Raw genomic sequence first — 123,834 nt, 5'->3', positions numbered from 1 at the left:
TTATCTCTCCTTTTAAGGGGACTTGGCCCTTTATTTAAACAATTTAAACTCCCCTACATCCAAGGATACTTTGTACCAAGTTTGGTTAAAATTGGCCCAGTGGTTCTTGAGAAGAAGTTGAAAATTTGAAAAGTTTACAGACGGACGGACGACAGACAACGGGTGATCAGAAAAGCTCACTTGAGCTTTCAGCTCAGGTGAGCTAAAAACTGAGTGATCAATATCTCCCTGTGTCTAGTTTGACCCACAACCTTTGACCTTATGACTTCAAAACCAATAGGAGTCATTTACTCTTTACGAAGAACAAATGTACCAAGTTTGACGTCTGTTAAGCAAATGGTTCTCAAGATATTGAATAGACAATATCTTCGTATATCTAGAATAGTTTGATCCTAGACCTTGTGACCTCAAAATCAATAGTGGTCATCTACTTTTCAGGGGGAACTAGTAGCTGCATTTCATTTCCAGAATTTTTTTAAAAATATTGAACTTTTCATTTCCGACATTTTGTAGCTTTCATTTCCAACATTTTAAAGTTTTCATCTCTGACATTTATCAAATAGTACATTTAGAATAAAACATTGATAACCAATTAATAAGTTTTGCTTAGCTTTTAAAGAAACAAATGAAGATTTAATACCATGGAGCACATGTAAGGTTGTGAACTTTCACTCATCTCCTTAACTTTTAACTCAATTTGATGCTGTATATAGATGCAGTGTATTGCAATATTCTTATTCAGAAAATGTGCTTTAAAAAAAGTAATATTCACATGTATATCCTGTTAAAATTCTATTTCCACCTATATTAGTTAACATTAAATTGTCTGAAAGATATCCTCCGAATATTTTGGAAATGTACCAGTAAAAAAAATTAATGTCGGAAATGAAAATGAAAAATTTCGGAAATGAAAGCAAAAAATGTCAGAAATGCAATGCAAAATTCTGGAAATAGAATGCAGCGGTACTAGTGTACCAAGTTTGATGTCAGTCAAGCAAAGGATTCTCAAGAGCAGATAACATTTGGTCTACCAACACACTGACCAACAGGTGCAAAGCAATATAACCCGTTTTTCAAGTGGGGATATAAAAATAAAGGTATTGCTTGATGATTCAAGTGTAACATAATATCTACACTATGTATGTTTAATTATTTATATATTCAATGCTTTTGAGTAATATTAAATTGATGCTTATTTTTATGCACTATTTTTTCTTTAAGCTCATTTCAGATATATGTACTGCTCTGAACGATAAAAATTGTATAGTGTGCCAAACAAGATCGAAATAATGATTTATGAACCATCACAAATAAACAAATTAAAAAAAAAAAAAGCATTCATCCAGTAATATTTGACCTATTAAAGAAGTTGTTTGAAAATAATTACAAGGCAATTATTAAGAAACTTTCTTCTCCTTAACAGAATCATTGATTGAATCGATTCAAACTATTGCCTAAAATTGGCAATAAAACATTGCAATTTCTTCTATGTTAAATTTATGTCAAAACTATATCCATAACCTAAAATGTTCATTTAAGTGCATGACATCTAAAAATCTGAGTGAAAAGATTAATTTTACATCTGCTTCCATTAGTTGGATTAGGCTCAGTACATACATTATTTACAACTAAAAATGTTCCTCTGTTTGTGAGAATTACTGTCATGTACTGCAAGTTTGTCTCTTCTCTTCCTGGAAATAACAGGATCCAGTGATACAACCAGGCTGATCATAAAGTTATGCTTCTATATTTGTACCATATGCAGTCAACAGGATCAAATTATGTTATTTGTTATTTTAATCTATTATTAATTCATACCAGTCAAATAGGTAAACAACAACAACAACAACAAACATTTACTTTATAGCTAATTTTTAAGCCTATCAAAATATTAAAGACTTCATTTTCTCCTGTGAGTCATTTTAAAATTCGCCAACTGTTGTGAAAATCTATAGTCCTGACTATCAAAAAAAAATTTACCACAATGAGTATGTAGAAAAACTTTACAATGCATCAGAATCAACCATAAACCCATTTGTCAGTTATTAAAGCAACAGATACGAGGAACATATTGATGTGTGATCTGTAAAACAGCTTTCAGCAGAAATGACTTACAGATGGAGACAGACGGACTACAGACAAAATGTGATCAGAAAAGCTCACTTGAGCCTTCGGCTCAGGTGAGCTAAAAAGGGAACAATATTAAGCTTATATTTAGAATGTAATGATAGCATCAATACATCTGATCATCTACTAGTCAGGAGCAAACACTATACTTAAAGTTTGATCTTTATTAGACCTCATTATCATTAGGAGTATTACCAGTTCTCAAGATATTGAGTGGTCATTATTTTTCTATGTCCAGTTTGACCCTTGACCTTACAAGCAATAGAAGTCATCTACTCCTTAAATTAAGAAACTAATCCACCAAGTTTGATGTCTGTAAAGTAAAGGGTTTTCAAAAAACTGAGTGATCAATATCTCCCTGTGTCTAGTTTGACCCACAACCTTTGACCTTATGACTTCAAAACCAACAGGAGTCATTTACTCTTTACGAAGAACAAATGTACCAAGTTTGACGTCTGTCAAGCAAATGGTTCTCAAGATATTGAATAGACAATATCTTCGTATATCTAGAATAGTTTGATCCTAGACCTTGTGACCTCAAAATCAATAGTGGTCATCTACTTTTCAGGGGGAACTTAAGTAGCTGCATTTCATTTCCAGAATTTTTTAAAAAATATTGAACTTTTCATTTCCGACATTTTGTAGTTTTCATTTCCAACATTTTAAAGTTTTCATCTCTGACATTTATCAAATAGTACATTTAGAATAAATCATTGATATCCAATTAATAAGTTTTGCTTAGCTTTTAAAGAAACAAATGAAGATTTAATACCATGGAGCACATGTAAGGTTGTGAACTTTCACTCATCTCCTTTACTTTTAACTCAATTTGATGCTGTATTTAGATGCAGTGTATTGTAATATTCTTATTCAGAAAATGTGCTTTAAAAAAAGTAATATTCACATGTATATCCTGTTAAAATTCTATTTCCACCTATATCAGTTAACATTAAATTGTCTGAAAGATATCCTCCAAATATTTAGGAAATGTACCAGTAAAAAAAAAATTAATGTCGGAAATGAAAATGAAAAATGTCGGAAATGAAAGCAAAAAATGTCAGAAATGCAATGCAAAATTCTGGAAATAGAATGCAGCGGTACTAGTGTACCAAGTTTGATGTCAGTCAAGCAAAGGATTCTCAAGAGCAGATAACATTTGGTCTACCAACACACTGACCAACAGGTGCAAAGCAATATACCCCGTTTTTCAAGTGGGGATATAAAAATAAAGGTATATTGTTTGATGATTCAAGTGTAATGTAACATCTAAACTATGTATGTTTAATTATTTATATATTCAATGCTTTTGAGTAATATTAAATTGGTGCTTATATTTATTTATGCACCATTTATTCTTTAAACTCATTTCAGATATATGTACTGCTCTGAATGAGAAAAATTGTGTAGTGTGCCAAACAAGATCGAAATAATGATTTATGAACCATCACAAATAAACAAATTAAAAAAAAAGCATTCATCCAGTAATATTTGACCTATTAAAGAAGTTGTTTGAAAATAATTACAAGGCAATTATTAAGAAACTTTCTTCTCCTTAACAGAATCATTTTGATTGAATCAATTCAAACTATTGCCTAAAAATGGCAATAAAACATTGCAATTTCTTCTATGTTAAATTTATGTCAAAACTATATCCATAAATAACCTAAAATGTTCATTTAAGTGCATGACATCTAAAAATCTGAATGAAAAGATTAATTTTACATCTGCTTCCATTAGTTGCATTAGGCTCAGTACATACATTATTTACAACTAAAAATGTTCCTCTGTTTGTGAGAATTACTGTCATGTACTGCAAGTTTGTCTCTTCTCTTCCTGGAAATAACAGGATCCAGTGATACAACCAGGCTGATCATAAAGTTATGTTTCTATATTTGTACCATATGCAGTCAACAGGATCAAATTATGTTATTTGTTATTTTAATCTTTTATTAATTCATACCAGTCAAATAGGTAAACAACAACAACAACAACAAACATTTACTTTATAGCTAATTTTTAAGCCTATCAAAACATTAAAGACTTCATTTTCTCCTGTGAGTCATTTTAAAATTTGCCAACTGTTGTGAAAATCTATAGTCCTGACTATCAAAAAAAAATTACCACATTGAGTATGTAGAAAAACTTTACATTATGCATCAGAATCAACCATAAACCCATTTGTCAGTTATTAAAGCAACAGATACGAGGAACATATTGATGTGTGATCTGTAAAACAGCTTTCAGCAGAAATGACAGGGATGAGCAATTTTGAGTTGTTACATCTGACAAGTTAATACATTTTAAAACTACAGGCAATGAAAATTGCTTCCCTATAAGCCTGAATTCATTATATAGGTGTGTTCCCTGTAACCGTTTTACTGTACATGTACCATTTCTGGTTTTACAATCTTTAATAAATATCGTTTATTATTAATTACTAGTACCATATTTTCAAGTTATCTGACATTTTTATCGTACATTACAAGTTCCTCATGTTCTTCGTACACCCTCATGCATCCTCAACTGCAAATGAATTAAATTTTGACAGATTAGCTTAAATTGTTTAAAAGGGCAATCTAAATTTTAATAACAAAAACTAATTTTTTTAAAATGTGTAAAGGTTTGGACCGTTGATATTGACTTAGATAGCTCAGTAGTTAGAGCACCTGACTAGTGATGCAGGGGTCCTGGGTTCTATTCCCAGGTCTAGCCATACAATTTCTCCTTTTCCTGTTACATAATTTGGTGCCATTGACCACCCTGGACTTGCAGGTAAAAGTCTTGCCAGGGGCATATAGAACTTAGGTTGGGTCTTCGAGGGCAAAGACAATTTAAGGAGAAAGTAATGTAATGGTTTGGGCCATGGATATCGGCCTGGGTAGCTCAGTGTTTTGAACACCTGACTAGTAATGCAGGGGTCCCGAGTTCAATTACAAGTCCAGCCATATATTTTCCCCTCTACTGTTACATAATTTGGTGCTTTTGAGCACCCCTGGACTTGCAGGTGAAAGTCCTGTCAAGTGCCTATAGAACTTGGGTTATGTCTTTGAGGGAAAGAGAATTTAAGGAAGAAGGAATGTAATGGTTACAGCAATGGATATCTGCCTAGATGGTTCAGTGATTAGAGCACCTGACTAGTGTTTTGGCCGGGGGTCTTGGGCTTGATTCCAGGTCCAGCTATACATTTCCTCCTTTTCCTGTTACATAATTTGGGTGCTGTTGACCAACCCTGGATTTGCACGTGAAATTCCTGCAAGGGGCTAAAAGAACTTGGGTTGTGTCATTGAGGGTGAAAACAATTTAAGGAGGGAGGAATGTAATGGTTTGGGCCATGAATATCGGCCTGGATAGCTGATAGAGTTGGTAGTTGGTAGAGTGCCTGACTAGTGATGCAGAGGTCCTGGGTTCAATTCCTTTTCTGCTACACAGTTTACAATTCATTTAATAAGCCCTCATTGATATTTTTTCCCTACACCATCATCAAACAATGTGTATAAACAATCTGATAATTTTGCATTAACATATATTTTTTGCAGTCTTATCAATTGCTATAGACTGATTTTTGGGAATTTATAAAAACTGTGCAATGTAAAAAGTACAATTTAGCACTTACATTATGTATAATCACATTTTCGGCCCTAATACATAATTTATGTACATTATTTTACCATTGAATACTGATTTTATTTACCAGTAAATCTATTCTGACAACCAGTTTATTATTGTGACATCTCATTACATCATTGTGACATCACCAACATGTTTTTTCTAAAACGTTTTACAAAACCACTCAAGAGTTAAAAAGTATAAATGTACATACATAAGGGAAACAGGTGTGGGATGTCATATCTGTGTTAATAAAATTTTGCTGAATTTAGAACAAGGCACATGGGAACTTCAATCAAAAGCATCATAACAAGGATGTATATACTAAGTATAGTATATAGTACATACATTCTTGATCATATGAAAATATACTTAAATATTTCACTTTCAAAAAAGTTTATGTGGGAGTAATTATGCATAAATTATGTTATTTGAATAAATACTTTACTTAAATGATACTTGAAAATTACTAGTAAATTGTATCTAGTATGTGCTTTTGAACTTTGATTTGTAAAACTGGGTTAGATATGTAGGATGAAAGAATGCAAAAAAAAAAATCAATCAATCAATTTTACATCCAAATAGTCATTCAATTTTATTACGGTAAACAAAAAATATATAATATTGAAGGCCAGGTATATTCCCATACATTTGGCCCAAACATAAAATTGGTTTACTATTGCACATAACTGTAACAGTTTCTCAAAGCACTGATGATTCACTGGTCCCACAGAAATCTTGAGAATAGAAAATTTACTTATCACCTGCTGTAAAATCAAATATTTTTATGGGGTCAAATTTTGAGGTTTGGGGGAAAAAATTTGATTCATGGAGATTTGATTTTGTAGTTGGAGAAGTGTAGAATTGTTATATCATTGAAATTTTACATTTCGTGGAGGACATGGATTTATGGGACTCTTAAAAACAACAAAAATTAAACCTCCATGAAATCAGTGATTTTCACAGTATACTGTAAATTTCCAGTATCCCTGTATGTATCTGAGATTTAAGTTTGAAAATGCAAATGAAAAAAATCTTTTTGAAATAAAAAAAAAAATTAATACTGCCAATGCCAGAATACATGATACCAATTTCTTTGCATATTTCTAAACATTTTGAATCCTGCTTCAACACTATTAATGTCATGCACATAAAAGTGCACAGGTTATTTCTTCCCCTTGGTTAACACCATTTTGCTGTATTTTCATAGTATTTGATTCAAAATTTATTTTCTGAGAGATCGGATTCTGGAATGTTAATTTTTATCACTTCAATTGAGTCAGTTCTCTGCAGGTGTGTCTTCTGTTTGCACATTTTCCTGTGGTCCTGGAAAAAAGTCCTTGGTGCTGAAAATTTCAGGGGGGTTGAAAACTGCCTTTTTGTCTGATTTTGAAACTGTTTTTTTCTGTGAAGAAAGAGTTAGATATAATTTACCCAATGGCATTCATGCATTATTAAATCAAAAAAATGTTAACTTACAACATGAAATCAATATAAAATTCTTTACATCAGGTCCTCAATATTTCTGCAAATATTATCTTTAAATACCAGAGATTTGCAGTATTTTTTTAAAACTCCTACACTCTGACTCAATGTTGATATTGTATTTACTGACATTCATGTATTAATAAAACACAAAAATATCAATTTCACAAAATGAATAAGGATTTTTGTTTACTTAAAGCCCTAAATATATTTTTGCAAATCATTTCTTTAAAAAAAAAATTGTTGTTGTTTGTTTGGTTGGTTAGATTTTTTTCCCCAATTCCTATTACTCACTGGTCCAACAAAGGAAGAAAGCATCTTCTTCAGACCACTTAGGGATCCCATTTCATCCTCTGCTTTGTTAACACACTCCTCTAGCACACTTACATTGGTTTTCACCATTCCCACAAAGGCCTGTAATGTTAACATAAACCTATAAATGGCATGATATTTTTAGGGACGTGACTTAGTGGGTATAAATACAAGTATAAAAATATGAAGAGCAGCTCTGAAATTAAACATTCATACAAATGACTTAATATTAGGATGTTTGACTAAGGGTAGATAACTTTCACAGTGCAAAAATCAATGTCCACATTAAATTTATGAGAGTTTTGGGTCCTATTTTTATTTTCCTGTCATATTCAATATACTGGTATGCATGATTTATTAACCCCTTTTCCAAATTAGCATAATTAATGCTTTGTAAACTGTTTGGCAGCCTCACACAGCATAAAATTAGGGAAAAAAATGACAATAATAATTAAATATGTTTATTTCATTCTGTATTCTATTATGTTACCTCTAATTTGTCAATTTTCTCAAATATTTCTTGCATCTGTGTACATTTTGTCTGTATTCTAGGTAGTGTTTCTGTTAAACATAGATTAGTATCTGCTCTAATCTGAAAAAAAAAGAACACTTTTAGAGGCTAAAAAGTATATACTAGAAAATTTAAATGAAGAAAAGAAGAAGGAAATAACAGACTAAAAGACCAATTCAAATTTTTTTCTCCTTCATTAATTAGATTATTTCTAAGGTGGATAAGATTTGATTTGTTTAAACTGGCTTAAAAAGTCTTTATGGTAGATTATAGATTTGCATACCATCAAAACCACCAAAAAGGATTACATTTCAATATCTGTAATTTTCTGATGAAAAGATCTATTGATTTTAGGGATGTCAACAAATATTCGAACATTCGAATATTCATTTGATGAGTTGATATTCGAATATGATTTTAAGATTCAAATATTCGGTGTTTTTCAGATTTCATAAAAAGTACTGTGATTAATAAATTCTGATTAGAACAGTGCTGGAATTATCCCTGTTTAATTTACTAGCGATTTCGATCACCCGATTTCTTTCACTACTTTCTTATCTTATAAATCTACTAAATTATTTTGTTTTGAGTAAGATTTTAAAGAATTATACAATAATGCTTTATGTATAATATGAATTGTACTTTCATAGATTTTATTAGTTAAATACGATCGGATCTAGAATCGAAGACAACAAAATGAAAACCTTCTTAGAATGTCTAAAAGACGTGAAGAGTATATACTTATCAAAATAAATTTAATTTATAATTGAATGACTGTCCGATAGAATTAGTCTGTATTAAATATTGTAAAGGGCTCAACTTCAGAATAAACGTGTAAATTACTAGATTATCTCGGGTTGTACATAATACTGAATTTTATATTCATTATCAGGAGATTAGTTAATAATATTACCTAGGGAAATTGTCTATGGAAAAATTTGTTTATATAAAACATTGTATCAAAGATTATAATCACATCTCTTATTAGGCTGATAATTGTAATTAATTACACGTATTGACATCTGAACAGTATATGACTTTCCTTTGGTAAGACAACTGGTTCCTCAGTTGGAGCTACTATAAATACACATGTATCATTTATTAAAATTATATTTTTTACATTTTAATCAATTATTTATTTCAAACATTGAAAAATATCGAATGGAATTCCTTATTGTACACCTACAGAAGTCTTCTTACAATTTACTTCCAACTTCCTACGCTAAACCTTTCATGAGAGTAGGATGATGTATATTTAAAATAAACCAGATTTTATTTATTTTATTGAATATTCGAATACTTTCATTGAATATTTGAATATGAATTATTGACAAAATTGACATCCCTACTTGATTTCTGATCAATTATATTACCATATCAACTAAACCACAGAATTCCTCTAGCTTTGTGAGCATTCCTTCTATATTCTCATTGAATTTTTCTTTCTGAAAAATAATATTCATACATAATCAGAAGGAAACTGACACTGTGCACATGCAATTTTGCCAACATGTTTACCGGTTTAATGAGCTATAGCACTGATTTAATAATTCTAATCTCTTAATGAACCAGTTGACAAGTATTATGGTTTCTGTTTTATATCTGTAAACCTTTCTTCTTATAAAAATTTAGTTAGATGCAAATAACATCCTATTAACTATAAATGTAATTTTATGTACAGCCATGAATTCTTTCTGGTAAAAGCAGTATTGTTGCAGATTGTATTGTGTCATTTTTCACCGGTCGAAGTTACCCACTGACTCCAAATTCATGCAGGGGTAACTCTGGCCAATATCTGTTCAGCTGATTTGCATATTAATTGTAAAAACTTAATATTTTAAAATAAACATGTACAAATAGTTGCAAAAAACAAATTTGATTAATGTCACGTCAGGGATAATCATTGATTAACTTTCTATACAGATATTGTCAAAAGTGATAATTTCTCTTAATAGCTAATACCCCGGTAAACACTCATTCATAATTTTTTTGGTGATAAAGTTTCTTCTTGGATATCATTATATTCCAGTAAGCAACTTACTTGGAAATAAAATCATTATCAACACATTAAAAATGCAGTTTGTTTTCTGCATGAAATAAATGTACGTACACAATAATCATGATAATAGGTTATAAACAAAACATTTTAAGAATCATGATCGGTCGAAATTAACCAGGTGGTCCAGATTACAACAACCTACCCTAAAGGCATTGCTACGCAAGGAGATAATTACGCAAAATCTTTCTAATCCCATATTTTTTGGGTAAATTACCCCCACGTGTTAATTTTCATGATTACAGTAGCAGAGATTTTAAAGGTGCTTAGACACAGATTTGAAGTTAATATTTACTCAAATTTTCTGTATAATTTCATGACTTATATGTTGCTATAGCATTTCATACGAAAATTTGAAAAAAATCTTATTTTATCTGGAAGTTATTGAAACTTCGAATTTCTGGACGCGTTTGATAGACACATCCTTGCACTTTCACACATTTTAACTTCATACCTATTACTTTAGAAAAGTAGCAATTTTGTTGTTTATTAATGAAAAATATTAAAACTATAAAGCAGAAATTTCACAGTAGAAATGTAGAAAGCAAATTCCTCTCACCAGTATTGTCAGTCCGTGCTCAGTGGTGTGTGCAGAGTTTAACAATTGAACACACCCGGTGAAACGTAAACATTAACAACAACAGAACTCGTGCCCTGTTTATAAAAACAGTTTACGTTTCACGGGTGTATTCAATTTGTTAAACTCTGTACACAACTACACAACACTGAGCACGGGCTGACAATTCTTAAGTGAGTGGGTTTTGCTTTCGCACATTTTTACTCTGAATTTTCTGGATTATAGATGTAGTATTATTCATTAATACACAATAAAATTGCTACTTTTCTTAAGTATTAAGGATAAAGTTAAAAATGTGAAAGTGCAAGGATGTGTTAATCAAACGCCTCCCAAAATTCGTAGTTTCAATAATTTCCAGATTAAATAAGTTTTTTATTTTATTTTCGTGTGAAATGCTATAGCAACATATTAGTTGTGAAATTATACAGAAAATTTGAGTAAATATTAACTTCAAATCTGTGTCTAATTAAGCACCTTTAAACCCTGCCTTCAAAAATACCTGGTCTGTGTACCCCTGTCAATCAAGTACATTATGATCCATCATTGGATGCTAGAACTTGATTAACATTTACTTACTAGTCCCTGTGTATACCCTGTACACCTTGTTTGGCACTCATGGCTACCTTCAACAGTTCAAATTAACTTTTAATCCTTTGATATTTACCGCACATGGTATACAGAAACTGTATTACTATGAAAATTTTTAGCATATCATATCATTCAATAGCACATAGGTACTTACTACTTAGATACATGTATTTATAATAATTATTCATAAACATCCAGTCTATACTTTTTCCCCAAAAACGTAATTTTCAAAGTGCCCCTCCCCCTTATAAGAAAGGAAAATAACAAGGAAATGTCTATTGTAATGTACCTCTTTGGCAGAGTCAAACTGAGTGTAATTGACATAATCAGTTGCAAGATCTTCAATAAAGTTATCAGGTGTTTTTTCTTGGGATTCGGGGCTGCTTTCTGTCTCTGAAGCAAGATTAGTGTCTTCTTCCATGACTGCTGACAAACATATACTTTATGTACCTCCTACCTCACAAGAGTGTCAAAAAAGAAAGACAACTCTTGCTCTTGTTCCACATAAATTTTACGGGCTTTTAAAAGTCAAAATAAAATATATATTTTATATTTTCTTTAACATGTCATTAAAACCTTAAAGACCAATTGGTATTTTCCATCTTTTCAGCTGCCATACATATATAGATAATATTTCAATATTTTGCATGTCATTGAAAGCAATTTCACAGTCTATATCAGATACTGCTGAATTATTAGTTTGTATCTTACATAGTAAAAGCAGACTGAGTAGAACCAATTTATATTATTCGTTAGGTCATCTTAAAAAAAAAGTGTTCGTTTGCCCTCGCCCGACCGATTAAAATTGACCAGATTTGAAACTTTTTTACCTCCAGGAAACAGAGTATTTTTTATTCATTCTGAAATTTTTCCACCCCATTATTAATTATTCTAACTTCATATTCGCAAGTTTTTCTTAAGGTTTTGCCAAAGGTCAACATGTTCAAAAATTTATTTTTTAATTACAAAATAGCTTCAAAACTATGTGGTTTATAAAGTTAAAACTTTTACAGATTATAAATATATCATTGATTAACAGATAGAAAGTATCACTTGATAACAAATACTTAAAAAAAATATTTTATCGAGAAAAGTTCTTTAAAAAAAAAATATGCATATATTTTTAAAAAATACACCTAATTAATTCCGTACTTTTAGTGAAAGCCATCACTGAAGAAACAATATATGTTTATCAATGAAGGGCAAGTTGGACTTTGATAACCTCTGGGAAGTTGTTTTCCCTGTTTATTTTGTCCAAATGTTAAGATTTGAAACCTAAAGTTCATTGCAAATAACGGATTTTATAGGGGTCTTGTCTTAGTTATACAGGTCATGCTTTCAATAACAGCCTTTCAGAGACCATTCACGTCCAACTTAATGCCCTTCATTGATAAACATATAATTATTATTTCTGCAATGATGGTTTTCACTAAAAGTACAGAATTAAGCAAGTGCATTTTTTTTTTAAAATATGCCAATTTTTTTTGAAATTTTTTCTCAAAAATTTTTTTTTTTAAAGTTTGTTTTAAAATGATACTTTCTATCTGTTAATCAATGATATATTTATAAACTGTAAAAGTTTTAACTTTATACCTCACATAGTTTTGGAGCTATTGTAAAAATAAATTTTTGGACATCTTGACCTTTGGCAAAACCTTAATAAAAATTTCCCACTACCTACCTACCCATGCATTTTTTTTTTATATCCTGAGTCAGGATAGGACATGAAAACATTTTTTTTAAAAGATGGCCTTAATTACAATGATAATTCCTAGCTGAATGTGTATCTGTAATTATTTTAGCGGGATATTTTGGTGTTTTTGGTGCAATCCTTTGTTTGTTATAAGAATATAATTCTAGATTAAATTGCCACAAATAGTTCATGTGATGTTCACATACATTTAAAAGTTTTGGACATGGATTAAATACTCATTCATTACCAACAATAAAATAAGTCATTATTTTGAAATTTTACTATACACTGACTGACATTAAACACATTTATAGCCCTTTAAAATATAACTATCCTTCTATATTACTGTAAGTTGTTGTATTATACACAGAGTCCTTCACAAGACAGCTAATTTGAGCCAAGTCCTGAATGGTTGCACTTTGGGTAACCTCTGCCTCGTTAGCAGCAATCTGGATAAGATTGGCCGGTACACCTGAACCCTGAATGTTTAACAGAACCGAACCAGGATCCCCCTCCTGTTGAAGTTGAATATCACTGGAGTTTAGGAGTACTCCTTGATTTTCTGTGAAATAAACTGCAGGTGCTGTTGCCTCCTTCTTCTCTTCTTTTTTCATAGGTAAAGGATCCACAGTGACTATATTCTGATCCTGCAGCTGTACTGTGCTACTGTTGGAAGGAGGGGGGAGGTGGAAGGTAATCATGTGAGTAGTAACTTGTCCGGAATTCTGAACAGGAGTCATGTGACTATCGGCTCCCTGGACAGAGGGTTCCTGAGAAATGGCATTCATGGCACAAGAGATCAGCTGTGTGATGTCTTGAGTTACAAGTCCTTCTCTCATCAGCCGCTGAAGGTCCTCCTCCCTTATGCTTCGCTCCCCTGATTCTGACATCTCCACATGCATCTGGATTTGATTACCTGGATTTTCTACATTGCCCCCAACAAAAACAGGTGCCTGCTCCCCAGCATTGACTATCTCTATATGTGGAACAGACTGGCTGATATTCTGAATTCTAGGCGCAAATGTAATGTTTTCAGGTTTCTTCTTCACTGAGGTAGTTGGGATGAGTCCATTTTTATGATCACGCACATGATCTAAGTACTTTTGTTCATTTACTGACTTGTATGTACAAAACTCACAGCAGAAGATTCCATGAGCACCAAAATGTTTGTTCTTCATGTGAGTCTTGAAGCAGATGGCCTGTATACAGGAATAGGGACAGTGGGGACACTTGTATGGCTTCTGTCCTGTGTGGCGCATCTTGTGGCGCCTCAGAGAGTTGTGGTCTATGGAGGCATAGTTGCAGACATCACACCTATAAATCAGGAAAATAGAGAAACATTCTTCATTCTGATACCAAGGAAATTGAAATTGTCAATAGATTTTTACCCACAGTAAACATGATTGAAAAATTCAACAAAATACTGGGTCCTTTTCATTACAATTATATAAAAAAAAAAAAACAGACAAAAAATAAGATCCTTCAAAACCTCATCTGAATTCATCTAAATGGAATACTTCTGGCCTCATTCTGGTGCACTTACTTGAATGGTTTTTCCTGAGTGTGAGTCCTCATGTGTAGTTCCAGCTGAGCCTTTCTGGCCGTGGTGTACTCACACACCGTACATGAGAAGGGCTTGTGGTTCCCATGCACCACCTGAAGGTGGACCTGTAGACATTTTTTGCTCACAAATTTGCGACTACAGATTTCACATTCTTGCTCACTGTACCTGGTGACATAGAAAATGAAGACAGATGCATTATTAAGGCTGTGCATTTCAGTGATAATTAATACTGTAGATCACCGAATTTTCGCTACAATTTATTTTCGCAAGATAGTTATACGTTATTTATAGCCAGACAAAATTTTCACGAATTCTGGTTATTATTAAACGATATCTTTTAGAGTAAAATTTTAAGTACAGACAGTTTTGTGTAATTAAGTGAAATAAAAGTTCTTTGAATAAAAAGTGATTTACAGCACATGTACATGTAAATAATTTATGAAATTATTAATCCTGATTATATGGTGGTGTGATAATAATGATTCAATATAATAATTAATTTTTCATCATTCTTTCTTTGGGAATTTTTTTTTTATATACCATTTGTCACTGTTTTTATTGTCACTATGCACCATCTGATGGTTTCTCATCTGCGCCAGTTGTCGAAAGTGCTTTCCACACGTATCACAAGAGTATGGCTTGTCTTTACTGTGTATTTCCTGGTGGACCTTCAATCGGCTAGCCGTATCAATTTTATAGTCACATTGATCACAGGTTAACAAGTCTGTGTCTATCTGATGGACTTTCCACAAGTGCAGACGTACCAGACGCCATCTGCTCTGTTGTTGCTGGCACTCGGGACACATGAAAACCTCTGGCTTATCTGTGTGACATTTCAGGTGAATTTCTAATGCTGCCTTGGTCAGGAATCTGGCATTACACCCCGTTTTTCCACATTTATTTTGGTAACTTGGGGCATGTTTTGGTTGCCTGGGTGTGTGTTCACTTTTATTAGAATCACTCATTCTCGTCTTTCCAAGGTAATAGTCATTCTTCAGTGCCTTGGGAGGACAAATTTTACCACGAGTACGACTGCCCTTACTGATGTATTGGGTCTCTGACTCAATGGTCCATTCTACGTCGGAATCATTCAAATCTGTTGCTTTCACCTCCTCAGATTCACTTTGGATGCATTTTTGATTCTTTCTCCGTGAAGTGGTCTCAACTTGAGTCCCCACGCTCACTTTTCCATCTTCAACTGTGACGTTATGTTCTTTATACATATGATCTTGACATTCTTCCATGCTGGTGAATCCAGTGTTACACTGACCGCAGAGGAACAACTCTTTTGTGATTGGCTCTGTACCTGTTGTGGATGTCCCTGTTTCAACAGTGATGAAGTTCTCAGTAGAATCTAACACTTCTAGTCCCTGAACGTTGTTCTTCATGACAACTGACTGAGCCATATTTTCAATGTTTCCATTTTCTAGAGATAATTCCACAATCTTGCCATCTATGTCAAAGGTTAATTTGTTACTTGTTTCATTAACAAAGTTTGCATCTTCTGCAGGATTTTCACTGTTTAAGATCTCAGTATTTTGCTGGTCAGCTTCAGTGATGTCTAGCCTGGTTTCTATGTTTTCTGCATCTATTTCATTCAGAATTCTACTAGTGGGTGCTTTTTCCTGGCTTTCAAGCTGGGCATCTTGGGAAATCACCATGACATTTGCCACTGTCCCGCAGCCAAGAGCATCTGGTGTTCCTGTATCTGAATTCTGAAATACAAAGTGATACTGTCAGCAATTGATAAGTGATACTGTCAGCAATTGATAAGTGATACTGTCAGCAATTGATAAGTGATACTGTCAACAATTGATAAAATCTTTTTTGAAAAAATGTCAATTTTCCCTTTAATCATAATGTTTTCCTAGCAACATATTTATGAAGCATTCACAGGTAGAGTTCTGGATGGGTGTGATCTATATTTTTTTCCTAGAGAGAAAGTCTAGCACTTCAGTAAGTTAAAATGACATGCACATACAAAATTGTGAAATTTAAATTTAATTGTTCACTTTTATGCTGTCTTTGCTGTGAACCCAAAGCCTTCCCTACCAAGTGGTTATACAAAGTTGGAGGAGGCTACTTTGCAGGTTTAATTAGAGAGAATCATACAACAAACTCCCGATAACCCTAATAAAGGTATATCTCCAACAATGTACACACACGGAAAAAGAGATAGGTATGGCTACCTAATTCAATAATCCCTGAAAATTAAAGATCTGTCTCATACAGGTAAATAGATAAATATGACCTGCCACCTTTCTATATTTCCCACGAAGAATCTCCAACTATGTTGTTCTGTGATCCTCTCTAATAATCTATCGTTTGAGACCTTCTTTTTGAGTGTTTTTTTTATAAGTGGTTGTGTAAATTGCTCAATTTCTCTGTATTACTGCATGTTCCTCTGCACGTTTATTGAAATTTTGTAATCATGTGTACCTCTCTACTTACCTGAGTAGATTGTGGGGGATCCTTTGCAGGGGTTGATGAGAGATGGTCTTGCTGGACATGGCAAGCCATATCTTTTACAGTCTGACATGTGTGACTACAAAATTTACAATGGTAGGTAGTGACAACCTCCATATAATCTCCCAGATTGACTTCAGTACCCTCCATCATCTACCACGCAGAGTCTTTTCAGATGAGGAAAAACCTTCAGGATAAAAATATGCATTGCATTAAATGGTGCTTATGGAATATGTGTAATGGTTTGGGTTTAGGATACCAGACTGGGTAATCAGTGGTTAGAGCACCTGACTAGCGATGCAGGGGTCTGGGTTTCATTCCCAGACAGCCATACATTTTCTCCTTTCATAATTTGTTGCTGTTGACCACCCCCTGGACTTGCAGGTGAAAAGCTTTCCTGCAAGGGCAATAATTTAAGAACTTAGGTTGTGTCTTTGAGGCTGAAGACAATTTAAGGAGAGGAATGTAATAGTTTGGGTTGTCAAATTGTGCGTATCAGCCGTGGTAGCTCAGTGGCTAGTTGCGAGCACCTGACTAGTGAGGCAGGGGTTCCGGATTTGATTTCCGGTCCAGCCATACATTTTCTCCTTATCCTATTACATATAATATAGTTAAGGTGCACCTGTGTGGTATTAACATCACACTAAATACAAACATAGACTGAAAATGAACCAGATTTTTTTATATTAATCATCATTACGTCTAGGCACTCCTGTTCCTGCCTAAATTTTATGTATTTATCCATTATTTCTATATATTTTTTTTAAGGAGACACATTTTCCTTATTGAAATTCGGTTCCCTTTATAAAGGAGAATGCAGTCATCATTATTTTCCTTTAACAAAAAATTGGCAAACTTTTGTCTAAATTTTTTCCATAATTTTTTTTAGAGTATTGTCCAGAATATACAGAAAAAGGTCAATCTAAAATTCAACAGTAAATGTTTATCAAAATCATTTTTATTCTAAATTGACTCTAAGTTCAATGCTTTTAAGTAAAAGTATCCCAAAATTCAATAAATGAATATTTACTTCAATAAAATTTTTTTAAAAAAAAAAACATACATATAATAATGTGGTGAAATTACACGTGGAACTATTTCACTAGGCACCGGTTTTTATTCTCTAAACAATAGAAATATATATTTCCTGTAAAGTTTTACCTGGGATACCTTTACAAAGATTCTAGTTATTTATCATATCTCTCGCATCTTTGTGTGTTGTACAACCAACATAGTTAATGAAAAAATAAACAGTTCAAATCCAGAAAAAACACGTTTGATTCTGGGATACACTGTACAAAGGTGAAGGTCATATCAACAACAATTTCATTGGTTAAACATTTGACTACGTCAGGTCTGCTCTAGTCCGAGCCCGAAGATATTATGAAGCACAGAGAAAAATATTCAAAACAAAATTATCTACTTTCCCTAATTTCAACCAAACAATCCATAATAATGACAATTTGTTAAAATCATTGATGAAAATCAGGTGTAAAAGGGTTCTTAAAATATTATCTTCATTTTTATGTCAAATATCTGATATTAGAAAGAATATTCTAGCTATAAATGAGTAACTACATTGTTATGAATCACGTAGTATCTGATGAGTACACTACATTATTTGCTACACCAATTGTTTGTATTCTAGTTGTGTTCTACTGTATTATTATACTTATTAATGTGTTCTGTATGGGCCTTTACCAATTACTGTAATTGTATTTGTGCCAATAAAATATTTGTATTTGTATTATAAAAAGATAAAATTGTCATTTTTGATTTATTTTTTTTTTTTATAGAGCAACAATTGTCAAACCAAAATTAAAAAAGGAAATAGCCTAAAATTCCACACAAAATAAAGAGAAAAAAACTTGCCCCCCCCCCCCAAATCAGGGACCTATATAAATATGAATGTCATCGACAGTTCCAACTTTCAGTGATGTAACATCTTATCTAGCAAAGGGTTTCTGATACGCTACTCTCCTCATAAACTTATGAGGAGAGTAGCGTATCAGAAACCCTTGGCTAGCGAAGATGGTGATGTAATGCCTACTTCCTGTTACATGTACCTGCACTCATAAGTGTCAAAATTATTATGCTGTATATTTTTTGCTTGACATACATTTTATTATATTATTATTATTGACATATTTTATCTTTTTATTTTTGCATTTTTCTCTAAAATTTCGCGTCTAATATTTCGATCTTTCCTATTAATTACACGCGGTTCTCGAATATTTTATCCATAGAATAAAATGCTTATTATATCTATCTGACTCTTCTTGACATGTAGTATTTAATATTTATTTCATGAATTGATTAACAGCAAATTTTAACAGTTTAAGCTTTACTTAAAGTGTCTTAATTATTTGCAAGTTGTAACCAAAAAAAAATATCATGCATTTAACGTCGATGTCGGTCTCTCATTTTCATTCAAAAGGAAAAAAATATAATATAACCTCTACTGCAATTTGTTCAGCAATCAAAATGTATTTTTCATGCGTTATAGGTATATTATCATGATAAAAACCTTATGATCTACATTTTTCGTTTTGTTAAAAATCCATTCCTCCTGACGAATTCAAAACGAGGCAGCCGCTCAAATTTGAAGATCGGAAAACGCAGAAGTATAAACATGGCTTTACATTATCACAACGATACAGATTAATTGGTCAATAAAATGGTAAGAGTGTTGCTATCGGAATTATTACACTTAAATCGTAAGTGTTAGTTTAATTGCACGCTTAGGAATGCTAAAAATAGTTCATTTGAATTTGTTTATCAGTGGAAAAAAATGAAGACAAGACCGGGATATTTGAAATATGATCGCATATGCCAGGATAGTGAGAACAGTATTAATGATTTGTAGTGATGAACTCTGTGTCCCTGTGATTTGTTTAAAATATTGCAGAAGTTTTACCATTACAACATTCTGCACTCTGCAGGACTTATTTATGGTGATGCACAAAGGAAAATAAAGAATATATATATAGTAAATGATTGTTTCCTTTTATATATCATATGATCGTTTCCTTTTAATTTAAATGCATGTGCATACTTTTCCTTGGGTATATTTCGGTCACCAAATGTTTTGTTTCAGGTTTAAAAGCAGTGAGGTTTACATGGTTTTAACTTTCTAACCAGTGGATTAGTTTTATACAATGGATCCTGGAAAAAAAGATGCATTGATTGCATGGGTAAGTCATCAGAAAAATCTCATTACAGTGTTTTAAATGAATGCGGGTGGTTACATCCCAATTACTTGTTTGACCCTCGTGGCTTCGACCAGAATCAATATTTGACCCAAGTGGTTCCGTTCTGAAGCAATTAATTAACAATTAATATTGCTTCGGAATGAAATTAATTAAGGCATTCAACAGTTTTACATTTTATTTTTTCGTCTACATTTTTTTATATCGACCACATATATTTTAATCATTTAAATAGTGTTGATTATTGTATGTAATTTAATTTGGAGAAACATACATTATTTAGACAGTGCATATGTGATCAGGGTGCTTTTGAAGAAGTATTTGATTAATTTTTATGGAAAACTGTTCAGATATAATTCATTAGTAAATCAAATTAATCAACATCCATGCTCCGCGATAGTAGAAAAAAATGTTGGGAAACTATCTGACAGTGACTGCATGTTGACTACACATATGGAAACAATGACCTATTGACATGTACATCTCTGAAGCCATACAATATACAGCTACCGAATATCCATTTGTGTACCCCTGTACTCAGGTATTGACATATATTAGAGTAGGTCGAAACCACTTAGGTTGCAACCACGCAGGTCAAACATGGACTCAGAATGTAACCACCGACACCATTTTATTAAACCTGTAGTTCATTGATGAGCATTTGCAAACATGTTACTGTAAAAGTATAATTTTCATTCTTTATGAGGATAAGCCATTCTTCTCACTTCTGTTAAAATATATATGGAGACTGTGTTTTTGGTCCAAACAAAATCAAAACATAAATCGTTGTGAATGTTTATGGAGTCTTTTCTTTAAAAAAGGAAGAAATTATTGTTAATTTTAAAATTGTTTTCCTTAGATTTAGATTAGATTTAGTCTGAAGTAATTTAAATCTACCTTGATAACTACAAAATCCAATAAATTTCATGTGCAATTCCTTTCAGCTTAATGCATTTTGTGAGGATAAGAATATTACTTGCATCAGTGATATTAGCTCTGGAAAAGAATTTATAGACTTCATTTCAAAACAGTAAGTATATTTGTTTTGAATAAAAATTATAGCAAATCACCGGTTGCCCATCATATATTGTAATTTTTGTGTGTGTTTCAGTTATTTTTAATAGTTATGCTCTACTTTGCTCTACTTTGTTGAGACTTTTAATTCTTTTATTTTCAGTGATTGTTCAAGGAACATTAATAATATACAATCAAAAGAAGCCAGTTTTGCTCTAATTAGAGAGACATTAGAAGGTAAATTAACACAGTGGAGGAGAGCTGAAGACTGAAATCTGACTAGAGAAATTATTCTTAATGTAAACCACTAAACAGGAGTTAACTAATGGGTTTTTATGCTCACAATGATTCCACAAAATTTATTTAAACTCTATAGATAGTTTTCGATAGGCATAAATTTAGCAAGAGTACCCATTGGCTGGCATATTGTAGGTCCAACTTGCAAATTTTCCTCTTTGAGCAACCAATTTTAAATTTGTATGGCAGAAATATAAGGGCAAAAATCCTTGAAATACCAAAAATTACGAATTAAAGGAAGCTAATTGTGGTAAGATAAATTTGTAAGAAAGAATCTTCACCCAGTTGTCCAGTATAAGTTTTAATTGGTTGAATAATGCAGGAAATCGGGCTTGTATACCTCCAATATATAACTCTTTCTAAAATTGTGTCTATTGAAAACTATTTATTAAATAGCAATATAAATAATTTAAAAGCGGTTTGAAACAGTGTCTGAAGTTCATAGTAAATATGCAAGAATGAAAAATGCAAATGGAAATTTGTAGTAAGATGTATGAATGGGAGAAAGAAAAGAAAGTGGAATGCACTTACATGTATATTATGTGAAATGTCCAAGATTTGAAGAATGTTTTTTTAGTGTGTTGTGCTAATATTATTTTAGACAAATCCTCATTATCCAACATGTACTGTATGTATTCTTTTTTAGGTATCTATGCTACTGACCTATCTCGGACTGGCTCAATTATTGACTTTTCAGCAATTTTTAACCTGAACACTGATCCAGAAATTCTAGAGTTTGAACTTGCCAAGGTAGTATGATGAAAAAAAGTGTTTTAAATGTTTTTTTATCTAATTTTTTTTTTTTTCGAGATGCATGTATTTTGCTGAGATTATATTCTTATAGGATACAGTAAAATAATTTTAATTTGTGGGGGTTAATGTTGTGGGGCAATCAAAATTCTGGTTCATGAGGATGTAATTTCATGGGTTGCTTGTGTATGAAGTGATTCATTGAGCAGAAACATTGACAAAGTTAGTGAACATCAGTCCCCCATGAACAGTGTTGGTTTCACAGTAAACACTGCAAGGTAGCTAACATACTACTTGTTCTAGGAAAAGTAAGCTCATGGAAATTGAAGATATTTAGCTGCCAAATAACATGTTATTATAGTTCTGATCATAAAAATATTTTTCATTTTTAAAAGAATACCGGTAAGTAAAAAAAATATATATTAAGAATTCATACTGTACTCAGAAAATGAGAACTTTAGATTCTGACCATTTTTATTTTTGTAAATAAATGTATTGATATCAGTATTGTTTATAATTGCAGATACTGCTGGCCCTAATTGGAGCCTACTTTCAGCCCACAAATGGAGATGTGGGAGTATTTGCTAAGATTGCCTTGACACTACCAGCAGACAAACAGGCCCATTTCCTACAGATGCTAGAGCATATACTCAGTAAAGACTTAGATGAGGAATTTGTGGCAGTTTTATCCAAAAAATTAGGTAATACTTTTGTCAAAGAATATGAATTGTATTGTCCTCTCTTAAAATGCAGGTTTTACTTCCAGATTTGGGAATTTTAAAAATCAAAAAAGTATACATGGTATAACATCAAAATTGCATAAAAAAGAAAATACTTCAGCTTTTATACTTTCTGAACATTGTTGTCACATTGGGTGCTTTTTTAATTGCATATGCATTTCCAAAAAAAAAAAAAGAAAGAAAGAAAACAAACAAACAAAAACTGTTTATTTGACTAGAAATGGGATTTCGTGATGCCAAAGTATTCAATTTTCAACAAATAATAATAATTGAACTCAAAATTTATAAGGACATTATACTTTTATTGATCTGGATAAAGAAAACTAAATCAGCAGAAAATTTGTAAAATCATCATTCAGTTAAATGAAAACATTACAGGTTCAGAAAACCTGTAGTGCCCCCCTCAATTTCTTTCCTTTGATAGATTCTGATCCAGATGGTGCTCTTTTCTTGAAACTAGTGACAAGCCATCCACGCCCACTAGAGACCTCAACACCCTTGCTGGAACAGTCATTCAACTTTGCCAGTAGATGCATCAATGGTATCATAATCCTTCATCTGTCATTCATCTAATCACAGTAGATTATTCCAGTGACCCTCTCATGTTGTTTTTGTATTAACATTTTTTCATAAAATTAGGGCTTTTTCATGCTTTTAGGAAGATAGTACAAAGTAATTACAATGGACAAATCACTGCAATTATCTTGTTCATTTCAAAAGTATTTGTTTTGAAATTGCACAAATTTTTTTTTGGGAGGATGGGGGGGGGGATATATACAGCTTTTTTTCTTACTTAGTTACTCACAGATTTGAAATATAGAATTTTCACCTGCAAATCTAGGGGAAGAACATGTCTACCATTGGAATATTAACATGTGTATAGCCAGATCTTTGCTAAAACACAGCATGAAAGAGCCTTGAATTATGTGTATTACCCTATTACTTTTAATTTTTTCATAAATTCCTTTGTTGACATTATGTAGACTCTCACAGGAAAATCAACAATGCTTTGATAAAATAAGTCAAGATAAAATCATTTGTTTGGTTTGAATAAGAAGAGATAAATCAACACTCTTCAGCTATAATTTGCCTAAGGTTGACATGGTATTTTTTGAAGATTTTTTTTTTTGTTTATTAGTGTTTTTTCAATGACTTTTATTTCTCTTTTCATGTTCTTCGTAGACAAATTAAAACAGTAGTGCATATAAAACATTATTTTATACATGATTTGTAGATAATTTTTTTTTTTACATGGATTGCCAGTAAGAGACTTTATCTCTTTTAAAATAGTATTTTTTTAAAATTGCATGCTTCTCAAAAAAAACAAAAACAGAAAAAACAAAAGATTAAATACAAATGCAGATTGCAAATGAATTCATATGAAATCTCTAGTGTTTAAATACTCGTATGTATGAATTGAAAAATAATTAAAAATAAATTCTGGTGTCATTTTAACCATAAATTAAAATGATTTTGCATAATATGGATATATATTATTTACATGTAAATATGTATATAAGTATGTTTTCATAACAACTATTCAATATGATGAAAAGTTTTAAGTTTTAAAATGTTAAAAATTAAAAAAAAACAAAAAACTGGGATCCATTTCATAATTACAGTATACACTGTATTGAAAAATTCCAGAAGTTATTGTAATTATTGAATAATAGCTTTCACTGAGTACTTCCATTTACATATAATTTTATTTATCACCATTGTCTGAGTAATTGTTAACACCTCACAGATGTGACTGCGTAAACAATTATAAGTGTAAATGTTTACACTGCAAGTCCTCAGGTGAGAAATTTACCTGTAGATGAGGTGTTGACAACTTAACACTCTCTTCAAATCATCTCATAGTCATTTAATTAGTGATGCTCCAAGCTAAATGGGCAGCATTTAACACTACAGCACCATCTTAACCTAACACATTGCATTTCTAATCCTCATCCTGTTCACATGTTTTATAATCACTTCCAAGAGCTTTAGAGAGAGAGAGAGAGATTAAAATTACATGAACATTACATGTTCTTCCATTCCAAGTCATTGTGGATTTTATCATTGCTTTAACTGGTTCAAGCAAAACGTGCAAGTTTGAATTCTTAGAGCATTTAGTGACATGACTTACATTGATCCTTTGAATGTTTATTTATATGGATTTCAATATGTGATATGTCAGGCTCCATGAGAGACAGTCCTGCCCCTCTCCATCAGCACAATACCAGCGTGGGTAACCTTTCTGTACTGGAGATCAATTCCCCTCTGCGTATGATGTCCCTCAATTCATCGCCTGCCCCCACCTCTTTTGGGGACCTCATGCAGTCACCTCAACTCATGCAGAAGGTAAGCAGTCTTTCATAAGAAAAAGCTTAAGTACATGAAACATAGAATTCTTATCTTTATCTATGTTTTTAACCATGTTTTTTGTCTTGCATTGCAAAATAAGCTAAGAGCATCAAGATTGATCCTAGTTACTTAATCTTATACAATGGATACTTTCAAGCAGAACATTTTTGATGTTAATCATTTTTAGTTGAATTGTGAAAATGTATTATATGCTGTAATTTTTATTCTTTTTCAGGCACAGCTTCGACAGAAGGACAGAGAAATCAAGAGACTAGAATTTAATCTCCGCAGTGAGCAGCACCTAAGATGTGAATTGGAAATGGACCTTAAAGAAAAATGTTCTACACTGGAACAAAAAGGTACAAAATATTTACACTTGAATTTAGTTGAGAAGTTTAATGTGAAGAGAATTATCAACAATAATTCATTATGAATGATATACAAAATGTGTAGAGAATAGTTCCAAGAAATTTAATTGAAAATTGATGACACATGTTCATTTAGAATTTGAAAATTAAAATTTTTTTTTTTAAATTGTGCATGTATTTTTAGAATTAAATATCAGGGAGCTTGAGGCTACCATAAAGGAACAGAGAAAACTCCGAGATGCTGTTGATGAGCTGCACCAAGTCAAGAATCTAAACGAAAAACTGAATCAAGATTTACAAAGGTGAGAACTGTGATTAAGATTTTATCTGCCATTTTATTTTATTTACACATTAATTTTATGACATTCTGTGAAAACAATATTACATGTTCATTTCTATCAATTATTCTTTTTAAAACAGTTGCAAGGCTAAAGTTACAGATTTTCAAGAACTGAAACAGCAGAAGGAGTACTTTGAAAAGCAGTATGAAGAAACTCTGGCCCAGTTTAATCAGATGGAAGAGGCTGTAAGTCCACCGAACAAAAACTTCTTTAATCAGTCATGTTACTGCAGGAAAGAAAATGCACACTTTTCTTCAGAGTGTAGTTTAAATTTATTTTTAAAAATATGTTAAAGAATTTAAATTTTACTCTGTTAATGTACATGTAGTTCATGTTCATTAAAAACTTTCACTTACATGTACACTGTAGTTTGCAAAATTCTGTGTTTTCAGATGCGAAGCCTGGAATCTCTGAAACAGAGTCACGAAAAACTCCGCGGTAAATGCCACAAACAGGAAGTAGAAATCTCTGTTCTACAGACTACTCTCCAACACAGGGCCGAGGAAATCGAGGCCCTCAAAGGGGAACTGTCTACTATGAACGAAGCCCGACAGTGTGCCATTCAGCAGTTCAGTGACATGAAGAAGGAAAAAGAAGAACTGGAGGAAATGTTTGCTGCAAATGGTAGGTTTTATTGAGAGATGATGTTCAGCATTAGCTCCAGGACCATGAAACATCTTAAAATCAAAATACATGAATGTATGTTGTGGTGAAATAATGTAGAAGTCAAACACTCCAAAATAAAAACATTATTCTGTATAATATATAATCAAAAGTGTTGATATTTGCAAATTTAAAGATTTAAGTTGACAGTGAATAAAAATGTTACTGACAGTTAAAAAGTTGACTTAAGTCTAAGTCTGTTTCATGAATCTGGGGCAAAAAAATAAATGTATTTAAAATGCTTCTTATGAAAGTTGCTTTGACGGTTTTTAGCAGTGATTGAAGTAGTAATTAAAAAAAGTCTGCATTGGAAAGTTGAATGCAAAAGGGCATAGCACATCCAATCTTTGACTCTGTAGGAATCTAAAGAATAAAATCTGTTTTTTTAATGAATTGACAGGAATGGGTGGAGGTATTGGAGAGAGTATGGGCGTGGTGACAGACATAAGGATAAGAGACTTAGAGGCAGAGTTATCTCAACTGAAATCCTCCTGGATTGACCCTGTAGTACATGATCAAGTCAGAAAGGATCTGCTAGAGATGACAGAAGCCAAGGAGACTTATCAGGTAAGAGAAAAAAATCTCTTTGATGTGAGTAACTGATAGTGCAGGCATGACAGAATGCTGCAGTTTTGAAATAAATGTACCTTTGTAACTGTGTGTTCTAGTAATTCACTCACTGAGATTTGGTAGTGGTGTCATAATAGGTTTTTCTATGTACCTGTTAGAAAAACTACAAAGTCAGTGTAATGTAGTCCTATAATTACATGTAGACAACAACTTTGAGAAAACATGAGTACTTTTATTCACTTATTTTTTTTTTAGACAAAGTTTTCAGAGGTTCACAAAGAACTGCTGGCAGTTCAGAGTGAATTGGACACCACAAAGTCCCAAGTCACTAGTCTTGAATCTCAGCTGTTGGAGAGTCGGCAGATCTCCCAGGGGCAGGAGGAAACCATCAAGTCCCAGGCCATGAAGCTCAGAGAACAACAGGAAACACTGACAGCGGTCAAATCGTCCGAGGAAAGTCTGCAGACTCTCAGTCATGACTTGGAGGAATCTATGACTACTCTAAAGAAAGAACTGGCCAGAAGTCAGGCAGAGTACAAGTTGCTGACAGAGGTAATACACTCATTTTTAATCTGAGTAGAACAAAAAATAGAGAAAAAGAAACTTGGCAAAGGGTGTGGTGTTTTTTTAATGATTTTTTTTTTATTATTATTATTTTCTCTTTTTTTTTCCTTTTGAATTTGTGTTCCATTGATAAAATTCATTCTGTTTTAGGAGTTTGAGAATGAAAAACAAATATATGAGAGCAGAAGGCAGACAATAACATCATCATATGACACGGTTCAGTCTGAAAAAAGGAGTCTGGAGCAAACATTCAGTAAAGAGAAAGCCTCACTGACAAGTCAGATAGAAGAACTTCAAGCCAGACTCAACTCACAAACTGAGCAGGCTCGTACCTCAGAGGAGACGTTGAAAACTAAACTTGCTGCAGCACAAAACACAGTGAAACAGACCGAAATTATTCTAGAGAATGAGCGATGGACTAAAGACAATTACATAAAGGCACTGAAAGAGGAAATGACACAGTTAAAAGAGGAAATTCAGCAGACTGAAGAAAAATTGAATTCTGAGATACAGGTGTTGTCCTCAAATTCCAGACAGAAAGAGGAGTCCGCTCAAAGGGAAATTGCACAAAGGGATCAAAGCATTGATGAACTGAGGCAGCAGTTGGAGATCTCAAGGCTACAGAGCAGAGAGCAACAAGATCAGTATCAAGAGGAAAAAGATCGCCTCACCCAAGATCTCGAACAAGTCCGCAATGAGAATGAGAGGCTGAAAACCGACTGTGCAAATTTCCAAGAGAAAATTGATAACATGAGCATGAAAGCCAAGTCTCAAGTAGAGGAACTTCAGAGCCAGATTTCATCTTGGCAAGATAAATATCAATGGAGTGTTCATGATAATCAGATGTCTGTGGAGCAGTTGAGTGAATGCAAAGCTAAACTAGAAGAAGAGGGTCAGGCATTGGAGTCCTGCAGAACTGAATTATCAGCAGAAAAGGAGAAAAATGTTCAACTCAGTAGCAGGATCAGTGGTCTTGAAAGTGAACATGAGACTCTACAAAAATCTTTGAGTTGTATGAATCTAGAAAATGAACAATATAAAAATGAAATTCTTGAACTGAAAGCTAGTTACCAAAATTTGGAATCCGATATGCAGAATACTGTGGATAGTTTGAAGAATGACATTTCCAATTTTTCTTCAAAGAACAAAAAGTTACAAAGTGAATTTGAAGATCTTCAAATTTCATCAATGGAGAAAGAACAAAAATTGAAGAAGGAATTAAATAGGTTAGAGCAGACAAGTAATGACCTGGAGAGTCGTTTACAACAAGAAATTAATTTCCACCAGGAACAACTCAGACAACATGAGGTAGCAAGTGAACAGAATCAGAAAATTAATATAGAAGTGGCAAGATTACAACAGCAGTTAAAGCATAGGGAGACAGAGCTTCAAACAGCAAGGGAGGAGGTACAGAGGAAACAAGACTTACTGGAGGAAAACAGTGGCCAGATGGCACTGGTCAAGAAGGTCGCAGAGGTCAAGCAAGCAGATAATGAAGAACTTCAGCAGAAAATCCAGCAACTGGAAAAGAAAATGAAAGAAATGAAAGAAAAAGAATGTGAGCTTAACAAAACACAGAACAGACTGAAGGCTGAGAGGGATCAGTTTGAAAAACATCTGCAAGACAAGGAGACTACTGTTGGACAACTCCACAGAGAAATTGATGCCCTTGAAGTTGAAAAGAACAAGCTGAATGGTTTGGTAGCCAACTTGAGGAGCAGCTTGGGAGATGTTCGTGGCCAAAGAGATGAACTGCAGACACAGGTAGATCAGCTAAGTGCCGAGAATGCCAAACAAATCAAAATTATCTCTGACCATGAAGAAGAAGCCCAGAGTTTACAGCAGAAGATAACAAGTTTACATGAAGAAGTTGATTCTTTAACCAACCAAACCATAACTAGTAAGGCTATCATCCAACAATCTGCCTCTGAATGTGAAAGACTGAAAGAAAAAAGCAGCAGACTGGAGGCCGAAATTCAGGATCTGTCATGTCGTTTGGATGATCAAACCCAACAAAGGGAGTCCCTCCACAGCAAAAATCAGGATCTAGAGGCTCAGATCATTAACCTTCACAATAGCCTGGGAACTGAGAAAGAAAGCTTACAGACAATTGTCGATGAGAAAGAGGAGGCCGAGAAAATGGTTGAGGCCATAACGGGGAAAATAAACAGTCTTCAAGCTGATCTCAGTTCCAACAGAGAAGAATTTAGAAAGGTGCTTGAAGAGAGAGACCAGTGTATTAAGCAACTGGAAGACAGTAATTCAAAACTTGGCAGTGAAAAAGTCATATCTCAAAGACTCCTTCAAGAAAAAAGTGATCTGGATAAAATAATACTGGATTTGAATGAAAATGCTAAACAACTTCAACATTCTTTGGAGCAGATGAGGTTGGAATACTCAAATACAACGAGTGCATTGGAAACCTTGACAGCTAAGAACAGTGATGTTGAAAATGAATTAAAATTGAAAGTTGAAGAATGTCAGGATTTCATAAAAGAAAAGGAGAGTTTATGTGGAATGATAGAGACATTAGAATCCTCTGTTAACCAGATGTCATCTCAACAGGAAGAAAATCGTAATCAATTTAGTGAAATGTGTGATAAATTCAGTGAAGCAACTAAGCAACTTGAATGCAAAGAAGAGGAGCTTGAGAAATTAAAATCAGAATATGAAAAGTCCATAGAGAAAAAGAATCAAGTCACAAATGAATATGAAGAGCAGATCAGGCTAACTTGTGAGGAACACCAGAAGAAGGTTTCATCTTTAAAAGAAGAAATTTCACAAGTGAATCAAAAGAGTGAAGAAAAATTAAAGAGTTTGATTGCTGACTATACAGCAAGCAATCACGAACTTAAAGAGGCTCGGCACAGGCACATGACAATGGAGAGGAAAATAGCAGAACTTGAGAAACTGTGTAATGTAGAAAGAGAGGCTAAGAAGGAAATGAAAGTCATGTTTGAGAAAACAGTGCAGGAACTGCAGGGAGATGTGGAGTTTCAAACAAGGAGGAACCAGGAGTTAGAGAATCAAGCTCACAAGAGACTAAAGGAAACGGAGTGTTACTGGAGAGCACAGCTGGAGCAGTTGGAGAGCGAGTATTCCAGAGCTTCTGAGGAGGTCAAAGAAAACTACAGCTCAGAAATCACAGAGAAACTGGAGCAGGTGACGAGTCGCTATGAGGCCATTGTGGCAGAGAAAGAGGGCATGTTAAGTAATCAAAGGCACATGTTCCAAGATAGGGTGACTCATCTGGAGGGTAGGGTTGCCCAGAGACAGAGGGAGCTAGAGGAAATGAGAGAGAAAAACAGAAAATTGGAGGATCTTCTTACTGAGGAACTGAACAGCCACAAGGAGCTGAAGACAATTACCAGTGAACTGAGGTCCAAAATTACAGAGAAAGACAATGCAATCAAGGAACGTAATACGGCTGTGGCTCAGTTACAGAGGACAGTGAATGAAAAGGAGGTGGAAATTGGCAATTCTCGTCAAAAGATCTCGGAACTCCAACAAGATGTTCAGTCCCTGCAGGATAAGATTCAGTGTCTATCGGAGGACATGGAAAATCAGACACATAACACTGGTGACTTACAGAAGGAATTGGATGTGTGTAAAGAACAGAGAGAGGCAGCCTTAGCAGAGGTCAACAGTTACAAACAACAGGTAGCATCTATTTTACGGAAACTTAATTGAACTTAATTAAACTTAATTATGTACTTCTTGTTATTGTATCTCAAACATAGAATTTTAATAACTTCTGCTTTCATGTATTAGCTTAATGCAGTAGAAGCTGAAAGAGATAGTCTACAGGAAGAAATTGAAGGATTCTCAGAAAAGGTAAGTTGGAGTGATGTTATCAAAAAAAATCTTGGCAGATTTTGAAAGTTGGTTCATTTCATTAATGACATGTCCTCTTTCCCAACAGTTTGAGAAATTCCAAGAAAACCTGGAATATAAGCTCAAGCAGGCAGAATTGCAGGTGCTGGAGACCAAAAACCAGAGGGAAAACGCTGAGTTGGGGTTAAAGGATGAGATCCAGAGTTGGCAGAAGAAGTTATTCGAAGAGGAAGAAGCCAAGCAGAGGGTACAGTAACATTTTAGGAACATTTTACTATTGCTAGATAATAATTGTACTCATGTTCAATACAGAGCTGTGTAGAATAAATAGAAATTTTAAATAAAGTGTCTGTTACCTCCTTCCATCATTGTATAACAAAAATCTCTCTCTAAAGTTGCTGTTATTGCCTTTGCAGCTGGAGAATGAACTGAAACAAGCTCAGACTGAGCATGAGAAAACCGAAAAAATGCTGGAGAGCTACAAAATTCACTATAGCAAGAAAAAAGAAATGCTAGAGTTCCAGAACAAGGAAGTAGAGCTTTACAAAAATATGAGTCGCGAGTTCCGACAGAAAGCAGAAAAACTCAGTTGCGATAATAAGGCACTGAAGGTATATACATGTATTTCATTTGCAGTATCCTTTGTAAAAATTGCAGTAGAATTTTTCAATATCAAAACTTAATAAGAATGTTAGATAGAATCTTATCTTAATGTTTTTGAGGATAATACATTTACATACTGGAATTTTACATTGTTTTCTTTTTTTCATAGAATACCGTGGATGAGATGAAGTCTGAAATAGCTTCATACAAATCTAAGGTGGAAAAGGCAGAGTACAATGTTTCTCCTTTACAAGAGGAGCTCCAAGCAGAATGTTTGAAGAACAAAGCTCTCAGTAAGTTTTAATAAAACATTGTTTTAAATAAGATTTTTTTTTCTCCTCTATAAATCCTAACCCCCCCCCCCCCCCCAAAAAAAAAAAATTAAAAATATAATACATGTGTATTCATTTTCTCTTTCATACATTTGATGTCAGAATGAAATTCCTTTTCAGACAATGAGATCCGAAGCCTTAAAGTTCAGTTAGACCATGCATCTAGACAGCTACGAGACATGAACAAGAATGGTAGTAAGGTTACAGAAAATGCCGAGTTATTCACCACTAACAAGGTTATTGACACAATCAAAATGCAAGGTAGGTTATTGTAAGTGTCAATGGAAGTTTTAACTTTCCATTAAAAAATTATTAAAAGATTTTAAAAAAATGTGTAATTTTTAAGCAAAGTAAGTTACAAGAAATTTATTAAATTTATTGTTTTTGTGGAATATTGATTTTTTTTTTTCAACAATACATTTTCAGACCATGAAATGGGACATGCCTTATTTGGACAGACTGAAACCAAAACAGTTTTGAAACCCCGAGAAGTCCTAGATTCCTTGGATGATTCTATCTTCATGGAGTCTCCGCCCAAACCAGAACATGTTAAAACAGTCAGCAATATAACCCTAAAGAGGTATACCATGACAAGTCACTTGGTTGACTCTCATTAAAAATTCTTTATAATTGCTAGGCTTCAATTTTATGCTCGCAGTTATTTGGTTGTATTGAGGTTTGTGAACTAAGGATTAGGAGCAAACAGGTGCTAGGAAGAAAGATGGGTACCAATGTACACCTAATTCAGTGCAAGATGTTTATACATGTACATGTATGTTTAAAATGTTCCTTATTCATTGAAACAATTCATAAACTGGAATGTGAAGGTGCAGATGATGATTTTTTTTTACCATACATCTTTCCAAGAGTGTGAACAGTTGTGTTAGAGATTAAATTTCTCAGAATAGGTTTAAAAAAAAATGATGTTTACCTCTTTTGTCCTTGCAGTGAAGCCATGGATGCCTTATCAGAGCGTCGGATGTCGCTGAGGAGTTATTCCAATCGTCTGTCAAGCTCGGATATGAACCAGAGTATGTACAGTACGAGCTCAGCGGCTTCCACTGCCAGTGTACCACGTAAGTACACACGAAAAACACCCTCAAGCTTACTCTGCATTATCAAACATTGTATACATAAAGACCATACACTTTCATCCAAACTACTAAATTAATTAAAGAACACTGATTTAATAACACTCATTTACATGTAATTCTAATCAGTAATGTTGAAATACTTGTAAATGTCCTTGAACGACATTTCTTTTTATTGTTTAAGTGCATTCCCAGACAGATTTTACAGAAAATGTGTTACTGTATACAGGAAAATTTTCGGCTCCGCTTTATTTTCGCCCATTCGCCCTAGACACAACTGGGCAAATTTAAGATGGTGCGAATTCATAAAAGACAGTATCACTTCTTAAACAGAACTGTGAGTGGGCGAATTTAAAACGGTGCAAAATTGTTTGCAAGTGTGAAAGGGTGAAAATAACATGGGGCGAAAATAACCCTGTATACAGTATGTCAGACATACATGTATAATATTGCATCTTCTTGCATGCAATCATTGATACCCCCCATTTATCTACATGTATACATATGAGGTGTTTCTTGTATTTTACATCTTGTAGGTGATATTGAGAAGGGTTTTCATGTTTGGTATTACAGGTGGAATGTTCCACTGCGAGGATGAACCAGAAGAGTTTGAGTGGAATCGCCTGACCGAGTTACAGCGGAGAAACACGCTATGTCTGCCTCACCTCAAAACCTCGTACCCAGTGGAGACCCAGCGAGTCAAGCCTAAAGAAATCAGTGATGATGCACTGCGCTACAGTCTGATGCCCAGTGGAAGTGGCAAGAAGCGAAAACAGGCACAGTCAAGTGATGAAGATGATTTGAAATCTATGCAGTTAAGAAGCAGTAAACAGGTACCTTTTCCTTTCTTTCTCACATTCAAGAATGTTTGAAAATTATTGACAAGTGGAATTACACATGTGAAGATTTATATTTGGATTTTGTTAGCTTTTTATGTCACTTTTTTGTAGAATTGAGTGTTTAATCATATTAAAAGATGCTGCCTTGGTGCAGGCATTCAAAATACATGTATACTGTCATATCTGCCCAGGTTTTTTTATACTCTTACTTTTTGATTTAATGAACATAATGTTGATGTTTTCTGAGGAAATGAAACAGAAGTGCTTAAAAAAACAGCATTTAAATTAAAATTTATTCCAGAAATTTTCTTGTTGCAGGAATTTAGTAAACAGATCTCAAAAAACCTTTTTCAGGCAAAACATGGCACTAGCCAGCAGAAATTAGGAGCTTTAACCCCCTCTAAACCAAACACTCCCAAGACACCATCTAGTTCTAAGAAGTCGAAGAAGACACCTGGCAAACTTCGGACGCCAAAACTCAGTATGAATAGAGAAAACTCATCATCCATCAAAAAGGTCAGTGTCGTTGACAAATGATTCATTTCTGTAATTTGTACAGAAAATTGGGCAAAAAGAAAAAAAATGACATGCATTTATCAAAATTGCATCCCTTAATTTACGTGTAGTTTATTGTCTGATCTTTTTACAAGTTTCTAATTCCATGATGTATTTTCAGTCAAGACTTGGAGGATTGAAATTCAGCATAGGTTTTACGCCCAAGGACAAAAGCAAAGAAAATGCCAGGAGCACATCTAAGGTGGGTAATCTTGTTAAATTATTTGAGTTGCGAGGATCACAGTCGTCACAAAAAGAGTCCAAAATACCCACACCTGTCAAACACAAAAATCTCAAAACATCAACTGTTGTCAAATATTCAGAAGTGACTCCAGTGAAAAATGGTGATTCCAAAATACCAACTCCAGTGAGAAACAAAGACTCAGTTTTCACACCTGTAAAACATGGTGGCATTAAATATAAGTCACCATTGAAATTGAAAGGCAGTAAATTTCATACACCAATCAAATCCAAGCTCAGATCCCAGCTTGGATCTGCTGATCCAATCAAATTGGCTGTTACCCCAGTTAAGGTATTGGGGAGCCTTGTACAGAAAATCTCTACTCCCAAAAGATCAAACAGGGTCACACCAATGAAGGTCAATGAAAAGGAATGATGTTTGTACATTCAATAATGTATTTATTTCAAAATGGTCTGCTATTAGATTTGAGTATAATGTTCCAAAGAAATTCATGTGTAAAGGTTTGTTATTTTTATGTACTGTTAAATTGAACACTGGATTTCCTATATAGGATGGTGGTAGGCAAATACTGGGATTTATTTTCGCTTTTGTGTGTCACCTGTTTTCCTTATTGTAACAGTTAGAATTAGGGAGCCAGCGACTTTATCTCTGGTAGGTCTTATGTTAGACTCCAGATTGTGACACTTAATATTATTTTGCTAATCCTCAAGACTGATGAATGACATTTCATAAAGCAGGGCACAATTTTGTTCTCTGCATGTGTTAATCTGTACACCAAGATTTTCATCATAATAAATTACTTTAACACATGAGCAGGAATTATATAAACTTAGCAAAAATGGTCAGGAAGGTTTTTACAAAATGTTGATTAACAGTTTATGCACAAGTTTTCAGTTCTTGCCACATTCTAAACATTGTTTGTGCATGCATATTAATTGAAAATTTCTACTTAGGTTGCTAACATATAAATATGTTTAAAACAGTTTCAGTATTTAAAAAAAAAGTTTCAAGAACCAATTCATGGCAATGAAAATGAGCTAGCTATGCCAAATTAACTTTTCACTTGAAAGTATTTTTTGAATAATTAATTTATACTTGATTTCTTTTTTCTTCTTTTTCAGGCCGATAGAAAGCCCTTGAAAAGCAAAAATTGGTTTCAAATGGGACGTTAGCCAATTTCGAAGTAGCTGATCAATTTAATATCCTTGCAAGCCAGGGAAACCTTGCTTTCACTTTCATTCCTTAACACAGCTTTTCACCAGGAAAAATTTCTGTGATATTTATTCAAGGACATACATTCACTAAAAATCTGTGTTTTGAATTGTAAAGAAGAATAGTGGCATTGTTAAATTCTATTTTAAAAACTGATACTTTGTAATTATTCAGTTGAAAATGAAAGTTACAATTCTCTGTACAAAATGTAAATTACATGTATTTAGTTATGATTTTGCTTTATACTTTGTACATTGTTAGTATAAAATATGTATAAATCTTACTTTTCTCTTGTCCTGGATAAACTGTATGTTTGTATGATATGACAGTTCATTGTAACCTAGATTCTTCATAGAGTCGGGAAAGGTTGTGATGTTTTTTTTATATATGAATTTATGTGTCCTTTGTTTTACAGGTGTGTAAATGGAATCATGTTTTACTAGTCATGTAGATCTGTGTAGACATTATTTATTGTGTGTAATCATGTATGTTTGCTTAGTATCTCAGTGCTTATCTTACTTCAGGCACATGAAAAATGGCAGCAGTAAAGGAAGTAAAAATACATTGAAGTCTTTGTTTTTTGACAATTTTTTTTTTTTTGAATAGCAGATTATTTTCTTGGGGTGATAATTTTTATTACTAAATCCTGACCACCACCATTACATGTAGAATCATTGAGTTAATCTTCCCTTATTACCACCACCATTAGAATCATTGAGTTAACCTTCCCTTAGTAGAGGTAGCATTTAGATTTTCAAACATTACTGTATGAATATTAATGAGAACAGAAGTGTCACCCTCAGCCTCTATAATAACCAGCTATATGTTCAGTGTTGACAAGGTTTCATCACTTCAGTAAACTGTGATAATACACAAGTACATGTAAGTGAAGCAGCTTAGACACAGATTTGAAGCTCAAATTTTCTAAATACAGTTGAACTTTGGTATCTCGAACACCGATATCTCACATACCATGGATATGTCAAAGTGATTTAGAGGTCCCAACTACTATTTTACCCCGGATATCTCGAATCCTCAGATATCTCAAAGTTTTTCTCGGTCCAATCGAGTTCGAGATAACAAGGTTTGACTGTAATATCATGACTTATTTGTTGCTAGAGCATTTCTTAACGAAATATTTTAAAAGCATGTTAACGTAGGTTTCGGGTTTGCTGACGTCATTAAAACTTGGTACGCAATTTATATGTTTTGGGCGACTTTCTTGTGCACATTTGATTATGACGTCACGAAAAAGAATTTTCAGTATGTATCATTATCTAGCTATAACTTTTGTTGGAATTGGTATTTTATTATATTATTTAAGGCACAACTTATCACAAATAATGGAGGCTTTTTACAATTTGAATAGTCTATATCTACATCTACATAATACAGCGTTCCATCAAACCTGATGATTATACGCTGGCCCTGCGCAAACGGACCTCTGAATTTTAATTTAAAAAGTATAAATAAACTAAGTGCCATAGAAAGTATAAATAAACTAAGTGTTATGGAAAACAATTTACATTGTGCATGAAAAAGGTGTATATCTATATATATATTTACATTGTGCTCTAGTCGATACAATATTTAGATATAACTTTTTGTGGAAATGGTAGTTTAGTATAATATACTTTATAGAACAAACTGAAGTTATCAAATATAATGAAGGCTTATTACGATTCGAATCCAACACTGGAAGTATTAGAAAGCGTTTCATTATGTGTTATCAATCGCATCCCGGAGAGCTCGGAATTTTCGGCTTGTCGGAAAGGTCGATATATTTAAAAACGATATATTTAAAACAGCTTAAAGGGACAAAAGGGTTACATTATTGATAACATATAGTACATATTAGAATTCAAACATAAGAAAAAGGTGACTCGACCCCAGATGTAAAAATAAATAAAAACATTTTTTTTAAATATATACTGAAAACACAATGTATTTAGCCGGGACGATATTTGGCAGAAATTCTTTCATCAAGAAGTTTTCGGAGCTATGAGCGCATTGCTGAATGTGCTAAATAAAAAAAACATTTCATATGTATCCCTGAATAAGAGGATAACCGTTTTCCGCCAGCACGCTGAAAAAATACACAGCCAAATGTAGGATACTTATCTACGAAAAAGATAACAAAACAAAAAGAAAAGAAACGGTAAGAAAACAGCACATAAAGAAAATACATTGAAAGAAAGAAACTAAAGGAATGATTGTCGTTTTACGTCCCTTGAGATGATTTTCAATAATATGAGACGTACAAAGAATATTAGGAGAGAAACATGTCTAATAATCATTTCATTGCTATTGAATTATTATGATACGATTAAAAATATTTTAATTTGTTTTTCTGCTCTGTATACCAGATCGATATTCAAGACGTCAAGCGTGACGTAGCTCTTAAAATGCTAAATTTTGCGATATAAAAGGAATTATCTACATTTAAATTACGAGAAAACAAACCCGAAGACATATTAATTTTTTCACATAGATTTATTTCAAATCAATTCTAATTTAAGATACCAAAGGGGGAACAATTTCGTCTGCACCATTTAAAAGTTAATGATATTTTTTAAAAAAAATAAATCTTGCCTGAAAACGAGCCGAAATCGATGTTTCTCCTATATAATTCAATACAATAACGTCGAAAATGTTACTAAAACAATGGCATCTTTGGGATTTAATTACATAAAAACGATGCAGACGAATTTTATAAAATTTTCATAGAATGTAAAACAAAGGTAGAGGAATCATATACTAGTAACTAATTTTCATGGTATGTTTTCGGACACTTTTAAAAGGCCTGCAAACCCGCGACCTACGTTAAGAAAAGTCTTTTAACTGGATTTTCAGGACGTGTTTGATCGACACATATCCTTGCACTTTCACAAAGTAAGCTTTTGTACCCATGTTAAGAAAAGTAGAAATTTTGTTATTTAAGAGATGAATTCAATTTTTGCGAATTCATGAGGGCATAAACTACAACGCTTCATCAAAATGTTCATGTCGGCATATTTCATGAAGCGGCGTGAGGCGTAGTTCATGTGTCTCATGAATTCTCAAATATTAAATTCATAACTTACATTTACATTATTTTTCTAATGACTTGCCACATATTTTTGTCATCCAACGATCATTTTTGAAAAAAAAAGTTTGCACTATCTTTTTATTTCAATCACATCACAATGGAAATATTCTTACTCATCCCACGGTAGTTCATGAGAACATGAACTTTTTCTAATTTGCAAAGATTCTTAAGGAAAAATATTTGGAAATGTAAATATTGCACATTTGTAGCTTTCCCTGATGAAGTCAAGGAAACTTCAAATCTGTAAGCATATCTTGTTTAAGTTTCTGGAGCAGATTTGTTTCCAAATTTTGATCAAAGTTGTATGGATGATGCTTTTAGTATGTTTCATTGTACCAGTCAGGTTTCAGATGCTGCATTTTCAGCCAATATGAATGCTTTGCAGAAGAGTGACCAGGTTTATGTTTTTGGAACAAAGTTTTTGGAGCAGTATAATGTTTCAGTAGTAAGGCTCATTCGAAAATAACCATAAGCACTATGATGCCTAAACTTGCATGGATGATGCCTCTAGGGATGTTTTTGGATTTTAATAAATAAATTTTTAACCCATTATTTTATAATAATATGATATGGGGCAAAAAAAAAAATGCATAAACTAGTACCTGTCCTTGGAATGTTGGATCTGACCTACATTTTCTGGATGAGTGAACAGGTTTAAGTTAAGGAGTAGGTCCATTCCCAAGTACTATAAATCCTATCCAGACAAAAACAATACTGTAAACCAACTATTATTTGTGTCATCTAATTTATTTGTGATCCGTCAGTTTGAAATCAATCCGCAGCAATTAATAAATACAAAGCAAACTTAATGGTTCGTGGCAATTAATATTCGCAAATTAAAGTACGCCGCGAAACTCGCGGATATTTCTAGCACGCAAATAAAAGTTGGTTTACCCTACATGTATTGCATAGATGTTGCACTTCACTGGGATGCACACTATCAAAACATTTGTTTAGAGTGAAACTTCGCAACATTTATAGATGACATTTCTCAAGGAGAACTTTGTTATCTTTGATTACCTACATATGTGTTTAAACTTATAACTTTCAGACATAAAAACTTGTTGCTTTTGGATGACACTGGTTAAGTTTTGCAACTCAGTCCATCTACTTTGTCATAAAATATACAAGGTCAATATTGAACAAACAGCCATTTTATTTAAAATATTTTTGTGGTGAATTCAAATATTTCAACATGCTACCCATTAAATGACAAATAAATGTTTTAAAAAACAACACTCCAGAAATGGGATTCAATCTTCTTTAAGAGTATATACTGTGATTCTTGAAAACCTGAAAGAAAAAAAAAGATATATGTGAGGAACTACATGTACATGTATGTATCTGAAGCCTTGGTATAATATTCTTTCTTTTAAATTTAGAATTGTTACAAAGTTAAAAAAAATCAATTTCAGGAAAGAATACTTGGTACGAGATATCCCTCATGAGAATTGTAAGTGAGATTTAATTGAAACGCTACTGAAGAATAATTTTTGTTGGGGTATAATTTTCATTATCATCATGGTATGAAGATGAATTCCAGAGATTCATGTCCACCAGGAAATGTTAAAGTTTTCATACTACAATATCATGTAAATCTTTATAAAGTAATATTTTATCCTCAAACAACAAAAATTTGACTCCAAGAAAAGGTGATTTTACAGTATTAAACAAGAGGCCCATGGGCCACAATGCTCACCTGAATAGCTTTAGCCCTGCTGTTCTTCACCTGTCCCCCCCCCCCCCCCCCTGTAGTACCTATTGTGGCCCTGCCCTTTGAGCTCAGGTGAGCTAAAAAGGAACTATTAGCAATTTGAAATATCTTCATAATATTTAATTGTCTAATATGCATAGTTCCACATTTTTTTTCAATGTAACAAAAATTTGATACTTATAAAAAGACAATATTTACCTGGCTTTTAAACAATTTGACGACACAGAGTGGTGTAGATTGTTGACGTTTATGGCGGCTTATGTCTGGCACCTGAAACCTTTCTAAAGTAATTTCACCACCAGATGAATCCGAGGTAAACTCAACTTGCTACAAATAAATTTCAACATGTATCTCTTCAAGATCCTGAACACTGATTAAAAATGACCTTGGGTTAAGATGCTTATTTGCATCCTTGCCAAGTTGGGCATGTTTTTATAAAAAAATATAATTTTCACAAATCCTTCAACTCTTTATGCATGCACCCATACATACTGCAGATTCCTTATTTTACACGAGTACCTAATATTACGAAATGGCCCAAGGGCGTCAAAAATTAATTATGCGAATGGGTGATTTATCTAGATATTTTACATATATTAAAGCACCATAAAAATAAAAGTGTGTAATTTTACTTCGTGAGTGGTGCCTCTCCCGTAATTACGTAATAATTTATTCCTCATGTATATTTAGTAATCTGCAGTATATACATGTACTATCCTTACTTGAGCCAAGACAAGTTTAAAGTGTAAAATAGTATGCTCTTACATACTGCAGTTTGTACACATATTCAGTCTGTATACTTGTTTTTTAACAACTTACCACCTCCAATAACCCGTACCCCCCCCCCCTCCCCCCCCCCCCCCCAAACCAATATTTTTTCCTTAAACCACAAAAGTCATATATTCTCCAGAAGTCATCATAATTTTGTTATTCAATCAAAATTGAAAATGATCATTTTTCCCCCTTCTTCGTAGCTGATTGATGTGTATCAAAATAAACAAACACAAAATAGCAGTTTATCTTTAAAAAATTCCGAAAGGCAGAATAACTCATTCAATATTATATAAATACTCCATGTAGTTGAGTGTAACATTGAAAATTTTCACCCCTCGAATACCATTTCAATCTGTGTTTTTTAACAAATGTTTCTCGACGGACCAGATTCAACTAATTTACATGAAAGTATAATATAAATAAATATTATCAAGAGTGGAACACTAAAACAAGAATTATGGTTTTTAAGCTAGTTGTCACCCTTGCCAGTGCCCATAACAATTTTTGATATACATGTACTTTCCTCTACCGGCCCTTTGATTCAACAAACAAACTGTTAAATTTTCATCATGTATCTTCAAAGACCTTGAATTAAAATTCATATTTTTAAACCAACGTCCTTATATGGTACACAAACTGAAAAACAGATATGATCATACATATAGTAATGCTTAAATCACTTTTTATTTATGAGAACTTTTTTTTTTTTTTTTTTTTGCGTAATTACGTGAGACTGTCTGCTCACAAAAATCTTGTTCTCATGTTTAATTTTTTTAAGCATAGCTTATACACAGCAATAACAAGAATTCATGAAAATTTTGTCCCGCTTAAAAGTACCAAATACCTATCTCGCGAAAATAAGATCTCATGAAAATTTGGTGATCTGCAGTACTCTTTGCATTATTTTGTACATTAATAAGTTGTTAGTTTTACCTGCTGGTTGTCATTTTCAATGTCTGAGAACCTGTCAATGTCTGACACAGACAACTCCGTATCACTCAGCTCTTCCATTGTCATCATACGTATATCTCCCTCTGTCAAAAAAAGGAAGGAAAAATTGTAAAAATAACCAAAACAATGTTCAGAAATTAAATTGCCTGAAATTGTTGAAATGTTATTTTCACCTATTAATATATCTGATGAACTAGTACGAGGAATGTGCCACTCTAATTTCTGGATATTTTTAATGGAAATACCTGTATATTGTTTGAAGGATTATGGTGGCTCGCTCAACACATCAAAACTTTTTTTAAAAATAGATCTTTTAATATCTCTTTCGAAATATGATTTTTGCGATTCAGGCATTGAGACTGATAAAAGCTCTTCATTATTTTAAGGATTTTTTTTTTTTAAAATTTTTTCACAGAAAATTGAAAAATTGTTTTGCTTGCCAATGAAAGATTTTGGCACTAAAAATTTGATTCAGAATCAGGTAGTCTTTTATTTTATTTTAGAAAAAATTATTTATGAAAAGCAGTATTTGTTAATATTTTTAAATCAATATATAAAATCTTCAAGAAGAATTTCACTTCAAGAAAAGAATTACATGTATATTTCATTGAATAAATTTTATAAATATGTTTATTAAATAATATTATATAAATATGCTTATTTTGAACTGTACATAAATTGGGAAATTATCTATTACAGTAAATAAACAGATCAGAATTTTGAAATTTCGAGTTCTTACTAGTCCTTATGAGTTAATTTTCTCACCTGTCATGTCAATATCCACATCTTTATCCCTATGACACCTGAAATATACCCCAATCACTTGTTACAAATGTAGTTTCAAAGTCAATAAATAAGAGCAGAACAGATCTGAAATTCTTGACTTGGAAGACATGCACAATAATCTAAGACTATTAGGTGTTAACCTTGTTTCTGTTTTGTTGTTCACATCCTCTGAAGGTGACACACATGTAATTACAATACAATCTGAAGACCTCTCAGAAGGTAGTGTCCTCCCAGATGACTGCTCCTCAGGAGTCACTGAGGACATTTCCTCCGAGGACAAAGCAGTATTCAGATCCTCACATATCTGACCCTCGTGAAAACATGAAGATTTGGAACGTTCAGAAGTTATCACAGTTGAATCTGGAGATTTCTGGCATGTTGTTTTTGTCATTTTTCTTTGTGTAAAATTTTCAGTGCGGAGACCTCTACCTGAGGTAACATTTAAAAGCGTTTGCTCAACAGATTTATTATACAAACTATTCCTAGATTTTTCAAGTTCATTTCCTTCTGATAAAATGAAAGTAAAATTTTCAATTCCTGAGCAATTTTTGTCTCTACATGAAGTACAATGATTATTTCGATTTCTAGAACAGTTAATCGCTACAATATTTCCATCCTCTACACTGCATCTGAAAAACAGAATCACATACACGTAACATTTTCAATCATAATAAGCCTCTGACAAAACATTTTGTATGACCAAAGGTCTTGCATGTACCCGGTACATGTAGATCTACTGGTTTGGAATTATTAAAAATGGGTTCCTAGAACTTATTAATATTTTGTTTAAAATCATGTTAGCAAGTCCCTTCTTTGCTATTATAACTTAAAACTTCTTTACATTATTTTAAATATAGGATACATCATATCCTTGATAATAAATGAAAAATCCTTAAAAAATTGTTTGGAATTGCCATCTGGGGGGTTCAGAACTTATTTTTTTTCAAAATTGATATTAAATTTAGAACTGTTGATACAAAACACATTATTTTCAGATTTTTGTAAAAATTATCTTTCAACAACCAAGAACTCTGTTTTTGCTTAGACCTGACACTAATTGTGTTTTGGTGGTGAATGTGATAACAGCCCAAGAACTGATTAAATTAAAAAAATCTTCGTATCTAAAGTAAGTCAAATTTTTTTCAGCTAGAGTCATTTCAATGAGACAGGAGGCAATTCCAAACAAACAACAATTTTATTTTAGCCCAACTTCTTGAATCTAGATTATTAAGTCTCATGCTCTTTTAAAAATATGCCATGATAAAATAAAATCTGAAATAATGACCTTGACCTTTAAATCTTGCTTTTGAAATTGATACTTATCATCCTTCATGCAATAATCACTCAATCAGTAAAAACTCACAATTGATCAATGTAATCCTGATATCATTTTGAAATAAAAGTTACATGCAAATGTCATGGTGTCCTTGACCTTTGGCCTTGAGAAACATCATATGATTTGCTTCCCAACTTGTGAACTAGATACTTGATAAAATAACGCATTCAAGACTTTGCAACTGCATTGTTGAAAGCCTAGGCATCAAACGTAAAATATATAATATCCCACGACTTTGCAAAAGGGGTATAAAAATGGAAGAGATTTTTCAACATTTACCAATACAACAAAATCATTTTATGGAGTGAAAGCTGATACACAGAACTAAGCCTTTTAATTTACTCTACATCTCTCTACCATTTTTTAATTAGTTCAAACAAAATTTTTAGTACAAGAAGCATTTTGAAATGATTTAATGGATTCAATGCATTTAATATTTTAATAAACAGTAAAAACCATCACTGACATAAAATTTGATTTGTAGTATAGTGTATCTTGCATAAGGTTTTCATCAAATTAAACAAAAACTGTTGGATGAGTACCATTTTAAAATAAACAATGTATTCTATATATATTTTTATGGCTTTAAACAAAAAAAATCTTGTAAACAACATGTACTTGTATAAATTAACCAGTCATACTAATGCAACAACGTTAAGGCCATGAAATGTAAAAATCTGTTTCCAGTTCCATTCAAGGATTCAAGTTGGTCAAGCATGCCCAAAATATAATATTTTTATATACATGTAGTTTTTTTTATATAGCTTTTTCAGCCCAAAAGTCTTATACCAGTATCTTTTTATCAAAGCAGGGTTCAACACTGATGGTAACCTGCTAGCACCGGACAACTGAAAATTGAGGTTGTGTTACTAAACAAGTCATCAAGCTTGTCCTGTGGGGCTACTGAAATTTAACTCAAAGCAATTGTTAAGATAACAGGCTTGTCCCTAAGAATAAAATAGCAGGGGACATTAAAAAAGTAAAAGAGGGTCTGGGGTTCCTCACTTAAGAGGGGGATGAGGGGGAATACTAGAGTAACCAAGGGATTACATCAACATGGTTTGGGAAATTTCCGGGTCTTAGAGACAACCCTGGATAAATATATGTAAAAAAAAAAAAAAAAAGGTACAAATTCTGATTTTATTAGCGAGGTTTAAGAAATAGAACTTTTCAGATAAGTCTGTCAACTTTTTTATTGCCCAGTGTTGTTTTGGTCCGGTCTATCAATAATCTATATCACCTAAGTGTTTGAAACTCCAATGTAAAAACAGAGGATACAAGCAATGCAATTACATAGACAATGAATTAACCTTGAAAAGAGTGGTTTACAAAATAAAATGTGGAATCTTTCAAAAGAAAAAAATGTCTTTTTACTTACATTTATAAAGTGACATAATTTTGTGCTAAAATAGAGCCAGAATGCAGAATTTGGCATCCTTAATTTTCATAATTTTCCAGGGGAGGCTGTCCATAACCCCACCAGCAGGAGGGGGAAGCCCCCCCCCCCCCCTTCCTCGTTGCTCCACAACTAGGTATTATGTTGTTGTCCTTTAATAACTACATGTAATTCATGAACAAGAATTAAAATTGCTAGCACTGCGGGCTACTATGCTTTTAAAGTTACATTGTAAGTGCTGAACCCTGCCAAGCTGACAATTTTTTAATGGATTTTTCAGTAAATGCAATATTAACTAAGAAAACTTACTAGCAAGTTCTTCACAATTTTGAAGAAGTGACATTTGAGGTGTAAGAAAAGCCTTAACAGTGGATATGGAATAAACTTTCAAATAGGAATATTGACAGGAAACAAATAATTTACATTTCTTGACAAGAAATTTTGTGTGAAAATCACCTTCTTGGTGATAAAGAAAATGTATTGGGGACCTGTACCCGGTCTTGGGTATTGGAGGGATCCACCATTGTGAGGAATTCCAGAAGGTCATCAGAGGTCAAAATGGACTTGTCCTGGATAATGTCCATTAACATCTGGATTTCTGGAGAGTGCTGGCAGTCTTTCAAGATGTCAGGATTTTCTAATATCTTAAAGATAAATTTTTATTTTAGTCTTTTGCTTGCACAGATCAACCAAAAATAAAAACAGCCTGCAAATTACATGTAGTACTGAACTTATTTAACAGTTTTAGTATAGTCAGACCTCTTTATCTTTAACTCAATGGGGTCAAGAAAAACTTAGAGATATCCAACAATTCAAGATACTGAGGTTATCATAATACATGATGAAAAAATGTTTGGGACTTCCAATTCACTTTGACATATCCATGGATGTTGAAGATACTGAAGGTCAACCATATTTCTTTTGTTATTATATAGTTGCTCTATTATTAAATGCAAAATAAAAGAAGATCTAACCAAGAAAAGTAACATTTATGAAAGAATTTTGAAGAGTCCCTACATGATCAAAGTTATCCATTTAGAAATCTTGAAGGGGGAGGGTTGTATAGAACATTTTTACTTTACCTGCGATAACATAGGCTCAGGAAAATAACTCTGAATCTTGTCCACAAACCATTTACACATTTTCTGCAAGGCTTCGTGGAATTCTTTTCCATACTCTTCTGAGTACTCCTCACGGAAGTAAGCCTCAGCTCGTCTGCTGTTGGCAAGTAGAGGGAGGTAAAATTTCCGGAAGTTCGTGTGAACCATGTGTAGGCGAGACAATTGCTGAGGACACTAATAGAAAAAAAATGATTTAATTAATACAATACATGTATCTAAGAAAGAAAAAAACAGAACAAACAAAATATATTGGTAATGGGTATCTTGTTATGGTAGGCCTACTCATGGTCTACGAAAAACTTTTGCAGAAGTACAAAGCCAAGAACTTCTCATGAATAATTCCTCCTGGTTCATTTTTGTCAGTTTACTATTTAAGGTTGTTCCTAAAGAAGACAAAGCTTTTTGAAAAAAAACTATACTTGCTATATTTAGAATGTAAAAGCCTGCACCATTTTTTAAAATGCATTTTTGATAGGGATGTCTTTATAAAATTATGTTTCTATTTGATTTAATACTGTACTTTTACTTGTAACACAGCATAAGTTTTATACCAGCTAGGAGTATAATAAGTACCCCCTTTTTCTAAAAGTCAGGAGTGCGTAATAGGATGAATGCAATATTTGGAAGTCCATGGAGATTCACTGTTTACTGTACTGTATTGTGCAAATGTACAAACCACTCCTGGGAATTCTGGCTTCCTGCGGGGGAAGTATTTCATAAGCTTTGTCAGGCAGTCCTTGTCTTTATTTTTCAGCATTTGTAGCAAAATCTATGGGAAAAAAATTCAGGAATCATCACTGTCTATTTTGCACATACAATCAAACCTCATTATCTCGAACTCAATGGGACCAAGAACATACTTCGAGATATTCGAGGATTCAAGATATCCAGGCTAAAAACTTAAGGAATAAGTGTTTTGGACTTCAAAATCACTTTGACATGTTCATGGTATTTGAGATATCAGTGTTCGAGATTCCAAAGTTCAACTGTATATTATACCCATGTTATTTATGCACATGAAAATATTATTGTGAATTTATTTTAAATTCCAATGCTTCCTTACAGAATTAACTCAATTTTTTTTTAAAATCATTCAATGACAGTCATCATAAACAATTATCAGAATTTGATTTTCTTTTGATTTCATGTGAGTCTAGAAGAAAAGTCGAACATGATACACAAAGTGGAAACACAGGCTTTACCAGTACTCACCTGCATTTTTAGGCCTACAACTAGTTTAGAATAGAGTTTAAACACAACTGCCTCGGGACAAGACATATAAATGAAGTCCATAAGATCTACTGCAAGCTCTAATTTGATTGGATCTGACAGGAAATTGTGGACAATGTCATGTAATGTACTGCTAGCCAACTGGACGTCAGATAATCCCAGTGCAGACAACTGTCCATCAAATCGGGTCAACACAGCTAGATAAAAGTATTAAAATATCATATACAGTGGATAGCTTTACAGGATGTCATTCAATGTTAAGCCTTTAAAAATTTAAGATGTCTCCAGTACTAAATAATCTTCTTAGACTAGTTTCTCTTACCTAGCTTGAAAACCATATCATAAATTTGCAATTCCTTGAGTTATAGATCACTGTTTCAAGTTAACTCCCTGGTCCTATAAATGTTAGATTCAGAATCCTAAAACTCTGACAGTGCACATCAAAAACGTGTTTTTCCCCCTTTTCTAAAGATGCTAGTAATATTTTTCAGGTTTTCTCAGTTAAATATTGAGATTGTATTCAAAAATAGTAATTTTTTTTAATTTCTAAATCGGTATCCTTCAACTTCTCCCTTTGACCTAAAAATTACAGATTTACTGCTCAGTGCTGTATAGATACTTTTTGATAGATGCAATTTTAGTAAGAGTTATTTCCCATTGGTCACCATACTGGAGGTCAACAAGTCCAGATTCCTTCATTATTCAACCAATTTAATCTTGTGGTACTGGGCAAAGGGGGAAAATTAACAAAGAATTTCTTATAAATATGTTTACAAAAGCTTTCTTTAATTCATAATTATAATATTTTAGAGATGTCTGCCCTTATATTTCTGCTATACATGTTTAAAATTGGTTTCTCAAAGAGGAAAGTTCACTAGTTTGACCTTCATGATGGTGGCCAAAGGAAATAAATTGAAGGGAAAATAAGTCATACAAAAACTATCTATTTTGCAGACACCCAAAATGTCCCCTTCCACATATGTACAGTTCATCTATATTAAAATTTCTTGAAAGAAAACCAGAATTATCAAACATCCAGAAATTAATTTTGATGATATATGTACAAAAGGATTTATGGGGAAAAAAAATCAGAATAAATGACTGTGAAAAAAAATCAGAATAAATGACTGTATTTCATAATTTATTTATTAATTTGCAGATAATTTACCTTTCCTTATGTACTATAGATTCTGATAATTTTCACAATAATTCAAACATTTTCTTTGAACATTTTCATAATAAATTAATCCATTATTGTACATCCACTAAAGAATCAGTGTAACTACAGAATTTGAACTTTGCGAACAACATTTAGACATGTTAAGTGAACACATACTCTAAATTTAATTCATCAATAAATTATATGTAATATGGTTTGGGCCATGGATATCGACCTGGATAGCAAAGAAAGTAGAGCCCCTGATTAGTGATACAGGGGTTGCAGGTTTTGATTCCTGGACCAGCCATACATTTTCCCCTTCCCCATTACAGATATGGTGCTGTGACTAGGATAAATTATGTAACAGGAAAGGAAAACATGTATGGCTGGACCAGGAATCGACCTGGGACCTCTGCATCACTAGTCAGGCCAATATCCAGAGTTGTGGAAAACTTGAGATAGCCTGTCATTCGGACTGGCAAGAAGACAAAATAAGCCAATCTGAAGTGATTCTAGCCAGTCCCAAACCGTAAGTCGCCAAAATACAAGGAAAAAAAAATACATAAAATTTATTTACACATCTTTTTACTTCATAATAATATAACACTTACTAATTCAGCATAGTATACGTAATTTCGTTGAAACATTTATGCATTGGGGAATTTATATCAACCTAGAAAATGTATCTGAGAAATTTGAAGAAATTCTGTTTGTCGATAATAAACACATCAACATGATCAATGAAAAACCGCTTGCCCCCACTGTGTTTGAATTCTTCCTGTCGAGATTTTTCATATTTAGCTTTGTCTTCATCTGTCACTTTATGTTTTTTTACCTGGTTTGTCATATAAAGAAAAAGTATTGCACAATGGCACTTTATATTTTCTATGGTAATTTGGCTGGAAAGTGTGCCAATGATGACAGGAAAAACAAAACTTAACGAAAAAAGGGGCCATTCATTTGGACCGACATTGATGGCGTTTTTACCAGTCAAATGCATTTTTAATTGGTTTTGCCGGCATCACCAGCAGTTTTCCACAACTCTGAATATTCATGGCCAAAACCATTACATTTGCATCAGAACCACAATGTTATACAAATCACAAGCATTAAAATGTGCCATCTTGATCTTCAACATTAATTTTCAAACTAAAAATAGCACATTATGATTATGTCTATAAACAATGCATGTGGATCAGCTTGCAGTAGAAATAAACAAAGTTCTAGAAAATAATCTTGATTTTTACCATAACCTTTTCTTTATTATGTATAAAACAGTTGCGATGAAAAAAACTAGAGCAAGAAATATCAGAAATTTGTCTGTTAGTTGTCTACGATTGTATTTTGACAGCAATTTTTGTGAAGTTCCTATATGAGCTCCCATATTCTTGAATTCCTCCATTGTATCCGTTACTGTATTAGAACTCTTTATCAATGTCCCTTTCGTAGCCTCACTCTGACTCAGTTGCTCTGTCAATTTCTTGTTGATGCCATATAAACTCTCCGTAATTGCTGTTGCTTGTTTGACTAAGCTTTCTTTATTTCGTCCCCTCTGTCTTGCGCCTGAACCTCTAGACGTCATCAACTTTTCAGTATTTGCTTTCTCCATGGCAAATTTGGCTGTTAAGTTGGACTGCCTAAGAGAGGTGATGATGTTTGACAATCTATCTTTGTGGTTTTCCACATCTCGCATGATAACTTGCCGGTCTTCCTCCAGATCTGCTTCGATTCCAAAAACCTCCAAGTCCTCAATTTTCTTCTGAAGTTTTCCAATTTTCAGCCTTGCATCTTTGTTCAGATCCTCTAAAATGTCTTCTGTCAAAGCACATTCACGAATGTCCTGGATAAGAGCTTTTATCTCTAAATCAAGCTTCACAATTTCTTGAAGACAAGACCTCACTTCGGAATCTTCGGCAGCCATTTTCGTTGATATGTCAATGTTATACCAATAAAAACTCTAATTTAAAATTCACAAATAAAGAAAGAAAGATGTTTGAGTTAGAGTTGTTGATTTAAACATGAAATACAGTACCCTCTGTCACTGTTTTTAGCTGGTTCCTCACAGAGTATTCTAAAATCCACTTTATTTCTTCCATGCTTTATCTGAAATAGGAATTATGAAATAAATTACTCTTATTCTCATTTTAATGATAAATAATATATTTTTACTACAAACATACACATAGTTTGCTTTATATCTATGAAACAAGCTACAAATACAATACACGTTCAACAGATGTTCAAATGATTGACGCCGGTTCGTAGGGACACAGAGGCTTGCTCCCGGCGTGTAATAATTATTTATTTTAAAAAAATCATATACGTTATTAACGTATATGATTTTTTTAAAATAAATAATTATTACAAGCCGGGAGCAAGACACAGGGACAACAGAAGAGCCCATATCATTCCACTCGGCCGAATGCATTTCATTCAACTCGATATCGTTATGAGACAAAAAAAAAAAAAAAAACTCATAATCAATTGGTTTAAATATTTGGTCGTTTAAGTAAGATGTTTCACCTTTCATATATCCAATCTGAATGATTGTAATCAAGTACAGCTCATTCAAGCTCGCATTTCTCCAGCTCTTTCTCCACGCAAGCACTGAGGATAAGTCTAAAAACCTCGATTTGAATAACACACTTGTGTGTTGAGAATTTGAGAATATGTATATATATATCAAAATATACAATATGGTAAGCTATTAAACAGTAAATTTGGTTAACAAACAAAAGTTGCTATAATATACTTCATTTTATTTTTATTTTGTTTTAAAAACTTTATTTTTTTCCGCAACGAGTTGGGACTACGATCCCGATCAATAACAATTCAATATATATTTCATTTTCCCAAATATGGCAATATAATCATTAAAATATCTGTCAGAGCACAAACGTAACATAACGGTTATCTGTGACAGAAAAAAGATTGTTCTGAATGATGCACATTAAAACCAAACAGACACATTCTAGCCTTTTCATTATCATACATTTTAGATTTAACGCGCACTACGTACACGTGTGTCAACTCACAAGCAGTATAAGAGTTATAAAAAAAAAAGAGTTCTCAAACAGACTCACGTATAAAATAGTTCTTTAAAAAGTTGGCAATTTTTCCTCTTGTACAAAATGTTTTTTAAATATGAATTTGTGGTTATTAATATTATCATTACTGATATATGAAATGTGGAGATAACGAACAGTATATAATCAAGTTAAAAAGTTTTTTTTAATGTAAGTACATATGTTGGAATTATGTCGCCAATTAACAAACGCAGAAGACAAGTGGGAAAATTGGGCAAAAAGAAAAAAAAGAGGGAGAGAACATAGAAAAAAATTTCACTAGGGATGTGTAAGCCATGCAATGATAAAACTTTGTGTCTTTTTCAAAAGTTTATTAATTTCCCGTGATCGTATAGAATTTTAGTTATAAGTCCTGGATATTCATCAGAATAGACTAACACACTTGTTATGACAAAAGTTTTTAAGATTAGTCCTAAATATTCAAGAAGAACTGAGAACGAGAACCCTAAAGTAATAAAAGAAAAGTCCAAAAGATAAGTGGCAAAAGTAGATTCAAAACATGCCGTTTACCTTCAAACAGGGTATTTTATGCCCAGAGTCGAGGGTGTTTATGGTCCCGGTGTCGTATGATGAGACTTACCCCGAAAGGCTGGCTATAAAGTGAGACACCCCCCCCCCCCCGGAAGACTGGCTATATAGGGAGGCTTCTCCAGCCAGTCTTCTGGGGAGAAGTCTCACTATATAGCCATTCCCCCCCCCCCTTCATAGCGAGATTTCACCCTCAAATATAGTTTCCGGAATAATATTTTTTTAAATTGTAAAACAATGTTTTTATGCTAAATTTTCAGTGTTTGAAAAAAAAGTTGAAAACGACACACGGTCATGCAATCTAATCACTGAATATTTTTAAGTAAAAAAAAATTAAATAAAATTTGCCTGATATTCACAAATTAACTATATGAATATACTATGCGGTAGAGCTACATGTATAATACAAATTCTGTTCGTGCGATATTTAAAATTGACGATTATCCATAAATTCCTCTGTCTTCTTTTTTTTTTTTTTTTTTTTTTTTTTTTTTTTTTTTTTTTTTTTTTTTTTACGTGTTTCGAGTCTTCAGTTGTTGTATATATGTACATGTTTATAAATAATGCTTATTTAAAAAAAGAAGCTCAAGTGTATAAATATTGAAAAAAGTTTTGTTTTGAATAATTAAGAACACCCCCACCCCCCATCCCCCAAAACCCAATATTAACGTGTAAGGTTATCTCTCTTTAGTCATGTCTTACAAGAAATCCTAGATCGTTAAAATGATATTGTCCTGCGGACCTGCTTGTTGTGGAGGTTTGTCCCGAGATACAGTTAGATTATTCTGATTAAAGAAATCCGTCCCAACAAATTCTTAAATCTATTCTAAATGTGACCAAAATGTTGTCATGGAAGGTACTCATGAATGTAAAATAAGGGGGGAAAGGTCTTGCACAAACGTTAAAATATATAATCCTATTCAATTAAAACATCTATAACAGAAAAAATGACAGTAAACTGAGACAAGGAGGGGGAGGGATTAACCTGTTTGATAAGAAAAAAAAAATGACTTTACATATGGTGAGTTGTAACGTGTTTGAGGAAATATAAAGAGTAGAGAGCGACATGCAAGTGAGAAGTGACTATTACATTTTAAAGAATTCGAATGGGGCCAAAAAAAGTGCAGCCATATTTTAAAAAGTCAGCACATTTTCCAAAGAACATTTTATATTCTTGGCTTAAAAACAGAAGAAAAAAAAAACATCAAGCAACTTTTGCACCATGACAAAAAGAAATCTTAATTGAGAAACATACATAATGAAGAAGCTGATGTCAATATGTTCTATATTTGCATAAGAAATTAATTGTAAATTCACCAGTGTTATAACATCTAAGGTGTACATATTGTACTTCACCATGATATTGAACAATTCTTGTACAAGATGTAAAAGGATGGTCCTATCTTTTATCACCTGTCTAATCCCAGAAGTTTAGTACTCAAAAACGAACTTGACCTTGGATCACGTGATCATGCCCCACCAGTTCCAAATATTGGCACCTGCCTTGAAAATGCAGATTTCGTATGTAGGGATTTGGCTCGGCAACAAGCCCATACTAAATTCAGAACAGTTTACAAAACATTTTGATATGTTGATACAAGCAATTGGAATATTGAGCCAAAGGAAAACTCGGCCTTGCTATAGTTTACCTCCCAAAATTTGATTCGGTCAAACTATTTAACCACACCTGTGTGGTAAATTGTCGGGGTCTCATTTCCTTGGAGAATCGAGCCGGGGGAGGGGGACCGGACCCCATTACCGAGATTTTCAGTTATTAGATTACCAAAATGACCTTGGACCCCTCCCTTCTAGGACTTCTCAGACTCCTCTGAAGTTGGTACCACTTACAGGTGCTTGATGACAGATAGCTTTAATCCAGCTGACAATCTATTTTTTTAATACCCCCAGTTTTATCTGTCAGATTAAAGCGATCCAAAGGCCTGTGATATGAAGGAAAGTGACCTGTCCATCAGAAGTGTTACCCCCCCCCCCCTTCCCCCATGAAATAGATTTTTATCCGCGTTTTCAAAAGCGCTGTCGGAGAAGTTTACTCCCATTACTGTTTAAAGCAGAACATTCCTCTGATAAGAGAGATATAATAAGACCATTTACATACATGTACATATATAGTCAGTTCCTTCAAAACCACAATAAGACGCAAACATTCTTTTGCCAGTTTTTTTGATAGACCTTTTTAATAAAATTTGACTTAAAACTTTTGCATCCAGTTTTTTTCCACTGTTACAAACTGTGATATTTCTATCTTTTTAAAATTAATTTAAAACGTACTCTAATTTATAATGTTGCATTTGTAGATTTTTCATTATTAGTACATTTTTTTCCCTAAGAAAAGTTCAAGAGAAAGACAACTCTTTTTGATTGATGCATTTTTTTCCAAGCACAGATAACAATGTGATATTCTGATTAAAAAAGCAACGTTTCGTTATGTATTCTACTATGAATTACATACATAAGACACTAAATCATTTTAGATATTATCATATTTTTACTTTTATGTTGTGATAAAAAAATCATTGCTCTTTCTTTTCACTGTGTCAAATTTTCTTCAAATTATTTTTAGAAATAAAGAAGTAAACACCGCTTTATATTTCATACTATTTCCAATTTTAATCAAAATCTATTGTTATTGATGAAAATCTATGTTGGAATTTTAATAATATTTTGGGGGGGTGGGGGGTGGGTGGGGATGAAATTTAGAGGAGGGTCATTACTCCTTAAGTGGGTATGGACATGACACCCCTTCCCCCCAAACACAAATCCACTATGGAGAAAAATATCGTTAACTTTTCTTTTTGAAAAATTGGGATTTTAAACGGAGAACATAGCCAATAAAACGTAGCTGACAGTCAGAGTTATATATACAACTCCTGGATGTTATGAAGCTTTATGCAATATTGCAAGAACTGTTTTTTTTTTTTTTTTTTTTTTTTTTTTTTTTTTAAATCCTTTTCTTCTTTGAAAACTGCTTTTTACACGTGAAAGTCGGTCAATAAATATTTAAGTCCAAGTTTTTTTTAAGGTGTTTTTTTTAAAAATACTGACGCTTTCCAAGACACATTGTAACGAAATGCTCTCAACTTGAGTTTCCGGATATGTACTAAGTAATCAAACCAAAGCCTTAAATTTAATGCGTTCTCCGTAAATTTAATGCCCCCTATTTTTGCTTTTGTTTTTTTTCTTCAACTTTAATCTTGCTCTTAACTTGGGAAGGGGAGTGGTCATTTTTATATGATGCAAGTTTTTTGACTTTGATATCAAAATTAAAACAAGAACATTTAGACAAGGTCAAGCAAATTATTAAAATTAATAGGTATTAAAACAATAAGTGTAGAATTTATGTCTGCTCTATCTTTTGCAAAGCAGAAACACCAAAGTTCAAAGTTCAAAGTGATTCTATATTGAAGGTCAAGCTTAAGGTCAGAAAAATTTGATCGAAGTGTTAAACTTTAACATTGTGGAGAAAAAATAAGTTCATTAGAAGTTCATTATTAAAACTTAGATTGTTTATGACCGTAACGTGTTTCAATACCATAAATCATGATCATTTGGACAAGAAGAAGGTTGCAAAGTAACGACGCCTTTGATTGATAACTGATTATGACCCTGAATCAAGGTCATTTAAAGATAACAGAATTATACAGATATATTATACTGTTGAGGTCTTATGGGCAGTCTTTCAAACAAATGTACTGTTTGGGAGGTACTCTGCTGAGGGGGGGGGGGGGTTACTCATGTTAGGACTGCTGATGTATCGTAAAATTGTCTAAAGTACAATTGGGCTACGCTGAGCAGTTGTCTATTGCAAACACATTTATATTCTTGTTTTAGGGCATCTTTTCTGTTGCGTTTGCATGCAGCGACACCTGTTCATAATGGACAAAAAATTGCCCAAAATTTCACTAAATCTTCAGATGTTGAAATTTTTAAGAATAATCACATTTCTAAACTTGACAGTGAGTATATTATTTTACAAAAAAAAAGAGATCCTTTTTTTCAGAAAAGAGATCAAAAAATCAGCTCAAAGGCAGATGTACACATCTGTTCTGTTTTCTTTGATATGGTACAGTTTGCCTTACATCAGAATGTATATTAAGTATTTTATGTATAAAACAGGTTATGCCCTGCTTTGAATCAAGGTTTCGGGCCACTCTAATGTCGAGAAAAAGATTGCAACCTTTTGACGAACTTCATACTGCACATGATTGTCGGGAAAAAAGTAAAACACGAAAGCAGACTAGATGGAAAAACAAGATGAAACAAGAAATATTGATCACAACCATATGCATTTTAGACTCTACCCCTACCATCCCCCCTCTCCCCCTCATTTTTTTCATTAAAACACCCCAAAGGGATAAGACTTTCAGTGGAGAAATATTTATCACTGCCATCGATTCATTTTGGGGACGGGGAGGGGACTTCAATACCAATGCTTTGTCAAAATCATATCTGCGTGGGAAGAGGAAGGGGCGGGGCATTTTACGTATTCTTAAGAGGCTCTATTTTTACTGCACTATATCTGAGGATGCTGCATATTAATAAGATTAATCCTTGCCCTTTAAATTCCCACATCAAACTATGATCCCTATTGTAGCTCCTCGCCATCCCCGGGGGTCATAATTTGAACAAACTTTCTTCTACTCGACTTCTGGAAGCTTATTTTTTAAGTTTTATAATTGCTGGCCCCGTGGATCTTTAAGAAGAGTTTTGAATGACCCACCTTATATTTGTTTTTTCTTGATTATCTCTCCATGGTGTGTGGTGCTGATATGGCCCTTCAATGGACAAAATTGAATCCCCTTTACTCAGAATCATAGTTTTGTGGCAAATTGTGTAATGTGAAACGGGGAATGTAGAAAGAAAATGTTTCAGTCAAGATTCTCTTTTTAAAAAAATCCTCATTTTTGTTGCTCGCATCCTACACTCAATTTTGAATGTATCCTTACGTAACGTCTTTTCCTCTGAGTTTCACATGATTTTAATTCTCAGATCATTGTCTCGTAAAACTACGCCCTTGTTTTGTTTGAAGCTAGCGAAAAAATAAATCTTTAGCTTAAATGTGCAACACGATGTTCTCATAAATACCCCAAAATCATACAGACGAACTCTATTTACGAAGCATGGAATGTTCAGCAGCCAGGTGCTGGGTAATTATTTGATCTATATCAAAGATTTCTACTTTCTTTTCACTGTTTTTACATAGGAATCCACTCGAAATTATCAAAAATAACTGCCAATAAAAGCTAATAAATTTGCAGCAATATTGAAGATATCAAAGTATAAATATTTTTAGTAGCTGAGTTTGACTTTGATAGAATTGCGTTTCAAAGCCTGACCCTTCTCCACGGAACAAAAAAGACTAATGATGAAGTTCGTGTTTAAAGTGATGTTGATTTTTGTTGGGGTAGTTTTTAAACTATCATCAAGATTGACTTTTTATTCGTTTGATTCGTGTTTAATGGAAAATAACCAAATATTCAGGTCAGGCTAATATTCAAAGGGACACTGAGATCACTACGGTTAAAATATCAGATGAAGAGAATATATTTTATGATTTAATTTTAAATCTTATCGCCTTTAAATCCTATGAATAAAAGTAAATTTCTGAATAATCCATCCACGACTTCTCATTCGCACAAATATGGAAAAAAAAAAAACATGGGCGAACAAATCCTTGGGTTCAAGTGTATAAATATGAATAAGTAAAAATTTTATTATTGAAAGGCATGAAATTATAACACACAAAAACTTTTCAGTGTAAAATTTCTCTCGGCAAATATTATTCTATGATTAAAAAAAAAAACCAAGAGATAAAAATCCTGAGTATCAGTTTTTTTTTTCTCTGGGGCTGACACGTTAACCACTACACTATACAACTCATAACAAGACGTGGCATTTTAATCTCGTTTATGATACATGACCTTTGAATAACTGGACTTCACAAATATTTCCACGGAAAGGTTAGGCCTTAGAAAGCAATTTCATTTGGTGGGGAGGAGGGAGGGGCGCTAAACATTTTCAGATTGGGTGGGACACTATCAATCAAAAATACACTGACAAGGAAAAAAAATAATCATATGTATAATTAGTGAGGGGGCACATCAGTAAAGTAGCTTTGCTTTCTATAGTATACGATATGTCGGCAAAATTAACCCCCCTCCCGGGTTCCTATGGTCATGAAGATACGAATGTTGTGTCACAAAAATGTATTTTTAAGGCATCATGGGTATTGTTAACCGAAAAGAAGTTATTTTTACTCATACTTTTGAAGATATACTATATAAAAAAAAATAGTGCAAAGACCCACTCATATGGAAAAATTGTGTTATATAGTATGAAAAAATGCCTTTTTTGTGTGTGTATGCCATTTCATAGAGGAATGAATCCAATACTTGTGAGCGTGTGGCAAATTGTGGAGAATTTACTTAAGGTATACATTGACGGTAACTGAAATATAAAAGATTTTTGTTGACAATTATTTAGATTTGATTTATCTTATTTCTCGAACCATGGGCATATTTCTCGGTTTATTCGCCCCTCTTCTTTACTGGACGACCACGCCTTTGTATCTTATGAAACCTCGATTACTACTCAAATCCCTTTCTATAATGTTCTGTTCATGTTCAAGCATTGTTTTTATTCGGGGCATGAGATACGCAGATTTCAGAATCACCATAACATCGGTCAAGAAAGATAATATAAAATGAAACGGATGAAGATAAAGAACAGTGATCGATCTAAAAAAAAAAAATAAAAATCTGTGAACAGGGCATAAAACACAGACCCCCGGAAATTCCAGAGGTGGGATCAGTTGCCTAGCTAGGATGAGTAAGCATCCCTGTCGACTGGCCAGTCCTATATATTTTTGAAATTTACTGTAAGGCCAAATAATTGGTATGAAATATGTCAGTCAAAATACGACCCAATGATAGATTATATTTGCTTGATATTTGGTCATTATAACGACTATAGAATTTACAAAATGATGCCCTTAAACGAGGTCATTGAAATCCTTTTAACATCAACTTAACTGTCAGTAGCCTGCCTCGGTTTAAAAATTGATCATACTCAGAGTATGCTCTTGAGTATCGAATAAGTTGGGAGATCTAAACACCAAATCCAGCTAGTGATAGCGGAAAATTATTACATAAATAAGGAAAGTTGATGATGAAAAAACAGAAGTCATCTAGTTTGTCATACAGTTTAGTTGCTGGTTGGTCGATATCGGTGTCTTGTCAGTAAAACATCCAAATATGAAACAGATATGGCGGATTCTGAGGTGTCTTTAATTTCGAGTTCACTGGGATATCGAGTCGACATAGGAAGTAACTATTATTATCGTATATTGTTATAACTATTGTTATAAAACATCGGAGATATAATTGAATATCAAGTAAGCTATTTAGCAAAGTGTATTTTATTATTAAAAAATTTAAAAATAGATGCAAAGATACAGACCATAATTGTCACCTAAAATGAAATAAGACACAATTTTATTTCTTTTCAAAATATCCATTTCATTCAACTTATACTAGTCCCCCCCCCCCTTTTTCATATTTCTTTACTATGACTTTATCAATATCACATTCATTAAAAAATAAGGGGAATGGGGTGTTGGAGCAATTTTAAGTTCTTACACTAGGACAAAAATGCTCAAGGTTCGTTCTAATACGTGCCAAAATTAAAGCGTTAAATTGCGCCGCGACATATACAAAATTTCTACTTAAATAGTTGACCAAATTCTAGAAACCGATCCTGTATGAAACAAAGCATGCTTACAATTGAAAAGATACATCAACACTGCATTAAACAATATACATTACCTGCATCGCATAATTTATTTTACTTATATTACGTAACGCCCTGCTGCCACATGCATAGGTGTAAATCTGTCAAACAATTTACCCTCTTGTTATAAGAATGCACGGCAGACAAATTACAGATGATTTGGAAGGATGAAAATTCATGTATCATGTTGTAAATTTTGAATTTACTTGGTGGAGGTAAATGCAAAATTTACAAAATAAAGTTTGCATTTACCTTCACCTAGTAAATTCAAAATCTACAACCTGATATAAAGGTAAGTAGTGGAGAACACATTTTTCTGCATTTTGGTCTCAGCAAAAATTAAGGTCTCCTCCGACAAAACCTATATATTTATCACAAAATATCCCTATATCATATATACTGTCATATCTATTTTGAAAATCAATGCAAGACCATGAGTCTAATTTCATCATGTAACAAACTCGTTTGAATATTAATTAAAACAATTCAAGATGCTATGATACAAACCCACTTTCTTCGGATTTTGAGTATTATGAACTACATGTATTCTCTGTAATGACTTGAAATTTATATAAGAGCTGTGACACGCATAATCTCAGAAATTCTCCAAACTCTCTATAATGAAAGTCTTTGATACTGTAATCTCAAATCAGGCAAAAATCGGTTGCTAATGTGTCATGGATACCATGGCAACATGAGATAAAGTTTGAAAAATGGCATTTTTCAACATGTTCAGAGTCCCATAGTTAACATTTTCAGCAGTGCAAACAAGAGTGGCAATGACTATTTCCAAAAGTTGAAGTCCTGATGTTTTAAATGCATTATAAACATATTTGGAAAATCAACTATTATATACGTTACTATGGAAACAAAGTGTTCAAGAGTAAAAATTTTATTCATTCATTTTTTTTTAAGTCATACTCTCAAAAGTAAAAGTAATGATATGTTGAAATGCAACCAAATAATAGACAAAGATCTTTGTAACACATACCAAGGACGAAATTCCTTATTGGATGGCAATGGTTGCCATGGTTTTAACATCGCAAAGGGATTTAAAATTTACGCTCTGTATGTTTTAATCTGATCCTTCCTTTTTGAAAAGCACATTTCTGTATATAGCTGATGTTTTTAAAGGCATTGGTGATGTACTAATTTTCACATTTCAAAAAATTCAAGTTGAATTCTTTAAATAGAGCGTTGCTATAGAAATAAACAGAAAAAATATGCATAAAAAGCTGAAAAATATTTTGTTTCCTTGGATACGTACCCTTGCATGTAGATTTCCAAAACTTTTATGATTGAAATTTATGGACAACTAACCCGACTTTCAATTTTGACTATGGTACCAAACAATCTCTGACTGAAAGATATCACATGGGGTTTAATATTGCTATAAACTTATAAAGTGAACAAAATCATTTTCCCTTCTTGGTAACCATAGCAACAGTGTTATTTTACCAATATATGATATTCCACTTTTGTTCTATCAGATAAGAACTACTCAAGGTGAGTCAAATAATATGTTTCTTGATTAAATGGCAACTTAATTTCTAAAGCAACGAAAAATATCACTTTAAACCACCTGGTTCGTTGTTTCCATGGTTACAATGCAAAATAACAATTAATCCCATTTTTTATGTTATCTGCGTTACAAGGCCCTAACGATGTACATTTGCCAGTCTTAAATTTCCATGTTTTTCCTTATATAGGATAGTAGTATTGACCAAAACTTGAGTTGTTGACCGAGTTTGATTATGTTACACCTATCATAAGTGAATATTGAGCATTTCTCAGCATTTAAATTGTATTCAAAATGTACCCATGGTTACCACTTACTTAGAGATATATATTCTAAATAGTTTCTTTATAGCATAAGTGGTAATAAGGTGTCATGTTTCTGTGAGAATGGTTTGTTTGTTCTTCCTAGTCTTTATTAAGGCTCAATAAAGATTCAAAGTAAAATTTTATTTGGTATATGTTTCTGGGGTCAAATTGTAATAAATGGCAAAGTTTCATCAAAATCGGTGACCTAACGTGGCAAAGAAGTTTTAGTGGTTAGGGAGAATAGCTCTTAAATATGACCTTAAATAATAAGATACATGTATATATAAGTAACGTGGGATAACACCCTCATCGCCTCACGTCACTATAATCAGAATCGAGCACTATGACAAAAGAGTTGTCTTTTTTCTTCTTTATTTAATTAGCGATCGCTCCGTGATCGGAATGTCGTGTGTTCGAATCACTGCCGCGACTGACTTAAGACGATAAAAAATAGGTAGCAACTGTTCCTTCGCCAAGCGCTCGGCACTTTGAAGTGAAAGTTGCGGGTCCTTCGGATGAACCTTAAAAACCGAGGCCCCGTGTCAGTCACGGTAGGCGTTGGCACGATAAAGAACCCTCACTGCTCAATGGCCCTGAGTGCCGAGTAAAGGTCTAAATTTGAATCCCTTCACCGGTATAAGGTGACGTCTCTCTATGAGTGAAAAATTCTCGAGGGGACGTAAAACAACAATCAATCAATCTATTTAATTAACCAATGCTTATGCAAGGATGCCAAGAACCACTTTGGGAATTTTGTTCGATTGATATATATATATATAACCCCCCCCCCCTCCCCTACCACCACACAAACACAAAATGGGAAAAAGGTACTATCTTTAAGATCAATTGCACATAATTGGATTTATCATTTCTATTTTTAGATGGGTTCAAACAATGAGTTGAAAATTGTCCGTGGGACAATTTGCATCTGGTTTTGGAATCCGTTTAATGAACGCATGCAGTCGTAGACAAGACACACGGTGCAGAAACATCCACTTGAAGGTTCTAAATTATGAAACAAGGCAGGGTCATATTGCACCAAAAATCATCGAGATAAAAGAAAACCATTGTCTTTCAGAAACGTGTTTTGTAAGTACAAAAAACAAACCTAAAAGTTCCATTATCAATTCCAGCGTTGCCATTCAGACGATGAAGGGCAAATCCCCATCCCGTGGAGACGAATTTAGTTCAGAAAGGTCATTCATCTCTAGTTTTGTTGGACTATGATCTGCGCTCACTGAAGTTGTGATCCAAGCTGGCATAATTTCAGTATACGGGTTTACCAACAGAAAAGGGAAATTTGTTGTGTTTTGGGGAACATTATTTTTTTCGCCAGAAAGGATTCCATTTGCCTCAAATTTTGGAACAATGTTTTCTATTTACAAAAAATTGATTTTTTTTAATTAAAGGGTCTTACAAAAATATACTTTTGACATCCAAAAGTAAAGGGTACAATTTTCACTGGACGTATATTAGTATGCTCCTTACTATATGTGCTATTAGCATGCTACCATTGCTTGTGTTAAAGTTTCGTAACCTTTGCAAACAAATGAAATCAAATATTTAATGCATGGAATATTCTAGCTGTTCTTAAGATGGGTATGTAGAATCTCGCAGAGAAAAGTAAAGAGAGTTATTCTGAGTCGCTGACATTCAATGGAGGTTACATTATATAAAATTTATATGATGATTTCATTAAATATTATGCCAAATAATTATGATATATAAATGTCAATATCATGCGTTAATAAATTTTATATCCAACTTCTTGTCATCCTGGGAGGTGCTTATATGTAGAGTGAATGCATTTAAACGAGAAACGTAAAATACCTCTCTAAAAACGAGTGTAGATTCTGGTGGCGGAGTAATTTTGCCAACGAGATACAGCGGGAGTTAAAAGCTCCAGTGATTGGCGAACCGCGGGGAATGCGCTGCAAGAGCGATTTTCACCGAATCAAACGTCAGATTATGTATCTTAAAGTTAACATAATATTCACATAGAGATAAAGAGCATTTTCAGATTAATACAACAGAAAATAGAAAATAATCGCAATCTTCTGGAAGACATGGACAAAAATTGAAATCGATGGCGTGTTTATTGTCTGGACAGAACCACTGAAAAAAAGCTTTCCATGTGGAATATATCTCCAGGCATTAAAACAATCATATGTCGGAAAACTCTGAAGAAAGATTCTGCGTAACTCTAGAAGTTGACATACCTGATCAACGTGACCAAAATGAAATTGAAAGTGACGCGGGAAATCTGGCCTTATTACACCTAGGAGACAGAGAGTCCGCGATACAAAATAATCCCCAAGTGACCAACGATGACCAGGAAGAAAATCAGGCTACATTTTACCTTGAGGATGAATTAGGTGACTCTGAAAATAAAAATGATGAGGAGTGTGAGGGTCTGTTCATATCAGAAGATGGATCAACAGAATACCCTGAGGATGGTCAGGAAACAAATGTTAACGACGAAACCCCTTCATATGACGACAATCTGGAAATTCCGCAGTTTCAGGTCGTGTATTCAGATGAAGAAAAGTTTTCTGATGATGAATTACCCGATTCTCTCGCTCCGTTTCAAGACAGAGGACGACGCGAGTCCAAATGGAGCGCGACAATTTTGTTTGTCGCGTCAGAGGTTCAATTGATTATAGATCTCGCCGAGTTTTGTCCTCCTGAGGGATATCTTACAGAGCCATCAAAGGTTAGCATATTTTTACTATACATGTAAATTTGAGCATTTATGTGTATTTAAAAAAGTTTTCGTTTTGGGCTTTTTTTTTTTTTGCTATAACCACTCCGTGTTTGATTTGTCCTTCTATATAGTTGATTTCTGATCTGTTGTTTTTGTAACAACTGAAACCTTACTAATTGTGCGAGATACTCACTCTCCAACAAATCCACGGGTCTTCTCACTATGACATCGCATTTTAATCTCTTTATAGGCGATAAACATTCAATATGCAAATTTTTACGGGTTGAAAAAAAATATATGAATGGATTTCCCGTAAAGTTTGAAATGAAATTTTTACGCGATTTCACATTTGGTGTTTTATCTGATGGTTTAGTTATCAAATGCGATTTTGCAATATCCGAAATATTTTATTAAAAATTCATATAGCTTTAATCCTAAAAGAAAGAAAGGGGAAAAACAGGTCAAATATCGAATTTTCCTCTGTTAACCAACTACTAAATTTTTTCTTTAAAGAATTTAAATTAAAATGTTTCAGTATTTGTATTGGATCTTTATTTCTAGAAAAATTTCAATCTTGATTGAATTTAATAATATTGAAAATAAGAAGGGTATGGCTTTTAGAAGTCGGGGCATTGATCAGAAAAGAAAGTGTATGTAGATTTTAATGGCTTCAAATCCATTCATTCACAATAAGACTGCATCCATTTGCCAAAATGCTACATCGCCTACATATTATACACTTGCCCATACCACAGTAAGATTTAAGGAGTAAGAAATTATACCTTCCAAAAAGTTTACTTTATGAACACAACCCTTTTAATGCGTCGTAAAATATAACCAATTCACCGATAAATGATGCCGATGAAGTTTAAAAATAAGACCTATTTACTTCAAAATTTCTAGAATCTACAGTTTACAGCGGAAAGCAAATTAAGGCTTCACTTTTAATGTTATTTCTCTTGATGAGTAATTGGTTTTCATGCCATTGTAAGAGAATACAGGATTAAGTCTTCTTTTATTTAACTGTAGAGCGATAATCACACCCGTATTCGATATCAAATCGAAAAATTTCATAGTTTTCCACATTGATTTGTTATTAAAGTAGCTGTTTTAAATGTATATTTTGGAAAAGGGTTGGGGGAGCGGGCTGCAGGGGAGGTGTGAGAGAAGTACCCCTCCTCAGAGCCAGAAAATTATTTTAAGAAGGATACCATTTTGATGGGTCCTGGTGCATTCTTGACGTCATTTTCACATTTTAGATAGACAAATCTTAGCAGCATTGCTTTAAACAAATGAATTTATTGTATTGATATTTTCGAGTGTTCGTCAAAAAAGGGGATACGATCGCACCCTGTTGCGACAGTTAAATACCATTGTTACTTAATAGACGTGTATCTAACTTAAACATTGTATGGTATTAGCAATACGGTACCGGGGTTTGTCTATGTGTTTGCAAGCTTCATTTCCTTCAAATGTTTCTGATGAGGTTGTCCAACAGTTATATACCTTAGTACGATTTTTTGTTCAATTCTAGTCAAATCAGTGACCCAATTTTTAGCCATGAACATTCAAGAAATAAATTCATGCAAAATCTGTACCATTTTGTAATTTGTTTTAATTTTTAACATTTATTTTGGTATATGAAAAACAAGATATACTGGATTCTCTCAAGACATATACAGAGGATACATCCCAAAGTGTTTAGTAACATACATCTCTGAATTTGTCATCTATCAATTCGGAATAAAATATAATATAGTGCATACAAACTTCGCCATACTTATATGTTTCAACACATAAATTCTTTTGAAGTTTCTACGTGTCGTTAATTTATTTTTGATTTAAATCTGACAACAGATGAAACATTTAGAAAATTCACAATTTACATAATGAACAAAAGGGATCATACTTTACAGCAGTTTTCTTATTTTATGAAGTAAAACAGGAAAATTTACGAAGTAAAAAGAAAGAACCAACCGAACAACCGCACAAAGAAAGAAAACACACATAAACACACACGCATACAAACACACAGAAGAATAAAAATTCGAATACCGGTATCAAATAAAGTCTATCTCCAGAGTTATCAGAGAATGGATGGCCGTTTTGCTTTATTCCGTTTGGAAAATATTTGCATTGAGTAAGGCTAATGCTAGTTAGTCCTACGCGTGCTTTTTGCTGTATACTTGGTTTACTTTTCATCTGCAACCGGAAATGACGGCGCTGAACATAATGGCGGTATTCTGACGGGGAAAAGATGCATTTAACCATTGCATTGTACATCCAAGGTTCTTCTGAATTGCATAATATTGATAAATGCGTCTTCGATTCTGTGTACAATCAGGGAACGTCTGGAAGTCGTATTCTGTAAACAGACCTGCAGAAACAGCGCTCTCAATAATGAGAAATGTATTCTTCTGGAAATTTTTAGGTCTATATCAAGAATTTGGATAAAATAATATCACAATATAACACGAATATCTCCTTTATCTATTTGTTATCAGACAATATAAATTGATGCACCTGCAATCCCTTTCACAATGAATCACGTTTTCAATCGTGTATATAGATTTCGTTGAATAAACAATTTTTAAATAAATTGAAGTGTTCTATTACTTTATGTGACTGGTCATCAATAGCACATTTATCATTTTACTACTCGTACACCTAAATGCTTTGTCATGGGTTCTTCTGAAAAATATTGCATACAATGTCATACCTGTAAGAGAAAGACCAAAGGGATGGAAACGTACATTGTTTTCCAACATTGACCAAGATACAGTGCCAAGACAATGTAAAACCCTTAATTGTATTAAGTCTTTAACCACCACCCCCATTCCATGCCGACATATAGCATATAAATAATTCTTTATTTCTTTACCAATCCATGATCCTAGCATTTGTTAATGGTTATTATTAATAGAGGTTATGGGTAGGCGATATTTCTTTCCAATTAACAATTGCTTGCATAATGTATGCACGAGAGTAAAAATTGACAAGCATAATCACTTGAAAAATCAAAACATATAATATTTGAATTTAATAAGAAGAACAATATATGTTCAGAGAATTAATTGTAATACGAATTTAAGTAAGACGCTTTTTATCAATAAAACTTAACAAGTCCTTTGTAGTAAAAAAAAAAATAATATGATGAGACTTAGCATTCGTGATAACTTTGCTTCCATAAATAAATTTTATCATTAAAAAGACATCATGTTGAACGTTAATGATACAAGATCCACTTATGATACAAATTATGTCACAGATGGATAGCATTTTTATCAACTTATGATACAAATTTTTGGCCAATATAAATTCACCCATATATCATTTATGAATGCAAGTTCATATTAATCAAACCTCGTTATCTCGAACCCGATGGGACGGAGAAAAAAATTAGAGAGATATCCGATGATTCCTTATATCGAGGTTAAAATACATAAAGAAAAAGATGGTAAGGATTTTTAACTGGCATACCCATGGTATTCGAGATATCGAAGTTCGAGATAACGAAGTTCAACTGTATATCAGTAGTGGAGACTACAATTTTTTGTGTTATATACAATTCCAAAAAGATATTTTATCACACGCATGTGATCACATGCATGTATGTGCATAAATTCAGGCTTTTCACTTATAAAGACTCATATATTTACATCCACTAAATATTTATTTCTATTTCTTAGGAAAACCAAATCAACTCCTTTAATTCAAAACTAGTTAAGAGTCGCCCGCGTGGTGCAGTGGTTAGAGCGTTCGCTCTAGAATCGCGGAGTAAGGAGTTGATCCTTACGTCGCGGGTTCGAATCCCATTGTGGGACGTGGAGACCGGTCCTTCGGATGAGACCGTATAAACCAAGGTCCCGTGTCGCAGTAGGAGCTGGCACGAAAAAGATCCCTCACTGCTCAATGGCGAGTATAGGTCAAAATTTGCAGCTCTCCACCGGCAAGTGGTGGCGTCTCCATATGAGTGAAAAATTCTCGAGAGGAACGTTAAACAATAAACAAACAAACAAAACTAGTTAGAACCAGTTTTTCAAAGCCATATACATGTATAAGAAAGATTTTGGGCTCTTTCAGCATTGAAACTTACCATGACGCACATGTTTACAATTTACAGTATTTTAAGTACTTTAACCTTCTTTATATGATTAAATATAAACAAAGAAAATAATCTCTTTCTTTTCTTTGTTAACGCTGGATTTTCGGTTGCAACCGTTGCAGAAAAAAAAGAATACAAATTTTATACATCCATTGAATATTTACTCTTCTATTTCAAATGAAAACCACTTCCCTTAATCAATCTATTAACTCTAAACTAGTTAGAACCGGTTTTTCAAAAGCCATCCTTAGAAATATTTCTTTAAAAGGGCTCTTCCATCAATGAAATATATCTTGACGTACAGATCTATGATACAATATTTTACGCACTTAAACCTTCTTTATACAATTATTTATACAGACAAATATAAACTAAAATGTAAGCGGGTTATGTATTTATCTGCAATAGTTACAACCATTAATTCACACATTAAAAAAAGAAACCATTTTATTGTTTGAATGTTTATAGCATATTAAAATCGAATAACATCTTATTTTGAAGTTTGAGTGAATTTTATTTGCCAGAAGATGATAATATCAGATAAACGATACAATATTTATAGAACGTCTTTCAAACAGTGGAGGGGGAAAACGGTTAAAGAATCTAATGTGACAAGCTGGAATAACTAAATGCATCTAAAACCCTTCCATGTGAAAATGATAATATAGAGGGGAGAATGAACACGAAACTCAAGAAGCTAGCTTTATTTTGACAAGTAATTACAAGAAACAACACTTTGTTTACCTATTTCAACACCTGCCATCAATCAATTGCTTTAATGCGGAATGTAATTTTCAGATCCCGAGCTGTGAAATGTATACATGTGAGTTTCTATTTCCTTTCACCCTCCCACAAGAAGGTAACATTATCTAAGTAATATAAGCAAATAATCGATTCAAGAATGTAAATTAAGCAGAATTTAATGGGTCTGCCAGTCGCCATTAATGAAAGATGCCATCTCAACTGTCAATTTTTAATGTGAATGTTCGGTTTTTAAGGTTGGAATTTAACTTTCTGTATACACCAACTTGGTTAATGCTTATTGATAAGATATATGATAAAATATAAGTACTTAATGGAGATGCAAATAGCACGTACTCGTGTATAATAGGAATATTCTTAAGATATGTTGCATAATATAGCTCATAACAAATTGAATTTCAAGGCAAGAAATAAGTATGATTCTATATAGAGAACAAATGAACGTGCACCAAGAATCTTCGATATGATTCTTGAAAAAATGGCAATAAGTTTTTTTTTTTTTTTTCAATTTGTAAATCGTGAATAGAATTTCGTTTCGAATAAACGCAGGTCTGAGAGAAAAAAAGATGATCTTCTATACAACTTAACTTTATCTACATTTGTAATTAAAATGTAAGTAAAAAAAATACATGTAATTTCACGTAGTCTCAACACCTATTTGTGTCTGTGGTCTGAAAGCGGAGTTGAACAGAACCAATTCCAGAGGGAAAACGTTTTTCATGAACAGATTTAACCCCAATCTTTATAATTCTTATTTTTGTTTTAAATTATTTTTATTTTTTAAAAATAAAGTTTATAAATACAGAAACAATTTGAAAAATGCATTTATTTCATGTTTCTTATTATATGTCTATAGATTAAGAAACAGATGGGCTACAGAGCAAAAGAAGGGCGTTTTATTTAAACTTTTTTCGCTTCTTGTAGTATTAATCAACTTCATGTTTGACCAGGTCAAGTGGGATATGTTTTATATGCCTGCTGCTTTTAGTCGTATCATGTACACAATTCTTCAAGGATTAACAATATAATTATCTTTGACCTGACAGGAGCAAAATGGTATCTTCAATACATGAATGTTGAGATAATTTAACCGAGAGAAAAATTAACGGAACGATAGCGTGGATTGTAAATAATATACCGCTAGATATAGTGTATTTTATTTTAAAGAATGTAAAGAAGGAAAAAATGTAGTGAACCAAAAAAAAGGAGTGTCGTCCAATTTCCTAAGAGCAAATGACTCTAAAAATACGAGAGAGAGAGAGAGAGAGTAAACAATTATTTAAAAATGACTTGCATAATAGATAATAAGTTTATTGTGTTTCATTTTATGGGCTATAACCTAAAATAACTATAGATATCATTTTTTAAAAAACGTATTTAACGTGGGAACGAAATTATCACTAGTATAATTTGAACAATTACTCCAGGAACAAGGTTTTCGCAAAGTAAAGAAACTAGGGAAAATGCTGAAATAGTAATATTTAGAAGTCTATTGCTTCTCCGCAACCTTTTGATTTAAAGAACTTAGACCTGGGAATTTAGACCACCTCGCTTCTTCCAAAAATTTCGATTAGCAATAATTGCTCATCAAAAAAGCTTTGGCGGCTACGAAAAACATGCGAAGAGAAAACATGCCCTGATAAACGATAAGTATTTCGGGATCTATTTTACAAGGATGTAAAATATGATCAATAAAATTGCTTGAAATGTCTGATTTGTTCTCGATCTTCTCCAAGAGGAGCTGTAAGGAACGTATAAACCAACATTCGATATTGTTGAAGCGAGAAAATTTACGCTACGGGAACACTGATTTCAACAAATGAAGAATGCCAACGATCTTGAAGACTTGCTGATTAATTTGGAATGAATTGAATAAAATAAAAGACGGAGACAAGAGAAATTGTTAATTGTTTATGTTACCATAGAGAAGGTTTGCTTTAATTGTTTTGAGGGATAAAGCATGAAACGAAAGAAAAAATCGCCTAACGAGGCCGCTGTGTTTATTTTACTTTCCGAGGTCAACGACAGCCTATGTTATCGAAAATAAACATTATAAATGCCATTTAAGATACGCTATATATCTAAGAATATATACGCACTGTATCCAAATCTTTTAAAGTAATTTTCACTCTTTTTAAAATATTATTGTTTCTATTATTTAAATAAAAACAATTAACAATCTGAAAGTTTTGAAAAAGCAATACGTAGGGTGCCCATATTTCTCGGGCGTTTATATACAATGTAATGCATAAATATTCACAAAGACATGCATGTACATAGCAGCTATGAATTCTTCCTGAAAATATATACAATGTCCTACTTCTTAGACAGTAATCATAATAAGGATAATATTTTGTATTTCCACATTTTGGTGAATTTTTGTCTTTTTTTTTTAAATTATTTGTTTTGGAAAACACGATGAATTTTTCTATCTTTCCCATGTTTCTCATAGTGATGCGAAAATATGTAGAGGACAGGATATGATAAGTCACCTCTTTGGTCCCCGCTTTGGGAATGTAATATATGTAGTTCATTATGAAAAAAACTGTTGTAGTCCATAAAAAGTCCATAAAGAGTATAAATTTTAAGAGACGGGATACACAGAGGTCACAAAAAGGTCCTAAAATTTGTCATTTCCCGAATTTTCTCATTTTTATATTCAAATTTTCATAAATTCAATAGCACAATTTCAGAATATACAGAGCACAATCTTGCCTATCTATCAAATTTATAAACTGGTATTTCATGCACAAGTGTGAGAAACACATATTTGTATGAAAATCTTAGGCAAACTTGTGCTCTATGTTTTCCAGGGAATAAAATAATTCAAATTTTAGGAAAGTCCATCATAATGAAGGAAATTCGGTAAAATGTTCTACTTTGTCACCCTCTTGTGATCGCCGTGTACACTTTATATCAAAATCAATGCTGACTATAAAACAAGCATCAGTTAAAGTTTCTTTTCTTACTGCAAACTAAAGTAAAAGGTTTTCTTTTCTCACTGCAAACTATCACCATTTTAACCGTCTTTTGATTTTCATATCAAATAAGGGGCCAAACTCGACCTTTACCATACCTTGTCCTTTAGCAGAAAAAAAATGTTAGCCCTAGAGTGTGTGCATTTTTGAAGCAAAAATACACCCTAAAATTCGAAATACATTTCAACGAAATTTGATCAATCCGTCACTTATGATAAATTATAATTTTAAGATGTTCATAATGCCACTACAACAAAGCCGTATATCCAAATCGCTTTTACGTTTAATATAAAAAAGTGAAAAATAGAGCTCAAATATTGTTGACTTTTTAAAGGACCATAAATAAAAAAAGGTCAGTGTTTCCAAAACATGAATTCAGGTATACTGCAGGGTTAATGTGCTATGTAGACCATCAAAAATGCACAAATATGTTGTCATTCTTTTGTGAATGATTTTGTTCTTCATGGACACGTTCTACATATATATACGTATATATATGCATATATTTTAATTAATTTCATTGCTAACTTATGAAATTAAAGCCATTAAAGTATTATTTAATTTTAAAATTTTATTTGGCGAAATACATATACATGTACGCAACTATACACGTACATGTACTCTGAAATTTAAATGATAACAAAGTTCTGAAATTGGAGATATAAGTACGTGTATATCTATTTCGAAAAAAATCAATTTTTAGAAACTGAGTAACAGAAATTTGTATTAATTGGGAAAATTTTGCAAAGTCGAAAAAAGTAAACAAGTTTCACATTTTTCATTTTTTTTCATTGGGAATTGGGGCTTGTAACATGAAATTCGACTCAAGGTAAATAATTTTGTGTCTCAAAAAGAACAGCATAATTTCATCAATACCGTACAGTATTCTCAGCATTCAGGCTAAAAATAACATGAAAAATCTCGTTAACCTAAAATTTATTTATTCCTCCGTGCTTCTGTAACTTCTAGAGAAAAAAGGCAGAAGTGGAAAAGTTGACAATCTTAGAACTTAAATCTAACATTCTTTCCTAAAAATATTCAAAATGGCCCATTACTCAATCAAAACATTAGAAAAAACTTAATAACTAATATCAAAAGCTGTCAAAAGTTCCAAACCATGCAAAATTCCCTCACTGTAGTGTAATACTGATGGAAAAGCATAATCTTGTTTGAGATTTAGACAGAATTGGATTTAATTTCATTCAAGTTTAAAAATGAAAAAAAAACCCACAATGACAAGCTGATAAGTTTGAAAGCTCTAAGATAGACGAAAAATAAACCCATTCTTCATACGTACCTACGAAATTCATGTTGTGTGATTTAGTAAGAGTTTAAACCCATTATACAATAAATAATACAAGAAGATTAACAAAAAGTTTGACGGAACTTTATCACCAGGAAGAAAAAAAAGATTACTTTTTGTGGAAAGAAACCCGAAGTACAAAGTAAAATATCCGAGAATACGATATATACGTCGCTGTATTTTTAACCATATCCATGATACATGTAAAAACACAGCTGTGATGCATGGAATTATTGTAGCATTTCAAGTGTTGTAGATTTTTATACTATTTTTTTTGTGCCCCCTTTCATTTATTTGCTGAAATAACATTGCATATTGTTAGACGCTTATGGAGAATATCTGCAGTACAATTTAAAAAAAAAAATGAAGCGATAAACAAATCACTTAGACTTTGGCCACCTATTATGACAATTTGTTAACTTTCAACAAAATAAGTTCTAATTGCAAAAAAAAAAAAACCCATAAGAAAAAGAAATTTACACTGCCACGAGCCGCTTCCCTCCATTTGTCGGTAACAACTCCGATAATTATGACTTTTTTCTTGTTCATTTGTGTGTGTGTGTTTACCTCTTCGATCTTTGAAACTACAAAGCAAATGCCCTAGCGTTAACAGATACAGAAGTTATTCTTGTAAAACAGACATGACTTGGACCAAAATTAAAACCCCATGTGCCAGGAAGACAAATATTTAACACAAAAAGTAAACGAATTCTATGGTATTGTTCGAAAATACTCATCAACATCAAAATAAACCTATATTCATTTTCATAACTAGTCTATTAAAGTAATTGACCATAAAAACAACGCAAATCAAATGTCAAGTTAAGAATTATATATTTTTTAAAACTTTATTTTAAGTTGTTTATTTGCTTTTTTTTTATTTACTTTTTCAAGTCATTTGTGTTTTTTGTCAAACAGCGTTCGCGTCATTGACGGTTGTTGGCCGCACGCTAACGTATCGCAAGATCTCGCGCGAGGAAACAGTGTCGTTAATAACCGAATGTGTTGACATGTCAAACGCTAGATTCCGTACAAACGAGCATTTATCACAACACCCCAGAAAACAAATCTGCTTCTTAACTATTGGTGTCATATAGGTCGACCGTTCTCCATTAACCCCTGTGACAATAAAAACATACCAGACTATAATAAAAAAGGCTTACAATAATATTTCAGAATAAAGGCCAAGCAGAGCCTGACTGCAACTCAAACAACATGGATAATGGTGAAACACTCCCAAGTCCTTCAGACGAGGCAACATTTGATGATGTTGGACCTTTAATAAAAATGGACAATTTGCAAAATGGACGGGACCATAATAATGAAGATTCTAAAGAGAAAATGCTCCCTGAAAATAATAATATAAAGAACAAAAATAAGTTGGAGCACTTTGTAGCACCGCCCAAGGAAAACTGGGGCGGCAGTGGAGACTATCTATTGGCGGCGATTGGATACTCCGTGGATTTATCTAATGTATGGAGGTTTCCCTACTTAGCGTACAAAAATGGCGGCGGTGAGTGTGTTGCTGTTTAATGATACACTGTAGATCATATTTATTTTTATATTAACGTGATAGGAATAAAAATTAAATAAATCCAAATGTTTACTACTGTATATCGAAACATTTAGTGGAAAATATGGTTTTCTTTTAAGAAGAAAATCGCAAAGTAATCGAAGAAGCTTAGAACATTTGAATTTTGTTGAAGATGAGATCCTTCATAATGGTAACAAAATATACAAAACACAGGCTTCAATTTCTAAAGGCAAAGCAACAATAATTGGAATCATCTCTAATGTACCATAAACGCGGTTAAACCTTTTGTATAAAGTACCTTTTTGTTTGGGAACAAGTAAATATTTGCTATAATGATCTTGCTTGAAACAAAAACACGTTTGGTATATTGATAACCTGACATTCTATAGTACAAGAATAAAAGACTTACACTCGTTTAGGTAGTTTATATTGAATATTGCAGGTGCTTTTATCATTCCATATTTCACGGTTCTTATACTCGGCGCTGTTCCCGTCTTCTTTATGGAACTAAGCATGGGGCAGTTCAGCAAAGAGGGGCCCATAAATGTGTGGAATAACCTTGTACCCATGTTCAGAGGTAAATATTTTCTGGGAAAATATGTTCAGACAAAAGATTTCAGTAAAAAGGTTTTTAAACAAATTATTTTGATTTCGTAATTTTATATTTATAATTAAGAAAAATGGCTTGTAGTCTGGTTTACATAAGAATGCGTTCCCACTGAAGTAATTTCAAGTTTACATAGGAATACTGAAGTAATTTTAAAGTAATTCTGAAGGATTTGGGATTCACTTCTAATCAGTCTTGCCTATATAGGTATAGGTTTTGCCTCTTGTTGGATGGCCTACATCGTCGCTTTCTATTACAACATGGTCATTGCCTGGGCGTTCTACTACCTATTTTCTTCTTTCTCTTGGAACACCCCTTGGTCTAGATGTGATCACGACTTTAACACACGTGACTGCTGGCAGTCCGACTGGGATACCAATCAAACACACTCAAACAGGACCTATAACTCCAGCACAGCTATCTCTTCCTCTTATGAATATTTTGAGTAGGTACATGTTCAAAGCATCTGGCATTCTGTGTCTATGAAATATATTGTGACATTAAGAAGTTAAAAGATTGTCGTATGAGATTTTTTTTACGTACAGACGAGGCGTTCTCAGTTTACACAAGAGTTCGGGGATTGACAACCTCGGTGGAATCAAATGGGAGGTAGCCGGCTGTGTGGCCCTCACGTTCATTATTCTTTACCTCAGTTTGTGGAAAAGTGTTAAGAGTGCAGGAAAGGTATTTTTGTTATATGTTAGTAGTAAATGTTACAATACACAAGATTTTATTAAATTTGAACCAAATTTTTGATTTAAGAAATTCAGTTCGAAATGAAGAATAATTTATATTGTTACCAAAATACATGTATAGTAATATGAATTTTCAGTGAAATAGTTATATACTCGAGGTTTAATTTATCCGAATGTAAAAAAAATATTACCATATTCAAATTGAATAATAATTCATATGCATATTAGGTCGTCTGGTTCACGGCCACAGTTCCTTACCTTATTCTCACTGCCCTGCTGATTCGAGGCTCCATGCTCCCCGGTGCAGGAGAGGGGGTCAAATTTTTCATCGTTCCAAACATGAGCAGGCTCGGGGAAATTCAGGTAAGTCATGACTTAGTGTGTGTTTCAGTTTTTCTATTAAACTAACAGACACACCTTCAACCAAACCCCTTAAGCATGGGTCTCAACCCTAGAATTATACTGTAATTTTCTACACCACCAAGTTGGAGGAGATATAGCATTGCGCGCGTGTATGTGAGTGAGTGCGTAATAGAAGTTACAAGTAGGCAGTGATAATATATGCTCTTTAGCGAGGGCATGCTTGTGCTCTTGTTTCAAAAATGCGTCTTGCTTTATTGTTTGATAAGAACTTCTTCTAATACTAGTATTTGTAATTGCTGCCCAAAAAGAGTAATCAAATGCAAAGTAGATTTTGAAATCTGATTTTTCTCAATTCTCTCTATCCCCTAGGTCTGGATAGATGCAGCAGTACAGATTTTCTTTTCCATCGGCGCCGGATTTGGAACTCACATTGCTTACGCCAGTTATAACAAGTTTAATAACAATTGTTACAGGTATAAACAAAAGAAGCATAAACAAGCTGGTTTTTCAAATGATCTGATGTAGTTTTTGTTTCCGGATATATAAATAAAATCCTTAAAGAAATGTGTTTTCTCATTATCCCTTAATCTATACATAGTTTTATCATTACCAGTATATTAACTCCTCAGGGTTGTTTGTCATAAAAATAGAATGTTAATATAAATAAGTGCTTAAAGAATCATGATTGTCTTAGGATTTATACTCTTAATTCAACACTTAGCAAATCTCCTTTTTTCTCCAGTTTGAATGTCTATAAGATGACATTACAAGCAGTAGTTTTTGTTTCACACCGTAGATGTTCAAAACTACTTGGAGGGTTCAAAATTTAAATTTATAGGTCAAATATTGTAAGTACACCAATCCATAAATTCAAATCTTACCGATTTTTTATTTGCAGGGATTGTCTCATAACAGCATCCGTTAACTGCATCACCAGTATCTTTTCTGGTTTTGTGGTATTCACATACCTTGGTTACATGGCTCAAAAACAGCAAAAACACATCAGGGATGTCGCACAAGATGGTAAAATTGTTTGTTAAAACGCATACACAATAAATAGATGCTTTTCTATACCTTATAACTCAATATATTCATGAAGTATTTAATTTAATACAAAACAATAGACTAAATAAATATTAACTGTTCTATAAAAAATTGTAACATGATTACAACTTTTAAAACTTAAGGTCCGGGTCTCGTTTTCATCGTCTACCCAGAAGCCATTTCTACACTTCCGGGATCGTCGATATGGGGGATTCTGTTCTTTTTCATGTTAATTACGCTAGGGTTGGATAGTGCGGTGAGTAGAATTGTTACAACGCGAAATGTAATAACAACGCAAAATGTATTAAAAATCATTTGATATTTTAATGTCAATAATGGATATATAATACAGACTGATTTATAAATAGACATGTCAATCAAAGTTAAGTTAATGTTTTATAAGTATTCAATAAAAAATGTTAGAAACAGAGTTAGAAAAATATACAATAAGATTAAGTAATGTTCCTAAAAGCCGTAACGTTTGTCTTATAGTCATAGGTCTGTCTGTCTAATTAGTAAAGCGAGTTTCCCAATTGTTATATGTTTAAATCAATTTAGTGATGTTTCGCGTTAAAGGTGCTTGGACACAGATTTGAAGTTAATATTTTCTCAGATTTTCTGTATAGTTTCATGACTTATATGTTGCTATAGCATTTCATACTAAAATATAATAAAAATCTTATTTCATCTCGAAGTTACGAAACTTCAAATTTCTGGACGCGTTTGATTGACACATCCTTGCACTTTCACAATTTTTAATTTTATTCTTAATACTTAAGAGAAGTGGCAGTTTTGTTGTGTATAAATGAAAAGTATTAAAACTATAACCCAGAAAATTCAGAGTAGAAATGTTCGAAAGCAAAACCCACTCACAGTATTTTCAGTCCGTGCTCAGTGGTGTGTGCAGACTTTAACAATTGAACTCACCCGGTGAATCGTAAACATTAACAATAACAGAGCTCGTGCCCTGTTTACAGAAACAGTTTACGTTTCACGGGTGTATTCAATTTGTTAAACTCTGTACACAACACTGAGCACGGGCTGACGATATTAGTGAGGGGGTTTGCTTTCGCACATTTCTACTCTGAATTTTCTGGATTATAGATGTAATGTTTTTCATTAATACAAAACAAAATCGCTTCTTTTCTTAAATATTAAGGATAAAAATAAAATTTGTGAAAGTGCAAGGATGTGTTAATCAAACGCGTCCAGGAATTCGTAGTTCCAATAATTTCCAGATAAAATAAGTTTTTAATTATATTTTCGTGTGAAATGCTATTGCAATATATAAGTCGTGATATTATACAGAAATTTTGAGAAAATGTTAACTTCAAATCTGTGTCTAAGCACCTTTAAAGCACAATATAAAAAAATAATATTATATTTTGTTTTATTACATTTTGTTTTATTACATTTTGGGTTGTCCTCAACGCAAAAATTAAGTAACGCAAAATGTAACAACCAAAAAATACATTACATTTTGCGTTAATTCCACGCAAAATGTAATTACGCAAAAATTAATAATCCAAAAATCGTGTTATTACATTTTGCTTTATTACATTCTGCGTTGATCCCGACGCAAAATGTAATAACTTAATATGTAATAATCCCAGTTTATTACATTTTGCGTTGTTATTACACTTTGCGTTTTAACATAACATTGTTTCGTTGATTGTTTCACCGTTGTTCGCGTTATTTGATTACTATACTGTCTTTCATTTACATTTTGTCTAATTTTTTTTGGTAGTTTGGCGGATTGGAGTCTCCGTTAACGGGACTACGAGATCAATTCTACAGGGTATTTAGACACCGGTGGGCACGGGAAGTTTTAACCTTCGTCATTGTTGTTAGTGCCTTCCTATTCTCCATTCCATGTATGACCGTAGTAAGTAATGGTACAAGAAACGTGTTACATACACTTGGTTTCTTCTTACGTTTGATAGAAATTGCGCATGGTTTTACTAGAATATTCTGGGTATTACCAGCAAGTGTTAAAAAAAGAAATGAACCCCTCTTAAGTTAATCTGATGGTATTTAACCTTTCGAAAAAAAGCATGTGTAATATAACAAATAGGAAAGGTTGCTTGAATCATGATAAAGTCAAGGCTTTGCAATGCAGTGCAGGTGAAACGCGATGCACTGATTTCTTTTCTTTCAGTGCAAACCCATTTATCTTTTGTACATTTACTTTTTTTGTCTTAAGTTTCCTACTTATTTTGATGAAAATATTATAGATAAAATATGAGAATTTCAACTCAAAAGTTTTATCTATGGGGGAAAAATCAAAGATTTTACACCATTTTTTTTTTTGGTTTCATAAGAAATCTTATACAATTTTCATGGCATAATAACTTAGTAGCAAATATTTAGATACAAATTCAATAGTATATTCTCTGTAAAGTAAACTAGTTGCTTGTTTTTCTTGATAAACAACTTATTTTTCTTTTTTTTAAATTTTGTAGGGAGGTATGTATGTGTTTAAAATACTGGATACATTCGCTGCTGGCACTTCCATCGTATTTGCCATTCTATTTCAAGTCATCGCCGTTTCCTGGTTTTACGGTAAGTAAAAACATATATAATTAAAAGATTTTCATTCTTATTAGAAGAATAGGGCTTGATGAAGAGTATTTTATAATGTGGAATATGTCAAATAAGAATTCTAAGACCTTATGATCCAATTTTTTCAGGGGTGGATCAGTTTTGTTCAGACATTTATCAGATGACAGGCCACAGACCAGGGCTGTATTGGCGGGTGTGCTGGAAGATCCTCAGTCCTACATTCCTACTGGTAACAACCTTTCTTCACGAACCCTCTCTCTTTTTTAGACGACCTCGTGGAAGTGGTGATAAGAATCGCGTTTTGATGTAAATTAGATTGATTGATTGATTGTATATTGTTTTACGTCCCATTCGAGAATTTTTCACTCATATAGAGACGTCACCATATACCGGTGAAGGGCTTCAAATTTTGACCTTTACTCGGCACTCAGGGCCATTGAGCAGTGAGGGATCTTTATCGTGCCAACGCCTGCCGTGACACGGGGCCTCGGTTTTTAAGGTCTCATCCGAAAGACCCGCAACTTTCACTCCAAAGTGCCGAGCGCATGGCGAAGGAACAGTTGCTACCTATTTTTTATCGACTTAGGTCTGTCGCGGCCGAGATTCGAACTCACGACCTCCCGATCACGGAGCGAGCGCTCTACCGACTGAGCTACCGTGAACGGTCCGATGTAAATTAGATATCGTTATCATAGCAAAGCTTCTAGAACATTTAAAGCGACTATCAGATATAACCGTTTTTTTTTTCATAGAAAAAGTTTCATTTAGCATTGTTTGTTTTCATTATTTAAGCTTAAAACTTGAATATAGATTCTCTTACAATATCGGCAACAAAATTAATGCAAGTCTCGACCTGGGCATGAATACTGGTTGGAGCTAGTTTAAAATAATATATCTAAATTAAAATCAAAAGAAGATATTTTTTAATTTTTTTTCTTGACATGTCCTTGTATGATACAACTTACTTTGTCTTTTATAGATTATTGTGATATCAAGCTTTTCTCATTATCGACCACTGACGTATAAGGGTAGTATGGGCGTGTATACTTATCCTACGTATGCTAACGTCATAGGATGGGGCGTGGCTCTTTCCTCAATGCTCCTGATACCAGGTTATGCAGTATATCACATACTGTCCACTAAAGGAACTTTTAAACAGGTACAAAGACATGAGTAATAATAATTAAAATATTTGATCCGCTCAAGAACTTCTAAAAAAAAAATAGGTGCTAAAGAGAAGGAGCGGATCAACAATATTATTTTAGTACATAAAAGAATAGAGGTTTTATTAGTATAGAAATTTAGTGAAGAAAAAAAAAAACGTGGGAGTTTTCTATGCTGACATATGCATCTTCTGTAGAGAACATGTACGGATTCTCTCTCAGCAATATCCTTTCATTTATAAATATAAGAAGTCTGATTTATATTTAATTTCATGGGAAGAATTTCTAGGGTAATCATTATCGAAAGAGTTAATAAATTTATTATGTAAGATTCACTATTATGTCTTAATTGATAGAATGGGAAGTTAATATTGTCTAGATAGTAATTAAACACATGATGACAAGCCCATATTCACAAATAAAATTAAATATAACAAAAAATTATTAGACTTTCGGCGGAGAAATTAGCAGAACAGTTGCGACTGGAGTATAAATGAATTACTCTGATGATTTTTTTTTAATCTTGCATGTTCTAATTACACAGAGATTGGCAAAGTGCATAACCCCAAAAAGAGATCACGAAGAAATCACAAGAACCAATGACGTCAAACGTTTCAGGGTGAGTCCTTTGTGCGTCCTTGGCAACAGATAAAATTGTCAAATTTTCTGCGCCGGTATCTTAAGAACAATGTCATGTTCTGATAAGTACCCAGTTCGTTGTGTTTGCGAGCACGCACTTTCCTTGTTCCTACAGAATTTGACATAAAACAGAAATAAGAATTTTCATTCACAATATTGAAAAGCCGTTCCTAAATGATTTTTTTCTTTGTTTCAGTTAAAGCACTGGATAACCGTGTGATGAGTATTTGGACAAAGTTTGCCAGGATGATATTGGCTGTAGAACATATTAAGTGATATTGTTAAATGTGACTTTGGTGCAATAACGCTCGATGTATCATTTTTATAATTCTATAGCGGGTATTATAATTCAGGTTCATATTACATGTGTTATATAAAAATAATAATGTGCCAGTGAAAATGTGTGTAAACCAAACCTTTTCTCATTGTGAAAACAATAAAGTAAACAAGTAGTTTTATCGTATGAATATTATAATACATTGAATAACAGTGGCCCCAAGTCTAAATATCTGAACTGAACTGAGTTTATTAATCTCATCACATTTACTACGATTTACACAGGGAAAACAATGGCAACGAATTTCAGAATGTCGCATAACATATGCGAATATGGGGTGACGACTATATCACAGTTATAGATTTTCATTACGTTGGTGAACATGCTTAAGGTTCAACATACCTAGGAGCAGTCATCAAAAATATTTAACAGTAAGAGTTATCTCTCTTATCAGAGGTCGATTGTTCATAATAAGCTGAAGAAGAACTGAGAATTGTTAAGGTGTTTATAACTGAATATCTTTCAATGTCTGTCAGATTGCTCGCTGTTTACGTGTATTTTAATCAGGACCAGTGATTTAGTTCAAATTAGACTTCGTATATGTCATTCTAGATTCTATATATCATTCGGACAAGGGCTTCCGCTTCTGTTAGATAATGAATGCAAAGTAATGTTTTTCGCATTCAGTACATGCAGGTTAAGTTTGATCAGATTTATTTGAAATTGTACGTGACCTGCATGGGTTCAGAGTAGGAAAGAAGTACGTTTTACAAAGCATTACGAGAAACATTGACACAAGCGGTAATTTTCGGCTGCAAATCATAGGTTGTTTAACAAATGAAACTTTTTTAAATAGAAGGGACTCTAAAGAAAATGACACGTCTTTGTTTCCTAAAAAGCTTGTTTGTCGTCAGCAAATTTTGAAATTATCGTGCTAAGAATCAAGAAAAGTTAAATCCAGCGTCATCAACAGAAATCAGAGTTTATAAATAAATTCCTAAGAACCAAGAAAAGTTAAATATAGTGCCATCAAAAGGAAATAAGACTAAGACCTAAATTCATTCTACATGTACATATTATTTCTTTCTTAAGGAAAGACGATACAAAAAAAGGACGCCTGGAATAATATATACATTTTGGACCTATTTTGGTTGTAAATGATGCAATTCTCACATTTCTAAAACATTAATCGTACACTTTCTATGATGTTCAAAATTAAACCTTTCTGCAATCATCCTTATAAATCTGTATAACGTTTTTTATCACTTTTAAGGACATTATTGTGGAACTTTGCATGAAAAATTAAAATCTATGCTATTAAACTTATTCAATTTAATTATATAAACATGACTTTAGTTGGTATTTTTTTATGATTTAAAAAAAAAAAATTGTTTGTATCATATGTCCTTAAGCATGGATATATCCGGTGCTTCCAAAAAGCGTTACAACACCAAGAGATATAATCATAAATGGATACTATCAAATGTTTTTAAAATAAACTCGTTACAAATGAGCTTACATCAACAACAAAAAGTTCATCTACGTTTTCTACCCCTATATTTCTCTTACTATGAATTAAACATGTCAAGGGCCCGTAGAAACCGGGGGCACGAAGGGGCCGTACCCCCCCCCCCATGCCGATGAAATCCTTCATTATAGAAAACAATGCTAAATTGCAAAAATAACGGTTATAATTTTATCAGTATTCACTGAAAAAAAGGAAGCCTATTAATTGGTGTACCCCCTGAGAAATTACATCTGATGATCTTTTGTTTTTACGAGTTAAAAACTTCTGTTAGGCTAGAGCTGGATAAGAATAATGAATGAAGGGCTTAATGTTATGTAACCTGTTAAATGGCGATAAAAATGTTATTAAGATTAATTTTGTTTTAACATCCAGTGCTCTGGTCTTCTATAAATCCTGATGCTCTCTAGTATAAAGTTTCCAAGATCACCAGAATGCTACTGAACGACTTGTCCGACAAGACGACTAAATCTAGTACTGTCTGACGCCAAGACGTCAGATAACGATTTAAATAGATCATAGTATTCTTAATATTATATTAGACCAAGATAAAGTAATTGATAGCATTCTTTGCATATTTTTTTTCCAATTGAAGTAAATAAAAGTGATTTCTGTTCACTATTACTTCATTGTCTTTGAATATTTTTCTTTGAGAAATATGGCAGGTACCCTATGCTGAAAATGAATTAGAAAAATTCAATATGTACGAGTACATCTTTATATTTATGATAAAAAAAAATCAGCGTCCAAAAACATTTTTGTTAGTGTTTAGAATTTCCTTAAATCTACACATAACAGTTATCCTGTGTACGATATGATGGAAAACCTGGGTTTTATCATGAAGGTATATAAAAACCGGATTAAAACTTTTCAAGTATTTATTTTAAGAATGCACTGAAAAAAAATTAAATTCACTGATCCGTAAAATATAAAGTAACACGGAAGTCAGCTGGTACACGAAACAGTTCTTAAGTATTAGGAAGGGTATCCCCCAGAGAGGTATGATTTTTATTTCAAATCAAAATCACATTCTTAATATACTTGACAAGCTATCAGTCTTAGTTAGATATATATGTAGTCTCGAATATAAAGTACAAGTACATCGTATTTCATGCAAAAGAATTTTTAATAAAGAAAAAAAACAAGTTTAAATGGTTTAAGCATTTTAAATTTAACCTTCATTACTAAGATAATTCGAGGGAAAATCTGGAATATGTTTTCTCTCACCTTGTTTATATTACTATAATTAGTAAATGATGTTATGAAATTTGTATAGGAGAGAGGTAGCAGTGGCTAGTGGATTCAGAGCGGGGTATGGCGTCTGTTCCCACTACCCTTCCTCCTTAAATTTCGGTAAAAAAAAATAATAAGGAAACTAAAAAAAAAAATCCCAAAACTAGCAGATTACAAAACAAAAGACCAATGAACCAAAACACCCATATGTATTTTTTTCCCCTCAATGTTATGTAACTAATAACTTGTACGTGTAAGATTTTGACCTTGAACTATGGAAATGACTTATATAGGTAACGCCTGCTGTCCAATCCTTTTATGTATAATTCATAATAAAATATTGTTTGAAAATTAAAACACTCACATGGCCCTATCTTCCCCTATCAGGCCCTATTGTATCCTCATCCACCCCAACTTCCCAAGGCCAAGTTCAAACAAGTTTGAATCTGCTCTAAATAAATTCCTTCTCAGCCTTCAAGAGACCTCTATTTTACTTTGAAGAATGCCTTTTTAAATCTCCTTTTTTTATTTGAGTAAAACACTGTAACCCCCTCCCCGTTTTTTTTTTACTTGGGGGGGGGGGGGTCGAGTCATGGGTAGTGTGAGATGTATAGGTAGCATGTTAATGCTATAATTAATCAAACATGAACTGCTAAGTAGCATTCTGATAGATTAATTAGCCTTGAACCATAATGCGATTGTTAAAATGTGTCAGGGGAAAAAATAGAAATACTGCTTATATGAATATTTCGTATATTATATTATTAACAACTACTGATTAAGCTTTGGACAGTCCTAACTATTCTGCAGAAAAGATTCGAAAATTTTAAATACAATGTAGATAATTTTTAAAGTTGACGAATCTGATATACATGCACAGTATTTTTTGATTTTTTTAAAAAATTATTTCCTAATTAATTCTTAAATTATTTAAAGAGAGAGAAAAAAACTTTTCAATTAGTGACATCAACTTTGAGCGTCAACTGTTTTTAGAGTGCAGTCTTCTTGAAAACTGAATGATGCTTTACTTGTATATGATCACAAAAAGGATCCATGCATGTTTAATAATTCCTCCATACACGCGAGACATCGTTTTGTCAAGAAATTCTTTTACAAAAAAGCAAAGGTAATGCGCGTGATTTTAAGTTCTTTGCGATACTCTTATGTCAACACATTTCTTCGGTAAGTAAAAGAGAAGATTATAAAGCAAACACGTCCATGAAGTTACACTTCCGGAAACCATTTCTAGGTTTTGTTGTTACGCAAGCGGATTACTTGATAAATATTGCAGATGTGTTTTCGGTGATGTAACTTGTTTGTTCAATTAATTGATATTCGCACTGTTCAATATCTAGGCCCGACTGGTTTTGACACCTTAATCAGAATGTATCATGGCAAAGCAGACCGAGACCCCCCGAGGCGACAAACGGGCCGACGAAACCAGTACGCATATGACAACCCCGCATTATCTGAAACGGCTTCTACCCCCAGTATTTTCACAGTGGAGAGTTCAAGCTCACTCGTGCAAAAGGACGGCGTTTCACTCAACTTGTACCCACCCTTTCGAAGAAACTCATTCGAATCCGCTCTGGAAACAGGAAGTAGGAAAAGTTGGCGAGAATCAACTGAAAGAATGTCAGACGATCCTGCCAAAACGGCCGGTACGTCTACGGATGCTCTCATTGCGACGGAAAATGGAGAAAGTTCGAAAGAATCCAAGGAAGAGAGGGAAACTTGGGACAACAAAGCTCAGTATATCTTAGCAGTCGTTGGGTGAGTATTATTTTTAGTAGGAGTCATTGCTACAATACATAGGGTATTGTGAGATCTAATCATTGAATGAAACCGAAACGGGCCTATCCTGCCATCTCCCAGTTCGTTTGATATTTGGGGGGGGGGGGCATGGCGGGGGAGGGGGGCATGGAGGGGTTAAATCTTTTAATTCCCCAAAGACAGAAGCTATCTATATATAAGTGCATGTAGTTGACAGGAATCCAACGTTATATGAGTCAAAAAGGAGTCCCAATTGAAAGCTAAGAAGAGAAATAAGCAATATCCTTGATTTTTTTTTTTCAACTGAAGGATAAAATCACAGAGAAACTTGATTGAATTGGACTTAGAAGAAAAAAAAATCAGTTGATACTTAATAGTGTTGTAAGTCTTTTGTGAGAAGGGTCCCATATATGTCTCACTTTGAGATTATTTTATAAAAAAAAAAGTTTTGAAATCTTAATTTGTAAACAATGGCATATATTATACAGACAGGGATTGTATATATGGTTTGAAAAAGTCTAACCGACTACCCCGCTGGTCTGACATTTCTGCTAATAAAGCAAAACGACGGGGCGTCCACATGTGCACAAAATCAGAGACCTTTTGCCGACTTTTGTACATGTTCTATACCCATAAATCATCCCTACTGATAAGATTTTATCTAAATACTCATCATGCTACTTATTTATTAATCACAAATAGTATATAATAAATAATAGTATTAACATGTTCTTTATTGCCAGCGTCAAATTTTGTCAACTATGACATATGGCTTCGCCTTAAATTTTCCATTGAATTATGAACTAAAACTTTCCATGTTTATCTCCCAAACTCTCAATTTTATTTTACATAAATGTAAACAAAATCATCTTTTTTTCTTTTGCAGATACGCTGTAGGATTAGGAAATGTATGGCGTTTTCCATATTTAGCACAGAAAAATGGAGGCGGTGAGTAAACCTTTTCTTTTAGAAACACTTCGTCATGACTATACAGAGCAAAAAAGAATCATGAAACCGTAGACTTGATACTGAACTGACGTTGAAAGCTTAGTGACCTTGAATAGAGGACACACAAATTTTAAATGATATAATTTTTATAAATAACCCGTGAGTAAGCGATACCTGGGAATCTCGGTGTTAAATGGAAGAAAATTGAAACACGTGTATGATCGAAGGTGCATATGTTGTAAAACAATAACCTTATATATCCATGTCTACATTAAATTACATTCAAATTAAATAATTATATGTTTATTATATAAATGAACCCTGTACGCTAAGAATTAAGTGACATACCAGGTACATACCTAGTTTATATGATATTGTTCGTTCTTTGCAGGGGCTTTTCTCATACCGTACACAATCATGTTGGCGATCGAGGGCGTCCCCATCTTTTACTTGGAGCTTGCGGTGGGACAGCGCTTGCGCAAAGGTGCCATTGGCGCTTGGAACCAAATATCACCATATCTGGCTGGTATCGGGATAGCTAGTGCCATGGTGTCTTTCTGGGTCTCGCTGTATTATAATACTATCATAGCCTGGTGCCTCTACTATCTGGTCAACAGCTTCCAGTCCCCCTTGCCGTGGGCTGAATGTCCTGGCAATGTCTCGGAATGTTCGGTAGTTACTTTCAGAGACTTATAAAAGAAACACAAACAAGCATGATCAATTGACAGAGAATTATAATCTTTGACTTTATAATCAACCATAACACCCTCCGCATTTTCATCTGTAGTAAATGATCATTTTTACCAATGCTGTATTAAAACACAAGAGAACATAACTTTAGTAATGACCTTGCAATGAAATGTATAAAACTATATATTCGTTATTGTAGATGAGTGGCCCAACGACATATTTTTGGTACAGGGAGACGCTCAACATCTCGACTTCCGTTGATGAACGCGGGACCTTGAACTGGTGGATTGTAGTCAGTTTATTAGCGGCCTGGCTAATTGTTTTCCTGTGCATGGCAAAAGGAATAGCAACATCGGGAAAGGTACGCACTGTCAGCATTATGCCAAATTTCATTTCTGGAACTTTCTCCAAGAAACTGGGTCTCTTTCAACATAGCCGAACAAATTCACGGTCATACTTATTCAACTGATATTCAACAAGGTCTTTTTATTGTTTTCATTTATTTTGGATCATTGTTTTCCTGTGAACGGCAAAAGGAATAGCGACGCAAGATACGCACACTTTGTCAGCCCTATGCCATGTATCATTTCTGAAATTTTCTTCAGGAACTTGATCTCTTTCAATGCACCCGGACAAATTTCACGGTATTACTTTTTCAATTGATATATGGCAAAGTCTTTTTTTTTAATTTCATTTACTTTAGGTTGTGTATGTCACAGCAACATTTCCTTATCTGGTGCTTCTCATCTTTTTCTTCCGTGGTGTGACGCTTGAGGGATTTGAAGAAGGACTCAAACATTTTTTCATCCCAGATGTAAGCCTCTATGTGTTATTCACATTTCCCATTCATGTTTCTTGAGTTCCTAGAGCTGAACGACAAACATTACTTAATCATTTATATTAAACAATGTGACATTGTTTCTTGAACATTTACAGATCATTTAAACAAATATTTTATGTTACTTTTTTCAGTTTTCACGTCTTGGAGATCCACAGGTGTGGTTAGAGGCCGCCACACAAATCTTCTTTTCTCTTGGTGTGGCTTTTGGGGGCTTGATCGCCTTTTCCTCGTATATGCCAGTTCGAAACAACTGCTACAGAGACGCCATCTTGGTTTCTGTCGTAAACTGTGGCACTTCGGTCTTTGCAGGAGTAGTGATATTCTCAATTCTAGGTAAGATATTAATTGTATGTGTTACATTTTGGCTAATTATCAAAGAATATGATATACTAGTATGTATGGCAATAATTAAAAAATACAAAGTAATGGTAAAATACATTTGAACATTTTATTAAATTCTGGAACAATTTACTACATGTAATGTTATATCTATGAAAAAAGAAGAGGCCTTAGGCCAAAACTGACCTTCACTATTCATTTGAAAAGTTATATGGATCTAGCATTTTATAATTCAATAAAATTATGTCTTCTTTACATTTTCAGGATTCAAAGCAACACAGAGTTTCAAGGCTTGCAATGCCCAGAATGATTTGTTATTGAGCCAGAATATGACAACGGGGTTTCTGGCATGTGACATCAAAACAGAGATTCAGAAGGTAACACCCCCCCCCCTTAAAAAAATTATAGTTTCAAATGTTCCTTCTAGCTTCTGCAAATTAATAAATGCCCAATAAGTTTTTAAACTAAATGATCTAAATTTAATGAAAAATAAAACGATGTATCTGATGGTAAAACTGTTATAAAATATGTAATTGTATGTCAGTTTTATAGGGCTGATATGCACTAAGGTTAATCTGGAACAACTTAAGCCACCATCTTATTGCTGGTTCAGTAATTTTTATTATCATGTTGGTATAGGGAAATAATGACTTCCACAATCTATTCCGATTTAAGTCAATCCACAGTATGATTGTTATATTAACTTAAGGTTCATTGATACTCTGATAGGAGAGATAACTCTTTATGGAATTATTCCGTTAAAGATTTGTCAAGTTGAAATTTCTTTGTTCTTTTTTTCTTTTTTCTTTTTTTTTTTTTTTTTTTTGCTTAATTTTGCTCCGCAAGCTGTGATATAATTATTTGTATTTTACTTATAAAATACATTTCTTTTAGAAAATCATAAACATTAAAGCAACATTTTATATGAATGAGTAGAGGGTTTATGAACCTTAAGGCAGCGTGAATGGCCATCTATAACCCACATTTTGCATGTTCAATCTGTGGTTTCTGATTTCTCTTTTATTTAGAGCGGATCAGGAACAGGACTGGCTTTCATTGCCTTTACAGAGGCCATTAACCAGTTGCCCGCCGCTCAGGTGTGGTCAGTGTTATTCTTTCTAATGTTACTGACCCTCGGACTGGATAGTATGTTTGGAATGTTAGAGGGGGTCGTCACCTCTATCATCGACATGAACCTCGTCAAAGACCTACGTAAAGAAGTGGTGGCAGGTAACGTGTGCTCTTTCATTATAATTGTAAACACTAGTATGTCAATGCCCCTAAAATTAAAAAATATATATATTGTTTCTTTAATTCATTTTATGTTCAATCCTTATGTAATACCCCTATCTTGGAAGAGAATTGACCCGTAGTACGTGGGGGGGGGGGGGGGGGGGCATTTTCCGAGAAAAGCCTTTTGTTTTAGTTTTGATTTGGATGCTGATTAAGTCTGAGTATATGATACGTTTAATTTTTTTTCCCTATATGATGGTTTTGTCTCAGGTTGTAAAATATATTAATAATCGTTTAACATTGTATTTTCGCTGTCTTTTAGCTGTTCTTTGTTTGGTATCCCTACTTATCTCCTTCTGTTATGCGGACTCAGCGGGCCCATACATTTTTGTTCTGTTTGATGAATACAGTGGTAACATTCCTCTCCTTATTATCGCCCTTGGCGAACTCCTCGGACTAACGTACGCGTATGGACTGAAAAGGTAAGATCTCGTAATCATTGCAATGCATCTGGACACAAATTCCTTAAAGCGAAATGAGCCATCATTTGCAAGTATACACTTGAAAAAAAATAAGGGGGGGGGGGGTCCATTTAACAGTTTGATTAAATTTTTTTTTTTCTTATTTTTAAAGGTTTGGTGACGACATCGAACTAATGACTGGACAAAGGCCTAATTATTATTGGTTGATTATGTGGAAATACGTATCTCCCCTAGTTATCATCGTCATTTTCCTTGCAAGTCTCATCAAATCAATGATTAGCAGCGCGACATACGAGGCATGGATTCCTTCCATAGTAAGTTTTGAAAGTGCACTTGAGGGAATTTTTAGGAATAGTTTTTTTGAAATTAATTTAATGTTTTCGATAAGAAGATTGCTCTTATTGCTAGCGCTCTCGAGCGCTAGCAACTACGTTAGTCTATATTTCTGAAATACGCATGCTCGACTTCACGGTCGGGGGTTCTGGGAAAACTACTGTAGATACAATATAGACTGTACGATTACAATTTCGTTTTGTCATACAAAATTAGAAATGATCCGAATTTACACTGGCCTTTCCTGTTTGATGTGCGCGATATACATTTTGTAGGTTAGAGACAGTCAATACCAGTCTAGATCAGGATTCTGATTTTTTTTTTTTTAATTTATTGTCTAACCTACACATAAAAGAACAAGAAAAAATTTGGCCATATAATGCCAAGATTCTAGACATCTAGCTTTCCTTACAGTTTTACCACCTTAGTGGATAATTCCGGCAAGCTCGGAAAAAACAACAACAACAACAAAAATCTTTTTCAGAGTATGTCTGAAAGACATGTCAATTTAGTGTTTATCATCTGAAAATACATATGATCTGAAGTTTCGTATTTTGTTGCCTAATCTGCACGTAAATGAACAAAAAGTAACAGTAACTCGAGTTTTATAAAACCAAGACTGTTATTTCTAAAGTTGTAATGAATGCAAGCTTTTCTTATCTACCTTCATGGATCTTTCCGGCAAGCTCGGAAAACCGCGGCAACCTCGGATATGTTTTCCGAGCTTGCCGGAAAGGCCCGAAGGTGCTCACTGGTTCTACTCACCTCGAAATTGAAATTACTGTAAAATACAGAATGCTTAAAGCACAGTTAGGAGTTATGCCATTGCCGACGTGAAGCACACTATTAGATTCACCATTCAGAATTGTGCCCCCCCCCCCAACTCAACCCCTAGTGCACCAATCTGCTTTCCTATTATAATTAATCGATTCAGCAAATTTAACAAATGGTTCAGATATCTTCTTCTGTATTTTATTATGCTACAGCTCTAGCTCACCAATCTTTTTAAAAGATAAGCTTGTTATATCTTTACGTTAAAATGAGCAGTAAGTGATGATGTTGATGACAAAGTGTGCTGTTTTTAAAACGATGTAAATTTAATTTTCTTCAGGCAGATAATGTAACAACAGAGTGGCCAGGGTGGTGTAAGTTTATAGCAGCGATGTTAATTATCAGCGCCATGGGCTGGATCCCACTAGTTGCAATTGTGAAAAAATTCAACCTTATAAAATGGCAACCGGAAACGCCAGCTGAGTTTCCGGAAGAAGAACTTGTAGCTGAGAGGGGAATAAAACCTCATATACCATCCGACAGGGAAAGAAAAATGTTTTACTGGTTAGAGAAGTTGTAGAAACGGGATTGGTGCAATATTGACTGTCTCTATTTGTGTTCATTTTTAGATTCAATAGTACAATACTACTTCAATATACATGTCTTAGCAAGATAAGTTTAATAAGTTGCAGAAATTATAATTTTTATACTTTTATATGCAGAATACCTTTCAAGGCACTTCGAACACTTAAAAAAAATTAAAGATGTCCATTGATTTTAATTGGAAATATATCTTATGCAATATTTTTATGACAATTGTAACCATTAAAATATTTTATAGTTTTTTCCCCTGTTTTGTTTGACTTATGGCTACGCAGAACTAGGATTTACATAAATGATAATAAACAGTCTTTGCCACACAAAGTAAATAAATTGGTGCTTCCACCAAGCATTTACAATCTTTGCATAATATAAAGAATTTCAAAATACCCTTTATGCAAAAGTACACCCGACATGCCACAGGGTCGTCAGGTTTTACTCTGCAAAGAACGTCATGTTCCAAAGAATGGAACACTGATAATTTTTCAGGGGATCGACTACAAATATATTACCTGCACTTTAAAACGAACAAAAGTGGCGGATCTAAATGAACACACCAAAAATTATACTGTCGTTTTTAGTTTCACACGTAGGATTTTAACTGATTTCCTTAAGGCATGTAGAAATACATATTTCTTTACTGAATACTGAAATGTAAAACTTGTATTTTATTTTCATTTTGTTAAAAGATTTAATATAAAGGAGTTGCATTGTAAAGTTGAAAGATTTCAACGGGCTTACTAGAAGCTGGAACCCTCCCCCCCCACTAGTCTTGTCTGGACTATCCCGCACTTACCATGCTTTAAAGTTAAGTTCACAAGATCATGACTGAATCCCGTATAAAACACATTATTTTGTTCCTAAAAATAAAAGGCTATAAAGAGAAAAAAATTTCATACTATATACAGAACGATATATTCATGTATGATAATACATTTTCTACAATTCACAGCAAAGTCTTCCTGTCTTAATTTGGTCGCCCGCGTAGTCAAAGCGTTTGCTTTAGAGTCTCGGAGTAAGGAGTTGATCCATATGTCGCGAGTTCGAATCCCACTGCGAGACGTGGAGACCGGGGATTCGAACTGTCTAAACCGATGTCCCCTGTCTTAGAAGTTGTTGGTACGGAAAAGATCCCTCACTGCTCAATGGCCCTAAATGCCAAAAAGGTCTTAATTTACAGCCTTGCACAGGGAAGTGGTGGCGTATCAATGAGTGAAAAATTCTCGAAAGGCCGTTAAGAAAGACTATTGTGTAATCTGATAACAATCAGGACCGATGGTAATTTTTTAAAATTTTCCTTAACAAGAATTTCTTTGTAGACCCCCCCCCCCCAAAAAAAAAATAAAATAAAAACAAACCAAAAAAAAAAAAAAAACAAATTAAAACAGAAAAAACAAGATGCGTTTGTGAAAGCTTTTGTCACAAGGAATACACATATGAAATTGAAAGCAAGCTGGCATTCAAGCTTCTTGTAATTCGCCGATTTTGATAAATTAGCAGACAATGATCCGACTTAATCATCACTGAAAAGTGCCATAATTTGTCAGTTTGGGTATTTACATAGATAAATATTATTATCATTCCTTTAACTAGAAGTTTGAATGCTAGCTTGCACTCTATAAACATATTTGAAATAATTTGAATATCAATTTTCCACTGTCTGAATATCCGTGGATAAAAGAGCTAGTTTTTTTTTATTTCAGCTATTGCAAAGTGCATATAATTGGTTAATTTGTACATAGAACATCTCTTGGAAAACTGTTAGTGAAACTTTTTTGGTCAACCTCATACTATGATTTGCATAGGTGTAAACAGCAATTGGGAACATTAACAAAGAAAATGGGCGAACAAGCAAAGAAAAATGCCTTCGTTCGACAAATAAGGAAGTGAAATACAAAATTCAATTATTACGCAATTCCCATTGATATTTCAGTTAACATCAATGTATACTACATATGTCATTTAGCCACTGAATACCTGTGGATAAAAGGGCTAGATTTTTTTTTAATTCAGCTACTGCAAAGTGCATTTAATTTGTTAATTTGTACATAGAATATCTCTTACTTGGAAAACTGTTTTTGTCAACTTCATACTATGATTTGCAAAGGTGTAACTCTCAGGCCACAGCATTTACGAATGTTAACAAATTTGAACACTGTTTAAACTGTATCTACAAAAAAAACTTTGCATGGAAATTTCAACTGAGACAACAAAACAATCTAAAACATTATCAAGAATTTCAACGGAACCAATTTGCGTCGACGAAGCAAACGGCGAATGACGTCCCTTCACCAGGACCGTCATGGTTATGGCGACTATATTGTTTCATAGGAAAAACATAAAATGTTCCAATCCACCGGAATCTGAATGCTGTGAAGCATCAAAATATTCTCCGGCCAGTGACCATACCTCACACCCGGGAAAATTGAGGAATTATTCTCATGCATAAGGCAACTCCCCACACAGCTAGAATCCCTAACAGATGCTGCATCAGCACATTTTTGGTGTAATTGAGTTATCCCCATATATTCCAGATTTCAATCTTATTGAACATGTATGGGACGAAATTGAAAAAAAAGATTACAAGAGCTTTTTCAACCGCATATAGTCTATTGGTGGTTGAACCTGATTTCGGGAGGACCTGGAATATAAGAATTCACACCATAACATGACCTCTGTGAGGAGTAGGTTTCAGCTAGTAATTCGTGCTATTGGGGGATACAAAAAAAATTTAGTTAAGAATTTGTTCTTGTGCGGTACTTTCAAGTTTTTGTGATTTAATGGTACAATAAATCATGGTTAAAAACTCCTCTCTTCTCTAAAATGTTATTCTTCATAATAAAAAAAAAATCAGTCGATTGATTGATTGTTGTTTTACGTTCCGTTTGAGAATTTTTCACTCATATAGAGACGTCCAGTCGAACTTTCAAGAAAAGGAAAAAGTGAGCGAGGAAAACCTAAGTAGATCGTTTCAAGTTTTGACCAGCATATTTATATACTCGATTTGAGTAAAAGAAGGTCAATTTGATCAAGGTCATTTAATAGCAGACGTATTTAATTCCTTTTACTTGAGAATCTTTTTCACAAGACATAAAACATCCTAATTTATCAAATTATTCTGATTTTTATTACATACACTGTACATGTCCATGCATGTATTTGCTTCGCAAAAAATAAGTTGTTGGGGGTGAGGGGGTGGGGTGGGAAACAGCAATTTTTCTGCTTAGTTTTAAAATATAATTACAAGCACAACTACTTGCCTTGGGCAAATCTTTAAAATATCATTCTCAAGTGTTAATAAATGCCATAAGCGTTTTCGATACAAATAAATTTAATTTGTTATGAACTTTCAAGTTCTCTTCAGAAAAAATCCTCATGACAAAATTAAAGGCGAACTTCATTTAGACAGATTTATCACAGTCGATCGTGTTCTAAAATTCTGAAATAACTGAGTGGAAGTAAATTTCGTATTTACTCCCACCTTTCAAAATTTAGAACATGATACTACACTGAATTTCTTTATAGTAAAAATGGCAGTTATTTGCACTTTCAATATAAAACGTTCACCGTTCTAAGTATGTCGAAATATATAGTGCTAAGAAGTTCACTTGGAATTATCTAACCTACATGACCCTTGACGCATGATTTTCCACGACTTTTTATGAGATAGAGAAATCTGGTCAGAATATCTCTGGAACTCCGTTCACAAAGAAGCCGGCAAAATGCTTCGCGTTTTCAGTCTAATTTTACTGCACATTTCCTACAGTTTTTGCCAGTCTACCCAAGCAGCGGACCCCTATGGATACAGAATCCATCAATTTGACGGTCATTGTAACCCCGATGGTACCTGTACCTATACTCTGACCATACCGGTCAAAGATTCCCTCGTGAACCCTCACGTAATGGACAACTCCACTGCGTCCGCTATGGTTGAACACCTTGCCAACCACGACAAACAGATTGATCAGATTCTGGGTCTCTTTGGCCACAATGTCACAGGAACTATGAACCTCATAGAGGAAGTCAGTAAACTGAAGAAGGAAGAAGAAAATCTGAATGGCCTGGTTAGAATCTTAACTGACGAGGTTCACAACCTGTTGACAGAGAACGGAGTTTTGAAAAATCAGCTGGCATATGTTAACCAGACAATTCTTACAAAGCTTTCAGGTAGGATAAAAAGTATTATCGTTATTCTTACTTTTCATTTAAATGCAATTCCACTTGATAACATTTGGGTTGCTAAAGTTGGTCAGAAGTAAGAAACAGTAAATCACGAAAAATCAAGTATTTCATTCGAACACGTTTGACGAGTGTACGATAAGCAATCTTTCACCAAACAAGATTTATTTGCATGTATTCGTGATTCTGGTCACATTCAGAATTAACGAATCAGTTGAAAATTCATTTGGGCACAGAAGCATTTGCATTATCTTTCGTGAGTACTAGTATTAATTTGAACGACTTTAAAAACACATGGGTTCAATCCAAAAAAAATAGAGTCGTTAAAATATCTTATTCAGGAAAATTCAAAATATTTACAGTTAAAATGCATGAATGAATATTCATAAGTTCAATTATTTTCCAAATTCAGATCCATGTTTGGTGCGTCCATGTGCACATGGGGCCAAATGTACAGCCCTACCCAATGGAAATTACACCTGTGATTGTCCACTCGGATACAGGGGACAAGACTGCGAAGAAGGTAATCTCGAGTAATACGGTCTGCTCTCTATAAATCTGCATAAGAAATGTACTAAACCCAAAATTTCATTAAAAGGAACTGGTTTTTATCCCCTCTTGGGACGATGTTGTTTAAGGAGGGATGCATTGGAATCACCATGTCTTATGTTTGTCCCTCAGGCTGTCTAACGGTCTCTTAAGTTACCTGAGGGTATGCTCCAAAATTTTCACTCACCTCAAGCTTGCACTGATTAGTCTGATGCAGCATTTATCCCTCCGTTATTCTTTGACGACCGGTTTTTCGGTCTGTCCAAACTGGTCACAAGAAACATCCAAACTACTGCAAGCTTCCAAATTAAACGTGAATGTGCACGTGCATCAGTGAATGTTTAGTCCGATGCATGTTTCATTGTGCAACTGACCTAAGTTTAGACCTTGGTATATTAAAAAGACATTGAGGTCTGTTTACAAGTTGTTGCATACCAAAATAAATAAGTGCTAGTGAAACTTGTCTAATCCGGATGTTGTGTAATCTGAAATATTGTCTAATACGGTGAAAACTTGAAGTCCCTTGCAGTAAATTCAATTGTTTTAAATGTTGTCTAATCCGGCCAATTTCTTTGGAACCAGAGGAGGTCGGATTAGACAAGTTTTACTGTACATTGATTTGACCTACACATATCAATTACCCTTCAGTAAATCTGTAGTACTAATGATAGGTATTGTTGGTCCTTCCCAGCTTATCAGTATCAATATATCACACATACAGACTATGCTCATATGGTTTGGTCATTGCAGTATATTTCACCTGTGTCATGTTTTGATTTTGTCCTGTATAATATATATCTGTTCTTTTCCAGCTATATCCGATTAATTCATTAATTGGAAAACTCTTTTCAATAAAAAAAAAATCTGTGTTTAAGATTTAGGAATTTTTTTTGTCCTGCATGAGCATTGTAAATTGTTTATTACTGCTTCGCGTGACGAAACGCTTTTGTTAGTTAGATGAGAATAAAATATAAATATCATTGGACAGACGTCCTTGCTTTGTGATACGATTTTTACGTGAAATTGGTGAAAACTGAATTTATTAAAAAAAAAAAGTTCTACCTTTTCTCATTCAAATTTTATAACCAATTTCAAGTAATGTTAACATTTTTGAAAAGTAGGTCAAACTTCAAGGTCAAGGGGTCAAAAATCATAGTATATTTGGAAAGGTCTTGTCACAGGTAATGTACATGTCAAATATGAAAGCCCTATCTCTTCTTTATCAAAAGAATATGCACTATACTTACATGTAACTCAGGTGCTTGAGGACACCCCCCCCCCCCCCCCCGATAAAGACCTTAAAATTTTTTTTGTAATAAATTATCTTTTAATGACATATTTGTGATATAATCCATGCCATCAATTCGAAAACTTATCTAGAACAAACGTATAAAAAATTCTACCCCACTCTTTTTCTCTCTATATATACATATACGGGAGGGGGCAGGGGTCTTGTCCTCACGCACTGATAACAGTGTTAGAGCTTTGGTAAAAGGCCTGACATATTTTTAAACTTTGTATTTACAGATGTGAACGAATGTCACACGACTGGTATCTGTGGACACGGAAGCTGTACGAACATCTATGGAGATTATGTCTGTAACTGTAACGCAGGATACACAGGTCCAAACTGCACAATCAGTACGTATCAGTCGTCCTTACTTACACAGATCCAAACTACACAATCAGTAAGTATCAGTCGGCCTTACTTACACAGGTCCAAACTACACAATCAGTAAGTATCAGTCGTCCTTACTTACACAAGTCCAAACTGCTCAATCAGTATAAGTATCGGTCGTCCTTACTTACACAAGTCCAAACTCAGAATTAGTAAGTATCAGTCGTCCTTACGTACACAAGTCCAAACTGCTCAATCAGTATAAGTATCGGTCGTCCTTACTTACACAGGCCAAAATTGCACAATCCGTAAGTATCAGTCGTCCTTACTTACACGGGTTAAAACTACACTATCTGTAAGAATTAGTGTTCCTTACATACACAATTCAGAACAACAAGATCAGTAAGTATCAGTCGTCATTACTTACACAGGTCAAAATTGCATTATCCTTAAATATCAGTCGTCCTTACTTACACAGGTCAAAACTACACTATTCGTGAGTATCAGTCGTCCTTTTAAAGATATGAAATGCTAAAGGAAAAAGCTTTTGTAGAGCTCCTAGCATTGATTGATGCTCTGTAATGGTTTTTATGGTCTGCAGTGTATTTACCAATGGATCACGTTGCAGAGTCTATAACATCTCTTTAAATCTGTGGCCCTTACACATTATTCCAGTCAGAGAAAGAACGCTACAATTCATGGACTGTCACGCATCCTATTCAAACAACTTAGTAATGAGCTTCATAGCATCGTTCCCTTTTTTGTTTGAGAACGTAATAAATTTCTGTAGGCTACCTCTATGTAGTAGAGTATGGTACATTGCAAAATAGTACTCACTACTCAGAAGATTTTCCGAAATGTTTTGCTGTTTTAAGCTCTAATCTAAATAGGACGATGCAAATGAAAAGAAATAAACAGATTTTTAAATAGTATTATTCACTCTGTTGTCCAGTATTTTTAAATTCATGTATGTCAAGTGTTGGTTAGTATAAATATAATTTATTATATGACTGAATACTACATGTATGTAAATGCAAACCTAGTAAACGCCTAGCCACATATTTATAAGATGGTAATGTCATCTGAGCGTATTTATAACTCTTTAAATTTCTTCTAATTTGACTAATTTTTTCATTATTGTAAAAAGTTTTTTAAAAATTGTTTTAGATATTGACGAATGCGCATCAAACCCGTGTGAAAATGGCGGTTCCTGTGAAGATTTGATCAACATGTATCTCTGTCACTGCGCCCCAGGATTCTCAGGAGTCCACTGTCAAATGAGTAAGTATAGAATTAATCAGTGAGGGAAATTGCCTTAAGTTACCCTCCCCCAAATGTTGAAAAAAGGAAAATTTCATTATTTAATTAAGTAATTAATTGATTAATTATTAAAATTTATATTCTAATAAATTAACATACCATATGTAGGTGAACCATGCATCAGTATAGTGTTTTTTATTTGTTTTGTTTTTTTTCTTTTTGCCATGTCTATTTGATGATTTTTTGCTTCTCAAAGTATTTCGTATTCTCTCCCTATCATTAGCAACGTACATCAATGCATTATTAAGTTTACTTTAAAAGGTGCTCAATGCATAATTATTCTCTACATTTTTTTCCAGGACGTAGTTATTAGGAAATGATACAGAATGAACTGAAAAATCAAATGTTATTTTCAAAACAATTAAACGGCTTTCTTTATTTTTTAATATCTGAAGATATTCAAGTAATTAACGATAATTATAATCTATATATTTGTCAAAAGTATACAGTCTCTTTAAATGTCCATATGCAGTACTTTCGGTACTTGGATCTTTGATTTTGGAATTCTCTCGACAGACAATGATGAATGTGAGAGCGATCCTTGCTTGAATGGAGGATTCTGTTTGGATGACATCAACGATTATTATTGCGTGTGTGCTCCAGGATGGAATGGAAAAGATTGCGAAAATGGTGAGTTTTCCCCTTCAATTATATTTTCAGGCTAGGTTTTTTTTTTCTTTTTGATTTTGCACTCATATCCATTTTTACTACTAGAAAATGGAGATGAAGAACGTTCCACCCGTAACATATATGTTTCCTTTACCTTCAACTGCCTCTCATACTGTAAATTTTGAAATGACTTTAAATATACAAGAAGACAACTTTTTTTGAATAATAATACTGTCATCTGGTCAAAATTGATTTACATTGTATGTAATTAACAAGACAGTGTCATTATGTACAATTGCAGTCATAAAAGAGGAAAATCACGAACGACTAATTAATCAAAAACAAAATAGTTAGTTTTTTCATTATAGACAAAAATATCTACTAAAATTGTAATTTTCTAAAACCATGCATTTAGAGTTCAAGACAGTTGCGTGTCAATCCAAACTTGTTTCTTGAAAAACAATAATACTTGAAAATCCACCTCGCTGATTACTAACAGTGGTGATAATATATCAATTATAGACTTTGACGAATGCCAGGACAACCCTTGTGTACATGGTAAATGTGTAAATGATAATGGTACTTTCCACTGCGAATGTAACTCACCTCTAATCAAGGGAAAACTGTGCGACCAAGGTAAGTTTCGATGCATCTTCGGAAATTTTCTTTGATTTCACATAGTTCTTTTTTCACGACGTCAAAGAATTATAAAAGTCAAATTTCTTTCTTAGGGGGGAGGGGGGTCTTGGATGTGTTGCATGCAAATTTTCTTACTGGAGACCTTTTTTTAAAAAAAAAATCAGATAATACATTAGCAGTGATGGTAATTCTATTCATAATCCTCTTAAAAAAAACTCTGTTCACTCGGAAGTCTTCACTTAATTACCATCATAGCCTATGTTACCATAAAAAGAAGAAACAAAACGCAAGTTTCTAAAACTTGGTATTTTTAGCCCCCAACAGAGACTGTTCTGACTTGAAGGCTTTCTGGAATATGAACAGAGATGCCGTGTATACTGTGAGAGAACCAAACAAAATGTTAACTCTAGCCGTCTGCGACATGCACACTGACAATGGCGGATGGACCATTTTCCAAAGGTAAGAATAGATTTTTTTCTATTTCAAAAATGGAGAACTATAATATAAAATATTTTCAAGCCTTTTAAAGGAGAATATGCAAAATAAATGAATATATCGTTTTTGCAAAGTTGAATCTTTATTATTCGTAAATTAATAGATTTGACAAACACACCTATTTTTAATCATCCATTATTATAGCATTGTACAAAGAATCAGTTAATTAAATTTAATGATATTGAAAATGCTTTAAATATACTGAAACGCAATAGAAACGCAACATCATATTTTAAGGAAAATATTACATATAGGATATAATTGTGTATCTAGAAAGTAAGGACTTCTTCAATTTTGTAAATATCGGTAATTTAACAATTGAATGATTTTCATACCATTATCGGAAGTTAAGTTTGAGTCTGCTTAACAAATATCAGAAATTGCATGTTTAACAAAATATTTGGCAATAATATGGGGTTTTAAGGTATTGTATCTGTTTATCATAAGTAAATCAGCAGTGATCCGAAAAATAAATTCCCCTATCTTTTCTGTAAGCGATGCCAAGGCTTCCTCAAATTGACTTAAGTAGACATTTCCATTGCTCTAGATGGAAAATATCAAAATAAAGGTGATGGAGAGTTGCAGATGCAAATATGACCTACATCACGCCTCAACAGTCTCTTACGTATCATTAGCATGAATGACAGTCCTTGGACCGGAAGTCCAAGGGTTACTACATTGCGCTTGGCTAGAGAAAATTCGACCTATCATCAGAAAAACAGGCATTTAAAAATGGCAAAGAATATTTCTTTCGCTCAGATCTCGAGATTGATGAACCTTTTGCATCGTAGAAATCAAGCTGCAATTGTTGTGCATGGCAGACTTGCACGCTGTAATTAAATGGCCGGGTGGGGTGTATTTAAACAGTCATGTGTTACTTTCTAAAATTAAAAGATAATCATTTAACAGTTTCATCAAATCTTTGATGTTTTCAAATCAAATTTTACCTAAGTGTATTCATTTTTGAAAATCATAAGATAAAATATTCAAATATTTGTAGATTACTGCTTTTGCGTTTCTTTTGCGTTTCAGTATATATGATCACTTTTGAATATTTCAGTATATCCGTCATTTTCTTAATTTTGCAGACGAGTTGGCAGCGTTGTAAATTTCAACCGAAATTGGAACGACTACAAGGAAGGTTTTGGAAATCTTGGAGCCAGTTACTGGTGGGGCACCGAAAGGTTATACAACGTGACCCACAACAGAACCAATCTGGTGCTGAGAATCGATATGATGGATTGGGACAATAATACAGCATATGCAGAATATGATAATTTTTCGATCGGTTCCGAGGCCGAGCAATTTAAACTGACGGTTGGTGGGTACAGAGGAACCGCCGGAGACGCCTTGAATTTTTACTGGTTAGCATTCCTCTGAAGCACTTTGTAGTATCTGTGACATGGATCTTAACTGGTTTTGTGTTATATAAGATTTAAAAAGCTTTAATAATTACCTTTCATCCCTTTTCTTGAATATTTTTTTAACATTAAGGCATGACACATCTTTCAATATGGCCAAAAAAAAAAAAAAAAAAAAAAAAAAATTTCGCAAGAAACGTTATTCTAAACCATTTACTTACAGTGACTGTTTGCCCTCATTTATTTTTAGGAAGGTATTTTCACATAACGGAATGAAGTTTTCCACCAAGGACCGCGATAATGATAACTTCCGGACAAACTGTGCGCAAGTATATCACGGAGGATTCTGGTATAATGGCTGCTGGGCAGCAAATTTGAATGGAGTTTATTATCACACGCCGGATTACAACAGCTCGGTATGTAAAATGCACTGCAAATAACTGCATGGTAAAAGCCAATGAAAGTGATCTAAGAAGTGTAGTGTACCAAATTTTATGTGCTTATTTGGGCCAAAGCCTCAAAACGAAGATGTATGACTGCTGATCGTATGTCTAGTTCTTTTTTGTGCTTTTACGAACAGAGACTAAAAGAGTTTATGCGATGGTAAGGTTTCCTTCGTCCACCTTCTGTTTGTCTGTTGTTGTTTTTTCAAAACGCTACTCGTCCTACAGCCAATAAAACTTGATAAACCGTCACGGTAGCTCAGTCGGTAGTCTAAGAGTGCTCGCTCCATAATCGGAAGGTCGTGTGTTCGAATCACGGCCGCGACTGACCTAAGTCGATAAAAAATAGGTAGCAACTGTTCCTTCGCCAAGCGCTCGGCACTTTGAAGTGAAAGTTGCGGGTCTTTCGGATGAGACCTTAAAAACCGAGGCCCTGTGTCACGGTAGGCGTTGGCACGATAAAGAACCTTCACTGCTCAATGGCCCTTGGTGCCGAGTAAAGTTCTAAATTTGAATTCCTTCACCGGTATATGGTGACGTCTCTATATGAGTGAAAAAAAAACGGGACGTAAAACAAAAATCAATCAATCAATAAAACTTGAAACACAAGTTGACGCTAAAATGCATTATTCTATGTAGTATCATTTTTTTTTATTTTTACGAACGGTGTTGCCATGGTTACTTAAAATATATATTTTTTAAAAATTCTTTCAAAATACTACTTCTTATATAGATTTGTTTTGATTTCAATAAAACTAGTCACAAAAGAGGCTAAACCAGGAATCATAACTCACTTTATAAGTGTTGCCATAATTTTAGGTCCAAGTGCTACTTTTCTTTAAAATTTGTTTTTTACAAACCAGTAGAGCTACAGTTTCGTTGAAGACTTATTTTTCATTACAACTCCCTCCCCCTATTTCTGAAATGTAATGGAATTCGTAGCTGCAGAACTGTAGCGTTATGGTTTTGTATTTTAGTGTATTTGAGATCTTTCTAGCTCACCTGAGCCGAAGGCTAAAGTGGGCTTTTCTGATCGAAATTTGTCCGTTGTCTGTTGTCGTCCTTATCAATGTCGCCGTTGTCGTTAACTTTATACAATTCTATCTTCTCCAAAACCCCTGAGCCAATTTCAACCAATCTTGGCACAGACTATCCTTGGGTAAAGGGCGGGGATAGACATGAACTTTCAGATTCACTTGCCCTTCGGTCAAATGAACTCAAACTTTGACTTGTCGGAATGCAAAACTTGGTTGCCCAAAATTAGAAAGAAGAGAACCGGTATCTTAATTTATTATTGTAAGTAAAGTGAGATATTACTTTATATTTGGCAAGTTAAGTGCAAGAAAAAAAATTGATCAGCTGCTCATGCTACATTTTAAATATTTGTAAACTCACACTGCTATGCAGCAATATTTCCTTAAAAATAAAATTCATATCTTTGAAATTATTTTCTGTGCAATCATTTTGTGAATTTTGATTTTCCCCCCTGAAAAACTGTAGCAACGCTGAAGAAAAATAGTTGCCATGTTTCAAGACATAGATATCCTGATCAGAATACATCGTGTGCCAAGAATAACTGGTGTTCTTTATATTCTGTGAGTTAATAAATAAACTATTTTTTAATATCTTATTTCATAAGAATGTAAAGAAAGTTGTCAGACGGGAAGCGTATTTTTGTCAACTATCTACCACGAAAGAAAAACGGAATAACGAACCCGATTTTTTGATAAACGGTACCATCTAGGAATTTCCGAATGCAAAAACAATGTCATATTCCTGGTAGAAATCAAATGTTCAATTTATTGTTTTGTTTATAAACTAATGTAAGATAAAAAAAGTCTATCAAAAATATTCAGTTGCCCGATCGGACAAGTACATCAGCAGTTTCACTTACCCGAACTGAGAATTTACTTGCCCCGGGCAATCGGACAACCGTAAATGTCGATCCCTGAAGGGGATTCAAGTTTGTTCAAATGAAGGACCACAACCTCTTCCAAGGGGAGATAATTACAAATTTGTAAAAAAAAAAATTTATTGCATCTTTTAAAAACTTCTCAAGAATCACTGAGCCAGGAAAGATGAAACTTATGTGGAAGCATTCCCAGGTAGTGTAGATTCAAGTTTGTTCAAATCATGACCCCCCGGGAGTAGGGTCGGGCCACAATGGACCATCAAAGTTTTACATAGGATTATACAGGAAAAATCATTAAAACTTTTATTCTAAAGAACAGCAAAGCTATGATTGGTCTGACATATTTATATGGAAGCATCCTCAGGCAGTGTAGATTCAAATTTCTCCAAATCATGACCCCCGGGGGTTAGGGTGGGGCCGTAATGGACGATCACAGTTTCACATTAAAATATATAGGAAAAATCTTTGAAAATCTTCTTCTGAGGAACAGCAAAGCCATGACTGGTCTTATTCATATGGAAATATTCTCATGTAGTGTAGATTCAAGTTTGCTCAAATCATGACCCTCGGGGGTAGAGCAGGGCCACAATGGACGATCAAAGTTTTACATGAAATGGAAAAATCTTTAAAAATCAATGAAAGTTCAAATTTATAGGAAAGAGCTACAGTTAATCAAAGAAATATGTAAGCATCCTAAGTAAGTATAGATTCAAGTAAGTTTATTCAAATCATACCCCCTCCCCTTTAGGGGTAGGTCTGGACTGTTTATGCATTTATGCAGTGCTCAGGAGAGCTATATGGCCCATGGGCCTCTTGTTAAAAAAAAAAATAATGTAATACACACACAGGTCAAATACAATTTATTTCATATTGGAACTTGTAAACCAATAATAGAGGTTAATTTTATTTACAGTGATAAATGTACATCTCAAAGTTATTTCTCTTTTTTTACTTGTAGATCCATGACGGATTAGAATATTTCACCTGGAAAAGAACTAAATATTCCCTTAAGATGGTAGAGATGAAGTTCAGAGCTGCCGATATAGTTCAATCTAACAATACAGCCACATTTTCATAAAACAATAACTGTACACGATTTGTAGATATTAAATATGTTTTGTCGTTGTGTATTCATTGATTAGCTTACCTGAGCTTTTCTTGTCAAAGTTTATCCGTCGTCTGTTATAGTTAACTTTTTAGCTCACCTTAGCCGAAGGTTCAAGTGAGCTAATCTTTAATCGTTTTCTCTAGAACCACTTGGCCAATTTTAACCAAACTTATTCCGAAAGGAAATAAAAATAGAGTAGGGGTAATTTAAAAGTCTTCTAAAGAACCACTGGGTAAGAAAAGATGAAATACCTGATATGTGACAGCTTCCTTCCAACGTGTACCTTCAAGTTTGTTCAAATCGTGACCCCTGTAGAAGGGAGGAACCACAATAGGGGATCACAATTTAACATGGGATATATACAGGAAAAATCTTTGAAAATCTACTTCTATATAACATCAGGGCCTTGATTAGCAATATTACTTTGCACGCATTATCAGGTAATGTACATTAGATCAAAGTTTGTCCAAATCATAGCCCCAGGGGTGGGTGGGGACACAATAAGAAGCCAAAAGAGCATTAATTTTTTTTGTTTAAATCTTATTTTTCGAGGACAGTCGGGCTTTGATTAATATTCAAGTATCCTTATCTTGTGTAATTTTATTGTGGTTATTATTATGGATGTTAAAATTTCGTTAAGCGATTGAGGGGCAATATGAAAACCATCTATCCTTAATGTTCAATAATTCAGAAGTAAAAAAAGAATTAGATCTGATACATTACACGACCAGTATGTACTGGTCCCAGCTGACAAAGCAGGTAACAACATTGTCTTTGTTTGCAAGGCTCATTATTAGTCCCCTGCCGGTGAAACCGGAGGGGACTATAGGTTTCCTTTGAGTCTGTCCGTCCATCTGTCTGTCCAGCTGTCCTTCTGTCTGTCTGTCAGTCTGTCCCACTTTTTTCCGCACTTTTTTCCTAAACGCTTGCAGATATTGAGCTGATTTTTGGTATGTGAGTGTATCTTGATGAGTTACAGATTAAGTTTGCATTTCGTTCCACTTCATTGATTTTTGACGGAATTACGGCCTTTTCAATTTTAAGGGTTTTCCGCAATTTTCTTCTAAACGCTTTCAGATATTGAGCTAATTTTTGGTATGTGACTTAACCTTGATTAGTTATAGATCAAATTTGCATTTCGTCCCGCTTCATTGATTTTCGACGGAATTATGGCATTTTCAATTCTTAACGGTAACCAGATTACTTTTGCCCGTAGGGGACTAGTATTGCTAATGCAATACTCTCAGAATGCTTGTTTTAATTGTATTTTAGAAGATCTGGGATTTAATTCTACGAGTGACAATCCAACCTATACCCATAGTTCCCTTTCTAAGGAGGAAATTCTTCCAAATTATGTGTCAGTTTTGAATATTTTTAAATATTCCCAACAACCAAAATGAATTTGAATTACCATATTTATACTGGATTCCGAAACTTCATAAAAATCCTTAAAAACAAAGATGCAATGCTGTTCCAGTAAATGTCCTACCAAGTCTCTTTCTTTATTCCTCACTAAGATATTAACAGCAGTGAAGGGGAACCTTCGGGAGTGCTTTGCAACAATATATTCGAGATTCAAGTGGTGTAAATCAGATGTGGATATTTAAAAATTGCAAGGAACTTTTGGAAAATTTGAAATCGCAAAATTTTACAAAAATCAGTAACATAAAAACTTACGACTTTTCAACTCTGTATACAACCATTTCCACGATAAATTAAAGTCCAGGGTTTTGGACATCATTGACAGCTGCTTTTTCAACAAGCATTCTGAGAGTATTGCATTAGCAATACTAGTTCCCTACCGGCAAGTGTAATCTGGTACCCGTTAAGAATTGAAAATGCCATGCAAACAATCCCACGTCGCACGTGGATTCAAGTCTGTAACCTTTGACACTTAGGATAAGGCTAAAATCGAAGGTTGATTTTCACATAAAACAAATATATATATATATATATGGATTTTTTTTTAAATGTCCCATGCATTGTTAGATATTGACATGCAATATGTACCGATGGGCGACAGTACGTGCAGTGAGGGTAAGTACATGTAGTCACAATCGCGCTGCATAAAATAGCATACGAGACACGCCAATGTGATTTACACACCAATTAACTTCACAGAACTACCAAAAAAAAAAACCCATAATAATAATAAATTTAAGCGACAATACATGCAGTGAGGATAGGCAACAAAATGTACATGAGTGTGTAACTTTTCAGGCCCGTAGGAAGCAATTTCAGTTTGGTGGGGCACAGCCATACATTTTTCAGTTGACAGTTGAGGGGGCACTACTAAAAATTTCCTGACAAGCCAAAAAAAAAAGGTCATTAACTACCAAAAATTCCTTGACAAGCAAAAAAAAAAAAAAAGAAAAAAGAAAAAGAAAAAGGTCATCAGACGTTTTAATTGAGGGGGCACAAGCATATAGTATCTATGTTTACTATAGTTATCTATATATCGGCAAAATTATTGGGGGGCACGCCCCCCCCCCCCCGGTTCCTACGGCCATGCTTTTCAGCCGGCGACAATATGTACCGATGGACGACAATATGTGCAGTGAGTGTAGATACATGTACATATTGTCGTCTACGACAATATGTACAGAACGACAATATGTACCATCGCAGAGTCATAAAACTATGATATTGTCCATTTCTCCGTACTACTCCTTATGTACGTATATGCAAGATAAAAAAGTTTAAGCCCTAAAAAAATTGAGAGTTTCTTCTACCATGTCAAAATATCAAACGTTACACAAGTATATTAATAACAAACTTTTCATGAATGTTCGTTATCGTAAGACCTTGAAAGATTACAAGTGAAACGCCGACGCTTTTGTATGCCTGAAATGTCCTATTTTAGTCCAGTCATTTCATATATTTCCCTCTCAAAATAGGAACAAATTGCAGCAGTTTTGAAACATACAGCTACACGTGGATATATTTGACAAAATTTTTTTGCTGAAATATTTACTCACATTTAACTCAATGATAAATAAAATATGAACAAATTCAATGGTCAACAGTAGAGAAACAATAAAAAAAAATATCTGACCTTAAGGTGGTCTGGGACACCAAACGAAACTTCTCCTACATATTTATTTACCCAAATTAGGAGGATTTGAAATATCCCCACCTTTCAGTATGTTAAACTGTAATTTTTATGATTTTTAAAATTATTTTAATGAGAAATACAAAAATGAAATTTTCTCATACAATTCTTTTTTCAAAATCTTAATATTATATACAGGAGTTTACTAATATAAAGTGTATATAAAAAAAAAAATGACATAAAATATGTCTTAGTATTTTTTAAGTTTTCAACAAAAAAAAAAGCGTAAAAAACTGGGAAAACTTTATTTCTTGAATACAGACGGATAACATCTCATGAAAGTCTACAATTAGAATGTATCTTAATATGTTTGCAAAGTAAAATAGACAAATTGAATAATACATACATACATACATACATACATACATATATACATACATATATATATATATATATATATATATATATATATATATATATATATATATATATATATATATATATATATATATATATATATATATATATATATATATATAAATGGAAAATATAAAATGCATTTAAATTTTTTTTAATTAAAAGATCCGAGCGGAAGAGTTATCCTTCTTTATTTTCCTAGGGTTGAAAAAACCTGGGTACTATTTCAGAAATTATGAGCCGGCATTTTTTCTCAAACATAAAAAATCGCAAATTGTTGCAGTGGTAGTTTTCAACTTTGAACCGTTTTGAAAACAATGCATGGACAATCGCTTTCTAGGACGTGTCTTGTTGAGAGCAATTGCATTCATTTAAACGTTTTTGGACTATATACAGCAGCTAGCTGATTTGTTACCAAACAGTTACTTCTTGAATTAAAGAACAAAGAAGACCAGCTCTGGTTAAAGTGATAATTGATTGGTCATAATTCAGCACAATGTGAAGTAATGGCACTTATCCATGCCTCACCGCACACAAGGTGTCGAACAGTTCCTCAAACCATTGAAGTACAGCTTTTGCTTAAAAGTGTTCAAAAGCAGCAATATTTAAATTATCTTTTACAGGGGTTTGCTTTTTAATTGTGCGTTGTACAATTATAAGTAAATTTATATACTTGCGATTTTTTATGTCTATTTTTACTTAAAATGCCGATTTGTGAGAACTTGCATTGAAATAGCTTCAGAGTATTATTTTAAACGTTGTACCTGCAAATTTTGACCCGATAATAAGCACTCATGCAAATCAAAACTGTTTACAATACATCAAACGGAAATACGTCATAACGTGGAGGTATCCCATACCACCTTAAGTAAAAACAGTGAATCGTCAAAATAGCCTCTGTAGAAACAAACAAACAAAATTCGTATTAGTTTTTTTTTTAATTTTGAATTAAATATGTTTTTAATCATAATTATTCCCAGACATGATTTTTGTTTCTTTTAAACAAATGCAGTAAAGCATAGAATACTAAAAAGGATAGCTCCATATTATGACGTACATGTACATGTACTTCCGTTTGAAGAATTGTTTTGATTTGGTTGAGTGCTTATGATCGAGTCAAAATTTTGTAGATACACCGCTTAAGGTGGTATTTGATACCAGAGGAAACTTCTACATATTTATTTACCCAAATTAGAAGGATATGAAATACCCCCACCTTTCAGTATGTTAAATTGTAATTTTAATATTTTTTTGTTATTTTAATAAGAAATACAAGAATTATTTCTTTCTTATATAATTCTTTTTTTTTTCATCCCTAATCGGACCTAATTCTCTATCCTTAAATATCCATCACGTCTATTTTCAAAGCATTTTACAGTAGAAAAGGATTTATCAAGAGAAAGTTTTAAAAATGTAATTAAATTAACAGAAATTGCACTGAAGTCTATTCAGACAAACGATTTTTTTTTTAAATAAAAATTCAAATAATAAGAATATCAATAAATACTGTGGTGGAAAGATGCATCAAATAATTAAAAATAGAATGACAATTAAAAACAATATTTTTACCGTATAGATTTTTTAACACTGGTCGATGATAGACTTAAGATGTGGAAACTGTTCCTACAGAAACAAATCTTGGTAACAAATCTTATATACGATGGATTTACGTATAGAAAGGTCAATGTTTTAAAGAATGGCGATGGTCTTACCAATATATGCAGCGTATAGACAAAATATGCAAAGCCACAATTACAACCGATGCAAAAGGAATTGCCGTGGTAAAAACGAAATGTACTCACAACCATTTCAGCAATGAGAAAAAGGCTGAAGCACAATTACGTGTTAGAGTCAGGGAAGAATCTGGTGACATATCCTCCTGTCCATCAAAAAAATATCCGAAAGGAACTTTAAACTCAGGGAGAAACCCAGTTAGATACAAGTGATCTGAAGAACCTTGTATTGTACATGTACAAGGAACGCTGTAAAAAACACCCTGTTCTACTAAAAAGTAAAGATGCAGTGCACGACGTTCTTGAGCAGATAGAAGTAAAAAGCAAAGACGAGCCATTCCTGATGAAACAGGCATTATCATCTTCTCGTATGCTGCAAACCTTGATTGCTTATGCAATGAAACAAATGAAAAAATTATTGATGGTACATCCAGGTGTTGTCCAATTTTTTTTTCTTCAACTCTACAAGAAACATGGCTACAAAAATTGAAATTATGTTCCTTTGAAATTGATCTTTGCCATACTGTCATTAAAATCAGAGCTGTGCTTCTAACGGATGTGGGAATCGGTCAAAGAAACTTGCAGTGAACCAAATGTTGTAAATTTTGTATTTACTGCCACCCGACCCAGTAAATTCAGAATTAACATCATGAAACAATGCTAATGGTTTTAAATCAATGTTCTTAACCAGTGTTTCACAAGACTTATCTTGCTTAAAATCCTACTTCCACCTCTCTGTGGTAAGCAGGGGCAACAGGTTTTACCTGGCTAACGGAAGAGGTACATGCTAATATGAGTCTGGAAAAGCAAAAAATAAAAAAATAAGAAAATAAAAAAAAAAGGAGAAATAATTGAGAGAGATTGAGAAGAGAAAGACAAGAAAGAGAGATAAAGTAGAGATGAATGATTGATTGTTATAGAGTTGATAGACTTAAAATAATAATGAGTAAGTAACTGTTTATCATATATCCCAAGGCCCTAACGTACCTTACTTGAGAAGGTTGTTGATTTTAGGTGCCACAAACTCCAAGATGTGCAAGATATTTTTAAACAAATCTGAAATTGAAAAGCTGCGAAGTCAAGAAGTGGTGACTGTGACCTACTTTTAGATCGACATACCCAGAAGTCCTACGGTGCATCAACTGACAAAGTTCTTGTTCTTTTTTTTCCTTTTAACAGTCATTCTACGATAATGTACCAATTCAGAGTAAAAAACATGAAAAAAATAATTGTTTCAAATAGCAAAATGAACATCATAATTCTCTAAAGAATATATATCAGTGAACTTGAAAACAAAGAATTGTCCAACAAATCTGGTAGCGTTAATTTTTTACAACAATTTCAAGATACCATTGATTCCAAGGTAATGTTACGGAAGTTAATGCTTGATCAAGCTTTATTTTTTATTAAATAAAGCTGAATTTGACCAATTTTTCGTTTCTGATGTTCAGTAAAGAACGCTAAAGAATGATTCATGAAGTCTCGAATGAATCCGAATTTAAATTAAAAATATCGTTACGGAAGTTAATCGTTACGGAAGTTAATTCCCAGCAATAAAAGTTAAAATTCTCTTTAATAGTTAAAATCAAAGTTTGTTTTAGGACATCAAACAAAAGTTTGAAGCATTTCGCTCCCAAAATGATAAATTTTTTAATACCTTTAATGCAAAAACTTTCCTGAATTACCGTTACGGAAGTTAATTTTTTAAGAGAGACAACTGTTTTTGTCTAATTCATTTTGTTAAATGTCGAAAATGTAATCGTTTAAAATAGCTGACTCGCAACTAGAATCGATGATATAAGGTTCCTTGGTCACTTTCAGATAAGTTTCAGTTCTTTTTGAAATCTGCATTCTATGCGTGAAATTTAAAACAAAATCGTTACGGAAGTTAATCGATTTTAAGCGACATGCTTATGAATTCGCATGAAAGGAGATCCATGCATTTCTTTGCGAAAAGTGGTTTGATTTCTTTTTATATAGAATAAAAGACATTTTTTAACATTCATTGCAATTTTTACGACTGAAAATTTCATCTTGAAATTTGTAAATAAATGAAGCGACATTAAGATTTGCAGTGGAATACGTTTTTCAACATTACATTATGTTTATGTCAAAACTTTTACTGCATATATATCGGTGAATATTTACAAAACCATGAGTGTATGATAACTCTTAGAGTTGAAATCGACCTTTAAATTTATAGTTAAGATATTACAACGGTAAATTTGTAAGCGACATAAAAAATTCTTAATTGGTCACGTTTTTGTAGAATGACTGTTTATATTGTCAAGTTCATTGTCTCTGGGTCTTCTCTCCATTTTTTTAAAATGATGATTGTAAGCTTCTTTGAATTAAAATGCACACAAATAACTTTTCAAAATCATGGAGAGATGCACGACCAAAAGATAGCAAATTTTTAGAAAAAAGTGTTTAAAAATGTAACATTTTGTACCAAATACATGTAACTCATCTAGTTAATTTTCAAGTTCTTTTTTTACCAAATCAAAATACATTATGGGGTAAATATTTCTCTTTTCTATTTCACAAGAACCCGATACATCAAAAGAATGCTAAAATTTCATGTGACAGATAAATGGAATTTTCACTTTTCAATTACACCCAGATTCCTGCCGAATGCCAATCAAAAGCACCCTCATTTTTCGATGAGAGAAAAAAAAAAAACTTTCATTGTTTAAAATTTGTTCGTTTCTTTTTATTGTGATTTTCTTACATATACGTATCTATTATGTTGAATTATTCATAAAAGTCAATCCATTAAAAAAGTATGTTAAAAAAATTGTAATTATTTTATTCTGACATAATGAGATCCAAGAATAAGTTGTCTCCCTTCTTTCAACTCTTCAATGTAGTCCTTGTAAACAAAAAGAAGGCAGACGACAGAGGTCTTTTATATAATCCAGAGGACAAAAAATCGGTCGATGGAACTATAATCTTATACTCATTAAGGTAAATTTATGTAGGAAAAATTTGTTGTGGATCATTTACAATGTGTGGACTTATCAAGATACATGACAACAATATATTCAAGGGCAAACATTGAAAAAGAAGAAAAAAATGGCCTATGGTAACATTTAAAGTGCTCGAGATGACAAGATGTGAGTTGAGAGTTGTTCGAAGGCTTTAATTCCAACATTGAGAAATATAAATTGGGAGACTATAAGCCTCTTTATCAAGAGTTCAGTGAACATTGATGACCTGATGCTGCCAAGGAAACTTTTCGTAGCTAGCTTTATTACATCTTTGCAGCCTAAATATATTTCAAGTTCAAAGTGTGCCTTTCCATATGCAACATTAAATCATGAAATGAAACGTTTATAAAAGAAAATACAGTTTGATTACACAAAAATCTACCAGATCTAACTCGGCCGTAATGTGTGCCTTTTAGCTCGTATAACGTCACACTCCTTTGGCATTTGCATCATACTATTATAATATAATGTAGATAATAATGGCAAGCCCAAAATCATTTATGCCTACATTATTTTAGGAATGACTCTAATTCTTGGCCAAATTTTTCGAGTATAACCTGGTTTGGGTCAGTTTACGCTTTATAATTCGCAAATAACTTTTCAAAATCATGGAGAGATGCACGACCAAAAGATAGCAAATTTTTAGAAAAAAGTGTTTAAAAATGTAACATTTTGTACCAAATAACTCATCTAGTTAATTTTCAAGTTCTTTTTTTACCAAATCAAAATACATTATGGGGTAAATATTTCTCTTTTCTATTTCACAAGAACCCGATACATCAAAAGAATGCTAAAATTTCATGTGACAGATAAATGGAATTTTCACTTTTCAATTACACCCAGATTCCTGCCGAATGCCAATCAAAAGCACCCTCATTTTTCGATGAGAGAAAAAAAAAAAACTTTCATTGTTTAAAATTTGTTCGTTTCTTTTTATTGTGATTTTCTTACATATACGTATCTATTATGTTGAATTATTCATAAAAGTCAATCCATTAAAAAAGTATGTTAAAAAAATTGTAATATTATTTTATGCTGACATAATGAAATCCAAGAATAAGTTGTCTCCCTTCTTTCAACTCTTCAATGTAGTCCTTGTAAACAAAAAGAAGGCAGACGACAAAGGTCTTTTATATAATCCAGAGGACAAAAAATCGGACGATGGAACTATAATCTTATAATCATAAAGGTAAATTTATGTAGGAAAAATTTGTTGTGGATAATTTACAATGTGCGGACTTATCAATATACATGACAACAATATATTCAAGGGCAAACATTGAAAAAGAAGGAAAAAATGGCCTATGGTAACATTTAAAGTGCTCGAGATGACAAAATGTGAGTTGAGAGTTGTTCGAAGGCTTTAATTCCAACATTGAGAAATATAAATTGGGAGACTATAAGCCTCTTTATCAAGAGTTCAGTGAACATTGATGACCTGATGCTGCCAAGGAAACTTTTCGTAGCTAGCTTTATTACATCTTTGCAGCCTAAATATATTTCAAGTTCAAAGTGTGCCTTTCCATATGCAACATTAAATCATGAAATGAAACGTTTATAAAAGAAGAAAATACAGTTTGATTACACAAAAATCTACCAGATCTAACTCGGCCGTGATGTGTGCCTTTTAGCTCGTATAACGTCACACTCCTTTGGCGTTTGCATCATACTATTATAATATAATGTAGATAATAGGCCTAATGGCAAGCCCAAAATCATTTATGCCTACATTATATTCATATAAGCCCTAAATGCAAATCTGAGGTAAGTAGATAATTTTCGCTAGCTTTGTTTTACCCAAAGATATATAGGCCCCAGTGTAGGCCTATATGGCCTAATGAATGTTCTAGCATTCGGAAACCAAAAATCTATTTATTTGTATCCTGGCGTCATGGGTTTCCGATAGTCTAACAACAACCAAGGTCCGATTTGATTCCCAGTTTTCTCAATGATTTTTAAATCGTATTATTTTTTAACCTTAAGCATTGCATTAAAAATCGCCGACAATAAATTGGCATAAAGTCGTCATCATATGCATTTTCTAGGTATAAATAAAACGGATACCGTATTTGACCAATCAAAACGAGCGTCATATGTTTCCGATAGTTTGATTCGTCAATATATTTCTTTACTAAAGTAAGGTAAACAACTGGTGCAATAATCAAAATAAAAAGCTATTTTATCGTAAAAATATGTTTAATATATTTAATCATATACACATATCTTAAATTCGCAATTATACAACTATGAATGAAATTCTACTAAATATTTACTAATATTTAGTGTATTGAAATACAATGCTAGTATAATAATAATGCTTGGAAAATGGATGTTTCAGTGAGTTAACCATTTTCTTTAAGTGCACAATTGTTTTCAATTGCAATTATATTTTGTAGATATTATCTATTCACAGCATGGACAATTAAATGGTGTATTTTTCCTGAAAACACGAACAGGTGAACAGTACTGGAGATGAACCCAGTGTCCACATGACTCACACTGAGCCCATTTGACAATAGCAATTTCATACACATTTCTTGACTTCACATAGAAATTTTTACAAACGCAACACTTCTCATTTTCACTCATCTGCGATTCATGTTCTTCCTCATCTGAGTTTAGAATATAATCATCTGAATCAGTTAGGTTGATACAAGATGGTCCAGGCTGTTGAGAGTCCGATGATGCGATACACTTCTTGTTCTTCTTTGGTTCCTGTTTATTTTTGATTGGTTTTCTCACAGTTTTTGTACTTTTAGAAGTTAATTTGTTGCATGATTTTTTTTGGTTTTTTAGCAGTATTGTTTCCGAATGTATGCCGCCAAGCAACATGTCGCCATGACGTCAAAGAAATGGAAATGTAAACAAAACTTTTCGAAAAAACAGCAGAAAAATAGGACCGAACTGCCTATAAAATAATGCATAAGCGATACAAACACAATTTTTATCGTCTTTAATCATTTATGGACATTGTAATTGCTTTAAATTCACATAGATGACTTTGCTTCTTAATTCTAAAATATATGCCCACGTTTGTTTTTGTAATGAAATTTAAATTCTCTACAAAGTGTGATTAAATCATCCACTTAGCCAAAAAGATACACAGAACAGTTACCTTAATCATCTATTTTATTTATAAATAATTCTCCTAATAAATTTCAATATCAAAATAGGTTTTAAAATTTTTTATATCTTCTCTGAAACTGAATAATAGTGAGCCAGCACCAAAATAAACAGTAAAATAAAAATACAAAGGTTTTAGGCATGCTATCATGGCCAAAAACACAAAGAAGTTTTCCACCTTGTTTCAAATTCCTCATTTATTTTGTCGTCACTGATCAAGGAATGACGACTATCCAGAAAAACTCCTCTCTCGGAGACACAAAATCGTCTGCCATCTTGCAAAACGTTGTCGACGCTTCATTTTCGCGCCAAAATCTCATTGGCCAGAGAGAACCAATGAGCTGGCGCAAAATGGAACCAATCAGAAACGCGCAAAAACCCAGAAGGGTATAAATAAGAGCAAAATCCGCCAGTCAGCATCAGTTGTTGTTTCAAAGATTTGAGGTTCGCAAGACCAATGTAAACAACGTAAACATGATTTCAAATGTTTGGTCGTTAGGTTGGGTAGACTTTACTTTACCTGTCCCCAGAGATCTAGATCCACGCGCGAAACTTTGACGTCACACACGTTGCTAAGTTCCAGTGTTTACGGCGGCCATTTTGATATCGCTTGTAAAAAGTTGGCGAAAATGTTTCGTATAAATTACTAACAAATAAAACCTACCTTAGATCTGAAAGTCATCCAGACTGTTGTTGAGGGTTGTTGTGAGGTCAGCTAAAGGTGTTCGTGATTTTTTCAAAGGCGGAATGGTGGGATCGGAAATGAAATCAGCTTTTTTTGGCTTGTACACTTCAGAAATCAGGTTCAGAAAGCAAATGAAAGGGTCAGGGGAGTCGTTTAAATATAATTTTCTGATGCAGTATTGGGAAAAGTAGCTGTCGTATAATGTTTTCTGTGATCCGTTTTTTGGTAAGGATTTCGTTAGAGCTCTCCAGGTGGATTCTATAGTATTTGTATGGGCACCAGAGTCGGGATCGACGAAGTGAACTGAATGGTTGACAGTCAGGTGAGTGAAACCTTCCGAGTTTAGGGAACTGTAAGCCCTCCAGCAGTCACTGATAATTGTTGTTCCAGGTTTAATGTGCTGTTTTATTATTGTGATTAATGTATCAGCTGTTCTATCTTCAACGGTGGTGAAAAAACACTTCTTAGAATCCCGTTCAATTCCACCAAACACCCACACCCCGTCAACACGCCTACCTTTATGAAACTTTCTCTTCCCGAACTTGCTTTCGTCGATTTCAACTACAATTCCCGGGCCTCCAATGACATTATTTCCGTTTTTTTGTAAAATTACATCACATACCTCTCTGGCATAATTATACCAGTCTATTATGGTACGTTCGCTAATTTCCAGTTCGTGAATGACGAATTCTTGGTTACACTTGTGAACCCAGAAATAAGTAATATAGAGGATCTGCTCTAAGGTTAAATTATGATTTTCGAACCACGATCCTTTACGAATTGATACCTTTTTGTGACATTTTTTGTTGGAGCATCTCCATACGTAGCAATCACGGCTGAATGAAGTGTCCCTTCTCAAACCAAAACGTCCGAAATCACAAAATTTACATACACAGTCTTTCAGATTAATCAATAAATTTAACTGAATTAACCAGTCAATAATTATTTCGACATTTTAGAATATTTTTCCAAGATCTTTCAATTTGTATGGCATATCGCAACGTGCATTTGTTTACAAATTCATCTGTCAAACTACTGCGCAAACTCCGCACGTGCAGTGATGACAACGGCGTTTTTGAGAACAGTTGATTATATTTTAATGTAAACATAAGTGTTTTAATGTAATATTCTGTTTTCAAGTTAAAAACTTTCGTTTAAAACGAAGTTTTTAACTATGAAATTTTGTGTAGATTACGAATATGGGGCCAAAAATGCCAAAAAACGCTTATTTTTGATTTTTACGACGGCTGGCGCCGTCGTATTATATAGTGGAAACGCCTACGGCGACACTATATTTTAGCGCGTTTTTCTGGGGACCGGTAAAGTAAAGTCGTTCCGTTAGGTTTTCCCGAGGTCTACCGGTAAGTATTTTTAGGTAATATTGAATAAGTTAACTTTTAAGCCAGAATTTACATGCATTACTTTCATGTAACATAATACATGTATTTTATTCAATTTTAAACGTCGTTGCAGATTCTGGAGCAAAGTGACAGGAATCAATTCTCCCATAGCGTAAAATGCTTTGATTTTTGATGAAATACATGGAAAAATTATACGAAGAAAAATAAAAATAGCCACGTTCACTCATTTTCCCCCATTGTTTTCGAATTTAATGTCATTTGATTTTGTTTGTTTGTTTGATTTTTTTTGTTTATATGTTGTAAAAAAGTACTTTCTTGCACAAGATTTTTCTATTTATTAAACCCCCGCGTTTTAGATTAAATCATTATGTGCTAATTTTAAATTTATTAATTCTTAATGACACATGATTTTGAAAAAGTATATTGAAAAGAAATATACGATCACAGGATATTTATAAAGTAAATTTACATATTTTACACAAAATTGCATCTTTTTAAAGCGACTTCATTTGATATAGATGGAATATATATATATATATATATATATATATATATATATATATATATATATATATATATATATATATATATATATATATATATATATGCGTGCGCAGCAGCTACATGTATCTACGCTGCGCAATATACAACTGACTCTCCCATGTTTTTGCGTTTTGGAAATGATATTATAGGTTGTACTAAATGCTGATTAGGACTTTTTTGTGATCCTACAAAGGATTCTAGTTTTATCACCATTCTTCTTTCTAAGAGCCGACATTTCGACCTAATTTAAACAATAAAATGCTTTCTTTCATTATTACATTAGTAATGTTGCAGCTATTGCAGAAAAAAATACATAATTCGCGTAGGCGAGTTATGTCGTTAAAATCCCCGTACTATCAAAGAAAGAAAGACATTTTATTGTTTATATTTTAATTTATGTCTATATAAATACATGTAATCATATAAACTTAAGTAGAATTAAGTATATTTAATATTGTATTCTAGATATGTATGTCATCGTATGTTTTATTGATGGAAGAGCCATTGCTCATGAAAATACAGGTAGCTTTCTTAGCTTTCAAATCAAGAACAAAAGTATTTAAACGTACATGTATATGATTATAGTCAACATTATATTCTTTCTGCAATGGTGTTGCAACCATTAATCCCCTTATTAACAATCAAATGAAGCATTTCATTTTTAATTATTCAGTGTGTATTGTAGTTCAAGATAAAGCCTTGAATTCAAGAAATACTGGACATTTTATTAGTATATGCTCTAAAAGACCATTATAAAAACATACATTCAGGATATATTTTTCGCACGAAATCAAGAGCCACGATTACAAATTGCTCAAGGATCGACAATTTTATACAACTCAAGTACCTCGGAGAATTACTTAAACTCCCTGTGAA

The 123,834-nt window shown here is 33.3% G+C and overlaps 5 protein-coding genes across 11 annotated transcripts; 2 read left to right on the top strand and 3 right to left on the bottom strand.

Annotated features, from left to right (window-relative positions):
- Positions 1-6,200: 6,200 nt before the first annotated feature.
- Positions 6,201-11,705, bottom strand: LOC133205644 (biogenesis of lysosome-related organelles complex 1 subunit 4-like). Its single transcript, XM_061341490.1, has 5 exons — positions 11,552-11,705; positions 9,415-9,486; positions 8,021-8,122; positions 7,513-7,632; positions 6,201-7,138 (listed from the first exon to the last, which is right to left on the bottom strand). The coding sequence occupies exons 1-5, from the start codon at positions 11,681-11,683 to the stop codon at positions 7,013-7,015; spliced, it is 552 nt and encodes a 183-aa protein (XP_061197474.1). The 5' UTR covers positions 11,684-11,705; the 3' UTR covers positions 6,201-7,012.
- Positions 11,706-13,220: 1,515 nt separating this feature from the next.
- LOC133206171 (zinc finger protein 484-like) lies at positions 13,221-18,279 on the bottom strand. Its single transcript, XM_061342102.1, has 5 exons — positions 18,147-18,279; positions 16,971-17,172; positions 15,060-16,234; positions 14,499-14,684; positions 13,221-14,269 (listed from the first exon to the last, which is right to left on the bottom strand). The coding sequence occupies exons 2-5, from the start codon at positions 17,136-17,138 to the stop codon at positions 13,285-13,287; spliced, it is 2,514 nt and encodes an 837-aa protein (XP_061198086.1). The 5' UTR covers positions 17,139-17,172; positions 18,147-18,279; the 3' UTR covers positions 13,221-13,284.
- Positions 18,280-21,143: 2,864 nt separating this feature from the next.
- LOC133172387 (nucleoprotein TPR-like) lies at positions 21,144-37,082 on the top strand. 6 transcript variants are annotated; one of them, XM_061307267.1, is made up of 24 exons: positions 21,144-21,224; positions 21,372-21,445; positions 22,152-22,255; positions 22,779-22,956; positions 23,420-23,536; positions 25,178-25,341; positions 25,580-25,703; positions 25,897-26,014; positions 26,133-26,238; positions 26,446-26,677; positions 27,117-27,283; positions 27,542-27,838; positions 28,001-31,510; positions 31,622-31,684; positions 31,773-31,931; positions 32,101-32,295; positions 32,457-32,580; positions 32,740-32,880; positions 33,046-33,199; positions 33,568-33,695; positions 34,284-34,543; positions 34,904-35,065; positions 35,226-35,306; positions 36,428-37,082. In XM_061307267.1, exons 4-24 carry the CDS (start codon positions 22,890-22,892, stop codon positions 36,476-36,478), a joined length of 6,420 nt encoding a protein of 2,139 aa, XP_061163251.1. In that variant the 5' UTR covers positions 21,144-21,224; positions 21,372-21,445; positions 22,152-22,255; positions 22,779-22,889; the 3' UTR covers positions 36,479-37,082. The 6 variants fall into 6 exon arrangements, with proteins under 6 accessions (XP_061163251.1, XP_061163247.1, XP_061163249.1 ...); XM_061307263.1 differs by lacking the exon at positions 36,428-37,082 and having other exon boundaries at positions 34,868-35,065; positions 35,226-35,769; XM_061307265.1 differs by lacking the exons at positions 21,144-21,224; positions 21,372-21,445 and adding an exon at positions 35,926-35,957 and having other exon boundaries at positions 22,162-22,255; positions 34,868-35,065.
- Positions 37,083-40,744: 3,662 nt separating this feature from the next.
- On the bottom strand, positions 40,745-53,242 carry LOC133205437 (uncharacterized). 2 transcript variants are annotated; one of them, XM_061341257.1, is made up of 11 exons: positions 53,157-53,242; positions 52,106-52,176; positions 48,897-49,111; positions 48,361-48,453; positions 47,646-47,858; positions 47,020-47,207; positions 43,972-44,460; positions 43,811-43,848; positions 43,028-43,128; positions 41,519-41,647; positions 40,745-40,899 (listed from the first exon to the last, which is right to left on the bottom strand). In XM_061341257.1, the coding sequence occupies exons 2-11, from the start codon at positions 52,167-52,169 to the stop codon at positions 40,870-40,872; spliced, it is 1,560 nt and encodes a 519-aa protein (XP_061197241.1). In that variant the 5' UTR covers positions 52,170-52,176; positions 53,157-53,242; the 3' UTR covers positions 40,745-40,869. The 2 variants fall into 2 exon arrangements, with proteins under 2 accessions (XP_061197241.1, XP_061197240.1); XM_061341256.1 differs by lacking the exon at positions 53,157-53,242 and adding an exon at positions 52,597-52,672.
- Positions 53,243-65,469: 12,227 nt separating this feature from the next.
- Positions 65,470-109,065, top strand: LOC133204556 (uncharacterized). The gene is made up of 36 exons (XM_061340305.1): positions 65,470-66,030; positions 76,346-76,682; positions 77,146-77,280; positions 77,518-77,755; positions 77,856-77,994; positions 78,234-78,368; positions 78,738-78,841; positions 79,267-79,391; positions 79,556-79,668; positions 81,160-81,297; positions 81,875-81,974; positions 82,103-82,203; positions 82,954-83,133; positions 83,682-83,769; positions 88,167-88,584; positions 89,471-89,532; positions 89,924-90,204; positions 90,422-90,583; positions 90,926-91,036; positions 91,195-91,396; positions 91,667-91,779; positions 92,431-92,632; positions 92,958-93,117; positions 93,269-93,431; positions 94,562-94,785; positions 96,275-96,277; positions 98,588-98,988; positions 99,413-99,523; positions 101,077-101,190; positions 102,335-102,448; positions 103,004-103,117; positions 103,619-103,732; positions 104,050-104,194; positions 105,319-105,594; positions 105,842-106,007; positions 108,905-109,065. Exons 1-36 carry the CDS (start codon positions 65,485-65,487, stop codon positions 109,022-109,024), a joined length of 6,255 nt encoding a protein of 2,084 aa, XP_061196289.1. The 5' UTR covers positions 65,470-65,484; the 3' UTR covers positions 109,025-109,065.
- The last annotated feature ends 14,769 nt before the right edge of the window (positions 109,066-123,834 follow it).

The sequence above is a fragment of the Saccostrea echinata genome, unplaced genomic scaffold (genome assembly GCF_033153115.1).
Source record: "Saccostrea echinata isolate AGI-Se365-2 ecotype Australia unplaced genomic scaffold, CSIRO_AGI_Sech_v1 ptg000054l, whole genome shotgun sequence".
NCBI classification, from domain to species: domain Eukaryota; kingdom Metazoa; phylum Mollusca; class Bivalvia; order Ostreida; family Ostreidae; genus Saccostrea; species Saccostrea echinata.
This window is presented reverse-complemented; position numbering and strand designations above follow the sequence as displayed.

What these genes read in the sequence shown, in the direction of transcription:
- LOC133205644 (XM_061341490.1), bottom strand. Translation starts at nt 11,683, where the DNA reads ATGGAAGAAGACACTAATCTTGCTTCAGAGACAGAAAGCAGCCCCGAA. An exon ending in AGAAAATTGACAAATTAGAG is followed by an intron (nt 7,633 to 8,020) that starts GTAACATAATAG and finishes TTAACATTACAG; the next exon opens with GCCTTTGTGGGAATGGTGAA. An exon ending in TTTCTTCCTTTGTTGGACCA is followed by an intron (nt 7,139 to 7,512) that starts GTGAGTAATAGG and finishes CTTTCTTCACAG; the next exon opens with AAAAAAACAGTTTCAAAATC.
- LOC133204556 (XM_061340305.1), top strand. Translation starts at nt 65,485, where the DNA reads ATGTCGGAAAACTCTGAAGAAAGATTCTGCGTAACTCTAGAAGTTGAC. An exon ending in CGCTAGGGTTGGATAGTGCG is followed by an intron (nt 79,669 to 81,159) that starts GTGAGTAGAATT and finishes TTTTTTTGGTAG; the next exon opens with TTTGGCGGATTGGAGTCTCC. An exon ending in TTTCAGGGTGAGTCCTTTGT is followed by an intron (nt 83,770 to 88,166) that starts GCGTCCTTGGCA and finishes TTCAATATCTAG; the next exon opens with GCCCGACTGGTTTTGACACC.
- LOC133205437 (XM_061341257.1), bottom strand. Translation starts at nt 52,169, where the DNA reads ATGGAAGAAATAAAGTGGATTTTAGAATACTCTGTGAGGAACCAGCTA. An exon ending in TTGTAGGCCTAAAAATGCAG is followed by an intron (nt 48,454 to 48,896) that starts GTGAGTACTGGT and finishes TTTTTCCCATAG; the next exon opens with ATTTTGCTACAAATGCTGAA. An exon ending in TCAAATTGTTTAAAAGCCAG is followed by an intron (nt 40,900 to 41,518) that starts GTAAATATTGTC and finishes TTTTTCTTTCAG; the next exon opens with GTTTTCAAGAATCACAGTAT.
- LOC133206171 (XM_061342102.1), bottom strand. Translation starts at nt 17,138, where the DNA reads ATGATGGAGGGTACTGAAGTCAATCTGGGAGATTATATGGAGGTTGTC. An exon ending in AATAAAAACAGTGACAAATG is followed by an intron (nt 14,685 to 15,059) that starts GTATATAAAAAA and finishes CTATGTCACCAG; the next exon opens with GTACAGTGAGCAAGAATGTG. An exon ending in ACTCAGGAAAAACCATTCAA is followed by an intron (nt 14,270 to 14,498) that starts GTAAGTGCACCA and finishes CCTGATTTATAG; the next exon opens with GTGTGATGTCTGCAACTATG.
- LOC133172387 (XM_061307263.1), top strand. Translation starts at nt 22,890, where the DNA reads ATGCTAGAGCATATACTCAGTAAAGACTTAGATGAGGAATTTGTGGCA. An exon ending in GCGATAATAAGGCACTGAAG is followed by an intron (nt 32,296 to 32,456) that starts GTATATACATGT and finishes TTTTTTTCATAG; the next exon opens with AATACCGTGGATGAGATGAA. An exon ending in TTCCACTGCCAGTGTACCAC is followed by an intron (nt 33,696 to 34,283) that starts GTAAGTACACAC and finishes TTGGTATTACAG; the next exon opens with GTGGAATGTTCCACTGCGAG.